This window comes from Sorex araneus, chromosome 5 (assembly GCF_027595985.1).
Source record: "Sorex araneus isolate mSorAra2 chromosome 5, mSorAra2.pri, whole genome shotgun sequence".
Taxonomy (NCBI): Eukaryota; Metazoa; Chordata; class Mammalia; order Eulipotyphla; family Soricidae; genus Sorex; species Sorex araneus.
In genome coordinates this window covers 44,258,957-44,398,028 of record NC_073306.1, presented here as the reverse complement: position 1 = coordinate 44,398,028, position 139,072 = coordinate 44,258,957, and the positions used below count along the sequence as shown (strand labels likewise).

The following is a 139,072-nucleotide window of genomic DNA, read 5'->3' as shown; positions in this document are numbered from 1 at the left end:
AGGGACTGCGAGGACAAGGGAGAGAATGTGGTTTGGATTCTGGAGGTGTGTTTAAGGTAGCACCTACGGGATAAGCCAGTGCACTGGACTGGCACCCAAGGGAGAGCCCAGGGCACCCCTAGGCTCTGGGCCTGAGCTCAGGAAGGATTTGTGCCTCATTTCTGAGGGCTGGAGGAGGGAGGAGCAGACAGGGAGGAGGGGAGATGAGGAATTCAGCTGGCGAGGTTGAAGTGTTGTTCCTACCTCTAGTGCAGATAACAGGTAGCAATGAGCTCCTTGAATCTGGAGTTCAGGGAGAGGCGGCCGCAGACAGAAACTGGAGCTTTGTGAACTTGGACTTGACAAGGACAGGCCCCGGCTGGGAGGGTGTCTTTGGGGGTCCTTAGAGCAGGATCTCAGGCCTCACCTTCTATTTTTAAAAATTTTTTGTGGGTTTGGCACATGGGGGCCACACCTGGTGGTGTTTGGGGGGTACTCCTGACTCTGGCTGGGGGTCTCTCGTGGTGTTGCGCAGGGGACCCTCTGATGTTAAGAACCACACTGGGGTTGGCCTCGTGCAGGGCCACGGCTCCACCTGACGCTATGAGAGGGTCAGAGATAGCGCCAGCCCCGGCGCTCAGACCCCACTCACTCCTTCCTCCCTGCTTCCAGCACCTGCCTGGAGAAAGGACAGTGGGAGTGTGACCAGGAGCCATGCCTGGTGGACCAAGACATGATCAACACCATCAACAAGGGCAATTACGGGTGAGAGACTCTGGGCGTGCCCGCAGTGAGCACGCGTGTACTCACTCCCACCCCCGTCCCCCGGGGGGGCCCACTCTCAGTGCAGTCAAGCCTCTCCATCCACATGCAGCACCTCCTGGAATCCCGGTCTGGGGGATCTGTGACTTCTGACCCCCACCCCCACCCCTTGCAGGTGGCGGGCCGGGAACCACAGTGCCTTCTGGGGCATGACCCTGGACGAGGGCATTCGCTACCGCCTGGGCACCTTCCGCCCACCTTCGTCGGTCTCCAACATGAATGAGATTCACGTAAGTCCATCTCCACGTGGCCCAGCACCCTGCCCCGGTACCCTGCTCCTCCAAGGGTCTGGGCCTGCCCCTCAGGCCGTGTGACCCTAGGCTAGTCACCGCCCCACTCCCCCACCGCCAGCCCCCCCACCTCGGCCCTTAGTTTGTAAGGAGATGTGCAAGGGCTGTGCGTGGCGGTGCTCAGAGCCCTGGGCTCACGCCCCCGCCCCTCCCTGCTTCCCAGCCTGGGAAATATGCTGCTGATCCCAGCACAGTTGCGTCAGGGGCCAAGGGCCAAGGAGGCCCCCTCGGTATTTTGGGAAGGGAGGGACAGAGTCTCCTCCAGCTCTGGCCAGAGAGCTGCAGTTCTCAGAAACAAATGCTGTCGCAGTGGAACCAAGCGGAGCCCCAGGGAAAAGGAGGAAGAGGGGACTTCTCCTTGCCCCCCTGTGGGACCCTCTAGGGGGAGAAGTAGGAGTTAGACCCCAAACAAGGCCTGGGGACCTTCGACCCTCTGGCAGGAGCAGAATGTGGGGAGGGGCTGGGGGCCTCCTCCGCCCATCAGTGGCAGGCGAGGAGGCCATGATCCCAGCAGGCCCTCCCTGCGGGAACTTGGGTTCAAGGCTGGGGTGACCAGACCCTGCCCAGGCCTCTGGCTATTTTCCACCTCCTGCTGTTTGCTTTGGGAGCCAGCCAGGTCACGGTCCTCGCTGCTCCCTCCCTGCAGTCCTTGGGGCCCTGGAGCCCAGGGTCCTGCAAGGAAGAAGGATGTGACAAATGAGGAGGCAGAGGCAGGAAGAGGCAGCAGTGAGGGGAATGGAAGGCCGCGGTGCTGGCCTTGTCCCCGTTCCCTTTGTCTCTGCTGCCTCCTCTGTGAAATGGGGCTCGTTGCCCCTCCCTCACTGCACCCTGCCCCCCACCCCCCCCCCAGGAGGGAGGCTCTGGGAGGTGCTGGGGTCTTGCAGCAGGAAGGCTCAGAGCTGCAGCTGCAGGAGCTCCTGCACTCTCAGCTGGTCCGAGGGGGTCAGGGCGGTGGCAGGGGGCAGACAGCCTTGCGTTTGCCTTGCAGAAGGTGCTGGGCCCGGGAGAGGCACTGCCCCGGACCTTCGAGGCCTCTGAGAAGTGGCCCAACATGATCCATGAGCCTCTGGACCAGGGCAACTGTGCCGGCTCCTGGGCCTTCTCCACGGCAGGTGCGTCCTGGGGGTGGCCCCCATGGGCCAGGCGGGCCAGGCGCGGAGCCTCCTGACAGCCCCTCTGCCCCGCTCCCCCACAGCCGTGGCATCCGATCGAGTCTCAATCCACTCTCTGGGGCACATGACACCGGTGCTGTCGCCTCAGAACCTGCTGTCCTGTGACACCCACAACCAGCAGGGCTGCCGCGGGGGCCGTCTCGACGGGGCCTGGTGGTTCCTGCGACGTCGGGGGTGAGCAGCCGGGGTGCGGGTGGGGAGAGGGTGCTGGGGCCCACCTGGGCCAGGCCCTCACAGAGCTCCCTCTGCTGGCCTGCAGGGTGGTGTCAGACCACTGCTACCCGTTCTCAGGCCGGGAACCCCAGGAGGCTGGGCCTGCACCCCCTTGCATGATGCACAGCCGGGCCATGGGCCGGGGCAAGCGCCAGGCCACTGCCCGCTGTCCCAATAGCCAGGTCCACGCCAATGACATCTACCAGGTCACTCCTGCCTACCGACTCGGCTCCAGTGTAAGTGGGCGGGGGGGCGAGGGTGTGTGTGTGTGTGCGCGTGGTGACGGCTGTGGGGGGTGTGTGGTGGTGGTGGACAGCTGGGAGGCAGCGCAGGGCCAAGCCTCCCCACTGATGGGTCCCTCACGCCCTCCTCAGGAGACGGAAATCATGAAGGAGCTGATCGAGAACGGGCCCGTCCAAGGTAAGCGCCGTCGCTGCATCCTCCTAGTTCCAGAAGCCTGGTTAAGCGTGGCAATAGCAGCTTGAAGGGGCCCCGCCCTGGGCCTCAAGTTTCCTGGGACCAGGAGCAGAGGGGCCATGTGCCCTTCCTGCACGGGGCACCTGAAAAGGGCGTTTGGAATCGTGGCGCGGAGAGGCCCGGCTTGTGCTCGGGCTGAGCCTGCTCCCCTGTCCCCGCAGCGCTCATGGAGGTGCACGAGGATTTCTTCCTGTACCAGGGGGGCATCTACAGCCACACGCCAGTGAGCCAGGGGAGGCCCGAGCAGTACCGGCGGCACGGGACGCACTCGGTCAAGATCACAGGGTGAGGGTCGGGGTGATAGTCCCCTGGCACCCCCAAAGGGAGGGGAGGGGTTGAGTCGGGGAGAGGCTGGCAGATGGGTGAGGTCCCGGGACCAGCCATGCAGGAGGACAGGGACCCCAGGAGGAGACAGGCCCAGCCCAGATTCTGCCTTCCTTGCTCATCCCTCCACGGTCCCTTTGGGGTCTCCCCAGCATGGGGTGCGGGAACAGGCAGGGGCCAGCAAGTTCAAGGTCGGCACAAGTCCGAAGGGTGTCCGCAGTCACCAGAGATGACAGAGGCCTGGCTAGGGGAGGCCCCAGCCCAGAGGCCCGGGGCCAGGTGGGTGAGTGTCCCCCACGGCTGTGCCCACAGGTGGGGCGAGGAGACGCTGCCTGATGGAAGGACGCTGAAATATTGGGTGAGTGGCCGGCACCCCCGTCCCCCGCTCCTCTCTCCCCATTCCCGTTCCCCTCCTCACCGCCTTCTGCTCCCCCAGACTGCCGCCAACTCCTGGGGTCCAGCCTGGGGTGAGAAGGGCCACTTCCGCATCGTGCGTGGCGCCAACGAGTGCGACATCGAGAGCTTCGTGCTGGGCGTCTGGGGCCGCGTGGGCATGGAGGACATGGGGCACCACTGAGACCACTAACCACACTAGGGCTCACCGAGCGAGGTGGCCGGTGAGGAGTCCCCAGGGGGCGCCAACACTGCCTGATGTCACTGGGGCACCAGTGGGTGCCTCCGGTGGAACCCCCCAGCTCAGGGGCTGCGGACACAGCGCCCGGCCTGGGGGCCCCGGGCAGGCGAGGCTGGCAGAGCCCCCGGACCTCCCAGCAGGGCGGGGCAAGGCCTGGCCTGGGTGGATCACACTCACTGGCCCCAAGCCTCCTGGCTCCCACGCAAGACCAGCAAGGCCACGACGCCCCTAAGTCTTCAGCCCCTCTCCCGCCCCACCCCTGTACTCTTCCTCAAAGATATTTATTTTTCTTTTCACTGTTTTAAAATAAAACCAAAATCTGGCTAACTGTAGTGCTTGGGAGTTCTGGGAATGGGGATCCAGACTAGAATTGGGGTGGCCTGTGGTTAGACCCCAATGGGCCAGCTCGAGCCTTGGAGCAGGCTGCTTCATGGGGTTAGAACTCTTAGCATGCTCCATCCCTGGCCAGGGACCTACTCGGCAGTGGGCATGGATGGGCTTTGACCCCCAGAGAGCCTCGGGCGGTGGATCCACCTTCAGACCTTGAGTTAGCACTTCCTGGGGTGGGGGAGTGGCACCTCCCATCACCAGAACTGGGGACCAGGGACGGGGGCCCACAGACACAGAGCTTCCGTCTTTGTGGATAAGCTTCTCTCGGCACCTGTGAGTGTCCCTCCCCCCACAGGCATCCAGAACCCCCAGATAAACCAGCCCCATGACTTCCAGACCATCAGGATCTCCCCTCTTTCATACCCCTACCAGCTATCGCCACTGCCCAGGTGATGTCAGAGTACTAGAATGCCCAGCCCCTGTGCAGACCACTGCTGCCCGGCCCCTGCTCCACTGCTGTTGTAACATGCTGGAGGACCATTGAAGATCTGGGGACCGCCCGGGCCTCCCCCACACACCACACACACACAATCCGCCTGTGCTGTGTCTTCCTGATCCTGCTGCACTGGAGTTCCCTGAGGCATGGCCTGCTCTGCCCAGTCCTCTCCTGGACCATACCCTGTGGGGTGGCAGCTGTTCTTTCACTGCCACTTCCCTGCAAGCACACATGCGTGCACATGCCCATGTGAACACACGAGCACACATGCATGCACAAACACACTAGTGCACGTACAAACATGCACTCTTGTGAACACAGGCACATGCATACTGACATACACATCACACACATGTATACATGGACATACAAACACATGGACACACAACACCATAGTGCACATGCACACACACAAAATGCACACAGGCACACATGTAAGCACACAAGTGCAAATGTGCACAAGCACATACACACATATGCACACACACAAAGATGAGCACACATGCACCTACATATGCACACACAGACACTTGAGCACACGTGCACGTGTGCACACACACACCACCCCGAAGGCACAGGTGTCCGTCTTTGTGTTTGTGGGAACAGGAGTTTTCTTGGGGGGTAGAAGCCGTGGCCCCCTCGCCCCTCAGCGGACAGGGAAGGCAGGCAGGTGCGAGTCCGGGAGGGGAAGTCTTCGGGCCACAGCCCCTATTGGGCATCCTGGCGGGCATCACCTGAAAGGAATGCGGGTGCCCAGAAGCCGCCTTTGTGTCCTTTCCTGTTTGCCAGGACGTCCCGAGCCTGCTGCCCTGGCCCGCCAACTGTCCCCGGGAACCAAGGCCAGCAGGGCCCTGGACAGGGGGACCAGGGGAGCCCCCCCCCTGCGAGGGAACCCTCGGCTTCAACGTGCCTCCCCAGATCTCCTGCTGACAGGATGGGCCCCCCTGCTTCCACCCTGCTGGAAAAACCCCACGCAGGCCTGGAATATTTGCTCCGACCTTGGGCGGAAGGAACGGGGTGGGACAGAGAGGGGACGGGCTGACCAGCCCTTCGGGGAAGCCAGACCCTTCTTGCCCTTCGAGGGGGCCCGGCCCTTCCGCCCTCTACCCTGCCCCACCTCCTCCAGGAAGCCCCAAAGCTCGGCCTGCAGGGACAAGTGCAGATGGGGCTGGGCTTGGGGGTACCGTGGAAGATCCCTCCCTCCCCTCCCTCCGCCTCAGCCACTGGGCTTCTGATGTGTGTCAGACATTGTTAGAAAGTGAGACAGGACTCAAGGGCACAGCCGGCTGGGCGTTTGCCTCGCAGGATACGGAGCAGGAATAGATCCCCTACACCCCGTGCCCTGAGCACTGCCAGGAGTGAGCTCTGCACGCACAGACAGGTGTGGCCGCTCAAAAGCCAATACAATAAAATCAAGGGGCCCCAACCAGGTGCCCCCCTGAGCTGCTCTCCAGGGCACCTGTCCCCGGCTGTGTGTGCTGAACCTGGCTTCTCTCTCTCTCTGAGCAGAGGGCACGGATCAGACCAAGGTAGATTTGAAGTCCCGCTCTCTGCCTTGTAACCCACCCTGTGATGCTGCTTGGGGAACGGGGGTCTCCTTTGGTGGTACTCCGGGGGCCATGAGGCGCCTGGGTCACACTCAGGCCGCCTGCATGCAAAGCACATTCTCCAGCCCTTTGAGACAGGGCCCAGAGCCTCTGTTCTTCTGTGGACAGCAGGGCAGCCGCTGTCACCTAATCCCCGGGTTGTTAGGAGAAGTAAACGAGACAAAGCCTGCTAAGCATTTTACACAGTACCTGGAGCTTATGAAGAACTCAGTTAATGGTAATAGCTGAGTTTAAATGGTATTTTTAAAATACAATTTTAAAATACCATTTTAAAATGCCATTTTAAAAATCGTAAACATTTTTTTTAAAAAGATTTGGCTTGATAATATAGAGACTTTTTTGTTTTGTTTTGTTTTGTTTTTGTTTTGGGGCCACACCTGGCAATGCCCAGGGGTTACTCCTAGCTCTGTAGTCAGGAATTTCTGGTGGTGCTCCAGGGACCATATGGGATGTCAAGGATCAAACCCAGGTCAACAGCATGCAAGACAAATGCCGTACCAAAGGTACTATTGTTCCAGTCCCAATAATATAAACTTTTCATCATGAGTTACACATTTCTTAAATGTTTAACCTCAACTCTGTGTGTGTGTGTGTGTGTGTGTGTGTGTGTGTGTGTTTGAGCCACACCTACCAGAGCTCAGGGCTTATTCCTGGCTCTGTGCTCAGGGATGACTCCTGGTGGGGCTCAGGGGACCATATGAAATGCCAGGAATAAACCCGGGTTGGCCATGTGCAAGGCAAGTGCCTTACCCACTGTACAATGGTTCCGGGCTCTTCATCTCAACTTCTGCCTGCACATCTGAGTGCTTCACATGTATCATCATTTAATACGGAAACCAAACTAACCCTTAATTTGCAAATAAGGGATAGAAGCAAAGAAGAGTCTGAAGATTGGTTTAGGTGGGCTTCCAACAGAGGGTTTCATCCCTGGCCCATATGGTCCCCTGAGCCCACCGGGAGTGATCCCTGGGTGCAGAGCCAGGAGTAATCCCTGAGCACTGCTGGGTGTGGCCCCCAGACCAACAGAGGCTGTCTGAATCCTCATACTGATCAAGCCCGTGCTAGTAGTACTGGCTGATTGTAGTGATAAGTCAAAGTCCCTTCCCATGCCCTTTTCCTTTAGGTGAAGTACTCTATTACTCATCCTTCAAAACTCAGCTTAAATCTCTCCTATGACATTTCTCACACCCATCTTCTGGATCTCCAGGGATCCCAGGACCCATCCCCGGCTCCGAGGGAGTTTTCCTTGACAATGTTTCCTTCCACCAAAGAACGGGTTCAGAAGTTTTTCTTAGCACCATCCTTCCGTACCCACCAACTGTCTCACATGAGCATTCATTCCGGTTAGTGAATCAGGCTCCAATGAGGCTCTGGAGAGATCTCCAGGCTCCTGCCTGGTCTCCCCAGAGTGCCTGAGTTATACCATTCTGCCAGCAGGATGCCTCACATCTTCCTGGTTTCTGGCCAGATCCTCATCCTTGCCCAGTTGCCCATGAAGGGAAAAGAATCCAGGCCCACTGAGCCTGCAATGGGCCAGGCCTGAGGCCAAGAACCTCACACGCTTTAGCTCACTTGATCCTATGCATAGGCCTGTGAGAAAGTATGTCGGAAAACATAAGGCCAGTCAGAGCGGAGACTCTTAAGACTCTGGTGAACTTCCAGATACTGAACAGAGAGGGGGCCCAGGTACAGTTGGAACAAGGAACTCAAATATTACAAGCACTTATTTCTCCTCCTCCTCCTCCCCCTCCTCCTCCTCCTCCTCCTCCTCCTCCTCCTCCTCATCTCTCTACCCTGGATTTCTCTCCAGACTAACTAGCCTTGAGGAAAGGCATCTGATCAGTTGCCTCTCAGCTGGCAGCCATGCTCTCAGTTCTGATTCAAACCAGAAGAGAACAGGGGGCTTCTGACTGGCCGGATTGTGCCTGGGTGTCTGGATGTGGGCCTAGGGCTGGGGTCATAGCCCTGTGGCAGCCAGTGTAGATCGAGGGTCCGGAGGAGAAGGAGGAGGAGGAGGAGGAGGAGGAGGAGGAGAAAGAGGAGGAGAAGGAGGAGGAGAAAGAGGAGGAGGAGGAGGAGGAGGAGAAAGAGGAGGAGGAGGAGGAGAAAGAGGAGGAGGAGGAGGAGAAAGAGGAGGAGGAGGAGGAGAAAGAGGAGGAGGAGGAGGAGGAGGAGGAGAAAGAGGTGGAGGAGGAGAAAGAGGAGGAGGAGGAGGAGGAGAAAGAGGAGGAGGAGGAGGAGGAGGAGGAGGAGGAAGAGGAGGAGGAGGAGAGGGTTGCTGTTCCAGAGAGAACACGGGAAGGCTGGACAGATGGCAGAGTCCCCAACAGCTAAGGACTCCTGTTCAAACCATTTGACAGCGGGGCAGATGGAGGCCAGGGGGAAGTGTGACTAGTCAAGTGCCACAACCAGGAAGTGGAAACGGAGTGAGTGGCCCCGTGAGACAGGCGCCCTGTGCCGGGAGGAGAGGGCAAGATTCTCCCCAGCATCTCCCTGGTGACTCACTCCTGAACCCTGGAGATATTTCTTCCACAGTTCCACCCGCTTCCTCACTGACACCTGAGGCCATCAGAGTCACTGACCCCTGAGGCCGTCTCTTCCTGCGGGCCTGTCTCAGCAGCCCCCAGGGACAGAGGGAGGTGCCCACAGAGAGATGGGGTGGATGGTGTGCAATGGGCCAGCTCAGAGGTCATGTGGGTGACAAGGCCAGCTATCACCCGCAGGCACAGGAGGAAGCTGGGGCTGGAGTGGGGTGAGGGAAAGTGACTGACCCCGGACACATTGCTGGGAAAGGTGAGGGAAGCTCAGTCGTCAGGCTCCAAAGCCTGGGCTTGCCCTCACCTGTGTCCATGGACACACAGCCCCTCTTCTTCCTGGACCCCAGCAGGCTCTTTGCCTCCACTGGTGCCCAGCAAAAGACCAGGGTCTGAAGTTGGGGGCTCCCAGAGGCTGGCAGACAGAGTGATGCAGGGTGTGTGTGTGTGTGTGTGTGTGTGTGTGTGTGTGTGTGTGTGTGTGTGTGGTATAACACAGGTAGGCTTGGCCAGGAACGTGTTGGGGGTCTGTGGAATGAGACCCCAATCCAGCTCATCCTACAGGATCAAAAACCTCCCCCAAGACCCCTCTCTGACCCCTAACTGCTCGAATCTTTTCCTTGGCACTCACCCTGCCCTCCTGGCCCTCCGCAGTGGCCCTTCCTCTAGACTGTTGCTAGAACCAGCCAGGCTGCACCCCCTCTGCTCTGTCTCACCCACTGCTAGGCACAGAAAAGCCCCCAGAACTGTTGGTTGGGAGAACGGAGCATGAGGGAGTGAACGGGTGCGTGGATGCAGGGTCCAGAGGCACTGGCAACCTGGGCAGTAGGGCCCCCTGGTGGCCAAACCCGCCAGGTCGGGGAGGACCTTCCTGTGTTTTACACTTCATGGGGTGAGGGGGGTGGAGTGGGGGGCAGGGTGTCCGCTGGGACTGCTCTGTGATTCCTGGGACTGGTTCATGGGCAGGACAGGATGGAAGAGGAACTGGATTTGTCCCCACTCGGCACCTCTCTCTCACTCACAGGGCATCTGCATGACCCTGCTAGGCCAGGAGTGGGCTGAACTTCGACTTCACCCAACATTGGTGCCACTCAGGCAGCCTACAGCCCCCCCGCCTTTCCCCCTGACGGTGTTGTTCATACCCCTTCTTTTTTTTTTTTAATTTTTTATTGTGGAAAGTTACAAAGTTACAAAGTTTTCAGGTTTAAATCTCAGTTATACAATGCTCGAATACCCATCCCTTCACCAGTGCTCATATTCCACCACCAAGAATCCCACATACCCCTTCTTTAGAAAGTCTCTAACTCATACTTGGACAGACCGAAGCTCATTCCAGCTCCAAGGAACCCCTTGAAGTTCCTTTTCCACTCGGCACCTCAGTCCCCACTTCTGTAAGATGGGAGCAGTGGTCCCTTATCTCCAAAAGGGAGAGGCCCGACAGGGAGAACTTTTCAAAGAATGAGGCAATCGGGGAAACAGGCCTCAGGGGCCCACCTAGAGTGAGCCGGGAAACAATGGATGTGGAATGAATCAGAGCAGAGATATGCGAAGTTATCTGCCAAGTCTGGGCAACTCAGAAGTCACGCACTGGGTGAAAGTATGAACCGGCCTAAAGGGGTTCAGCACACTCAGGCCCCAGATAAATCTCCACCATCAGACCCAGACGGAAATGCGGTGTTTGTTCAGGAGAGACTGGCCGTGGCTGGGCTGAGTCTGGTTGAGATGGACGTGGAGGGAGGGAGCCCCTGGTGGTTAGGCCATCCTGGAGGGGTGGTCTCGGATGGTCTCTGGATTCCGTTGGGGACAGTTGTCTTCACTTGGGGCTCTTCACCTGGCGTCTAAACCTCCAGTGCCTTCAAACTGAGGTGACCCACAGGTGTGAGAGTTTCTGTGCTCAGCTTGAATGGAAGAGTGTGTGCTTGCCCACAGGCACACAGACTGAACAACTTTTACACACACACACACACACACACACACACACACACACACACACACACACACACACTTCACGCATGCACGTTGCCCGCCTGCATCCCTGGGGGTTCCAGCAGGAAACAGATGGCATGCTGTAATTAGGAGAACTGAGGCAGTTTGTTTTTGAAAGGACTCAGGACAAAGTAGGAGATAGGAGAGTCACAGAGAAAGGGCAGCTTTTGGGGTCCAGAGCAAGAAAACTTTCCCTGCCGGGGTTATGGGGACAGAGAGGTCACCTCTGCTTTACTCCACCCTTGACCTGACAACTTCCTGGGGAAGGGCTAGGGCGTAAACACTTAATGCTCTCTCTCTCTTCCCTGCTGGCTCCCCACTGACCAGGTCCTGCTGGAACTGACTATGGACTTTCATTTTATTTTGTTTCCATTTGGGGGCCACATCTGGTAGTGCTCAGGCCTTATTCCTGGCTCTGTGCTCGGGGATCGATTGCTCCTGTGCTCAGGGAATTGTCTATGGTGCCGGGGATCCAACTGGGGGCGGCTGCATGCTAGGTAAGCGCCCTGCCCCCTACGCTGTCTCTCTGGCCCCGTGACCATGGACTTTTAAATGAACAAGAAATAAACTTTTATCTTATTTAAATCACTGGTTTGCAACTCCACCAACAAACCTACGAGGAATGGTGGAAAGTAGCATGTGCTGAATGTACCACAAAGAAAATAAAAGAAAATCTATTTTAACTCCTCTAGAAAGTGTCTGGTATAAATGGGAAGTTCTCAATAAATGGGAACCATTAGTAATCTGAATCACTTATCTGCCTCTTTAACAACAATCTCTACCATTTGAAAATAAAGAGTAAGGAAAAAAATCAATCAATTATTGGCTTGGGTTTTTTTGGGATCTTTTGTGACAGTGATTTAATGCTAATCAATACACTCACAAAAGGAAGAATCTGTCAAAAGGATATAATAGCATGAATTTACGTGGGTAAATAATGAACTTACATTTATGGTGAAACTTTATTTTGATGATTATATATAAAGCAATTCACAAACCTATAAACAAAGTGGGAAAATGGAAATTTTCTTTTAAAAAAATCATTGGATGGAATAAGAAAACATTATTAGTAAGAATATTGAAGTATGAACACTCTATTTAAGGAGCCTCATTTACTAGGTAAACAAACTACAACCCCACACACAGAATACTCATTGTTTTCAAGGTTAGTGGAACATTCTTTTAAAATACCATATGAGGCCATAAAGGAAGTCTAAAAACTTTTCAAAGAACCAATATCATTCAAGTCATGTTTTCACATCCAAATACAATAAAGTTAGAAACCAACAATAAAAATTCGGCCAAGGAATTCCAGTGTTTGTTAAGTTAAAAACTAATTTCTAAATAATTCATGGATTAAGGAGAAATGTTTAAATCTGAGTAACAATAAGCTCAAAAGAGACTTGGAGGGGAAAATATAGCTTAAATGTGTTTACTCAAAACAGGAAGAACTGACAATAAATGAATTAAGCATCTAACTCAGAACTCAAGGAAGAGACAATTCAAAATCCCAAAGAGCATAAAGAGAGAAAAGAAAAACAATAAAACAGAAATTAATGATACAGAAAATAATAAAATGTTGGACTAATTTTTTATCTTTGATAAACAAATAATTAGCACAAAAATCCACAATATTTGGAACAAAAAATATAACTAAAGTTGCAATGAAGAATTTTTAAAAAATCAGTGAAAAGCATCATGGAAACCTCTGATTCTGGCAAAATGTCAGATTAATATATATATTAAAAAAAAAACAACCAGGAAAGAAACCCCAAAAGACAAAACAACATGCAAAAGAGGGGAAAAAAACCAGATTACACTTCGGAAATTCAAATTAAGCACTGACTATTTAAAAAATTTAAAAGCTGATTTGGGGGATAAAGAAATAAGGTACAGTTGGAAAATAGGAAAACAGCCAAAAGATATAAGGAAACTGGTCACAGTGTGAAGATACTCAGTTATCTTTGCTTGTTCTAGAGAAGGATGTTAAGTAACTTGAGACTTTGTTAATGGAAGTATGCTTGTTAAAAATGTAAGGATGACAAATGAAAAAACAGAAATAGAATCTTTTCTAAACCAGTGGAGAGCAAACAAAGGGAACGGTGCTGGGCTAATCACTCAACTCCAGGCAGGAAATGACAAGTGTAAAAAGCAAAAGAAAATCTTGGTGTAGTTGCCAGTTGCCAAGGAGGTGTCCATGATCCCTGGCACTGGGACCCCTGCCCTCATGTTGTCCCCACCCAGGAAGTGCAGATTAGGCGTGGTGACAGTTTCTATGCAGTAGGAGACAACAGAAGTGGTGGGATGTGGCTTCCAGCAGGTCTGGCTTCCTCGAGCGAAACTTGGCTGCGTGCTCTACTCCTGCTGATTTTAAATTCTGATCAGAGGCTGATGACAGTGGTCAGTGGTAAAGCAGACACAGCACATGAGTGAGGTTTTGGGTTCCATCTCCAGGACCACCAAATTAAAAAAAAAATCCCAATCTTGTTTGTGTGGGGGGATGGCAGCGGGGGGCGGGGGGGTTGGGCTATCCCGAGTAGAGCTCAGAGACTACTCTTAGCTCTGTGCTCAGGTGTCTCTCCTGGTGGTTTTCAGGGGATCGTGAATAGTTCCAGGGACTAGAATCAGGGTAGGCAGCATGCAGGGCAAGCACCTTATCTCCTGCACCAGCTCTGTGGCCCTAAACACGTGGGGCCATGCCCAGCTGTGCTCAGGGAGCACTTCTGGCGTGACTCAGCACCACATGTACAAGGCAAGCACTCTACTGCTGTTACTATTGCTTCTGTCCTTATCTATTAGTTACATTTCATTAGGCATCTTGTAGTTTTTTTGTTTTGTTTTGTTTGGGGGGCACACTCGGCAGTGCTCAGGAGTTACTCCTGGCTCTGTGCTCAGGGAACATGTCTGTGGCACTTAGAGGACTATATAGCTATATAGGGTGTCTGGGATTGAATCCAGGTGAGCTGTGTGCAAGGCAAATGCCCTATATGCTGTATTACCTCTCTGGCCCCAACCATCTTACTTTTTTTGTTTGTTTTAGGGCACACCTGGCAATGCTCAGGGGTTACTCCTGGCTCTGCACTCAGGAGTTACTCTGGCGGTGCTCAGGGAACCATAGAGAATACTGGGGATGGAATGTCCACATACAAGGCAAACGCCCTACTCGCTGTACTATCGCCCAGCCCCAGATATCTTGTATTTTCATTTGCTAAATCTAGCAAGCTCCTTGGAAGAGACCCTGGGTCTCCATTTTGACTGATTGCTGTCTGAGCTCTCTCTTCAGTCCCTCACTCTGGAGAAGCCCTGGCAGGAGCCGTCAGGAGAAGCCCATGTGGGCTGACGACTCCACCCACAGCAGATCTGCAGAAGCTCCTTCAGATGACAGCAGACCCGAGTGACAGCTTGACCACATTTCCCCAAAGACCCTAACCCCGTATCATCCCACCATACACCCCCGCCCCCAACCCCTAATTCCTGTGCCTCAGAAATCTGAGAGAACAAATGCCTGTTGCTTTGGTAACAAACGCTCAAAGCTTGGGTTTGGGTCATTTGTTAGTTAGCAATAGATTACTGTGAACAATTTATGTGGCATATAGCCACACAAAACAAGGTTTAGAAATAAATTTTTAAGTGTTGATGATCACCCAAAAAAGTAAATGGCTCAATTTCACCAGTTAATGGGTAGCCTGGGTGAGTGAAAACACATCACCCATCTCTTCTGTCACGTGAGACAGACCTGAACTGAACTATGACAAACTGAAAGCAAAACTGTGCCTCAAGAGGCCACAGGTGGGGCCGGAGTGATAGCACAGCGGGTAGGGCGTTTGCCTTGCACGCGGCCGACCCGGGTTCAATCCCCGGCATCCCATATGGTCCCCCAAGCACGCCAGGAGTAATTCCTGAGTGCAAAGCCAGGAGTAACCCCTGAGCATCGCTGGGTGTGACCCAAAAAAGCAAAAAAAAAAAAAAAAAAAAAAAAAAAAAAGGCCACAGGTACGTCAGACAGTATCTATGCCTGGCCTAGAGGTGACCTGCCTCTCCACACTTTGCAAGAGAATCATGCTTCTCCCAGCTGGCAGGCGGAAACCTGCTGGCCTTGGGAGTGTCTTCCTCCATCCCACATGATTTCTTTTACGGATAAAGTACCAGCTCCCAAGGGTACAGCTTCGGTCCCAAGTCAGTCTCAGAACCTTGTTTCTCTCAGTCAGTGCTGAAGGGAAAAGGTGCCGCCAGTTCTGGAAACAGACACACAGTGAAGTCTCCCAGAAGCACTTCCTTTCTGGCACGTGCACAGTGCCGAAAGCTCAAGAATTTTTATAGTCATTTGGGTCATTTGATGGTTTTGTTCAAAGGCGCTTGGGTGGGGCGGTGGGTTTGAGGGAAAGAGAATGTGGTGTTGGGAATGGAACTCAGGGTCACACATATGCAAGGAACATGCACTGCCACTTGGATCACGTCCCCAGAACCATCCTTTTTGCAGTCCTGATACAACAAATGTAAGTATAAAGGCCCAATAGCCAATGCAGATTAAGCGGAAACACACAACTAACCCAGGTACTGGATATCATCAGAGTAGCAAAAATAATGCCCATGATAGCCTGACTCTGGAAATCTTGTTATTCCAACAAGATTTACCTCTTACCTGCTTTCAATACCACTATGGGGCTAAGGATATGGATCAATGGTAGAGTACATGCTTCACATGTATGAGGTAAGCATGGCAAAAACCCAAAATTATACACACACACATGTATGCACGTGCATACCTAACTCTATTTATTTCCAGTAAGCAGAGAAATTTTCATCTTTTAATAAAACTGCATTGTTTGTGATTTTATAAAAGTTAGCTTTGCTCAGGCACTAGTGTATTGAATACAATACACTGTATTACTTCCAGTTTGTCATAGTTCAGTTCAGGTTTGTCTCACGTGACAGAAGAGATGGGTGATGTGTTTTCACTCACCCAGGCTACCCATTAACTGGTGAAATTGGGCCATTTACTTTTTTTGGGTGATCATCAACACTTAAAAAATAGTGTATTGAATACAATGCACTGTATGGTATTCTCATTTTTTTTTTTTTTTTGCTTTTTGGGTCACACCTGGCAATGCATAGGAGTTACTCCTGGACCTGCACTCAGGAATTACTCCTGGCAGTGCTCAGGGGACCATATGGGATGCTGGGAATCGAACCTGGGTCGGCCGCGTGCAAGGCAAATGCCCTACCCGCTGTGCTATCTCTCCAGCCCCATCTCATGCATTTTTACTTTTATAATAAAAGTTGGTGAAGACTGGGAAAATGTCAGATGAACAAACTAATGTTCTAAGCTCTCCTTTATAAATTGAATAAAAAACTCATATACCGGGAAAACTATAACAAAGAAAGCATACCACAGTCGACCTCAGCACCACAGTTGTTATTATTATTATTTTTTACTTGCAACTTAAATGCATTCCTAATAGAGATACCAGGCCAGCCAGAGAAAGCTGGCTATCTTTATATAAATTAGTCAAAATGGACTTCAAGTCATTACTGGTAAGAGGAGCATCACATGATGACTAACTAGGAACGTGTTGCCGGCAGATAGAATTCTGAACTTTTGGGAACCTGAGAGCACAGCCCTTGGGTTATATAAACAGAGCATCAATCTTTTCCCATAAGAGCCCAAACAGTTTTAGACTTTGTAGGTCACACGGTTGCTGTCTTCTCTGCTCACCTTTGCCACTGCAGTTTCATAGGTCACATGGAGACAAAAGAATGTGACTGGACCAGAAAGACATCCAGTGGAAGTACCACTTGGGAGGGAGTGATCCTATAAAAAAAATTAAACTCAGTCATTTTTGGAGTGAGGCCACATCCAGCATTGCTCAGAGCTGACTCCTGGCTCGGTGCTCAGGGATCACTCCTGATAGGGCTCTGGGGACCAAATGGGGTGGGGGTGCCAGGGATAGGATCTGGGCTGGCCACATGTAAGGCAAGAGGCCACTGTACTTGCTACTGTTCTACTATCCACTGTACTTCCTACTGTCTGCTGTGCTTTCTCTTTGACCCAAAAATGACATAATTCTTAAAAAATGGCTGTGTTCCAAAAAATGCTATTTACAGGAACAAGATATGGGTCAAATGTGGCCTACAGTATCGATGTTGATATGTTCTGATATAAAGAAAAACTTGAGGGAATTCAAAGGACAGATCCACAGCCTCCTGAGATTTGATCTTTGGGGATGGGAGCAGAGCAGGCTCTGTGCTCAGGGATCACTCCCGCTGGTGCTTGTGGGACCAAACATGGTGCCAGGGATAGAACTGGGGTTGGCTGCCTACAAGATAGGCCCCTTCTCCTCTGTACAGTCTCTCTAACCTGAGATATGATCTGTCCTTTCTCCAGTTACTAAATAAAACCGCCAGAAGAACAATCAGTGTGTGGGCTCTTTGAATAATCCAGCTAAGAAACTTGATGAGAAGTTTGAGAAGTGTGTCTGACCCCTGGGCGAGCTGCCTGATCTGGAGTTCCAGACCCAGCAAGCTACTGCGCTTCCAGAATGATCAACCTGGTCTCCACTTTCCAGAGAAGTTCACATTTCTCTGTGAATAAAAATATGAAGGTATTTTCCTTACGTGTTAGGTAGGAACTAAAAGTCAGTATAGAAACAATGCCCCATAACTTATTTTATTTTTTTGGTTTGGGGTCACACCAATTTACTCTCTTTTTTAATTTTTGGGTCACACCCAGTGATGCACAGGGGTTACTCCTGGCTCTGCACTCAGGAATTACTCCAGGCAGTGCTCAGGGGACCATATGGGATGCTGGGAATCGAACCCGGATTGGCCACGTTCAAGGCAAATGCCCTACCCGCTGTACTATTGCTCCAGCCCCACCAATTTACTCTTGACCCTGCGCTCAAGGATCACTCCTGGTGGGGCTCAGGGGACCATACATGGTGTCTGGAACCAAACCTGAATTGCCTGTGAACAAGACAAGCATCCTGCCCACTGTCCTACACTATGGCCCTGGAACGAGGCTTCTAATGTTATGTCCAGTCACATCTCAAAAACTCCTTGGGCTTCTTGAGGTTTTATTTTATTGCATTGGTAAAATTTTTCTTTTTTTTTTTGCTTTTTGGGTCACACTCGGCGATGCACAGAGGTCACTCCTGGCTCATGCACTCAGGAATTACTCCTGGCGGTGCTCGCGGGACCATATGGGATGCTGGGATTCGAACCCGAGTCGGCCGCGTGCAAGGCAAACGCCCTACCCGCTGTGCTATCACTCCAGCCCCTGTATTGGTAAAATTTAAATGGAATGAAAATGTGAATCCGGAAAAACCACAAAAGAAACTTTGGCTAAACAATCAGAAGATTGGGACTGGAAAGATGGCAGGTTGTTTGCCTTAGACTCGGCTAAGCTGGATTTGATCCGCAGCACTCCATATCGCCCCCTAGTTCATCAGGAGTGGTCTCTGAGCACAGAGCTAGGAGTCAGCCCTGAGCACCGCTGGGTGTGGCTCAAAGACCAAAAAACCCGATCAGAAGAGCGGCATTTTCCCGTGTCATGAAGGAATGCTTACAAAAAGGGATGCCTAGAGTGCCCTGGGCCAGTGTGCCCACAGAGAAGACCTAGCCGGCATAGGCTGCCATCACCCACCACACATAGAAACCAGAGGCATAACAGAGGGTAACCTTGATTCTGAAAGTGAAAACCAACCCCCCAAGTGCTTAATAAGACAAAAATAAGCTCCAAACTATCAGGAATTGGCTGGCGATGAGAGCACCACATTTTGAATCAGGAAACAGCGAAAACCATCCTTGAGAGGATATGTTTGCTCACAAGTACATACATCAAAGATTGCACAGTAATAAGGATCACACATTAATGAGCTGGTTACTCAGCTTGGGAAATTAAGAAAAGACAACATAATCATATCCCCACCCCTAAAGAGCAGGAAATAATAAAAATAAACATAAATAAAACAAAGAAGCAATACGGACGATCAATAAAACAAATGACTAATAAAATACATAAATTCCTAGCAAGAGAGATTAAGGAAAAAGAGAAAAGGTCTAAATCAATAGCAAGGGGAATAAAAAGAAGATATTAACAATATAGAGATTTTATTCATCTTGTAAGAAAATATTTTGGGCCATACCCAATGGTGCTCAGGGTTTACTCCTGGCTGTGCACTCAGGGATCAGAGCTCTGGGGACAGTATGGGGTGCTGGGAATCAAACCAGGGTCAGCTGCATGCAAGAGAAGCATCCTACCTGCTGTACTGTCTCTCGGGTCCCTCTATAGGGATTTTAAACTATAAGAAAAAAGAAATATGATATTTTATTTGCATTTGGTGTTTATTTATCTTTTTTTTGGTTTGGGGGCCATGCCAGTTGGGGGGTTACTCCCAGTCCCCTGCTCAGGGGTCACTCCCAGTGTTTAGAGGACCATGCAGTGTTTGTCACATGCAAGGCATGTCACTTAACCCCTCCCCTATTTCTCTGATTCTGTGTTTAACGAATTTATCTTATCAAAACAGACTTAATTGATCTCATAAAGACGCCGGCAGCTGAGTTATTCCACGTAGGCCTGGCTACGGCTGTTTCCAAATCTCTGGAAACTTCACAAAATGGGGATCAACCAAGTCCTCAATCTGCCAAAGGTCCAGCGCTTCACCCACCCACATCCAGCTCTGCTGCCACCGCCAGATAAACGGCCCAGCTCCACAGTTTGTCCCCGCACCAAAGCTCCTGAAGCATGAAGCCAACGTAGGTGGTCACATGGGATGTTGTATAGAAGTCACTAAGCTCAATGAAGGAAAATAATAACACAGAAGGCTCAACTAACACCTAACGCCAGTAATTCCTCAGACACCAGTAATTCCTCAGACAATGACTTTCATAACACCATGATGAGATGTATATAGCAACAAGTAATATAAAGTCAATTATTTTGTGCCTGCTAAGGGAGAAGGCTTGACAGGTGAGTGGGAAGCTGGGGACAGTGGTGGAGGGAAGGCCACTTTGGTGGTGGGACTGATGTCAGAGCATTGAATACCTGAAACAACTATATTATGAACAACTTTGTAAGCCAAATAAAATTTCATTTAAAAAAAACTGACTTGGGGCTGGAGCGATAGTACAGCAGGTAGGGTATTTGCCTTGCATGTGGCCAACCCGGGTTCGATTCCCAGCATCCCATATGGTCCCCTGAGCACCGCAAGGAGTAATTCCTGAGTGCACGGGCCAGGAGTAACCCCTGTGCATCGCTGGGTATGACTCAAAAAAAAAACCAAACCTGACTTAAGACATGGAATTGAGGGGCCTGAGAAATCGTACAGCATGGAGGGTGCTTTCCTTGACATGGCCCTACCTGGGTTCAAAACCCTGCACCCCATATGGTCCCCTGAACACTGCTAGAAGTGATTCATGAGTGCAGAGCCAGGAGTAAGTTCTGAGTACCACCAGGTGTACCCCTTATCCCACCAGAAAAAAAAGAGAAAGAAAGGAATGGAAATAAGGGCCTGGGAAATAGCACAGGGGCAAGGAAATGGAAGGACCCAAGTTCAGTTCCCAGAACCACATGGGTCCTGAGATTTCAAGTCCAGCTGGCCAACTGTCATTGAGAGTGGCCTCAGTTCCCTGGGCACTAGTTGGGAGGTCCCCAGCCCCCCAAAGAGAATCGGAAATGAGACATTGCATGCAGGAATTCAGAGGCACTGAATTGTCCTCCTAAACCCATATGTGTGGTCTTAAAACCAAGAGATTAATTAGTACAATTAGTGAAAAATTAATAACATTAATAGTTATTCAGGTTGTCCTATTTTTTGATGTTATTTTTATTTTTTATTGAATCACCATATGAAAAGTTACAAAGTTTTCAGGCTTAAGTCTTAGTCATACAACGATCAAACACCCATCCCTTCACCAGTGCACATGTTCCACGACCAAGAACACCAGTATACCCCCCATCCCACCCCTCCACCCCCACCTGTGTGGTTGATGATTTTCACTTTACTTTCTCTTTATTTTGATTACATTCAATATTTCAACAGAAAACTCACTATCATTATTTGGAATTTCCCCCCAACAATCAGACCTGCTGAAAAGGCATCATTTGATAACTTGTTTTCCATTGCAAGAGCATATGAGGTTGCGCGGCCGCAACAGCAGCTGCATGGTTTTGGATTTCTGGTATTTTAGTAATTAAGTCCAGAGAAATTTCTGCCAGAAGTCACATCACTGCAAGCTCATACCTCTGTTTAGTGGGCCTTATAAGATGGTGGTCGACACACCGCTGGAGAAAGGAAAGGCCGAGAGAGAAAAACCTTTCCCCTCCTGGGACGGCATGGGGCCGTAGCTTAGTTCATAGTCTAGAGGCATTTCTGCAAGAGGTTGTCCTATTTTTATCTTCTAAACCTCTCTCAGTCTGTAGTTATGTTAACTGTTTCAGTCTTAATATCCATTTGTTTGTTCTTTTCTTTCTTTTTTTAAAAAAATAAATCAGCCTCAGAGTTTGATTAGTTTATTATTTCAAAGAAGCAATTTTTGTCTTCATTTAATCCTCTCAACTGAAGGGGCCAGAGAGATAGTACATGGGGTGGGGGTAGGGTGCCTGCCTCGCACGTGACTGACCCGGGTTAAATCCCCAGCATCCTGCATGGTCCCTGAGCCTGCCAGGAGTAATTCCTCTGTGCAGAGCCAGCAATAACCCCTGAGCACCACCAAACAAGCCCCTCCCGCCCCCCAAATCCTCTCAATAGTACCTTTAGTTTCCATTTATAAAAACTATCATAAGAACTTTGTCTTTGACCCAAGCGATAGTGCAGCAGGTAGGGTGTTTGCCTTGCACACAACCAACCCAGGTTTGATCCCTCATACCAATATGGTCCCCTGAGCATCACAAGAGTAATTCCTGAGGAGCAAAGCCAGGAATAAACTCTGAGCACCTCCAGGTGTGGCCCCAATCAGAATAAAACAAAACAAAAACTTAGTTCTATACTAAGTTCTTCCTCAGCTGGGAAGTTTTCTTTCTTATCCCTTCAACTTTCTAATAAATCTTTCTATTTTAAAACAAACGGCCAACATCCAGAGACTTAAGACCAAGCTCCCAGAAGAGAGTGACGCAGAGAGTCTCTTGCCCACACGTCTGGCTATCTTCCCAGGGGCCCCTCGGAGGGGATGAGCTCCAGCTTCCCTCCCGGCCCTGAGCAGAGCTTCCTGGGTCGAAGACCTCCAGAACCCAGCCACAGCCATGCTCAAGGCCCCTCTCCACACGTTCGGATGAGCCTCACATATGAAGGAACCAGCAGAGGAACCCAGGTGTGCTGGACCGGAGGCTGAGACCTCCAAACCTGCTCGGATCGGGATTGGGCCTCTTCCACCCGGATTTCCCATTTTCCAGTAGCTAGGCAGTCACACCCAGGGACTGCCCCCAGTGCCTTGTAATCCCACCAACGGCCAACATCCAGAGACTTAAAACCAAGCTCCTGGAAGACATCTTATAGCCTAGTTTTCCCTCTGGGACAGTTTCCTGCTCGCATGGGAGAGCCTTGCAAACTCCCCATGGTGTATTCATATGCCAAAACCAGTAACAAACTGGGTCTCATTCCCCTGACCCTGAAAGAGCCTCCAATGCGGCATTGTTGGGAAGGATGAGAAAAGAGAGGCTTCTAAAATCTCAGGGCTAGGATAAATGGAGACGTTACTGAGACTGCTCGAGAAATTTGACAATCAATGGGATGATGATGATGATGATTTTAAAAGAAAACTATTATAAATGAGATTATCAATTCTGTTATTAATTTCATGCAATTAATTAAACGACCATTGATTTCTATTAATAAACTTTTAATTAAATTTTTTCCCCTCTTCATCATTTCTCTGGGTTTATACTATTGTTCTAAGTTAAAGTAGGAGAGAGAGAGTTTTCAGAAGCCTAGTCAATAGTGAGTGACCCAGGGGCCTAGATGTAGCCCATTCTGACACCCACACTTGCCTCCCCGTGTCCCACTCCCTTTTCACCTGCTTCTAAATTTCACACAGATGGAATAACAGAGTTTCTGTCTGACTTCCTTCCAACACTGCCTGCGATTGGCCCATGTTGCTGCCATTCACCCCGGGTTGTGCTTGCGTTTGTGTGTGACGTAGATAGTGTTTATATTCCATGTGTAACCAGCTACAGTTTATTCATTCACCTAAGTGTTGAGGAACATTTCAATTGTCTCCAGAATTAACTTTCTAAACATATCTGATTTATTTGTCTCTGGGTTTTCTTGCTTTTATTTTCTCAGATTCTATATTTTTATTGTAGTTCAGATAATATGGTTACAATACTGTTAATGCTTATGGTTTTGAGTTCTTATTTTTAATCCACACGGGTGGTGCTCAGGGCTTACCTCTGGCTCTGTGCGCAAGATCACTCCTGACTGGGGTACTTTATGTGGTGACAAGGTTTGAACCCATGTAGGCTGTGTGAAAGGTAAGCAAGCAACTTATCAGCAGGATTATCACTTTGGTCCTAGACTCTTGTTTTGTTTATTTATTTTCTGGTTTTGAGTTGTTGTTTTATTTTTTGTTTTTGGGTCACACCTGGAAGTGCTCAGGGCTTATTACTGGCTCTGCACTCAGGGATCACTCTTGGCAGGCTCAGGTAGCCATATGGGATGATAATGATAGATGGATCCCAGGTCAATTGTGTGATAGGAAAGCATCACACCTGCTGTATTATTTCTCCAGCCCCAACACTTTTGTTTTGTTTTTGTCTTTTTGGGTCACACCCGGCAATGCACAAGGGGTTATTCCTGGTTCATGCACTCAGGAATTTACTCCTGGCGGTGCTCAGAGGACCATATGGGATGCTGGCAATCGAACCCGGGTCGGCCACGTGCAAGGCAAACACCCTACCCGCTGTGCTATTGCTCCAGCCCCCAACACTTATGGTTTTGTTGTACAAAATTATTGCATTTACACCAGCAACAAATTGCCCAATCACTGTCCTCCAACGACTGTCCTTACCACTTCCAGCCCACCTCTTTCTGCTCTCTCCCGCCTTCCCTTCCTGCACTGCTGGTTAATTTTAGTTTTGTAATTCAAGGCCAAAGGTTTGTCATCGTTCAATACTGTCTATTCCTTTGTTTTGCTACTCTGTATGCCACAGATGAGTGAGATCATTCAGTATTTGTCCTTCCTCTGACTTATTTCATTTGACATGATGCCCTCCGGTTCCATTGAAGCTGCAGAAAATTTCAAGATTTCATCCTTTTTATAGCTTCATTTATTAATCTGTTGTTGAACATTTGGGCTGTTTCAATATCCTGGTATTGTACTTAATACTGCAATGAACTTAGGTGTGCATGAATCTTCTTAATGTATTTGGGTTTGTGAGATAAATGCCAAGAAGTGGAATAGTTGAATCAAATGCAAGCTCTGTTCTTAAATGCAAGCTCTATTCTTACTTGCATGTTTGTTTGTTTGTTTGTTTGTGGGCCACACCCCGCTGTGCTCAGGGATTACTCCTGGCATTGATCCGAGGGATCCCTCCTGGGGAGCTCCGGGGAGCCATATGGGTATGCCGGTCAGCCCCATGCAAGGCAATTGCTTTACCCACTGTGCTCTCTCTCTCTGGCTCCTATGTTCCTTCTTTTCTTGAGAAGTCTCCATACTGTTTTCCACTGAGGCTGAACCCAGTGATATTTTCATCAGCAGTGAATATGGGATATTATACTGCATCCCCACCAGCATTGGGTGTCTCTAATCTCTTTGGTATATGCCATCCTCACTGGTGTGAGATGATATCAGTGTAGTTTTGATTTGCATTTCTCTGATAATAGTAGTTTTGATTTGCATTTCTCTGATAATATGTGATGATGAAGGGACTGGAGAGAGTACAGAGGTTAAGTAAGGCACTTGCCTTGCATATCACTATGGTTAGATGTGCCCCTGGTTCAAATCCTGGCACTAAATATGGTTCCCCAAGCAGAGATCCAGGTGTGACTCCTGAGTGCTGCTGGATGTGACCCCACCCTCCCCCAAAGTTATAATGAACACGTTTTCATGTCTATTGGCCATCTGTTTTTCTCTTCAAATAAATGTCTGTTCATCTCTCTCTCTCTCTCTCTCTCTCTCTCTCTCTCTCTCTCTCTCTCTCTCTCTCTCTCTCTCTCTCACACACACACACACACACGTTGCTGGTGCCACACACGAAACTCAGGATCTCACACATACAAGGCATATGCTTTACACTGGACTATATACTATTATAGGAGAAGCAGTATGGGAAACTACTATAAAAATTAAAATCTCATTTGTCTAAAGAAAACAGAAAGGGCCGGAACGATAGTAGAGCATGTAGGGAGCTTGCCTTGCATGTGGTCAATCCAGATTTGATCCCCGGCACCCCACATATGGTTCCCTGAACATTTCAGGAGTAATTCTCGAATGCAGAGGCTGGAGAAACCCCTGAACATCACTGGGTGTGACCCAAACACCTCCCCTCCCCACCACATGAGCTCCAAATCCATATTAGCTCACATGCCCCCTAGTGGCATAATGAGATGCCGGTGCCACAAGCTTATACAACATATGAGCAAGTGCTGAGCCTGTGAGCACCACCCAATCATGCCACTCATGCCCAACTCCTTACGCAGATTCACCTGCTTTAGGTGACTCAGCCCTTGAAAACCCTTGCCCCAAAAGCCAATGCTAAACTCTCCCTTGCAAGTCGCGCCCTTGTCTTGGGGTGAGCCATTTCTAACAAACCTCTACTTTTATCTATTGTCTTTGAATTCCTTCTCTGACAAAGAACCAAGGCCCAGCAGGGCCTCTGCCCCCTCCTCACCGCCATCCACCCCCCACCCCCGCTGCACCCCTTCTCCCAGGTAACTTCTTTTGGTGCCGCAGCAATCTCAGATTGTAATTCAGTCTCCTGGCTGAATTCTTTCCTTCAGGAAGACAAAGAACCTGGTTTGGGGGGCAGAGGCCACTTCATGTTTTTTCTGGAGCCAAAAAGAGCTAAATCTCGTCCCAGCCTAAGCTCCAGGGCTCCCCTGAGAGTCATGGTGTCGGGGTCTCATTCCCAGGCAGAGTGGACAGAAGGCATCACTGCCCACCTGGAGTGGGTACTCACCCAGCCCCCGGCCCCTTATCTCTGTGGCTGCCTGAAACTGTTCTCCACTGACAATCCCGTGTCTTGTTTGCCTCTCAGTTATCAGTTCTGAACTTCATCGCAGTTTGCTCAGGGAAAATAGTGTGTCTGACTGCGATTCTTGACAAAGAGACGAGCCTGCCAGCCCTGGGAGGTACAGGTTTGGGAATGTTCCGAGGAGCGTGGGAAGAATACGTGTGGAATGTTAACATTGCTTCAAGCCAATAAATGAAGCTGGTTACGTGTATGGTTCAAATCCTCCATGCCTTGGTTGTTCCCTGAATAAAAATGTCAATCACTTATAAAGAGAGGGGTCCTTCCCTTCCCACTTCAATCTACACCTGGTCAGTTTGGGGAGAGCACGTTGGGTGATTGGGATTTTAAGCCATACCCAGCAGTGCTCAGGGGATACTCCTGGCACAGTGCTCGGGAGTTGCTCCCAGCATTGCTGGGGGAGAATGCAGGGTTCCCACACATAAAGCATGGGCTCCAGTCATTTGAGTTCTCTTACCAGCCCTGGCAGACTGCAGTGATAGCACAGCGGGTAGGGAGTTGGCCTTGCACGTGGCCGACCTGGGTTCGATTCCTCTGTCCCTCTCGGAGAGCCCGGCAAGCTACCGAGAGTATCTGGCACGCTTGGCAGAGCCTGGCAAGCTACCTGTGGCATATTCGACATGTCAAAAACAGTAACAACAAGTCTCACAATGGAGACGTTACTGGTGCCCACTTGAGCAAATCGATGAACAACTGGACTACAGCGCTACCAGCCCTAGGAATTCTTCCAAGGTTTGTCCATCGGTAGTGGTTTTATTGATGTATTTTGGTTGGGGGGGGTGCTCTACCTGATGGTGGTCAGGGACTTCTCCTTGGCGCTGGCTGTGGGGGTTAATCTGGTGGTGGTCAGAGGAGCACAAAGTGTGGGGCTGGGACTAGGGTTCCCATACTCAGGCCACGGGGCTCAGTCTCCAGCCTGGCGGGGAGTTCTAACTGCCTTAATTTTGAGATAGAGGCATCAGTGAGCGGGGAGAGACGCTGGCCCAGAGACACTCTCCTGTGTCTCCAGAGTCTGTATTCAGGCGGCGGCTCCGGGTCAGCCCCCGAAGCCCCTATTCCTGACCCTGCGTGATGATAGCCTCTCCCTCCTGTGCGTGCTCAGATGCCAAGTTGAGCTCAAAAATTCTATTCTGGGGGCTGGAGCGATAGCACAGCGGGTAGGGCGTTTGCCTTGCATGCGGCGGACCAGGGTTCGATTCTCAGCACCCATATGGTCCCCTGAGCACCGCCAGGGGTAATTCCTGAGTGCAGAGCCAGGAGTGACCCCTCTGCATTGCCGGTGTGACCCAAAAAGCAAAAAAAAAAAAATTCTATTCCGCTTTGTCTCATCCCCTTTGAGATTTCACTTCCTGGAAAACCAATAATAAGTTGTTGTTTTGGGGAGAGGGTGCCACATTCAGCGGGTGCTCAGGGCTTACTCTGGGCTCTACACTCAGGGGTGACTCTGGCGGGGCTCAAGGGACTATCTGGGGTGCTGCGAGCAAACTTGGGGAGGCTGCATGCAGGACAAGTTGCGCTACTCCTCCGGGCCCTGTTTCTGTCTGTTTCGAAACTTCATTTATTTTATGGCACATATCCTTCTGCATCGTGTTTCTTTTTATTTTATTCTCTTATTTTATGGGGATTACCGACCAAGTACTTCTCAGGGCTCACTCAGACACTTGACCAGATGTTTCATTGTTTGGGTCTAAAGATGAGGAGATACTCACAGGGCCAAGAGGATGTAAGTTCCAGCTCCTGGAGCTGTCTCCTAGCCTACTTTCTGCCTTTTGTATTTAATATAATTTGCGAGATTTGCTTATGCTAATACCCACTTCCCTTAGATGCAGCACCCAGGACTCACGATCATTCTCTGGTTCTCCTTCATGGTTTTAGAACTGGGCTAGATAGTATAGGATCTGCCTCAAGGGGCCGACACGGGTTCAATCCCCAGCACCACAAATGGTCCTCAGAGCACCTCCAAGAGTGATCCCTGAGCACAGAGTCAGGAGTAGTCCCTGAGCACCCTTGTATGTAGCCTAACCCCTACCTCTCCAAATAAAAAAAGTCAAGAGGCTGGAGTTGATAGTACAGCAGGTAGGGTGTTTGCCTTGCATGAAGCTGACCCAGGTTCAATCTCCAGCATCTCATATCCCCCAAACACCTCCAGGAGTGATTCCTGAGTGCAGAGCCAGGAGTAACTCCTGAGCATTGCCGGATGTGACCCAAAAACCAAAATACAAAACAAACAAAGAAGTCAAGGACCACCACCTAGATCCCAGTCTCCCCTCCTTTAAAGAACAGTCCAAATACTGGTTCCTGGAATTCCCTGCCCTCACCTTTTCCAATTCCAGAGCACTCATTTTCCCGGGGGCAGCACATGGCCACCACATCCAGATCTGCAGGGTCTGCAGGGGATAGCATTAGTGGACAGAGACTCTACAAACAGATCATAGTGCCCACCCACCTGGACACAAGGGCCCTCTGGAGTGGATGCAGCCAGTGGGGAGAGGAGCCAGGGAGGCTGCTGAGTCACAAACATTCAGGGCAGGCTTGGCCAGTGTAGACCAACTATCTATTTTATAGCTCTAATATGAAATATGATGAAACTGTGTATTATGCCATTGTTTCCAGATTTCTACCACCTACACTGTTGTAACAAACATTTTTGTACTTGTCAAGACTTAGGATTTACTACTGAAGTGAACAGTTAGGTTCGAAGTTCAGCACATGCTGGACTTTACCAGATTTTGCCAGATTGTTTTACAAAGTGAATGGGATTTAAGTTATTTTCAGCACTAGCACACACACACACACACACACACACACACACACACACACACACACACACACACACACCACTTAATACAGTCTTAGAAAAGTTGCCAAACTTTTGCATGATCCATTTGAGATAGAAACTTGTGCCTTGGCAATGGAGAGTTCTCAGGTGGTAAAAGCACCTGCCCAGCACGGACAAGGCCCAGGTTCAATCCCTGGCACAGCTCACTGAGCACTGCCAGGCTTAGCCCTCGTGAGCCCCAAACACCGCACACTGACCCCAGCACTGATCCAGTAGGTCAGCAACGTCAGGAGTGACCCTCATAAAAGTAAAATAAAGAGGAATAAATAAATGAAAGCATTTTGACTTATTATTTAAATTTCACCCAATAAGTGTCATATATATACATGTATGATTTTTTATTGGTTTCCCATTAATACATTCTACTTGTTTTCTCATCTCTTTTAAAAAATACTGATTTTGTTGTGGCTGTGGTTTCTCCGGGGCTACTTGAGCCACCCTGGCATCCTGGGAAGGTGGGACAATGCCAGGCCCGGAGGGCACCCAGGGATCACCACAGTCCTGCATGTGTGCTCCCACTGGGCCACACTTCCTGACCTTCCGTGGCACTATATCTTTGAATCAGTCAGTTTGTTATGTATTCTGGAGGCTAATGATATCATGTCCTGCACATCATATGTACATTTTTACATATAATATATAGATATAGATATAGGCCTCTCTCCTTCCAGCTATTGGGGTGTTTTTTGGGGGAGCACACCCAATGATGCTCAGGGGTTACTCCTGGCTCTACACTCAGGAATCACTCCTAGTCACTCTGGGGACCATATAAGATGATGAGGACTGGGCCAGAGCGATAGCATAGTGGGTAGAGCATTTGCCTTGCAAGCAGTAGACCTGGGTTCGATCCCGGCATCCCATATGGTCCCCCAAGCACTGCCAGGAGCAATTCCTGAGTGCAAAGCCAAGAGTAACCCCTGAGCATCGCTGGGTGTGACCCAAAAAAGAAAAAAATAAGATGATGAGGACTGAACCCATGTTGGCAGTGTGCAAGGCAAATGCCCTGCCCGCTGTATTTTCGATCCAGCCCCTTGGGTTTTGTTTCTATTTTATTTTGCCATAGGAGACTTTGGACTTGTAATCAGATTTATCAGCATACACTTAATTGTCCGTACTTCTAGGTTGCTTAAGAAATCTTGATAACTTGAGATCTTGGTAAGATTCTCACACTTAAATTGGGGTGCCAAGGAGACAGCACAAAGGGATAGAGTATGTGCCTGGAGTTCCATCCTCGACATGGCATCACTCATCTCGGACCCCCAGCACAGCTGGCCAGAGCAGCTCCCCATTGCTGGGCTCAGCACTGACCCCTTATGTCCACACTGCAGAGAAGAGCCAGGAGTGGTCCTTTCAACCCAAACACTATTGGGAGCTCAAAGAAATACAATGTACTTTTTGAAAGTTTGAAGTTGTTTCCCTGCAGTGCCAGGGATGAAACTCAGGGACTTACATATGCATGGCAAGTACTCTACCACTGAGCCTAAATTTCTTCTTCTTTTTTTTTTAGTTATTTTAAAACGTATTCAATTTTTATCAAATCACTCTGAATCATAAAGGTACAAAGATATCTGTGATTGTGTTTCAGGCATACAACGTTCTAACAACAATCCCTTCACCAGTGTCCACCTCCCTTCATCAAGGTGCCCAGTTTTCCTCCCACCTCCCATCTCCCAGTCAGCCTCTGTGGCAGACACTCTCCCCTCCCCAATTCTCCTAGTGTTCACTTCCTGACTTTATCCCTCCCTCCGTGGCAGGCTTCCTACTGAAGACCAGTTCTTCTACTTTTCCTTTCTATTGCCTTTGGGCAGTTGATATTCTCCCATGAAGTTTCTTATATCGCACATATGTGAGAGATCATTCTGAGTCTGCTCCTCTCCCTCTGACTGATTTCACTCAACGTGAAACTCTCCAGATCCATCCACATAGCAGCAAATTGCATGACTTCATCTTTTTTTAATGGCTGAATAGTATTCCATTGTGGACATGAGTCATAGTTTCTCTATCCAGTCATCTGTTCTCGAGTACTTGAGTTGTTTCCTGATTCGGGCTATTGTGAATAGTGCTGCAGTTAACATAGGGGTGCAGTTGTCTTCTCCATACCATGCTTTTCGGCCCTTGGGGTATATTCTGCAGTTGTCTTCTCCATACCATGCTTTTCGGCCCTTGGGGTATATTCCCAGGAGTAGGATTGCTGAGCTATTGAGTCATTGGGGAGCTCAATTCCTAGTTTTTATGAGTTTTTATGTCTATATTGTCTTCCAAAAATGTATCACTTGTGTCACTTATCATCCCGTTGATCTTCGATTTGCTCGAGCAGGTGCCAGTAACGTCTCCACTGGTTCCTATCGCGTGCTAGTGTAGCCCAATGATATCTGCTCGCTCCAGGAACATGAAGAGCCTCAAACTATTCATTCAGGGTTTTGGTTTTTTTGGGTTTTTTTGTTTTTTCTTTTTGGATCACACCCGGCAATGCACAGGGGTTACCTCCTGGCTTTGCACTCAGGAGTTACTCCTGGCGGTTCTCAGGGGACCATATGGGATGCTAGGAATTGAACCCGGGTTGGCCGAGTGCAAGGCAAATGCCCTACCCACTGTGCTATCACTCCAGCCCCTTGTTCAGGATTTTGACGAAGAAGTCTGACCATCTCGTAGGTGGGCAGCCACAAGGTCTTTTGACATCCCGTGGAATCCAGTCAGTAACAGCTCTAGTCCAGCAGTCATCTCTAAATCGCATTATGTGTCTGGTCCATTTGATTTTCGACACCTTGGCAAATGAGACAGTGTCCCTGATTCTTGATCACTGACGGAGGTCGGAACTACGGATTCCTTCTCTCACTTGAGTGAAACGTGATACTCCAAAGCATAGCTCTTTCGATTCCTCTTTGGGAGACCCCAATAGCGTTCTCATCCTATTTGCATAGGGCCCAGGTCTCTGAGGTGTATGTTAGTGCAGGAAGAATGTTGGAGTTGAAAAGATGTGCCCAGAACCGGAGGTTCTTCATCCTCTTAACCACTTCTTTGATGCTCTTGAAGGCATTCCATGCTGCTCTCTTCCTCCTGCACAGTTCTGGTGCCAAGTTGAGTTTCTCATGTTGAGTTCTCGAGCCAGGTACACATAGCTGCTGCATTCGAAGATGTCCATTCCAGCAAATGGAACATCAGGGACTAGTTCGTTTTTCATGAACATTGTTTTGAAGAGATTCAGCTGCAGTCCGACCTTTCCACACTCTTGGTTGAAGTCAGCCAGCATTTGTGCCACTTGGCTAATGTTTGGTATTATTAGAACCATGTCATCAGCGAAGCAGAGGTGGTGTATTTGCCGGACGTCTATCTTCACTCCCATTCCTTCCCATTCCAGTCATCGCATGACGTTCTCGAGGGTGGCACTGAAGAGTTTCGGTGAAATGGTATCAGCCTGCCGAACACCTCTCTTTATGTCAATGATCACTTCCTTGTAGAATGGTGAGATCCTGGTGGTGAATCCATAATACAGCTCGTGGAGGATCTTGATGTACTGAGTTTGAATGCCCTGATTGACTAGGGCTTCGATGACCGCTTCAGTCTCAACAGAATCAAAGGCTTTCTTTAAATCGATGAATGTTAGACTGAGTGGCATCTTGAACTCTCACGAAGCTTCAATGAGCTTGGTCACCGTATGGATATGGTTGATTGTACTGAATCTTTTTCAGAACCCAGCTTGCTCGCAGGGTTGTCCTTTGTCTGGTGTTCTGCTTATTCGATTCAGGATGACTCCAGTGAACAACTTGTAGACAATAGACAACAGGCAGATTGGGCGATAGTTGCCGATGTCGTGGATATCTCCCTTCTTGTACAACAGAACGGTCCTGCTGGTTTTCCATTGGGACAGAACCTTGCATTCGAACAGGTAGTGTGTGAAGAGCTGAGCCAGTGTATAGACTGGCTGGAGAACTGTTCCAAAAATGAGTCTAAATTTTTTAATGTGCAGTGTTCCTCTGCATTTAATATTGTTATCAGAATGAAATAGGGTGTGGAGAGATAGTTCAAAGGGCTGAGAATATGCTTTGTAGTCTAAAGGCCCAGGTTCAATCACTGGCATCCCAAGGTCCCCTGAATACTGCTGAGTGACCTGTGGGCACAGAGCTGAAGCAGCTGCTGAGCACTAACTACCAGGTCTAACCAACCCCTCAAAAATAATAAAAAAAAGGATGGGGTTGGAGTCATAGTACAGTGAAGAAGGCATTTGCCTTGCATGCAGCTGACCTGGATTCAATTCCCAGCATTCCCAGCATCCCCTGAGCACTGCCAGGAGTAATTCCTGAGTGCAGAGCCAGGAGTGACCCCTGAGCATCGCCAGGTGTGGCCCCTCCCAAAAAGAGCCAGAGTGAGCAAGCGAGAGCGAGAGAGCGAGAGAGAGAGAGAGAAAGAGAGAGAGAGAGAGAAACAAAATAGGAGTGCAATTCTCTTTTATCTATGTGAAAAACCAATTTCCCACCACTATTTATTGGAGCAAACTAATTTATGGGGTTTTTCTTTTGTCAATGGGGTGTCCAACCCCAGTGATGCTCAGGGATTTACCCTGGACCTGCGTTCAGGGGTCACTCCTGGTGGTTCTCAAGGAACATATGGGTGCTGGGAATCAAACTTGGGTCAGCCAAATACAAGGCAAGTGTCCTACCCACTGTATGATTTCTCTGACCCATGGAAGAAATTAATTTCTTTTTAACTTGGGGGACCACACCTAGCAATGCTTAGGACTTACTCCTGACTCTGCATTCAGGAATTACTCCTGATGGTGCTCAGGGGACCAGATGGGATGCCAGAAATCAAATCTAGTCAGCTGTGTGCAAAGTAAGCACACTACCTGCTGTACTATCTCTCCTGCCCTGAATAAATTCATCTAAATGTTGTTTCTGACACAATTGAACTCTCAGCCTGCATGGTTGATTTTGAGCTCTCAATTCTGTCCTATATGTGTTTTTGCATATCCCTCTGCCGATATCGTTCCTGCCTTAATTACTCTAGTTATATGATGTCTTGGTATCTATAAGGATAACTCCCTTCATTTTCTTCAGATACCTTGTCTACTTTTGGCTATTTGGTGTTTCTTTTTTCCATATGACTTTAGGACAAATTTGACATATTCCCCCCAAACTCTGCTTTAATTTCTTTCTTAATTTTAATTTTTTGGGGGCCCACATTCAGTGGTACTAAGGGTTACTCATGGCACTGTGCTCAGAGGTCACATATGTGGTGCCAGAGATTGAAACTGCGTTGGCTGCATGTGAAGCAAGCACCTAAACCCTTGTACTATCTGACCACTGAAGCCCTGCCTTATAAATGTTCTTACTGATGAAGCTGGGAAGATAACTCAAGTTGCATGTGTGGGGTCCTGCATTTAACTGCAGGCATTGCATGACCCCTGACCATGCCCCTACTAACCTTGAAGCACCCAGCCTTCACCCTTCCAGTGAACTCTTCTGGAAGTGGTTCATAGAATTTATTTATTTGGGGCCAAGGATGCAAATCAAAGAGCTGGGAATATTTTGTGTACAGGAGCCCTGGGTTAGTTCCCTGGCATCAGAAGTTTTCTTGAGCATCTTCAAGACTAACACCCAAGCAGTGAGCCAGAAGTAGCCCCAGAGCACCACTGGGCATGGCACCCAAGAGATAAAAAAAACAACTCTTTCCAAAGTATTTAATGCTTTGTTAAAATTAATGTATAGATTAGTCAAAGAATTAGTCTATTTATTGAGTCTTTCCTCTTACAAGGAAGCAATACCTCTCCATTCAACTGTGTCCCTCCTATGACTATCAATCGAGTTTTAGAATTATCCCCATAAAAACCTTATCCACCTAGTACATTTATTCCTATCACTTCATCATTTTTGTTCTAGTTACATGGTATAAATACGCTTTCTGCTTGTTGCTAGTCTCTATACACCAGAGGACCAATCTGTCAGGGGGTGGAGTCGGGGGTGGTTTACCCTCCTCAGACCCTTTGCCACCCTGTGGATTGTCTTTCTCGTGGCTCAGGCAGCAACATGAGCTTCATGTTTGAGTCAGCGGTTCCAGGTGTCTCCCAAGTCCCCTGGGTATGCTAAACACGAAATGAATGAGTTTGCACAAGTGCCAAGGAGCCCAGAGCTTAGTGCACCCAAATGCCTAGTCTTGGCTGCAGAGGGAGACGTTATCTTCATTATACTGCACTGTAAGCAAGTCTGCCTTCCACCCAGAGGAAGCAACTCACTCTGTATTCCAAAGGTGGATGACATACAAACATCCTTGAAAAGATAGTAAAAAAAAAAAAGCACAGTTGGGTATGCAGAAATATAACAGATCCATGGAAAAATGTCTCAGCTTGGAATTGGAGCCTCTCAATAGTTTGAATCATCTGTTTTATAGAACCTCTTAGATTTTCTAGGTAAATAATTACATGATCTATAAAGATATAGTGCCAGTTTTATTTCTCCCTTTCCAGTGATTTTTACTGATTTTTCCCCTTTGCTTCGTGCCCAAGCTAGAAAATCCAGCATATTTTTGGACAGAAATGGAGGAGAATGAGTGTGGTCTCCAGTTACTGACTTTTAGGGGATATTCTGACAGGCTCTCATGAAGTAGGTTCCAGAAAAATGTCTTTACCATGTATCCTTCAATAAATTTTCACCTGGGGCTAGAGATATAGTGCAGCAAGTAGGGTAGTCGCCTTGCAATGTGATCAGCCCGGGTTCACTCCAAACCATGCCAGGAGTGATCCCTGAGCACAGAGCTAGAAATAAGCCCTGAGTACCACTGTGTGTGACCCCAAAGCAAAAACAAAGAATTTCTCACCTGTTTGCTAGTTTGCCAAGAATTTTTATGTATGATTTAATTTTATCAGATGTGTTTCTCCTCTTTTACACGATTCGAGGATTTGGGGTTGTCTCTTCATTTGGTAATGTTGAGACTTAAAATGACAAGTTTGAAGTATTCTTGCCTTCCATTTTTTTAAATTTTATTTTTATAAAATAGTTCACAATATTTGATAATATTTAATATCCGATCACCAATCCCACCACCATAACACCTTCCCACCACCATATTTGGGATGTTTCCATCCCAAACCCCAACCCTTGCCCCAAAGAAGAACTGAAATGATTCATTTTGTATTGTTTGTTATGAATAAACTTCAGAAAGTGATCCAAAAAAGTTTCCTTAGAGGATAGTGTGTACAGGTTGTTGTATTTCACCCAGGGGCCATTAAACCCTTCTGTAAGAGATTACTAACATGTTGTATAAGGTTGAGCCTTGTGTGCCTATATATATTATATATATATATATATATATATAAATACATTTCCCTCTAAGACTGGTTACCTTCTACTTTAAGCCCCACCAAATATGGTGCACTATTCTTGGAATATCAGTGGTTTGAGGTATGACATGTCATGTGGCCACATTTGCGGCATCACCGTGCAGGAGAAAGTTCACTCGTGAGTGAGACTTGGGTCCCGAGTGTATGGAGAGCGACCCTGAGCATGGCAGCGGTTGAATTCTGGAGGTTTTCTGCTGCCGGGGCTGGGGCCCTTGGGGCCGGGAGGGGTCTCACCTGCCCCCCTCCAGGGTGCTCCGAATGAAACAGCCTGGCACAGGGTCCTTCAGCATGACTATGGCGTGTCATTTTATATTCTCTTCCGAGAGAGGACAATGAGTCTCTGGATCATGGACATTGATGAGATTATCTGGCGATAGCCAGAGGCAGCTTATGGGTATGACTGCCAAATCTCAGGAAACAAGGGGGGCCGGAGATGGGGGGAGGGGGAGGACACCCATTCCCAGTTCCATTGAACCTGGAGTTTTTAGTCACAAGTCCCGCATACCTGGGTTTTCTGCAGATTCACTCATGGTGGGGCTCTCTTGCCTTCCACTTTTAGAGTATCACTCTATCACTGTCACTATCACTGTCATCCTGTTGTTCATTGATTTACTTGAGCGGTGGCCAGTAATGTCTCCATTCATCCCAGCCCTGAGATTTTAGCAGCCTCTCCTAACTCGTCTTTCCCAATGATTGGAGGCTCTTTCAGAGTCAGAGGAATGAGACCTGCTATTGTTACTGTTTTTGGCATATTGAATACGTCACGGGGAGCTTAAATACTTTAAGAGTATTTTAATATATTGCTGGATGATGTTTGAGGATATTGTTCATGCTTAGGACAGTTGAACCTTTTTCTTACAGTTAAATTTGACCTAACTTCCTGCCTCAAACTGCATGTGGCTGAGTCCATACTTGATGGCCATGTGCCACCAAAAGAGCACAGGAGAAACAGGACTGAGACTCCAAGTCCACCAGAATGTGGGAAGGGGCTCAAAAGCACCAGTTTGGCCAGGCAGACAGTAAGGGGCGCTGTCGGGTTAACACCCTCTGATTCTCACACTCAGTTTGAGGCCTCTCACTTCACAGCATCAGTACTGAAAGGAATACTAAGTCTTCCAGAAAGACTCTTTCCCCAGATTATCAGGAGATGGAGAGCAGGCTCAGGGCTCAGGGACACAGGCTGTGCATGTGTCTGAGCCTGGATTTGCACCCCCAGCATCACAGGGCCTGAGGAATAATGCTTTGAACAACCTAACCTGGTTGGGCAAATATTACCAGGCATGGTTCCCAAGGCCTCTGAGCACTGTTTGTGACTCCTCCCACCGTAAAAGGAGAGTTTTTTTTCCTCTTCTTTCAAGGAAATTTCCTTTTCTTTCAAGGAAATCCCTCTTCCATTGCTAGGAGGCCCAAACCGGCAGGTTAAGAGAAAAAGTTCAGACATTGGAGGATAATCAATACCAGTATAAATTAGAGAAATATTCCCCCAAATATGGTACATGCACCACTGCTATAGTGTTAGATGAATAAACTTGTTCTCTTACTGGTTGTTTGTTTGTTTTAATAAGGATTAGAAAATACAACCAGATAAGTACAAATAAGAACAGATAAGTACAAGAAGAGTAAGTACAGATAAGAACAAATGATATAACATCAAATTTATACACCGTCTGGTTCTTTTTCTTTTTATAGTGTAAGATAGGTAAATCAATTTTTAAAATGGTTTATATACTTTTTTTTGTTGTTTTTTGGGTCACATCCAGCGATGCACAGGGGTTACTCCTGGCTCTGCACTCAGGAATTACCCACTGGCAGTGCTCAGGGGACCATATGGGATGCTGGGAATCGAACCCGGGTCGGCCGCATGCAAGACAAATGCTCTACCCGCTGTGCTATTTCTCCAGCCCCTATATGCCATTATTATATAAACAGTAATACAGGCAGTAAGAAGATAAAGCAAAGACTGGAACCACAATAGGAAATTAACCAGAGTTGAGAAATCCTCAAGTAAAGGCCTATTTAGTGAATAATAAGCCAGAGATAGCCACTTTCCCTTATTTAATGAACAATAGTGAATAATTAGCCACTTTCATAATAGTGAATAATTAGCCACTTTTCCTTACTTAGTGAATAATAAGCCAAAGTCAGCCACTTTCCTTGCAAACACAACATACACATCAGGAACATACAGGGTTTAAAAGGAGAGAGAGGGGTGCTGGAGCAATTAGCACAGTGGGTAGGGCGTTTGCCTTGCACACGGCCAACCCAGGTACGATTCCCAGCATCCCATATGGTCCCCTGAGCACCGCCAGGAGTAATTCCTGAGTGCATGAGCCAGGAATAACTCCTGTGCATCGCCAGGTGTGACCCAAAAGGCAGAGAAAGAGAGAGAAAGAGAGAGAGAGAGAGAGAGAGAGAGAGAGAGAGAGAGAGAGAGAGAGAGAGAGAGGGACCAGGACAATATAGTACAGCTGATTGGGGTCCCGCATGTAGCTCTGGGATCCTTCCCCGGCACCCCATATGGCCCCCCAAGCACTGCCAGGAGAGATCTCTGAGCACAGAGCCAGAAGTCAGTCCTGAACACTGCCAGTTGTGACCCAAAAAAAACTGAGAGAGAGAGAGAGGGAGGAAGAGAGAGAGAGAGAGAGAGAGAGAGAGAGAGAGAGAGAGAGAGAGAGAGAGAGGTTTTACAGCTTTACAGCTAAGGAACTGAGTGCTCTTCAGTGGACAGGCCAGGGCCTTATTGAGCACGCTAGCAAGACTCAATCCTCCCTTAGCTTGACCCTGGAGTGGGGTTGGGGGAGGCGCAGAGCCTGGACATCTGCTTCCCTGCTGGCCCCTTTTCTACATGCCCAGAACGAGCCAGCTGGTCATCTCCCCGCTCTGTTAGTGTGAGGACAAATCAAAGACATCTCAGACATGCAAAGACTCAGACCTTTACCTTCTTGCACCCTTTTAAAAATGTTGTTTGAAGATATTCTCCAGCAAAGCAGACTCTGTCCAAGAGAACGCCAGATAACAGAGTCACAAAACAGCTGATTTAACCCAGGAATGCGAAGGCTAGAAATACCAGAGGCCCAGAAAACCGTCAGTCCAAATTAGAACAGAATGTTAGAGGGTTTGAAGAACAACATCTTTAAGAAAAGAAAAAAACAGACTTCAGTCAACACAGAATGTAATTAAGAAGCTGGGAGAGGTTAATGGCCTGCCTGCAAAGGCATAGATTTCTTTTCTGAAGAAGGGAAGAGAAAAACAATTAGAAACTCCAAAAGAACAAAAAGTTGTCTAAGAAAAGTCATGATCCAACTAGGAAGCAGATTGAAAGAGAACAGGGTCTGAAGGAGGCTCCAAAATCCCGCTGAATTTGAAGGGCTCATGCATTTCCCTTCGAGCTGTACTTACACCATAAAACGATAATAATTCCTTCACAATAGGTCCCAGGATGCTAGTTGTGCAGAGAATAATGTTTACATAATCATAATATTTTAAAAAGCCAATTTATTGACTTGAGGGTTTTGAAATTCAGAATAGACAACACATAAGAACAGAACATTTTGATGATGGAGCCAGAACCTGGTACAGAGGTAGTAGTTTAGCGAGATCAGTTCGAGGCAGGAGAGGGAGAGTAATGAAGGACATGTGTCTCACACAGCGGGAGTCAGAGATGCGGCATGCAATTAAGAGTACAAGAAAGAAGAGTGAAGAAGAGCGGAAGTACCACCTAAGTAACTGGAGGGATGGCGATTTGCTAAACATTGTCTTTCATACTAAGACATCTTGTCAGACATCGCCAGTTCTTCAATAACCTTCTCTCCTTCCTCTAGTCATAAGCACGTACCTTTCAGTGGCTCACGTGCTACACAGAGAAAAACGATGTTCTCTTTTGCAGCTCCCTGTGATATCAGCAACTCAGGGGTGATTCAGTTCAAGCCAACTGTAGGTAACAGAATGAGGTGCCTCTCCACCAGCCAGACCAGGAATGTAGTCACTGCTGCTGACCCTGGCCAAGAGATATGATTTGGGGGCCACACCTGAAGGTGCTTAGGGGTTACTCCTGACTCTGGGCTAGCGGTGCTCAGGGGACCATCTGTGTTGCCAGGGATCAAACCAGGCTTGGCCATGTGCAAGGAAAGCACCTCACCTGCTGTGCCATCTCTCTGACCTCAGGACCAAGAGTTTTTTTTTGCCATAAATAATAATAGCTAATGCATATAGACATGAGTCATGAGCCAGAACCCCTTTCTACATGCTTTGAGTAGAGTAACTATTTCCGCCAAAGAAGGCTGTGTACCATTTCCCTATTGCTGCTGCTGCAAAGGTTGTGGACTAAGTAAGATAACACAGATTTCTTCTCTTACAGTTTTGGAGGTCAGAAGTCAAAAAAAATCAATGTGTCAGCCAGGCTGCTGCTTCCTTTTGTGACTTTGGGGAGAATCTATGTCCTTGCCCCTCTAGGGGGCCCTGCCTTCCTGAGCTCACATCTCCTCCCTGGGGGGCCCTGGGCTCTTGCTTTCATCTCCTGTGACAGCACTGACTTCCTGTCCCCCTCTTTCACGTCACTTACTTTCTTACTTTTGCACTGCCAGGGACTGAACCTGGGATGTTCTCTGTACGATGTCCCTGCCACCTTCTTTCAAGAATTTTTGTGAATTACATTGCACGTACGCACCTGGAATCCAGGGAATCATCTCAAGATTCTTGAACTGATGATCTCTAAAGTTCTCTGACACATAAGATAATACCTACAGGTTCTCGGGATTAGGGCAGGCATAGGTGGGGTAAGTTTTCCAGATAAGCAGGGAGGCCAAGGGTCCTGCAGGAGGGACTCAAAGAGCTGTTGGAAGAGGCTGGACTGACCCCAGCTCTGGAGGACACACAAGCCAAGGAATGAGAGATGCCTCTAGAAGCTGGAAGAGGAGAGAAACAGCTCCCCCTGGAGGCTATGGAAGGAATGCAGCCCAGCCCAGGGCTTGATTTTTTTTTTTTTTTTTTTGGTCTTCTAACCTCCAGAGTAGAAGAGAAAGAAATGGTTGTTTTGAGCCAGCACATTTATGTTGCTCTGATATAACATAATGCAAAGACAACAGCCTTGCTGGGCCTCATTTCACTTTTACAAAGTGAGAGCAGAGCCGAGGAAAGGCTCGGAGGCACGCACCTGCCTTACAGTCCTGAGTTTCATTCCCAGCACCATCCTACGCACGTTGGGGCCCCGACTGAGGGCTACGATGCCCTCACCCCCACCCCCAGCAAGCAGGGCAACCGAGTGTTTGAGCACAGTCATCACAGCCACAATAAAGGGAAGGGAAGGGGAATCTAAAACCGAAGAGCTCGGGAGAAAAGCAAGCAACAGGCATTTTGGATAGTGTGACGGTGTGAGACCACTGCAATCGGGCAGGTGTGCTGAGTAGTGGCAACACAGAGCTCAGGACACACAGAAAACAGGTAGGTACACAGGGGCCAGAGTGATGGCCCAATGGTCAGGGCGCTTGCCTTACATGTGACTAACCCAAGTTTGATCCCTGGCAACCCATATGGTTCCTAGAGCCCCGCCAGGAGTGATCCCTGAGCAGAGAGCCAGGAGTAAGTTCTGAACACCACTGATTCTGTCCCCCCTCCAAAAAAGAAAAAGAAGAAAGAAAAAGAAGAAGTAGACAGAGCACAGACACCCAGACACTGAATTTGTCAAATCTGCAAAGACCCTTTTTTTTTTTCTTTTTGGGTCACACCTGGCGATGCACAGGGGTTACTCCTGGCTCTGCACTCAGGAATTACCCCTGGCCATGCTCAGGGGACCATATGGGATGCTGGGATTTGAACCTGGATCGGCTGCGTGCAAGGCAAACGCCCTACCCGCTGTGCTATCTCTCCAGACCCTGCAAAGACCCTTTTATCATGCGCCACATTCATAGGAGCTGGGGGTTCAGATGTTGCAGTCTTAGGGGCTGTATCCTTAGACGATTGCCAAGGGAGTCACTCCCTTGAGATCACAGTCCTCGGCAGCAGAGCCTGGGGTCTCCCCCAGTGCCCCCCAAGTCCTGGGCTCCTAACCTTCCAGCATTAGGCTCGATGAACTGAGGTGGATTGGTTTCACCTTTGGGGTCATATGCTCCCCAGCTCATTCCACCCAGGCTCCCGCCTTGGGACGCCGATTTGTCTCTCATGCATGTCCCCAGCCCAGCCTGGAGGGCGTGTTTGTTGAGTGAGTGTTTAAGCGAGTGAACAGACAAGGTTCAGGCCCCAGCCTCCAGCTCATGAGTCACTATTGATACCTGAGCCTGGTCCCAGGCCCCTGTTCCCTGGGTTGATACAACAACAACACTTTATATTGGGGTCCCCATTTGAGACACCTGGACCGTGCAGCCCCCTCTCCAGTGTTAGAAGATGCACAAAGGTCCAGCACCCAGCCTGGACATGGACAGGAGGCCCCTGGGGTCATCTCATGTGCAGGTGCTTTGCCGTTGCTCCAACAGCAGTGCTGGGGGGCTTGAGGCCTGCCCAGGACCCGGCCCCTCCGCTCCCTCCCCAGGCCCAGCCACCCGGACCCTGTGTCCTGCCCAGATTTCTTTTTTTTCTTTTTATTTTTGGGTCACACCCGACAATACACAGGGGTTACTCCTGGCTCTGCATTCAGGAATTCCTCCTGGCGGTGCTCAGGGAACCATATGGGATGCTGGGAATCAAACCCGGGTCGGCCGCGTGCAAGGCAAACTGCCCTACCCACTATGCTATCGCTCCAGCCCCCTGCCCATATCTTGACTTGTTTGCTGATCCCCGTTCTCTAAAGGAACCCCTGCCCTGCCCGGGAGCTCCTGTCCACATTCCCAGCCAGCGAGAGCAAGTGGAAAACTCAATTACATTTCGATTAGTCCAGTCCCAGCCAGCCAGAGGTTCCTGTCAGTCACACTGGAATCCGGGGTGGGAGGGCGTAGCACCGGGGCCAGAGCCCGACCTGACACTCGAAGATGAATGTGACAGGGACCTGGGCTCCGAGGCGCAGGATTAGATCAACAGGCAGGAACTGGCTGGTTCCAGGAGAGAGGTCGAGTGGCCACGAGCTGACAGACAGTTTGGGCAAAGCTGAGGCTTCAGGCTGGCCCTCCCTGGCACAGGCGGCGCCAGGGCTGAGTGCCCAGCCCAGAGACAGGACGGGAGGTTCCTAGGTCCCTCTGGTGGCACAGGAACACTGCCTGCAGTTCCCAGGGGCAAGGGCAGTTGAGGCCAAGGACCAAACTAACAGCTCCTGGGGGATCTCTCGGGCATCACTGGCCCCTTCTAGGGCCCCAGATATGTCACCGAGCAAATGCCTGCAGCCTGCCGAAGAGGACCACCGGGTCTCTCCCACCCAGGCCACAGCCAAGGGTGCCAGACTCAGCTGCAGAGGGGTTGGGATTCAGGGCCTTTTGTGGGGTGGGGGCGGAGGGGGCCAGGAAGGACGATGGCTGCCCTGGGGTGGGGGCCATGCATGATCTGGGTCTGTTTCTGGGGGACTCCTCTTAAGAACCGATGAGACTAACTATAAAGAGAGAGCAGGTATGCAACCGTGACCCGTGGACAGACATATGGACCCTCATGCTAAATAAGTTTGGGGGTCTGGGAACCCTGTGGCCCTGAATTGTGGAGCTCTGGGCTCCAGGCTGAGGGCTAAGCCTTGGCTGTGGGGGGCTCCCCTGCCGTCCTCCCAGACACACGCTGACTGCTCCCTTCCACCTCGGCAGTGCCCCGCTGGCCGCCGCTCCCGTGGATGCACCCCCGTCCGCCTCCCAGCCCCCAGCCCAGCCCAGCATCACCAACACCGAGCAGATGACTCATCCCTGTGGGGCAGACACGCCGCCCTCCAGCTGACAACGCGAGCCCCACGCGCGGGGGATGCGCCAGGCAGAGCCACCGCAGCACACAGCGCCAGGGACCGCGCGCCCCCTCCCTGACACCCGCGCACGTGCCTCCCAGACTAAAGCAACAGCTCACGGAGACAAGCCGGAGCCGTCCGGCACCCCCTCAGGGGACCCCCATCATCAGCCCACCAGCCACAATCCCTGGTGCCTGGCGAGCCTGCACTCTCTGACTGAGCCACCCCGCCCCCTCACAGGTGCAGGCACATACATGTGCAAGCATGTATCACTCACCGGCCTCTCCTCCTGGAGCTTTCCTCTGATGCCTCTCTTAGTGAGCCCCCGGGACCCATCGGGATGCCAGGACACCCCTCATCCACTGCTGCTCCCTCCCACACATTCTGGGCCTAAAGGTGCTACTCCGAGCCTCTGGCTGAGCGAAGAGAGGAAGTTCGGGTTACCAGAGGGCGGGTCTGATGACTGCCCGCTGCCCAGCAGCTGGGGCCCGCTGGACCCAGCCTCTGACCTTGTGGTGCCCTCCCTGCTCCCCACACCCCTTCTTAGGTCTCCCAGCCCTGCTCTCACCTGGAAGCCTATCCCAAGCCCTGGCTAAATGGTGGGTGGACTGTGACCCCTTTGGGCCCCCCAGCTCCTCATACACCACAAGGACCGGCCTGGCTATGAGCTGGGGTGGGGGTCAGGGAGACCTGGAGGGAGGTATAGGCCTAGGACCCGCTCCACCTCTGCTGTGTGACCACGGAGGCCAGTGTGCCACTCTGTAAAATGGGGACGGTGGCCCCTCCCGGGGGGGGGCGGGGGACTGAAGGGAAGATGAAATGAGGCCACTGTTATTTAGCTCCTTGCCTGGCATCCAGCTTGGTAAATATTTGTTGGATTAATCGGCCCCTCTGTTTCCGCCTTCCTGCCTCCCACCTACATTTCCTACCTTTGGAGGGAGGAATAGGCTCGAGCAGATGGATCTGGGGGGCACATGGACTGTGGGGGCTGCCCCTGCAGCAGCTGAGCGTGGCTGGGGCGGGGTCACCCCTGCGACCCACCTGTGCCACATCCTTGTGGGCCCCGCACTGTGGCTCTGAGAAGATGCGGGGCACAGCCGCGCCCGGGCGGCCGGCGGAGGCAGGAGTGAATGAGAGAGGAATGAATGAGGGGCCGGCGGGTGCCTGAATGGAGGGGTGGCCGGCGAGGTGGCGCGCCAGGAGGAACGAGCCTCTCCCTCCGCCCTCCGGGTCTCCGGCTGGGGGCTCCCCTCCCCGCCGGCCCCCCCTCCCCGCGGCGCGCAGCCCGCCGGAGCCCGCGCCCAGCCACAGCCCGCGCCGGAGCCGAGCGAGCCGCGGCCACGCAGCCCTGGGAGGGGGCTCCGGGCCCCCTCCCCGCCCCTGCCCGGGAGCAGGACCTTCGGGGCCGGACGGCCGCGTCCCCGGGGCCAGGTGCACGGACCAACAGCCCAGGACGCCGGGGTCTTGCAGCCAACAGGTGCGGGGCGTGGAGGACCACCAGGTCCGGGGTGGGGGCCACGGAGGACCGACGGCGGCAGCCAGGAGTCTCGAGGGGCAATCGGTGGGGGAGGCGGGGACCCCCGCGGCTCTGCCCCTCGCTGCCCCTCCGCCCCTGGAGCTCCCCGCGGCCCTCGAGGCACCGGAGGTGCAGTCTGAGCAGTGGGTCCACTGGCGATCGGGAGCGCGGTAGGAAGGGGTCCCCATCCGGGAGGTCCCGGGGGACCGGCCGCCCCGCTACACACGTCTGGGCCGTCCCTGCCCCGCCCGGGCCGGATTTATGAATGGAGAGAGTGGCCTGCGCGCCGGCCCGGCGACCCCTGGCGGCCACCCGGCGCATCGCGGGCCCGGGGACGCCAGGTGGGGGACCACCCGGGGGGCTGCGCGCCAGGCGGGCCGCGGGGGTCTAGTCTCGCTCCTGGCTCCCCACGCCTCGCGCGCGTGGGTCCGTCCCACCCGATGGGCCGGCAGGTCTGCCGGGCAGGGCCGGAGCACGCCTCCCTTGAACATTTTTTTAATTAAAAGAATTCAGCCCTGTGAACTGACTCCACTCGGGAGAGATATTTGCAAATCCGCAGGGCTCCCCCTCCCAAACCTGAGATGTTAGGGTGGGTGGGTGGGTGGGATTTAGACAAACCTGGCCGAGGAGCTATGTGACCTTGGGCCAGGGCTTGACCTCTCTGAGCTTCCCTCTCTTCTCTCTTCGTCGACAAAGCAGGGATGCGTGGCCAGCGCAGGGAGCTCGGTAGGGCATCCCTGGTGGGCAGTGTGATCACCGTTTTGAGCATATGGGGAAACTGAGGCTCCCAGGGGCCAGGGGATCCCCGTGGCGGCGCTGACACGGACTCAGGCCTGTCTTCCCCGTCCACTTAGGGCGTGAGAATCAACGGGGAGTGCTTGTAGGCCAACTGCGCGGCGTGCTCAGGGCGGCCTGCCTTCCTTCCTTTCCGCAGGAAGCTTGGGGCTGTGACCCCAAGGCCCTGGGTGCCGGACTCGGGGCCCCGAGGTCCCGGGGCAGAGGCCTGGCTGCCGGCCCTCCGCAGGGCCCAGCATGTCCCAGGGCTGCAAACGCGCCTGAGCTCATGGAGAACCAGACCCGGCTTCCCACGGGCCTCGGGGAACTGTCCCCTGCACCTCCCGACTACGAGGACGAGTTTCTCCGCTACCTGTGGCGGGACTATCTGTACCCGAAGCAGTATGAGTGGGTCCTCATCGCCGCCTACGTGGCTGTGTTCCTCGTGGCCCTCGTGGGCAACACTCTGGGTAGGTCCCCAGACGCCTGGTTCCGGGAGGGGTCCTGGCCCTCCTCCCCCTGGGGGCGGGGCGGGGCGGGGCGGGGCTGTCTCACCCGCGCCCCTCCCTCTCGCCCCCCACCCCCAGTCTGCCTGGCTGTGTGGCGGAACCACCACATGAGGACGGTCACTAACTACTTCATCGTCAACCTGTCCCTGGCAGACGTGCTGGTGACGGCCATTTGCCTGCCAGCCAGCCTGCTGGTGGACATCACCGAGTCCTGGCTCTTTGGCCATGCCCTCTGCAAGGTCATCCCCTACCTGCAGGTGAGCTCTGCGCAGGCCCCTCTCACTGGCCTTTCACACAGTCTCTGCCGTGGTACCTGCTCCTGCGCGGACGGGGCCACTTGGCCGCGGATCAAGCCTCCCAACCCTACAGGGATCCCCTCCGGCCACACCCGAAGACACAAACGGAGCCCCCTGCAGCACATGCAGGGTTGGCCCCAGACACCGTGGGGAGAGGGGCGCAGCCAGCGGGGGCACAGGCACACAGGCCTGTTCTCTGCTCCCTGGGGTTAGGCAGGTTTGAGGCGCTTCCCAGGGGCGGGAGTGGATGCCCAAATGACCGGGAGAAGGGGTGGCTGGAGGCAGTAGTGGACTCGGGGCCATCCCTCAATCTTCTCCTTCTACCCTGGGGGCAGGGTTGCTCCTGCAGGCAGTGCCCACCTGACCCTCTGGCCAAGACTCATCGCCACCTCTCAGCATGAGACTCACGGGGAGGGGGGGACACCCCAGGGCCAGAGACCCACCTCCTGAGTCCCTCTTGCTCAGGGACTTTCCATTCCACAGAACTCTGGCAGCCCTGGGCATAAAGTCAGACGGAGGAGACTCAGAGGCAAACAAGGGACTTTCGTGGGTCCCTGCTCGGTCCCAGAGCAATGCAGGGCGGAGGCTGCGGTGTGCGGAAAAGGCCTGTGTGCCTGGGGTTTGTTCCTGGTGGGGGAGCCTCTGCTCCACATTCAGCCTCCCAGCCCTGAGTCCCGGCTCGCCTCGGCTCCTGCCCGGCCAGGGCTGTTTGCCCATCCTGCAGAGGAGGCTCAGAGAGGCCGCGGTCAAGGGCTTCTCGGCTGTGTCTCCCCTGGCTCCCGAGACCTGACGCTGTGTCCCCGCTGAGCAGGCCGTGTCTGTGTCGGTGGCGGTGCTGACGCTCAGCTTCATCGCCCTGGACCGCTGGTACGCCATCTGCCACCCGCTGCTGTTCAAGAGCACAGCCCGGCGCGCACGGGGCTCCATCCTGGGCATCTGGGCCGTGTCGCTGGCTGTCATGGTGCCCCAGGCGGCTGTCATGGAATGCAGCAGTGCCCTGCCCGAGCTGGCCAACCGCACCCGGCTCTTCTCGGTCTGTGACGAACGCTGGGCAGGTAAACGGAGGGAGCTCAGGGTGGGCCTTCCGGAAGCGGGTACCTCCGGGTCCTGCTGCCCGGGGAGGCATCTGCCAGCATTCTGGGGAGGTCACCCTCGGGGGGGAATCTCCTGAGAGGAGACTGCAGAGTAGGATACCCCAGGATGCCTCCTCTAGGGCAGAGCCCTTCTCTACGTTCACCCTCAGGGGAGACAAGGCCAGAGTCTCTCCGCTGTGCCCCAGGCTTGGGGCAGGGGCCACCAGTGGGCAGGCTGGGGCCCCCCAACCCTCGTTTCTTTTCTTCCCCTCAGATGATCTTTATCCCAAGATCTACCACAGTTGCTTCTTCGTGGTCACCTACCTGGCCCCCCTGGGCCTCATGGCCATGGCCTACTTCCAGATCTTCCGCAAGCTGTGGGGGCGCCAGGTGAGCTCCATTCTGGGGTCCCTGTTGGGGCAGGGAGGGGACAGGGCCCAAGGGAGCAGATAGTCATCTGCCTTCAGGACAGACCATTCTGGGAGGTATGGCACCCTAGGACATGTCACACGTGAGAGGAAGGGCCTTGCCCGGGCCTCGGAAGAGGAAACCACATCAGTAAGTAACGAGGTTGCCTCTCGACCTGCTGTTTACTGCACCCCTCACGCCCCGCTCGCCTTGCATTCCGTTTACTGCCACATATTGTCCCCGATGTACTGTGTGAGAAAGCGGAGGCGCAGAGGCGAAATTGCTTCCACCAAATCCCTCGGCCAGTGAAGATCTGGGATTAACTCCCAGACCTATGGGATTTGAGTTGCGTGTCCAAAAGCAACAGCTCTGTGTGACTTGCCGAATGAGGAGCGTCGTACACAGTGTCCTCACGGCCACCACCAAGAGAAGCAGTTACCTGCTTTCTAAAGGAGTGGGGCAGCCTCGTCCAGAGCCCGCGAGTGACCCAGCCTCTCTGTTCAGAACAGGCCTGCCGCCTTCCTGGTACAAACCCCGCCTGGGTGCTGGCCGTAAGGGGAGGGGTCCTTTGGTTGGAGTGAGGTGCTCAGAGGTCCTTGTCACTCCGTCATGGGAATGAGCTCTGAGTCAGTGCCTGGTCAGGGGGGGTGCAGACCAGCCCGTGCCCGGGCTCAGGAGGGACCCCCCAACTCTGGGCCATCACTCTCAGCCCTGTCCAGAGTGCTTCCCCTTGGCTGGGCAGGACTCTGGGTGGTGGAGGCCAGACGGCTTGGAGCCAGGCCTCCAACTCTCCCCGTCTGCTCCTCACGGCTCCAGGCAAGATGTCCAGGGTCACTAGGCCATCATGTACACAGAACCGAGGCTCGGGAAGGCAAGGGGAGCTGCCCAGGGCTGCACGGCTTGTCCACAGCTGAGTGTCCCGACGGACAGCCCCGGAAGCCTCTGCGGTTGAGTGAGTCAGGCTGCCCGGGACGGGCAGCTGCGAGGACTCTGGCCAAGCAGGAGCCCAGACACCCAGGCACCCACCTAGATGGGGCCCCACGCTCTGAGGTCCGACCCACACCATGCTGCCCGCCTGCTCACCCTTGTCTGGGTCTCGCGACAGCCGGGGTATCCGGGTCACACAGCGGACTCCCAGGGGCTGGAGTGATAGCACAGTGGGTAGGGCGTTTGCCTTGCACGCGGCCAACCCGGGTTCGATCCCTAGCATCCCATATGGTCCCCTGAGCACTGTCAGGAGTTAATTCCTGAATGCAGAGCCAGAAGTAACGCCTGAGCATCGCCGGGTGTGACCTAAAAAGTAAAAACAAAAAACAAAACAAAAAAACCCCAAAAAACAACGGACTCCCAGCTCAACCAAGGGTTGGGAGTGCTGGTTTAGGGAGGATGGAGTCAGCTGGGAGGCTGGGGCCTGGCCCAGAGTCCCGGCCTCCTCTGTTTCACTTTTTGGGGCGAGCTAGAATTGGAGCACAATACTAGCTCGCCCCAAAGCAGAGTGTGTGGGGGCGTCTCTGGAAAATGAAACCCAGAGCATCACCTTTTTCATGACTAGGAAGGTCCTTCCTCTTGCCCGGGAACCCTCCCTGAAACTTCCTCCATGCTGTACAAGGTCCAGCTCAGAGCGGGACCCCACCACCACCTCCAGCAAATGACCCTGTCTACCCCACTTCCCGCCACCCCCCCACCCCCCACCCCCATTGTCTGTGTGTGCTGGACAGATTCCCGGCACCACCTCTGCCCTGGTAAGGAACTGGAAGAGGCCTTCAGACCAGTTGGAGGAGCCAGGGCAGGGCCCTGGCACAGAGCCCCCGCCTCGGGCACGCGCCTTCCTGGCCGAGGTGAAGCAGATGCGAGCTCGGAGGAAGACAGCCAAGATGCTGATGGTGGTGCTGCTGGTCTTCGCTCTCTGCTACCTACCCATCAGCGTCCTGAATGTCCTCAAGAGGTGAGCACAGGCTCCCTGCTGCCCTGACCCCACCTCTCTTCCCTGCACAGCCTGGGTCAGCCCAGTTCTCTCTGGAAAGGGAGATGGTAGTGGCTTGTTAAATGTCTGGCATCACGGGGGCTGGGATACAGCCAACACATAGACTGCCTAAGACCCCACCTTCGTAGGAGAGAGAAATAAGTGTCCGGTCGCCCCCTTTAGCCGTGCATTTGTATTCTAAGGTTCTCGTGACCAGGGGCTAACCAGAGTCCAAATATAATATGTGCCAAAAGAAAATCACCCCAAAAATGGGGGGTTTGTTTTATTTGTTTGCCATATCTGGTAGTGCTAGGTGTTTGCTGGGGGTGAAACTGGTGGCTGTGTAAGGCAAGTGTTTTACCCAATGTGGTATCTCTCCACCACCCCCATAATCATAAAATTGTACTTATTTATTTTGCCAAGTCAGGGACTAAATCTAGGGCCTCACACATGTAAAGTTGCAGTGAAATATTTTAAAATATTATGTATAGGGAGGGGCTGGAGTGATAGCACAGCATTAGGGCATTTGCCTTTCACGCGTCCGACCCGTGTTCGATTCCTCCGCCCCTCTCGGAGAGCCTGGCAAGCTACCGAGAGTATCGCACCCGCATGGCAGAGCCTGGCAAGCTCCCCGTGGGGTATCTGATATGCCAAAAACAGTAACAATAAGTCTCACAATGAGAGATGTTACTGGTGCCTGCTCGAACAAATCTATGAGCAATGGGATGTATAGGGAGACCAGACCCATAGTACAATGCATGGGGCACTTGACTTGCACATGGCAGACCTGGATTCCATCCCTGGCACCCCAGATGGCCCCTGAGCCCCACCAGGAGTGATCCCTGAGCACAGACTCCGGTGTAAGTCCTGAGCACTGGTGGGTGTGGCCCGAAACAAAACAAACCAATAAAAAAGCAGAGTATATACTATTGCTCCAGCCCCTCCCCCATAATCATAAAATTGTATTTCTTTCATTAGAAGCTCATTCCTATCCATGGCATCACTGGGTAATCAGACCCTTGCAGGGCAGGCGGGACTACTGTACATTATGGCAGGTGGTGACAGGAGTTGGTGGGATATTTAAAATGTTTTTCTAAAATGGTTTTGAATTTCTAAAATTCCTAAATGCATTTTTTTGGGGAAGGGGGGAGAGGCCCTCTGTGCAGAAATGACATTTGAGCAGGAACCTGACAAAGGGTGGGCCCAAGCGGGCTGGGGCCTGGGGTGGTGAGTGGCCAGACGGGCAGTTAGGACAGTGGGAGCAGCCCTGCTCTGCATGCTTGCCTGCGACAGCTGTCACCTCACTTCTCTGAGCTCCGGTTTCCCTGCCTGAAGCAGGGGTGATCCTGGGATCACCATGTTGCCGTGTGGTGGGAGGAGAAAGTGGTGGGGCAGTCTTGGGGGGCAGGGGACAGCAAGCCGGGGACTCAGTCCACAGGCTTTGCAGCCAGAGGCCCCTTGGCACACATATCGCTGTGCCCAGGGACCCAAACCGTGGTCAGGAGCCCAGGAAAGCCCGCTGCTCCAGGGAGCCCACTTCTGACGGCTTCCCCTGTCCTGTCCTAGGGTGTTTGGGATGTTCCACCAAGCCAGCGACCGAGAGGCCGTGTACGCCTGCTTCACCTTCTCGCACTGGCTGGTGTATGCCAACAGCGCCGCCAACCCCATCATCTACAACTTCCTCAGCGGTGAGTGCAGAGAGGGGACCCGCGGGGGCCATGCTCCCCAGGACGGCAGGTTCCCCCCGCCCCCACGGCAGGGCGAGTAAAGAAGGCAGGGTAGAGGGGGATGTACCCCTGGTCCCCGCTGGTGACTCGAGTGGCAGCCCCCATCAGGAAGGGACCCTCCCAGTAGAGGAAGCTGAATGAGTGCCCCCCAGGGTGTGGCTTTGTGGACAGGCAGGCCAGTGGGGCAGGAGGCTCTGCCCCGTGCCAGCCCCACAGGTCCCGTCCCGTGAGATCAGAGCATACAAGTTCATCATGAAAGAGCCAGGCCTCTGGCAGGGGCCCTGGGAGCCCCCCCTGCTTAGGAGAAGGATGCTGAGTGCATGCAGGGGGTCAGGTTTGATCCCCTCGGCATCAGCAGGAGTGACCCCTGTGTGCAGAGCTGGGAGAGTTCAGGGCTCAGGGAGGGTCACCAGCTGCCCCAGCCTGGCGGTGTGGTCGGAACTGCAGGCGCTGTCCCCAAATCCCATCCTCTAGCTAGCCCTCTTGCTCTCTCCCCTGAAGTCCTGGCATTGGTGTCCCCTAGCCTCACCCCAGATCTCTCTCTGCTGCCTCCAGGTCCCACCTCTTTCCACTACCTCCCAGACATAGGGTGCAAATCCCCTGCTCCCCTCCCCCATCCCCTCCTCACCCTGAACATGGACTCAGCAAAGGTGTGACTCATCTGTCCCCTGGCTGGACACCGGGCCTGAAGGACTGGTGTTCTGTGCAAACCTGGACACAGATCATCTTTGACCAAGGGGCCAGGGGTCACTGTGAGACCCAGCTGGGGTCCAGCCGAGGAGGGCACAGGCCAGCGAGTGGTGCCAGGGAGGCAGACACGAGTGAAGGCAGCTGCCTGCGTTCCTCGCCTTCATTCAGTAGGCGCCAACTGTGTGCTGGAAAGAGACCCAGCTTTCCTGAGTGGCTGAACGCACTGGCCATGGCTGCCTGTCCTCCCCAGTGTGTCCCCCACAGAGCCCATGACTTTGGGGTTAGAAACAGATGGGGGCAGAAACAGAGCTCACAGTGCTGGAGTGTCCTCTGCGTGCAGGCGGCCCCTCTGACCCCTAGCACCGCATGGGCCCCTGGACACCACGGGAGGGACCCGTGAGCACCGAGCCAGGAGTAGGCTTTGTGTGTGCCCCCTCCATTCCCCTTCACAAATAGAAGCAGATCTGACTTCTGTGGGGGTGACCTTGGGCGAGCCACAGCAGCTCTGCATGTCTCACCTGCGAATGAGGACTGAGGACTCAGGCCGAGGCCCGGCACGGTGCCTACTGGGGCGAGGGGGCCCCCATCACAGTCTGTCAGCGTGGGCAGGGACAGGGAAAGCCTCACTCCAGATGGGGAGCCCGAGCTCCTGCACCCACATGCCGAGGAGGGCAGAGGGGACCTGAGGCCTCCAGCCAGACACAGCACTGGGAGCTGGGCTCCCGGCCAGAGGAAAGTGTTTCTCTCTGCGTGTGCCTGGGGCCTCCGTTTTCACTCTCCCTTCCCGCTGACGGAGACGGGCGGCCTTGGGGCTCTCTCTGGGCTGCCCCTCCCCAGCAGCTTGGCTGGAATCCTCTGGGTGTCCCTGGGCCCAAGGCCCCTTCCTGCTGTTCCCTTTCCTCACGGCTGGGTCTGTGTCTCCCCACCAAGGCAAGTTCCGGGCGCAGTTTAAGGCTGCCTTCTCCTGCTGCCTGCCTGGCCTGGGTCCCTGCGGCTCTCCGAGGGCCCCCAGCCCCCGCTCCTCTGCCAGCCACAAGTCCTTGTCCTTGCAGAGCCGCTGTTCTGTCTCCAGAGTCTCCGAGCACGTGGTGCTCACCAGCGTCACCACGGTTCTGCCCTGAACATGGGCGCATGGGGCTCGTGGGGCCGCCCGGCTCCCCCCAACTGCTGGATGCATCGTGGAGTCGGGCTGCTCCGGGACAGGCTTTCTGCCGTGTGACTCTCGGGAACTCGCTCCCGGGGCCGGGCATGCTCGGGAAAGCAGAAAGTGCTGTCAGCTGTCAAGGCTTGTGGGCAAGGTGATCACCGTAGACCCCCCTCGTCCGCCCAGGTGCCCCTGGCCTCAGGCTTAGGCCTATCCAGCAGGCAGCCCCGTGGGCTCCCCAAAGTCGCTGTTGCCCGGAGGCAGGGTAGACAAATGGGGGCCTCCTCCCCCGCACCTGGCCCTGTGCGTGCGTGCACCATAGACAGAATTCTGTCGGCTTTGGTGGTGTGATAAAACACTCTCCATGTGGCCATTTGGCATAGAGGCCAGCCGCCGGAAGCAACTGTAATTAAAAGCCGGGCACTGAATGTTCCCTTTCCTTGTCATTGCACAAAATCTGTGCTGCTCGAGAGGAGGGAGGGAGGAGGTAGGGGAGCCGAGACGACCTGCAGCCCTGGGAGGCCGTCACCTGCTGGAACACCCCCTCCCCCTGCCCCACGCTGCTTCCTGCAGACCTCTGGGTGTCCATGTGCCACTCCTCCTGCGGGGCCTGTCGAGATGCCCAGGACCTGGGGCCCTGACACACCTGTCTTCTCTTGGGCTCAGAGGGGGCACTCCGCAGGCTGTAGACCGATTTCTGGTTATCTTCATCGTCTTGGAAATTGGACTTGGCACTGATTGCCTATGGACTCACAGGACGGAAAGGGAAAGTCACTGGCAGCTCTAGACGTGCCCCGTCTGCCACTGAGGTGATTAGCAGCTCGCTGGGGCCTCAGTGTCTGCAGGTGGGCAAGGCCCCACACCACCAAGTCTGCGTCACTTGACGGATGGAGCCGGGAGCTCCGTGCTAGAAAGTGGAGCAGATGTGGCCTGCAGCCCACCACGACCACTAGGACAGCAGCGGGGCCGGCCATGCCGCCTCTCCTGGAGATGGCGCTTACGTGCTCTCATAGGCATAGCCGCAGCCATGGACCGTCCTGCCCCCTCCACTAGCCCACGACCAGGGATGACGGTGGTGTGCAGAATGAGGTCTAACTGATGCCCACGAGGGCCAGCCTGGGTCCTGAGCTCTTAGGCCCCCAAAGGACACCAGGGTAAGAAACCGGGGTTCCCGCAAATGTCTGGCTGGGTGCAGAGCACTGCAGCTCTGCTCTCCGCTCTGCCAGCAGTCTAGTGCCGCCACGGTAGGCTCAGATAACCAGAGAAGGCTCAGGGATGCTCAGCGGAGCGTCGCTTAAGAGCCTGACTCTCAGGTGAGAGGGCTTGGGACGATGGGCGGAGTGGGGCAGGGAGCTAGGAAGTGGGCACACAGGAAGAGGAGAAGTTGTTTTGGTGGCCCAAAAGAAAACCACGCGCGCTTTCACGGTGGCGGGACCGTTCGTGGTGCAATCCACAGCAGGGAGAGGTGTCGACTAGCCAAGATGGACACGGGGGCCTGCAAAGTCCATTGTGCTGTCACTGGATGGTGGCAAAGGAGGCTCGACCCTGGAGCACTCGGCTGTATTTGAGCACTGGCCTCGGTAGCATGGGGCAGCCCGAGAACGGGGCAGACGCCTCCACCCTGACACATCCACAGAGCCCCACAGAGCTGCTTCCCCAGCAAAACAAGCCAACGAAACTCCCACTTTCCCAGCTTCATCCCCCAAAGCAGGATTATGACCCCCGCTGCCCTGATAAGGTCCCTCAGGCAAAGCAGAATGTCTGGGCTCTTGGCCTTTGATTGAAATTTTGTCAGCTCACTACAGACAGTGTATACTGGTTATCACGCTGATCTGAAGATGTGGCTGGCAAGTACAGATGTCTGAGCTTAATAAACGTTATGACTTAATAAATGCTGTTTGTCTGGAAGATAAAAACTAGGGCTTGAACAAATACAAAGGCGATGCTCTAAGCATTCGGAGAAGCTGCTTCCAGCCCAAATGCCAGCCCCATGTGAAACCTGGTGAGGTCCTTATGCTGCTCCCCAGGTCCAGTCAATACTGACCATGTGGGGCCCACATTTCCACTTCATCCTGGAAAATAAAAGCAGTCCAAATGGCCCCTGTGCCCAGAGCTGCTGACTGCTGCATGGCGTGGTACAGGGGTGCACTGGCAGACTGGCTGACAGACTAAACAGATGAGCGCGTGAAGTGGGAGCTGGGGAGGTAAGCAGACACGTGCCACTCTGGAGTTTCATCCATTTATTGACGCTTACAGTTTTATTGAACTTTTGGCCCCAGAAACAAAATGCAAATTAAAAAAACAAAAGCCTTGGCAGTCAGAGGTGACAACTCTCCCTTGGGGACAGAAGCCAAGCAAAGAATGGCTGAAAGTGAAGGGTGCAACCTGCAGAGGGTCAGAGCAGAGATGCCCAGAGAGCAGAGCAGATGGTTCAGACTCCCTGAGCCGAGGAGCCCCGGGCAGCTAGAAGACAAAACACCCAGATGGGGGATGGAAGGGGCAACCCACGGCCCAGGTGCCATGGACAAGCTCCCTGGCACGAGGTCAGATTCTCCTTTGGAGAAACCCACGGGAGAGTCCCCGTGATGGGCAGCAGGGGCGAGGGGATACAAGTACTCGTGGGAAAGATGGACAGTCACCACTGGTCTCAGGGCCCAGTAGGTGGCTAGAAGCTGGGTCTAGTCAGAGGGACCCACCGCCCCAGCTGGCACCTGCTCTTCCTAGTGCCGAAGACATGCTCCAGGCTGTAAAGACACCAACGTCCAGTCTGCAGCCAGCCCTTCCCAGGTGGCTGCAGTCCAGGCCCGTGCAGGGCTGCCAGCCTCTCTGGGAACAGCGGGCACTGGGCAAGGGAGAATCTTTTTCTGTCGGGGAAGGAGGAGAAGGGAGGTGGCACCAGGAGAGGCCCTGGGCACTTCGTTCTCCATGGGGGGCTGGTTCAGAGCATCCGAGACGCGGTCATGGTGACAAAGTCCTCGAAGCTGAGCCGGACGTTGCCCTGGACGGCTGTGTCCTTCTCCCGGAAGGCCTCAGTCAGCAACTTCAGCTGGGTGCACACCTGGATAAAGCGGTCGAGCTGCATGGCAGGATTGGCAGAGCGCGGGCAGTAGCGGGAGACCAGGAGCTGGGTGAACTGGGGACTCAGGTTGTAGCCCATTTGGGACAAAGCTGGAGAGAAAAGGTACACAGGACAAGCCCCATGTGAGCACCCCCGACACCTACTCCACAGAGCAGAGCTCCAGGGACCTTGAGGGAGGACATGAACAGAAAGCACACAGATGTCAGGGGTCACCCAGGTGGCAGGGGCCCAATAGGGGCGCCCTCTGTATGCTCCCCCGAGCAGAAAGACCCCAGCCCACTTTCTTCCTCTTCACTCCGATGGTGGTTCCAGTTTGACCCCAATCCACACAGCATCTGACCCATCTGCAACAGCAGCATGGAAGGAAGCCTCAGCCCCAGGTCCACCCAGGCGGGCTGTCCAGGGCACGGCAGAGGTGAGGGGCAGTGTAGAGGTACGAAGGCCTGAGATGGAGCTGATGTGAGTAACAGCCTTGCTCTTCCCTGCTGCACTGTTTCTGAGATGGGGCTAACACTTACTTAGAGGCTCTAATAAGACTCAAAGGGGGCGACCACAGGAAGTGCTTGGAACACAATCTGTGCCGGGTGGAAACACACCCTGCTCCCATCTCCCCAGGCAAGGCTGCCTGGCAGGTCCACGGTCACAGTCCCAGGTGACCCTGTCCCTTCTGGGAGGCATCTTCCCTGCCTTCCTTCCTCTCCACCTGTCTGAAGGCTCAGGCTAAAATCTCAGCTCTCGAAGTTCCATGGGGCCCTTGGGCAATTTAATGCTACAAAGACTGTTTCCTGTCTCTGAATGGGAGCCTCATTTAAGGGTGGTGCTCAGTGAAACGATATTGATCACATGAGAATAAATGCTGCCAGCTGTTAAGAGCTTATCCAAGGGCCTGGCGCAGAAGCAAACACTGTCCATTCTTGTTTTATGACATTAATATTACCCTCACTTATCTCTACGACAGAGCATGGCGAGCGCAGGAGATTGTGCACATGTTCCTCCTCCCAGCAGGCCACAGACTGTGCCTGCAAGCTCCCCTCAGTCTGACACACGGCTGGACCAAGGGCTGGGTCCTCTGGGGAGCCCTCTCTCCCCACTCCCAGCCGTCAACGCTCCCTGTGAGGTAAAGAGCCTCAGCAGCCCGCCAGCCGCCCATCCTCTAGAGTCAGAACCAGGCCTGGGTTGTGCCTCAGGCCATCACACCTGCTGCTCCTCCTGGAATGTTCTAGGTCTGGGAATTGGTAAGAGAGCTGCTTCCCATCATCTTTCTGAGACTCTAGCCAGGGCCCCTTCCCTGTTACACGCCAGAAGCCCGGGGAGAAGAGTCACCCGAGCCACATATCCTGGTCGCCGGTACGCCAGCTCCAAGCATGCTCCTGAGGGCACCCTGCCAGCTGGCCTGTAGCCCACACTGCCAGGTCCCCAAGCAGGGAGGCCAGCCCTGAGCTAGGCGTCAGGTGTGGCCTTGACCTGGATCTTGGCTCCAACCCCAGTCAGGTGGAGGGGTGGGAGTGGGTCTTGCTGGGCACGGCCTTGGGTAGAACGGCGGCATCTGGGGCAGCTAGGCCGAGGGAGAGGCCACCCCCTGCGCTCTTCGGGAGGAGAGGCAGATGCGCAGCCTCACCTTGTTGCAGCTCCATGTGGCTGATGGAGCCCGAGCGGTCCCGGTCATACTGCTGGAAGAGAGTCTTCCACTGCTGGAGGAACTTCCACAGGGCGGAGAAACCGTAGACGTCAATGCGGCCCGACTTGGTCTGGTCAAACATGTCTTGGGGGCAAAGGAAAAGGTGGAGAAGGCAGGTGTCAGGACTGAGAGCCAAGGGTCAGAGCTCCCACTGACGCAGCCCTTCTCCAGAGCCACAGGCCAGAGGCCCGTAGCCTTCACCGAAACACAGCTCCTAGCATGCTTGCCAGCCCTCAAGGGCCAACCCTGGTGTAGCTCCTGCCAGAACTGCCTTTGCTTTAACGGCTTCATCACCCTCCCGGGGCAGGGAGCCCCACTCCAAGAAGTGGGAACACAAATTAGCCTGTAACTCTGCAGGTCTAGAACTTGAGGGAAAATATCTACAGGTAAAGAACACTCAGTCTAGGGGATCTCACTCCAATCCAGATTCCTGCCTGACATCCTCCCGGGCCAAAAGACTTCTCCTTAGAATGGCTGTCTCCTGCCAACAGTCAGGTATCGGGACACCTGCCCCAGCAATGCCCATGGGGAAGGGCGAGGACTTACTTATCATCATGAGACATGTCTCATCATTGAACGAGGACCAGTTGCCATTGACCAGAGCTTGCTTCAGCTCCTTGATGGAGATGTAGCCACTGTGATCGGCATCCACTGACTGGAACCAGGAGTAGACCTCAGGATCCACATTGGGAGGGGTGCCACCTGCAGGGAGGGGTGCAAACGGGGACAGGGAGATAGGTGTCCAGCTCATCTGCAAAATGCTGCCTGCCTAGCCACCAAGCCGTGCAGAGGTACCCGGCCCCACGTGCCATCAGCGCAACACCCTTGCTTGGCAGAAGAGGACCGGCCTTTGGTGTAGTCTCCCAAATCTGTCGTCTCCCGTATCGGTGAATCCTGAAAGGCCTTTTCCTAAAGTGCTCTCCAGTCACTTTATTTGAAGTTAAATTTCTAAGAAGCAGGGACTGCCTAGTACATTAAGAGTTCTCCGAAAAGGGGTTATCTCCTTCCCAGAGAATGACAGCCCCCAAATGCCTACTGATCATTTAACAAGCAGAGCCTTGAGCCACACATTTGGAAGCACAGCAGAAGGTTCTGGGCCGGGGACCAAGTTGGCCCCATTTGAATTCCCTGGCAGTGGAGAGCTGACAATTGATCTCAGGAGTCACCAGAGTTCAGGGCCACTGAGTGCACCAGCCCTGTCCCCTCTATCACCTCCTGCATCCGTGCAGGTCTCATCTGCAAACCGGCCCTGCGCAGGCCTTTGATATCTCCTCAGCCCAAGTCCAAGGTGCTGCCTGATTCTGGCCTCTTCACGCATAGGAATCTCCCTTCTGCCTGTTCTGCACCTGCCCTGTGCAGACATACCCAACAGCCGAACTGTGCTCTCCTGACAACTAATTTCTAACACCCTTCACATGTTTCTAGTCTTGGTAAAATTTAATTCTAATCTCACCAATTTCCCTCAAACCCCAACTCAAAACTACTTCTTAATTTTTTTTTCATTTGGCTTACAATTACTATAAATAATGGTTTCTTATGAACATAATTCCATCACCATACTCATCACCAATGTACCATCTCCCTCCCCTCCCTCTCAACTCAAAACTTTTCAAAGGCACGGCACTGCCGACAAAATAAAACTAATCGATTCCTGATCTTGGAACTCCATATGGTCTCCTGAGCACTGCCCAACATGATCCCTGAGTATGAAGGCAGGAATAAGCCCTGCGCACCACTGGGTATGGTCCCATAATGAACAAACAAAAAGATAAAGTAAAGCATCCTTAAAACTGCATTCTAGGGGTTGGAAATTACAGTAAAAGAGGGTGTTTGCCTTGTACACACTGGCCGGGGTTTGACCCTCGCCACCCCACCTGGTTTCCCAAGTCCCACCCCTGAGTGCAGAGGCAGGAGTGAGCTCCAAACGCAGCTGCACGTGGCCCCCAAACCAACCAGCCAACCAAACAAAACACCCAACTGCATTCCAGGTTCTCCCGAGTGTGGTCTACCTTTCCGTTCTGCCTCCCAGTCTGTCTCCTCATGGCCTCCCTCAAGTCTCTGTTTCCGCTGCAATGAAGGATTAGAGTTGCTCTTACCCGCCCCCGCACACTCCCCCACGCCCCACCCCTGACTTTAGTCACTCTGTCCTCTCTGCCTCATACCCCTTTTTCCTTCATCAATTTATATCTACACTCTGTTCAACTTTCAAGACCCAAATAAAAAGCTCTTCCTGCCATAAAGCCTTACCTCTTCTCCCATCCCTGGAAGGCCTCCTTCCTCTCTCCTCCATACTCCACCTCTCAACAGCCCTCCGCAGGACTCATTTCTTTTCTTTCTTAGTTGTTTTGCACTATGCCCAGCAGTGCTCAGAGCTTACTCCTGGCTCTGCACTCCGGGATCACTCCTGATGGGCTCAGGGGACCATATTGGGGGCTGGGGGTTGAACCTGGGTCAACCACATGCAAGGCAAGTTTCCTATCTCTGTACTACCTCTCTGGCCCCTCATGGTTTTTGTCCCTTCCCAGGTGAAACCTGGGAGCTACCTGTGAGTCTAGTCTGATGGTTAATCTCTGATCCCCCTGGGCTTCACCCAGAGCCAAGGCAGGAAGGGAAGGTGCTCAGATTCTCATCTATCTAACCCTTGCACTGGTTTCATGATTCAAGTGCCAGGTCCTCCTTTTGCAGCTTTGCTTTGTGAATTCTCCAGAGATAGCTCTCAAGCCTGAGTGTATGCTTTGCAGGCAGCAGGCCTGGTTTTAAGCCCCAATGTCCTGAGCACAAGGGGAACCACTGCTGAGCACAGAACTGGGAGCAGATCCTGAACACCACCAAGTATCACCCAAATTAATTATTTACTTCTTTGCATCCCATTTTTCTTACCTGCACAATGAAAACACAACAGCGTCAATTTCATAAGGGCATTGTGAAGATAACAAAATGTATGAAAACCCTTAAGTCAGCACCTGGCACAATCTAATTACTATAACAACTGCTGATTATTCATGCTGTTGTCATGGTTCAAATAGTTAATGGGTCTGTCAGGAGTATATAAGCAGTGTGTGTGTGTGTAAGGGGGAAAGCTCTGTGTGTTTATCAGAAACAGCATCATTTACTTGAATGGCAGATGAAGGCAGAGACACACAGGTTTCTCTTGGGAAAGGCCAGAGCTATAGCACTGCTAAACCAACCAAGTTAACTGGCCACACAAAGCTCCTTCATAGGGTATCAAGAGACCACCCTCAGTAGTGGAGGCATGGAAACCCCATTCCATCACAAAGGCACAGAGAAAATAGTCTGGCCTGAAGAGGGACACAGCTGAGCTCCCACATGGAAAACCAGGCAGGCCTCACTCCCGTCCTAAACAGCAGCTGTGTCTCCAGAGGAAGAAGACCCAGGGCCCTGGAGGGAATTTCTGTAACATGTGGTCTGTGCAGTTTGCACAGAAAATCTCCAGCTCTGGAAGCAAACAGCAGAATTTGGATTCAAATCCTGGCTCTGGTCCTTACTAGCTTGTGTGACTTAGGTAATTTTCTGAATACTGGTTCCTCCATTTCTAAAACAGATCAAGATTATCATGATGAGATAATGAGATAGCAGGAAGATAAAGTTCTAGCAAAGGACTAGGGGTGCGGAGTCACATTTTTCCAAAGGCAGGCACATTTATTTTTGGTTTGGGGGCCATAGAAGTGCTCAGGGCATACTCCTGATCCTGTGCTCAGAGACCACTCTGAACAGTGCTTAGCGGACCATGTGAGGTGCTGTGCAGGGCAAGGGACTTAAGCTTTCAAAGGGCAGACATAACTGACTGGGGTCTGCAAGGATGATAAGGAATCGAGATGAGGAATTTAAAGCAAGGGCAAAGGCAGAGTGTGTTCAGTAACCCAAGGGAACCCCAAGAGGAGTGAGGAGAGGGGCTGGAGCGATAGCACATCGGGTAGGACGTTTGCCTTGCACATGGCCGACCCTGGTTCAATTCCCAGCATCCCACATGGTCCCCTGGGCACCACCAGGAGTAATTCCTAAGTGCAAAGCCAGGAGAAACCCCTGTGCATCACCAGGTATGACCCAAAAAGTTTAAAAAAAAAAAAAAAGAGGAGCAAGGAGTGAGGAGAAAGACGAAGTTAGAAAAGCCTTTTGGGCCCCTAGGTAGAGGGTCTTTAGGAAGCCCCCTTTTTTGGGGGGAGGTGTGGGTGGCCTCCCACGCTGTGCCCAGGGGAGTCCAGGAGCAGTGACAGAGGCCCTGCTATATAAGCCTGATGGTCAGTGCTCAGGACCACAGTGGCTACACTTGGGGGATATGCAGTGCCATGAACTGAACCTGGGGTTGGGCAGAGGCCAGGCATGTGCTCCAGTCCCTGGCCCGGGAACCCTTGGGACCTTCACTGTGGACAGTGGGGCGGGGGCTGAGGTGGGCTCTGGGCGACTGCACAGCCAGGCAGGCTCTGGGCCAAGACTGTCAAACGATGAGGACATCCACCATGACGCTGCTGAGCCAAAGTCAAGGCCGCGAGTGGCGGGCTCTGCCGGGGGAACTGCAGCAGTGGCCGTTCAGGCCAGAGTGTGAGCAGCTCCGCACAGCCACCCGCCGGGCAGGGCATCTGCAGAGGCGTCGGGGCTGCCAACTTGCTCTTCCCTGCAAGGTTTCGGAGTGTGGGAGGAAGCAGGACTGGCACTCACCTTCCCCGACACCTCTAAGGGCTCAGAAACCTCCACGGAGCCTGAAGCCTCTCCTTGTCCCCCCCACTGGGTCCAGCTCCTCACCTGCATTCCCTCTGCTCCAGCCCTCTTGCCACCTACCTCACATCTGTCTGCTCTAAGGCTCTTATCACATCTGCTGTGACATCAAAGGTGGACAGCAGGTTCAGGAGAATGCACCAGATGAGTCATCTCAAGAATCTCGTCCTTGAGAGCCCTGCCCACACGCCACAGGGCAGACGTCACACCCAGCATTTACCTGCACCATTTCATCAAACCCTTAACAACAGTGTTCAGTTTGGGTTTGGGGTCCACACCTGGCGGTACTCTGGGCTTACACCTGGCTTGATGCTCAAGGCTTACTCCTGGTTCTGTGCTCAGTAATCAGTCCTGGTGGGGGTTGGGGGGACCATATAGGGGGACCAGGATCGAACCCAGGTTGACCACATGCAACCCACTGTACCAACTCTCCAGGGAACCCCTTAGTAACAATTCTGAGAGGTAACAACAGCCTCCCAGTTTGTAAACGTGGGCACTGAAGCTTACAGAGGTGAGTCATCTGGTCAGGTTGAAGGCAGTCTGACCACAAAAGGTGAAACTTGCAATGAGCATACACACTTCCACACACAGAGCGGGCCGTTTTCTCAGACAGAGTTCACCCAGTAACAGACAGCTACTGCCTCCAGCTATTTGCTACTCCACCTTCTCCCTCGCCCTCGCCCCGCTGCCCATCCCCTTCACTGCATGGTGGTCCTCCAAAGCCTCTCCAAAGAGGTGCGGCCTTTGCCATCTGACTAGCAGTTTCTGTGGACACAATGTGTGGATGGGGGAAGAGCAGTGCCCTGGGAGGGGCTGCTTCTCCAGCCGGATCCCAGAAAGAAAAGTCACACAGAACACCACCAAACTCCCAGCTGCTGACACGCGAGCAAAAGCAAGAGTGAGCAAGCAGAGAGATAAATCTTCACAATAAGCAGCCAAAGGGACCTGAGAGTGTGGCTGCCACAGCTAAGCCGATGGCCTTTCTTTCTGCTGATGCGAGCTGAGTGAGTACAGGATGCAGGGGCCAGGGGGCAGGCTGTCTGCAAAGAGCCACAGGGAGGGCCAGCTGGGGCCCCTGATCACTGCAAACCAAAGCAGAGGCCTGGCGCCCGCCCCCTGCTTACCTGGAGGAGGGCCCTGTCCGTAAGGCCCAGGATGCTGTGCTCCGTAGGAATTCGGAGGGGGCTGTCCATAGGGACCTCCTGGGGCCGCACCACCGTAAGGACCTCCTGGAGTTCCAGAGGGGAGTCCTCCCGCGTTGGGGTGTCCATAGGGTCCTCCACCGGTGGGTGGTCCGTAAGGCCCTCCTGGGGCAGGACCTCCTCCATAACTGCCACCAGGGGGCACCCCACTGCCGTACTGCCCTCCGCCATGGGGGGTGCCAGGGTAGTAGCCACCTGGAGGGGCTCCAGGCGCTTGTCCTGGAGCACCAGCACCGGGGCAGCCCTGCAAGAAGAGCAAGACATCATTCAGAATGACGGGTAGACGCTGGCAATGGCGTGGCGCGCTGGGCACTGCCACTCTACCCCTCCCGGAGGCCGGGCGGAGGCTGCGACTGCGTGGATAGAAAACCTGAGTCAGGTTTCTAGAGGAGACACAACTTAGCCCAGGTCAAACCACATGGCCTGCAGAGGCAGGCTGGAACCCTGCCCTCCCGTACCCTCCCCTGCACCCGGGGACTCCCGGGACTGGCATCACAACTGCTTTCCCACTTCACCCCAGCCACCAGCACGGCTGATGCTTAGTACCGAAAAGGCAGATCACTCAAAGAAGACTCCAAACCCTCGCCCTGTGGTACCTCTATTTGTGGCCCAAATGTGGTCCTGACAACACCCGTGGCCCCCAGTCCCAGGTGCTGTCTCCATAGCACGTCTACCCTAGCTACCCTAGCTCGGTGCTTCTCCACCTCGTCCAGACCCTGGCCCCCTTCCGACCTTGTTCACTTCCGTGGTCCCCTTGTTCTGGCCCCCTAGTCCCGTGCCATGCCACCCCCTAGCCCCCATACACATGATTTTCACCTGTGGCCCTGTTGGAACGTCCTGGGGGATGTGGCCTGGGGTGGGGGTATGGTCTCTGGCTGGGAAATGCTGCTCTAGCCTATGATGTGATGGTATTTCCCCACTCTCACAGCTCTGTGAGAGTTGTGAGTTTTGCCAAGAGAAGCAGAACTCTATTTTTGTGTACCAATTTATTTGGGCCACATTTTGCAGTGCTCAGGGATCACTCCCGGTGGGGCTCAGGGGGCTGTACGACGTGCCAGGGATCAAACCTGTGCAAAACAAGTGCCTAAGGACCCTATTTGTAAGGCCGGAGAGGAAATGGTGAAGAGACAGAAAGACCAAGTTCATGTTCTTCGACTTACTCGTGGGACTGATGACTTACCCTCTGAGCTATCTCAACTGTCTTTGTTCTTGGGGCCAGAGGAAAAGCACAGCAGGTGGTGTACTTGCTCTGCAAGCCCGTCCCCTTTCCTGCTCGGCATCGTGGGTGTTCCAACACGGATGTCAAGGCACAGAGAAATCGCACCGCAAAACTCTGCTCTCTCCAGCTGAGTTTATGTCCCTGGGCCAGTGGCTTAATCTTTCTAAGCCTGTTTCCTCACAAGTAAACTATAATAATCCCTTCCTCAAAAGATTGTTCTGTAGATTACAAGAGATACATGTAGGCAAATTCTGCTAGCTTTATTTTTAGCTAAAGAAACTTTTGATAAAAACGAAAAAAAAAAAAAAAAGACAAACCCACAACCAAACATGGCTCTGCTGTGAGAATTACTCCAGTCGGAGTGAGGTGGGCGGGCGCCGTGGAGCCAAGCAGGCAGGCCCCTCTCCCATGCTAGACTCTGCTTCGTTTCGGAGGTGCCATGCCGGGGACGGGTCCAAGGCCTCATGCACGCAGGGTTGGTATCCCAGCACTGGGCCACACCCTGAGCCTCCCTTGCTAGGATGTTTTCTTTTTTTGCAGTGCTAGGGTTCAAGCCAGGGGCAGGTGCTCTATCACTGAAACACGACCCTGGCCATTTCCTTGTAGATTCTCAGGAGCTCTGTAGTTCCCTCAGAGGACTCAAAAGAACAAAGATCTGAACAACAATGCCCGGCGTAAAGCAAATCGACAGTACCCCAGAGCTGCCACTGCAGTTGTATTATTGTCAGCAGAGCCCTGGGCCAGCTCAGGAAGAGGAGGGCGCTTTCCTGAGATTTGAAGGAGCTTGAAGAAACACAAAACCACTGTTAACATCCAACAGGAGTAGCAGAAGGAAACTGGGTTTAAAATGGACACATAAACCCATGGGACTGCCAAGAGAAAATGGGCAAAATGGAGTGGTTTTCATGAGAACAGCCGAGGAGCTGGGTGGAGAGAACGAGACTCCCGAGGGAGCTGGATGGTATGATGGGATGAGGCGCCCGGGAAACCAGCCCTCCCGCCCCCACCTTCCAATCATGGGTGGGGAAACAAAGCAGAGAGGAGGGGACTTGCTTGACACAAGGGGAGCCAGAGGTAGAGCTGGACTCCTTCCTCCATCCCATCCTCCCTCCATCCCATCCATCCCAGACATGCATGCTTCCTGCGACAGTGCTCTTCCTTAAGCAACAGGACACGGGAATCTGGGGAAGGAAGGACAGGAGCAGGATCAGGGACTGGGACTGTGCAGTCTAGGCCACCCACAACACAGTGTGGGTACCAATCAGCCCAGGCCGTGGGGCACAGCCCGGCCCCAGAAGATACTCAGGTCTCTCTCCGGTCCTCGGGACTATCACCTTCCAGGGCACTGCTAGGCTGGGCAGCCTGGCAGCAGCTGAACTTTTCCTTTCAGGCTGCACCAACGGTCTCAGGTGTAAGGCTACAAAGTACTTTCGCAGAAACACATGCAATGGGAGGAATCCTGTCAACATTCCTCTAAGAGGCTAAAAAAAAGGTGTCATGCCAATTTTCATGTAAAGAAACAAAGCTTCATGCCAGCCACCACACTGTGAGGCTCCCTGCTGGCCCCGGGAGCACAGGCTCCGGAGGGTCTGCTCTTGGGAGCCCAAAGAAAATGACAACAGAATCTGATTGATGCCATCATAAAAATGTACTGTCCTGCCACGGAGGAGGCCTGAGCAGAGGAATTTGTTCTGTTTGATTAAAAATGATTTATAAAAAAGAAAAAATGTTTAAAGAGGAACTATCAATTTAACAAAAGAGTGAAGTCAATCGAAAAAGGCTTCCTGGAAGTGGTATGAGTAATAAAGGCACTGACCTGGAAGGATGCACAGGCATTTCCCAAGGAAAAGGAATCCCAAACAGAAAGACAGACAGAGGTGCAGACCTATGAGCTGGAAGGGAGTGGGTAGGAGATGGACTAGAAAGCAGGGGCAGGGGCAGGGGCAAGTACCCCCAAGGCAGGTTCCTGTACCCCCAGCCCAAACACCTCGCCTGCTGCACTTACTGGCTGCTGGGTCTCCCAACAGTTTCTCACTGTCCTCTCCCATCCCAACAGTGAGCTCCCCAGGGCAGACACTGGGCTCCATTCATCATGGTAGCCCGGGTCTAGCACAGTGCCTGGCACCTGCAACCCTCCATAAATATCTGAACAAATGATCACCACTCTACAGTATGGGCTTTATGCCGGAGAAAACAGAGAGCCATAGAAGAGTTTCCAATAGGGGAAGGATGTGATCAGAGCCTTGTGCCGAGAACTGACTGGTGGTGGGTAAAGCATAAGCTGAGGGGAGACAGCAGCCCAGGTGCCGGGCAGGCAGGGCTGGGCCAGACAGCAGACTTGGAGAGAACAGGTTGGATTCGGAAGCTATTTCAGAGATAGACCAGACATGACTTGGAGACTAATTAGATTAGGGCAGAGACAGAGGAGGGGCGAGGAAAGGAAAGGGCTTAGGATGACTCAGGTTTCTAACTTGCACAAGCGAAGGTACTGGAGCTTAGAACTGAGGCAGAATCTAGGCCGGAGTGGATGTCTGGGAAAGATGGTTTCAGGAAGGCTGAGTTTTTAAAGATCTGAAACAGAAATGAAAACTCCAGCCATTTTCTACAGTCATTTATACTACTCCATGCTGCCAACACTTTTGAGTTTTCATGCATGATGACACAGAACTGAGTCAGGAGTCTAGCAACCACGGTCTTTACTAGTCACAACAAAGTACATTTGATAAACTGGAGCAGAGGAGGGGGCCGTTCATATATAGTGCATAATCTCTGCTAGATGTTTCCGGTTCAAGAGACTATTATCGGGGCTGGAGCAATAGCACAGTGGGTAGGGCATTTGCCTTGCACGCGGCCGACCCGGGTTCAAATCCCAGCATCCCATATGGTCCCCTGAGCACCGCCAGGAGTAATTCCTGAGTGCATGAGCCAGGAATAACCCCTGTGCATCGCCGGGTGTGACCCAAAAACAAAAAAAAAAAAAGAGAGAGACTATTATCCCCATTTTACAGTAAACACTATGGAAGTACAATGTAGGTGCATGTGATGACCCATCTAGAACGTTGAGCCGGAATTGAAAACAAGGTCTCAGGGGTGAAAGACAGTACAGGGATTAAGGACGCTCAGTTCTATCCTGGCACTTCGTAGGTCCCCCAGATACTGCCAGGAGTGATCCCTGAGTACAGAGCTTGGAAAATACCCTGGAGCACCCCCGGGTGAGCCTCCTGCCCCAATAATGAATGCAAGATCTGCCTGAGTGTACTCCACTCCCAACTTCTGTGCCCCCCCACTAGTGGCTGCCCACCATATGCTGTCTAAAATATACTGTCAAATACAATACAGAAGGGAGGTTTGGACTAAGTGTTCTCTCAAAGAGTTTCATGCCCAGAAATAAGAGCTACTCAGAAAAAACACTTTTCCTCTATGCCCAAACCTCAAGAAACACCACTGGGCAAGACTCCAAAGGTCCTCTAGTTCAACCTCTCAGTACCGCTCTGCGGCAGCGTCTGGATCCTGCTTCCTGTAAGTGGCAGAGTTCAGCCCCTCCTGAACAGTATTCTCAGAAAGTGCCACCTTTCCCTTCTCAGTCCTGGGAGTTCATGCAAATGTCCCTAAGGTGTCTGTAATGCTGGAAGGCATCAAAGTCGGCCCAGGGCAAGTCTTGTTTGTTTGTTTTTGTTTTGCTTTTTGGGTCACACCTGGCATTGCACAGGGGTTACTCCTAGCTCATACACTCAGGAATTACTCCTGACATGCCTGGAGGACCATTTGGGATGCTGGAAATCGAACCCGGGTTGGCTGCACGTAACACAAAAGCCCTACCTGCTGTGCTATCACTCCAGCCCCGGCCTAGGTTAAGTCTTAATGGGAGAGGGTGCTTGCAACACCAAGATAAGCCTGTGCTTCGGAAAAACCCCTTCAAGTGCTCACTAGAGCCCACTCTAAGAGGTTAAACTGGCATTTCTCAACCCTGGGCCCCTGTGGGTCCCTAGGATATTCTGAGGAGTCCACGTGTGAAAGTTTCATCATTGGAGGACCACAGGATGAGATGAGGGAGCCAACCGGTAGGACTGGTAGGCGAAAAGAAGGAAACACGGTCAGAAGGGGCACATGGTTGGAAAAAGGTTGAGAAACACTGGGTTAAACAATCACACAGAAGACAGGAGTGGTTTGGGTGTTCACCAGAAGAGCCTCCTAAAATATTTAAGGCCTGAAACCTGCAGCCAATGAACAGTGAGCCAAGAACTGTCCCGAGACTTCAATTACCATCACTGCTGACACTCCAAAATCTTTGTCTCCAGCTCGTCTCTCCCGAGCTGCAGCCCACAGATAGAAGTGCCTGGATCTTCTCTCCAAACTTCCTCCTCCCACTGTGTTCTCATCTCTGCAACTGTTACCTCCTTACACCCAAAGCCAAATCCTGGTATTCTGAACACTTCCTCTCTTTATTCTCCCCTCCATTACACATCAAAGTAGGTGACAAGTTTTCTCAATTCTAGTTCCCCAATGCTTCTCAAATCCATTCTGCCATGTCACTATTCCTCTACCATAGATCATTTCAGAGACTCTGAAACAGTCTCCCTGCCTCTCATCTCTGCCTCATAGGGCACAAAACGCTGGTCAATGACACCCTGATGGCTCCTAGGATGACGTCCACATTCCAGTGGCATCCTAGGCTCTTTAGGAGCTGTCTTGCCTCTTAATTTTATTGCTTCCTCCTCTCCTCCAATTCACAACTAAACCCACCTCCTTAAACACCTCCAATACAAGGTCTCTGTTTGCTTCCTGACTGCTCTTACTGACCCCTCCACTGGAATACAATTCCTTTCTCCACCCAGCTAACTTCTGGTGGTGGTTCCAATTTTTAACTTAAATACCACCTTCTTTAAGGTTTCCTCCTCTTTCTTTTACATTTTTTATTGAATATCTGCGAGATTGACCATTACAAAGTTATTTATGATTGAGTTTCAGTCATACAATGATACAACACCCATCCCTCCACCTGAGTACATTTCCCACCACTGATGTCCATTTCCTTCCCACCATCCCCCAAGCCCCCCACACCCCAGCCTGCCTTTTTATGGTCCTGCCCTTTCTTACCCTTCTTCACTCACATAATGAGTTATATATTTTCCCTGTGCAGTCTTTAAAATTTTTTTTGGGGGGGGGCACACCTGGCGATGCTCAGGAGATAAAGGATATCCGGAACCAATCCGGGTCATCAGTATGCAAGGCAAACGTCTGACCCATTATACTATCTCTTCAGCCCTTTCCTGTACAGTCTTGGTATATTACACTCACATGTAATACTTATCACACAGATTCCAGGTCTCTATCACTCTTCCACTTAGAATATTTACTACTGCCATTTTAAAGAAAGGGAAATAGAGCCTCTGACTTTTGAAAGAAAGTTCTACAAGCAAATGTTAAAGCAGGGATTTAAGATAATTCTCTCAAACCTCAGAGGTCACACTCTTAAGCACTGACACACCCATCCCCAAAGGAATAAAGGGTATTAGAGTTTTACTAAGCTCCAGTCCAGGTTCTTAACAATGGCTGGATTCCTCCAGGGCATATGATGGGTCTAGGGAAGAAAAAAGGGCTAGGCTCCTGGAAGCTTCAGTTTTACCTTTTCTAGGGAAAGGCTCTATGGATCAAACTCAAGGCCTCTCTAAGACAACCCATTTCCTCTTTGAGAAAGCCTGGACAAGAAGCTGGTCAGGTGGCCAAGCAAAGATAGGAGGAAGCTTTTCTTCTCCAGACATGTTTCTGTGTTCCACTCAGTGTATGCTCTGAGCACAGCTGGCAACATCGGCCTGGCAACAGCAGTGGCAGCAGCTGCACAGTGTAGACTAGCAATGTGCCACACAACGTAACCCACACAGAGCGTAGGTCAACAATGCACCAGTGTAATCCGTACACAGTGTAGATTAGCAACATGCCACAATGTAATCTATACAGTGTAGATTCGTAATGTGCAACACTTGCTCTAGGCCTCATTGTCATCCCCATTTCAGCCCAATGAGGATTAGTTCTCCCTTTTTCAGGTAGGACACTAAAAGTGCAGAGCCCTTCTTAGATGACTTGTCCAAGTGCACCTGACTCTCAAGCAACAGGATTTGAGCCTAGTTCTGTAGAACCTGGACATTTAATCTCTTTTATGGCACTGCTTCTGAGATGCATACAAGTGTCCCCCCCACCCCACCCCCAACCACTTATGAAAATATTGATCCCAGGGTGCAGCACAGCTCTGGGGTGGAATCCAAAGCAGGCTCTAACAACCTTTCCAGCGATTCTGATGCAGTGCATTACTCAACACAGGGTACACTGTGGCAATGGCTCCGCAAACAAGATTCCTCAGAAATACCAGTATCAATAGCACTGTGATTGGATGTGAAAAAGAGGGAGCACGCTGTGGCTAAATTGTAAATCTGTCAGATTTACAATGCATACAAACACAGCCGAGATGCCCAATAAAACTCATTCGGCTGTGTGTAACAAAACGTTCCCCCCCACAACTTTTTGTTTTAGGAGTCATAACTGACTCCTGGCTCTGTGCCCAGGGATCACTCCTAGTAGAGTTTTGGGGACCCTACGGGGTGCTGGGGACTGAACCCAGGTTAGCTGCATGCAAGACAAGTGCCCTAACCACTCTCCAGCTTACTTTAACTAGACTCTTCCTCTGTTACAACACTGACAGACATTTCACAAAGCTCAGTAAGAAAGGGGAGTTGAGGCTCCTCCTAACCTCCACCCAGGCTGGCTGGCTTCTACCTCCAAGTATACAGCAGGAAGCTCAAGGTGCTGGCTCTGGCCTCATCCTCTTGCTGCTATCCTGGGGGAGTCACTTAGGTTTATGACCTCTTAGGTTTATTGCTGAGCAATAAACTAGGGTCATCTTCCCTGTTAGCATCCCTCCTGGCCCTCCATGATTGAAGAAACTGAGTTCAAACACTGTGTATACTATCCCGGCCCAATCAAGGGCCACATCTTACAGTCTGGACTGCACAGGCCCTGTTCTTTCTGATATCCCAGAGATTCTTGTTTGCCAGTCTTTCCTAGATGGGTCTTATCCCTAAATTCGAGTAATCTCGGCCCTTCAGGAGCCATGCCTGCCTTCGATTTTTCCCTTCTTAGAAAGAAGGGTCTATGTCCGGCCCTTCCAGAAGTACTGAAAGTCAAAATGCTGCAAGTTAACACCGGTTACACCTTACCGGCACCAAACGTTTTCTCTCTTTTCCCATAGAGTATTATTACCCACTCTCTGGCCCTAGTTTAGAGAAGGGAACTGGTTCACAGGGGTAAAATGCCATGCACAGGGGCTGAGACTAGATCGGTGGGGTCCTTCCTCAATCACCAACTCTGAGGCCCTGCGCGAGGGGATACCCCTGCGGAGGGCTTCGTGGCGGGAGCGAGGTGGTGGCCAGTCGGGACGAGACACTGGCCCAACAGCCCGTGTCCCTCCGGGTTGCTCTGACTCCTCCCACTTGTGAGCCGGAGGTGCGCGACTAGAGGACCGTGCGGGACAGGACACCGGGGATGCGGTGCTCCCCGCAGCCCCAGGATGCGGTGCTCTCTGCAGCCCCGGGATGCGGTGCTCCCCGCGACCCCCGACCCCGTCGCCGGGACCAGTCCTCTGAACATTCCACCTCCGTGATCATCCCGTCCGGAGCCCCAGCGGGAGCTCGGGGAAGGTGGAAGCCCCAAGCCACGCCTGGGTGTGTGGGGTCCGAGGTCCCCAAATCACGGGCGCGACGTCAAAGGGGGAGCGACGCGACCGCCGTGACGTGAGATCGGCGCGACCGGCCACCCTGTCTCCCTTCGCTAAGAGACGTCGCTGTAGCGAAGATTAGTGTAGGGAGGCGCGGGGAAAGCCGGGAGAAAGCCCAGCCAAGGGGTACCGCTGGGTCTGGCTTCGCCGACCCCTCACACACTCACCTGCCCGTACGGATAGCTAGCCATGGCGACTCTGACGTCACACGTCACAGGGGCGGGGCTTCTTGGCCTCAAACCCGCCTCTCGTTGGATCTCGGGGCGAGTCTCTTTTTGATTGAGTGTCCAACACGGTCAATCACAGTCACGTGACCCACAAGGCGTGACGCTACTGGTCTCCGCCCAAGAGGCCCAAAGTGGCTAAGGAGCGGCTGGCGGCCTCCCGAAGCCTCGGTCGCGGTGATGGCGAGACTATTTCTCACTTTTCCATTCTAGAGTAGGACCCGGAATTGGTCAGGCCCGGGCATTTAGCGGGAAGCCTGCGTGAGGTGTTGCTGCGGTGGCCATGTTCTAACCTGGCAAGTGGAACGCACGGTATTGTCGCATTGCTGACGTCACTCATAGGCCGACTCCTTCAGGGCGGGCCCAGATGGTTGCCGTGACAACGAGAAACGGAAGGCGGCTTCCCTGGAAGTTAGGGGCGAAGGCGGAAGTGCTTCTCTTCAATGCCGAGACACCACCTGTCAGTTACTTTGGGTTGGGGTCTGTAGGCTTTGGAGAAGAAAATCCATACCGTCAGAATGGGAGGAAGTAATCCAGTTACGTTGAACCTCTTTTTCTTCTGAGTTGTTTTATTTTTACTGTCGTTTTACTGTAGTTTTACTGTATCTATGTCTTAGGTAACATAGATACAGTAGTGTTAACCGTTATGGTTTCGGTGTACAAAGTTAAGTGCACCTTCACCACCACCAGAGTGCCCAAGACGGGGCCGGAGTGAGCACCCCTAGATGTACCCCACCCTCTCCCAAAGTGCTCAAGACCATCAGCCATTATCCTTATGCCTCTTCCTTCCCACTCCTCCACACTGTCTGGGCCCTTGATTTCTGTAAGAGTGTTTGTCTCCTGCTTCTGACTTATTCCATCTTTTTTTTTCTAGTCTTTCTTTTTCTTTTTCTTTTTGGTTTTTGGACCAAACTCGGCGGTGCTCAGGGGTTATTCCTGACTCTGCACCTTGGAATTAATCTTGGCGGTGCTGGGGGATGGTGGTGGTTGGGAATCACATGGAATGCCGAAGATTGAACCCGGGTCCACCACATGCAAGACACTTTACCCTTTATACTATCTCTCCAGGCCTTTATTTCATCTTTATTTTTATGGCTGCTTAATATTCCATTGTGTATATATGCCACAACTTTACCCAAGACTTGGAGAGGATGAACTGTTGGACCTTGGAGTTGTTTCCATAGCCTGGCTATTATGCTTAACATTGCAATGAACTTAGATGTGTGTATATATTTTCAAGTTTTGGGGGTTCTTTGATGTTGTTCTTGTGAACCTCTTTTCTCATAAATGGGGAAATAGTTTCAGAGAGTCAGAAACTTTGCCTTGTTCTCAATGGGCTAGAGGCAGAATGTAGCCTAAAACCAGACCTATGAATACCCAGCTCTTGGCAAGGAAGTCTTGACTGATCTCCATAGTAGTAGGTCAAATCCTGGTGAAGTATTATCAGCATAGACATGCTGTGATTGCCTTTTTTTTTTTCTTTTTGGGTCATACCCGGCAATGCACAGGGGTTTCTCCTGGCTCTGCACTCAGGAATTACTCCTGGCGGTGCTCAGGGGACCATATGGGATGCTGGGAATCAAACCCGGGTCGACCATGTGCAAGGCAAACACCCTACCCGCTGTGCTATTGCTCCAGCTCCTGTGATTGCCTTTTGGTGGTTCACACTCTACATCTGATTGATTTGAATTTCTTCATGTGAACATATATTTTTTTTACTGTCCTTATATCCCTAGTACCTAGTGCAGTGCCTGAAAGTTTAAAAATATATAAATTATGGTGGGGGCCCGGAGCAATAGTATAGCGGGTAGGGCGTTTGCCTTGCATGTAGCCAACCTGGGTTGGATTCCTTAATCCCTCTCGGAGAGCCCGGCAAGCTACTAAGAGTATCCCACCTGCATGGCAGAGCCTGGGAAGCTACCCGTGGCGTATTCGATATGCCAAAAACAGTAACAACAAGTCTCACAATGGAGACGTTACTGGTGCCCACTCGAGCAAATCGATGAACAATGGGACGACAGTGCAGTGACAGTGCTACTTAGTGGAAGACTAATATCCAAGGCCAGGGAAATCAGGGGCTGGAGGACTGGTCAATGGTTGGAATCTACCACAGCTGTGTGTGGGTGGAGGATAGGTAAGATAGAGAAGGGACTAGTATGACAATAATAGTTGGAAATGATCATGCTAGACAAGAGCTGAGTGATAAAAGTAGGTAATGGGATATACATGATTGTTGGATGTCAACCCTAAGTGTTTTAGGCTTCACCAGTGAATTGCCCCTTTCCTCCTCCCAAAGAAGCTTACCATGCCCTTGCTAACATCCCTAATTTGGTCAAAGTCTATCTTCAACCTTTTCTTTGTGTTGGATATCAACCCTAAGTGCTTTAGGCCTCATCAGTGAATTGCCCCCTTTCTTTTTTCCTCCCAGAGAAGCTTAACATGCTCTTGCTAGCATCCCTAATTTAGTTAAAGTTTATCTTTAGCCTTTCCCTTGTATTTTACCTCTCATTGTCACAGTTCCCCCAAGTCAGTCTTGATTACTTATAAGCCAAAACTTTCTGGTAATTCTGAACTTTAAATTTGTACTGCTTTGTATTTGAAATGCTGTATATTTGTACCTGCTTTTCTATTTCCCCTATAGCCTTTTTATATTTTACTATAGAGCGATGTTCTTTGGTTAAACACAGAAAGACCATTGATGCTATGTTCCTAACATTTTGGAGTTGATTGAATCTGAAATATATCTACTCCTGGGCATAATTAGTTGGTCATAATTTCTTGACTCAGGCTTCAGTTGCTGTAGTTCCTAATACCCAAAAAAGGGAGGTTCCGGCGTGGGACTGGGATGACCCAGGGTGAGTGGCAAAGCCACCCGGCATCAAAATGGTACGTTCTAGAAAGCATGAATGCATGGCCTTGATGCAAGCTGTTACAACTTAAGAGACAGGACCCCCATGGGGAAGAAAGCTGAACTGGCCTGAGAATTTAGTCTGGGATTTATGGTAAAAGCCTTGCTTGCTCTCAGAGCCCAAAGAACTCAGTGTTAAAAGTCTTGCATGCTCTCAGGCCAGAGAATTAGGTGTTGGGATCTTTGTCTCTTACTGTGTTTATCCAAAAAACTTCAAGTATTGATAACTTATAACAACTAGAGAGAAAGATAAAAGCAATGTAGATGTCCCTGGGAGATAGTGTCTTCTTGAATTGATCTCCCCAAGAGAATTTCCTCTGCCAGATGTTTATCCATGTAAATGATCAATCACACCTATGTCCTTACCTCAACCCCCCTTCAGATAAGTATGCTATAAGTATAAGTATGCTAGCAGCTCTGCATTAAATGGGCCGTTTTCACCATCAGACTGTGGTTCCCCCCTCCCTGTCTCTCTGGAACACACACACACACACACACACACACACACATCGCAGCAGCAGCCCCCCCTCATTTACTTTGTGGACACATGATAACCTTTCAGTATCTATTGCAAACCACAATGCCCAAAAGGAGAGAGAGGAGAGAGAGAGAGAGAGAGAGAGAGAGAGAGAGAGAGAAGAAGAAGTGCCTGTCATAGAGGCAGGCTGGGTGTGGTGTGGGGGATGATGAGAGGGAAACTGGGGACAGTTGTGATGGGAAATGGATACTGGTGGAGGGATGGGTGTTGGAACATTGTATGACTGAAACCTAATCATGAACATCTTTGTAAGGGTCTATATCACAGTAATTCAATTTAAAAAATCTTTTTAAACAAACCTCTTTATGCAAAGTTCAGTTTCAATCCCATCCTCCACTAACCTTTCCATATTCCCCAGCATGTGCTTGCTTTTCTGCCTTTGGGTTTAATACCATCGATGTCATTTTCCTCACCTGTTTTGTATCACATCCTCTCTGGGGTTTTTTTTTCTTTTTTGGGTCACACCGGCAATGCACAGGGGTTACTCCTGGCTCTGCACTCAGGAATTACCACTGGTGGTGCTCAGGGGACCATATGGGATGCTGGGAATCGAACCAGGTCGGTAGCGTGCAAGGCAAACACCCTACCCACCGCTGTGCCATTGCTCCAGCCCCTACACATCCTCTCTGATAGTGTCTCCAAAACAAATTTCTCCTCCTTCATCTCAGCATATGCACCCAGTCTCTCAGAAAAAACAAACAACTAGGACCATTCTTGTGTTCTTGTTTATCCACACACTCTCCCCCCCTTTGTTTGTTTGTTTGTTTGTTTGTGGCTCACACCTGGATGTGCCCAGGGCTTATTTGTGACTTTGCGCACAGGGATCACTCATGGTGGTTTTCAGGGAACCATATGTAGTGTAGGGGATTGAACCTGGGCTGGCCACATGCAAGGCAAGGTCCTTAGCCGCTGTATTTTCTCTGGCCCTCCCTCATTCATTTGCTGTAGTTCAACAGTAGTCTCAAGCTTGCTCTTCTCTCCTTGTTCGCTCAAAGACACCATCTATTGCCCTGATCAGTGCCACTGTCCCCTGACCAATTTGTCTGCTTTCACTTTTTCTACCACACACTGTTTCTGGGCTTCATCTCTTTCAGAGGCTTCCATAACTCTTACAATAAAATGTGGACGCATTCTTACGCCCTTAATGGCATGTATAATGGGATGAGACTGCCTGAATCTCCAGAGTTACTAGCAGCCACTGCTGTCCTCATTTCACTTTTGCCATGTTGCCCAGTTCCCACCCATGGGCCATTCCAAGCTCATTTATGCCTCCAGATTTTTGGATTAGCTCTTTGCTAATTTGCCGGGAATGCTTTTCCCTTGGCTTTTCTCTGGGGCTGGCTCCTCCTTGCCATACCCAGATCTCAGTTCCAATACCATATCCTTGAGTGGACATTCCTGGACACCACATCTAAAACAGCATTGTGGAAGCCAGGGAAATATTCAAAGGCTGGTGTGCATTGCTTTGCATGCTGGAGGCCTGGCTCAAGCCCTGGCATGCATGGTTTCCAAGTACCAGGAATTACCCCTGAACTCTGCCTGGTGTCAAAAAAGTTAAAACACTTGTTGTATCCATCCACACATTCTATCCACCCATTACATCATTGTCTTATTTTTATATTAATACTTGTCACTACTTAAAAATCATCCTCTACAGCTTACATTGTATTGTAGTATTGTCTAATCATATATGTCCCTCTATCCCTAGCATCTGGAATGAAGACTGGCATGAGTTCAATAAGCATTAGTGATGTTCTCATCCGGGACTGAATGCTTTCGTTCAGTGCCCGCCACTGGGCTAAGTACAATGTGCTGCTTCACTTACATAATGAGTTGTTGAGACTGAGAGAGGCAAAATGATGTCCCTACTGGCAAGAGATAAGTGGAGAAGTTAGTATTCGGACTAGATCCACTTTATTTTAGCAACTCAGTATTTAGTACTTCTCGTCTGTTACCTCCTGCCCTTTTGTAAACCTCCCGCCCTTCACCACACCACCATCACCACTACAAAGTGAAATTGTAAGATTGTAAATGTTGAAAGAAGCATATTGGATTTTTCAGCAGCCCTGCAGCTTGGGTTGAAGAGACATTTGATGGGAGAGAGACGAGTGGTACCTGCCCTGCTAGTGGGAGTAACGTGACATTCATTTTAGTTCACCAACATTAATTTTTTGTGAGTTCTCAACATGCCAGGCTTTGCTCAAGGAGCTGAGGAGTAAAACCCTGTGAGAATTCCACACTCCCAGTCTCCTTTGCCCAGTAATGGCGCTTAGGAAAACTACTGGATGTCTGTGTGATGTGGGGTCAAGGTCATCCACATCCTCCCTCCGGCAAGCAGAGACCAGCCGAGGCCACTTTCAGGACTGGGCCCCTGAGGATCTGCAGCAGGTGCAGGTGTGTTTATTTTGGAGGAACCAGATCTGAGGGACATGAGATCTTCCAAAGACTGAAGAAATAATCAGCTCAGGTCCAAAACCTCAACTACCTGAGGCAGACAGGGGTGCATCGGGGGAATTCCTGTTATTGTTTCAGCTTTAGCCAAAGGGGAAAACTTGGATTTCAGCTCTCTGTACCTTACCCAACACTCCTGCATTCACAGAAGTCCTCTTGTTGACCCAGTAGAGGTGAGGCGGAGCTCCCTCGTGGAAGGTCCATGCTCTTGAAAATATGGCCTCCCCCCTCCCTCAGGATCCCCCATTCAGTCCCTCCATCCTGGCTCAGCACACAGCTTCACAATTGCTCACTGAGAAGAAATACCAAGCACCCCTTAACTATTACGGAATTGATTCTGATTGGATCCAAAATTTAAATTCCAGTCGGATGCTGTGTATCAGAGGGTGATTTGCAGATTTCTACAGAACCAACAGAACAATGAGAACAGCAGACCTGCAATTCGGCTAACTCCTCCATTATCAGATCACATGGGATGTCCATTGATAGATTCTATTCCTTTAAACCATTCAGGGCAACAAAAAGATCCGTTAAATAAAGGGATAAAGGACCAGCAGACCACACACAAAGAGTCTAAATAGAGTTGATGAATCCCAGTGACAGGGAAAACATTTTCTTTTTTCTTTTTTTTCTTAAAAAAAAAGGGAAGATCTGAATTCCAGAAGCCACCAAAATTGGGATTTTTCTCTGCAGAATAAATATGCAGCAACCTTTTCTCCATCTGGCAGACCAGAGGGTTTCTCAAATTAAGTCTCCTCCAACACATTTTTTCCCACGACATAAGTGAACCCCCTCATTTGGGTGAACCCCACAAAACACACCTTCTCAAAAGGTTCTTGCTTTCCCTGCGAGCATTGCTCCCTTCTCACGAGCCACATGTCAGCCACACCACATCATCTCCTGACCCTCAGTGGCCGCACTCAGTCCTCTCTGGGCCTTGGCACACGCTCTTCCCTCTGCCTCCATCTGTCTCTCTCTGGGAAACGTTAGGTACCTTCCCCTGTGTTCTTTGGGTTCCTGGTACTGCCCCCATCATTCTGCTTTATTGTGATTGCTTATTTAACTCTCTGCTCTCCCTATGGACATGATGGGGCCAGGGACAATAGCTGCCTGGTTGGCTTCTGAATCCCCAGAGCCTAGTACAGTTCCTGGCATAAAGTACAAAAAGGAAATGGAGCCTCAAGTTAGACTTTGCCCTGAAGTATCCGAAGGATCTTTAGGTTGCCTTAAAAGCCTGGACTAGACTAAGAAATAAAGAAGGAAGAGTAGGGTGGGTGGATGGGAAAGCCATGTAGAGGGAGGGAGTGGAAGGCTTGTGCTCCTCCTTTCTTTCTCTCCAGCTTCTCCTGCTCTGGAACTTAGGAGCAAAATCCGTGAATTTTATTTTTTTTTTGCTGACCACAGTAACAAAAGTGACAATAAAATTCTGCTTCCCATCTGGTTCTTCATGGTCCAGGAAAATACAGCAATTTCAAACTCCAGGGAGACAAGCACTGAAATCATGAAAGCTTAAACTTAGCCTGTGGTACAGTCCCTTAAGAGTAGCATGAATTTGACTCAGGAAGAAAAGTGGAGAAAGCATCATTTACTCTGGAAGGATTGACTCTCTGTGGCTCTCAAAGGGGATGAGTTTGATGTTTCCTCCTAGCAATTTGCCCCTCCGGCCTTTACAGTCAACCTGCTCGGCCCAACAGCTGGTTCTTGCTTCTCTCTCTTTCTACTCCTGCCAATGTGCTCCTTATCCTGATGTCCATCATCATCAGTTAGTACTTCACAGACGGGACTGGGAGTGAAGCCGGCCTTCCAATGGGAGCACTTTAACATCTGCCCACAACTAGCTGCCACTTCAATGCAAAGACGATGTTTGCTTCTGAATGTTCTGTTAGAATCAGGGTGAGCCAAGAACTGCTGGTAAGGGATTAAGCGAGAGTTGACTCCTCCTTTATCTAAAACTATCCTGTGAGATGCTGGGGCATGCTCAGGAGTCAACCATTCCCTCCCCCCTGCCCCCATTCCTCTGGTCTTTGGCACACCTTGCTCCTAGCAGTAAAGAAATAGGGCCAAGGTTGTGCAAGGCCATTCCCAGGCTGGCGTGCTGCTAATTGGGGCCCAACCAGTAAAGGGAATTTTCAGAATGGTGCTGGAAAGACCAGCTCTGGAGTGATTTGACAGCTAGTTTGAAGGCTTTAGGCAGTTTGGATACGCATCTGGAGTCTGCATACATTTCTGAGCCTTATGAAGATCCCTTTGAAGTTTATCCAACTTGTATAAGCCTTCCAGAAAACCTGGGCCAGTAAAGTCTTTCTTTGGATGTCCCTCTGGATGTACCCCTTGCTTCCTTCCAGGCAACCAGCCCATCAGGACAAGAGATCTTAAAAGTAGAGAGAGCAGCTTAAGGCAGAATGTTTCTACAATAGTTGATTTCTGTCAGATCCTTTTCCCATATGGAGAAGGAGACAGCAGAGAGACCACCAAACTCGTTTGTGGGCTGTACACTTGGATCCAATAGCTATTTGCCCTCGCCCTCTTAGTTCACAGATGTGGTCTGGTTTTGAAGACCTGGGCTAGAAGATTCAGAGAAGCACCCTGTGTTTGATGAAAAAAAATACCAAAAGAGGTCCAGAGAGATTGTATAGTGAGTAGGTCACTTGCCTTGCACGCGGCCAACCCCGGTTCCATCTTGGTCACTCCCGTTGGTCCTCCCAAGTCTGCCAGGAGTGATCTCTGAGTGAAGATCTAAGAGTAATCCCTGAGCACAGCCAAATTGGTTCACTCAAATCCATCAAATAAATATATTAATAACAAAATATGCCATTTTCAGCCCAGGAGAGCTGGGGACAGGGCCATGCATTGGAGTGGGCAGGAGGTTCCATCTCATTTCCCAAAGAAGCGTTCCCTAGTTGCCTAGACCAGGTCTTCAGTCTCTCCTGCTCCTGTTTGTATGGGCTTCCTAATCACAGAATTACTGGAGCAGCAAGAAGAGACTGAGCACTTGCAGGTGGATGAGCACATCTTAGTACAGAGTGTTATCTCCCAAGGTACGGCCCGGATTGGCATTGGGTCTTGCTCAAAGCAGGGAGGAAGTAAGTGGGTGGGGACCATGCACTGGTTTCTTTAGGGAAGCCATCTGGAGACAAACCTTTATGAGCTGGAAGAAGGGTCTTCATATCTTTTTGTTTGTTTGGTTCATCCTGGTGATGCTCAGGGTTTACTCCTGGCTCTGTGCTCAGGGATCAGATGTGGTGCTGGGGATCTAAACCATGCTGGCTACATGCAAAGCAAGTACCCTACCTGCTGTACTATGGCTCAGTACACCTCACTGTTTTTGTTTACTTGTACAGAGGAACTGAACGCTGCCCCTTTTTCGTACTTGAGAAATGTGCCATGAAGGCCAGGACACCAGGTCCAACGGCCCAGAAGAGGACGTCTGGGGAGAAGAGCTGAGTGGGACACTCTATGCAGCGTCAGTGCATGAGCCCACTGGTGGGCGACAGACCACGGAAGTGAGGCTTTCTTGCCCCAGGACCCAGTGACAAGAGCAGGACGACACGGACATGCAGCTGGAGCACCAGAGAAACCCCACTGGAGTGGGATCACAGGAGTTTTGTTTGTTTATTGGTAAAAAAATATTAACAGCCATTTAAAAAAAAAAACATTCACAACCCATGACAGAGTCCTGTAAGTTAAGCCTCTTGGTCCCAGTGGAGTCCTTCATCTGACGGCAGGGGTGGGTTTAGCCAAAAGGCCCCTTCATGCTCTTCATGGGGGGGTACTGCTGCTCCATCGGAATGGCTCCGAAGCAGTCAGAGGGGTTACAGTGGCCAGCCTTGCCCGGCTGGCCCGCGGGGCCTGGGGGACCAGGGATGCCAGGAATGCCTTGCTGGCCCATGGGTCCGGTGGCACCCATCTTGCCATAACCTGGAGGACCCTGAGGCCCTAGGGAGAGAAGAGTCAGAGAACGAAGATCAGGGGACCCAGATCACAAGGAAAAGGAGAAAGTCTGATCATAGCAAAGGCGCCCCCACATGTGATGGACGTCCCTTGGGCGAGTGCCGCCTGGCCCGAAGACCTGATCTTAACATCACAGCCACAACACTGCTTCTGAGTAGTTTGGGGTGAATTTCTGTGAGCCGGGCCCCGAGCTTTTGAAAGTACCATTCACGGAGTCTCCAGCCCACTCCAGCCCCACTCTGAGAGAAAGGCTCTGTTCTCCCCGACCCGGGCGGAGGACGCAGGTGTAGAGGGACACATGGCACAGCAGCGGGGCTGGGTCTCGGAGCCCACTCACCGGGCCACCCACCCTGGTCTAAGTGACACTGATGAGGACTGGAGCTCACATTCCCTGGCACCCCCATGCCCAGCTCTCTACCTGTGTCCTGCTAGTCCCATTCTGGGCAGAGATGGGCATGGGCCTGCCCTCTCCCGCCCATGCCCACGGCGGCATTACTGAGTGGGACTCAGCAGGCCTGCAGTGCTCAGAGGGAGGAGCCCAGTAATCATGGTCTCATATATCTGCTTCTCCCTACCTGGGGGACCGGGGAGACCATTTTCTCCTGCGATACCGACACCAGTGTCCCCCTTTTCACCTTTGGAACCGGGAAATCCTGGGATAAAAGAAAGAAAGTCAGTTCTACCCCTGAGCAGGTGGTACTCCAGTGCAGTGATCCGAAACCCGCCTTGGGGTTTCACGGGAGACCTCATGCCGTGCTTCAGAGTCGCCCCCAACCTCCATCCCCCAGCTCCGCATGCACCCAGGGACTAGGAGGGCAGAGCTACCTCTCATCCCTGGCAAGCCCTGCCGTCCTTCTCTGCCAATCTGCCCCGGGAGCCCGGGCGACCCTGGGGCGCCTGGCCGGCCTGGAGCGCCATCCTTCCCCGGGGGCCCCGGGCGCCCAGGAGCTGCCGCCATCTCCACGGGGAACTGCATCCTGGAGGTGTAGTAAGCCATCCTCTCTGTGGGAAAGGACAGGGCAGTCAGAGCCCCACGCTCAGAAGGACCCCCACGACTGCAGAGAGGCCGGTGGGATATGGAGTCAGGAGCAGGTGCCCTGCAGAGGGACCTGGGGGTCTCCACATGAGTTCTCTGTGCAGAGCTGGTAAAAGACTGTCTCCAACACTCTCCAGGGCTTCACCAGGCGTAGAAAGGAAGACCCACTCCTTGCGGGGCAGCCAGGGTGGGCTTCCTGGGTGAGCGTCTGGCCCCTCTAGACGGGGTTTGTGGCTCCCCAGATGCTCGTTGGCATCTCAGTGGAGAGAGTCCAATGAGCCCACAGCAATGGTCTCAGCCACTGCTCACAGCCCCTCCTGGAGCACCGGCACACAGCCACACGCCCTATCAATTCTCCTGTCTGCCTCCCATGCTCCAGCGGGGCTCTGGCGCACGAAGGGAGCAGGGGACAGGGAAGGTGTGCGCATGTCTAACGGAACACCTGCCTGTGATGGCAGCTTAAGGAAATGGATCGGGGTGGGGAGGGGAGGGGGGAGGGGGGAGGTGAGCACTGGGCGGCCCATCTCGCACCCACTGTCACTCAGCCAATTACCATCAAACATTTTAACGATCTCTTGTCTGATGAACCTTTTGATTTCATCATAATTCACCATGTCTCCCTGAGGAAAGAGCAGAAAATCTGTCACAATTAGACTCCTCAGCCTGGTATTCTCCCCCTGGCAAAGGACGTTGATGGGGCGGGGGCAAAGGGCACGGGAGCCTCCTGCTGATACTCAACACTTAATCCAATGTCCCCTGCCCCCCACACCCCAAAATGCTACAACACATTTTGTGCATCAGAGCATCTTTCTTGGGAGAGCCACCCCCATCCGGTTAGGAACCACCCATACGATGGAGTCAACAAGAACAGTCAAGTGCAACTCAGCAGACGTGCTCTTCGGGACAGTGCCCACGGCCACCAGTGTCCCCTGACCCTTACCATAGAGCCAGGCACCCCGGGCAATCCCGGGCTCCCCGCAGGCCCTGGAGATCCAGGGTGGCCTCTCTCTCCTGCTGGGCCTGGGGGGCCAACCGGCCCCATGGAGCCGCTCTTGCCTGGCCCACCAGGCATGCCAGCTCTTCCCTTCTCTCCGGCCTGGCCTTTCTGTCCCGAAGGTCCTGGGTCACCCTGCAAGCACAGGAGGCTCCTGAGTCCAGCCTTGCCAGAACAGTCAGCTCAGCCTAGCGATGTCCAGCCCTCCTCTCCGTCCACCCCGTTTCCTTTCAAACTCCCAGGATCTCCTTCTAAACGGTCATGGAATTCCTACAGGTCACCCCACCTCTAGAGCCGACCTTCGAAAAGGCACATCCCAAGGCATTTCTTTCTGCTTAGCTATTCTGCTGGCAACTGATAGTTTCCGTTTTTTTGTTTTTGTTTTTGTTTTTGTTTGGTTTTTGGGTCACACCTGGCAATGCACAGGGATTCCTCCTGGTATTGCACTCAGGAATTACCCCTGGCAATGCTCAGGGAACCATATGGGATGCTGGGATTAGAACCCGGGTCGGCCACGTGCAAGGCAAACACCCTACCCGCTGTGCTATCACTCCAGCCCCTAGGGTCCATTTTTAATGCAAGGAAGATTGGTAATAAAGCTGCCTGTTCCACTGCCAATACTGGCTATCAGGCATAGCCACAAATACTCTTTCATGTTTAGAAACTATTTTGTCATTATTGAAGAAAATATTTTTAATCATTCTATTAAAATTTTTTTAAGATAAAAAAATAAAAAGCAAATTCTGGTGGCGCCCTGGTGCCCAGCTCCTTCCCAGCCTTTAGGAGCATTCAGGATGCTGCCCGAGCACCTCTTCTCTATCTGTGGCCAGGCCTCACTGAGAAGAACTTTCAGAACTGGCCCCACTGCCTTATCCCTCCTGGCTGCACACCCCTCCCCTCCTCTCTGCCCTGCACCCTCCTCGTGGAGGAAACCCTCTACCCTATACAGCCTCCTGGCTCCCAGCGACACTTGCTCGCTCTGACCTCCGAGTGCAGACCGCCTTTTTCGGGGCTGGGGTGCCTGGACTAAGTGAGCACCTGTGGTTTAGGGAGCCCCATGTACAAAGCCTGGCACAGGGACCTGGGATACAAGCGGGCGTCTGCAGATGACGACTTGGATATGTGAATGAGGGAATGGGCTGATTTCTGTCCCCAGGCCCACAGCTAAGGACCCCAGAACAGCCCCCCCCCCGAGACATTCTAAAGCAAGGTTGCTCCAGATTTTGCCCACTCGAGTTCTCGCACACTGTCACTGGCTTCTTGCTTCTCCTTGCCACCCCTAAAGTCCTAGCCAGCCACTGTGTCACTGGCAGAGCCAGTGGTGCCTGCTCACCTTTGGACCAGGTGGGCCATAGAGCCCCTGTTTTCCTGGGGGTCCCTAGAGAAAAAGAAAAGTCAGGGGTTAAGTCTGTCCCGGGAGGCAGGTCCTAACAGGTAGCATCACCTGCCACAGCGGCCCCCGTCCTGATCTTGCCCAGCTAGATGGGACCAGAAAAAAGTCTCACTCTGGCCCTCACCCCCAGGACCCAGATTCCTCTCCCCAGAACAGCAGCTTCCTGCGTTTCTGCCCCTGAGGGAGGGGGCACCAGGCACACGGTACCTCTTTGCCAGCTGCACCATCCGCACCAGGTTCGCCCTGGGGAGGAGAGAATAATGGGGACATGAAGAGGCCAAGTCAGCTTGGTATCTGTCACAGGCTTATCCTGGCCAGCAGGTGCGGTCAACCCCTTCCCAGTCCCCCTCCTTGCCCCCCCCCCACACACACTCTGGGCTAGATTATGAAAACCTATTTCCCACCCAGCCTGGTCCCCGAGTCCCACATTGATGTCTACAGACCATCAACGTGGACACCAGGTCCACAGACCATTCCTTGGCCAAGCCGGGCCAGGGAAGCACAGAGGCGCCTCCTTGACCTGAGCAGGGCAACAGTCCCTGGTCCCAAGAACCAGCGAGATGTTTGTGGGGTGAAGACATGAATTGTGAACCTGCACTTGGTGAGCTCCCAGACACCAGCAGCAGCTGGTGCCCAAACCCTTCGCCTCCCTCCTGGGCCCCCACTTGCTGCAGGGCTGGGCCAGGGATGGATCCGTGACTGAAGGCAGAGGCACCCCAGGCCAGCAGGGAGGGAAAGAGGAAGGGAGCTGCCTGCCCAGGGGTCAGGGCTGGGTCCTCCAGGCAGAAATGCTGACCCCATCGGAGTCACGCCCACCCCAGAACCACCAGCCCTCATTGTTGCTGCTGCCCCCTGAACAGAGGCAGCTTTGGGGGCAACACACCAGCCTGGGGAGCCAGAACACTGGGGTTCCTGGCCCCATTCCTCAGCCTGAGCCCCTCTCCCCCCAGGCCTGGTCACATCTGAAACTTTAGGAAGAGGAGGACACGGGTTCCACGGCAGGCTTCTCCGCTGGCGGCTGTGCAGCCCTCGGCCCACGGCCGCACTTTGCCGAGCTTTGCTTTCCTTGCCTAGTAAACGGGAACCGCCAGACCGACTAACTAGGGCCACGGGACAGATTAGGAGACAAACGCTCAGCACTTGTCAGTGGCCAAAATGCTACGGCTCGTCTGTTAAATGTCAGGGAGAGCAGCAAGGTTTCTGAGTGGCGGGAGGGCCCCAGGACAGCGGGAAGCATGTGACAGGCAGGCGAGGGTGAGGCACCACGCAGGCCTGCAGGGCTCGTCTGCTCCCCCTGACAGGCTCCTCACCACTCCCTGCTCATGGCCCCTCCTGGTCTCCCAAGCTCAGGGCCCTGCTGCCCTGGAGAACCCCAAGCGCAGCGTTGCACGCAGCTGAGGAGCTCCAGGGGCCTCCCGCAGGACGGGCAAGGCCACCAGGTGAGGTCTTACCGGGGGACCAGGGTGTCCAGGTGGACCAGGCTGACCCGGGATGCCGGAAAGACCCCTCTCTCCGGTGGCTCCCCGGTCTCCTTTCGGGCCCTGGAGAGAAGAGAGCGGGGTGAGAGAGGAGGGGGAGGGAAGGCGAACCCCCATACCCGGAGGCAAGCTGCCCCCCAGATAGGGCCACCAGACCCGAAGGAGGTGGTGCTGCTGGGACTTGGACCCAGGCCCTGCGCTGGCACCCTGGAAGCAAGCGAGGCTGCTGCCAGGGCAGGAGGGAAGTGGGGACCAAATATCCTCCACACCCCCGCCCGCGGCCCCTGGATGGGGCACTGGGAAGACAGTCCCAGTGGAGCATGTCACTCACCACGGCAGAGATCCCTGCGGGGCCCGGCTGGCCCGGAGGTCCTGCTGGTCCCTAAAGAGAGTCCGAGTCAGTGGGCAGGAGAGAGGCCCCACTTTGGTCTTTGCCCAGAGCCTGCTTTCAGGGCCGGCCCTGGGGTTCCGGGCCATAGGCCCTTCCACTGAGCACATGGGGTGGTCCGTGGGGGGCGGAAGCCTGAGAAGTTAATCAGGACCCCCTTTCTTCAGTTCTGAGGGGCTTTGCTGACCAGGGACACTAGGGTCTTTCTCAGAGTGTGTCCTCCTGCTTCCAGACAGAAGGTTCTAGAGGCAGGAACTGTTCTCCTCATCTGCCCCTGCCAGTTTCCAGGGGACAGGAATGTCCAGCGCTGACTAGAAGGACAGAAGCAGGGAAGGCATCCTGTGTTTCCCTGGGGACCGCAACTCAGAGTGTGAGACTCCTTATGCGGGATGCGAGGGGGACTGTACCAGACCCAGGCCCCCTGTCCTGGGTCTCTGGACCCCAGGAGATCCATAAAATTAGTGATGAGGACAGGAGAGCTCCTCGTGCTCCATCATGAGCCGGGTGTCACGGCTTCTCTTGCTCTCTCGGTGCCTCTGTGCTGGGGCAGTGCCCGGCATGGAGCAGGTGCTCTGTGATCATGTGCCGAAAAACGGGATGATCTATTTTTTGATAAGTAAATGCAATGTTTCCCAGAGAAGAAGAAATGGGCGGCAAGCCAGAGACCAGTCGGCCGGGTGAGCTGGGTGTGGCAGGGCCGCTCCTGAGGCCACTCCCTCCCCAGCCCCCAGGAGACCCCATTCCCGGATCGGCAGAGACACAGTTTAACTCACAAGGTGGCCGGGAGGGCCAGGTCTTCCCTGGGGTCCCATGGGGCCAGGCTCACCCTGCAGGGGTCAGAAACAGACGTTATCGCCCCACAATGGGGGCTGTGGGGTGGGGAGGGAGGAAGCCCAGGGCCAGGGGAACCCCCAGCAAGCCCCTTCCAGCCGAGAAGCCAGATGCAGCCTTTCCCGCCCACTCCAGGGAGCCCCAAGGAGGGCAGGTGATGTGTGTGTGGGGGGGTGGGTAGCAGACGTCCCCAGAAGGAGCAAGGGTGGAGGAAGGGGCTGCCTCAGGGACCAAGGCCACCCCACACTTGGACAGGGTGCTGTGCACACCCCAGCCCTCACCTCAGCTCCAGGCCGGCCACTGCTGCCAGGGGGACCTGGTTTTCCACAGTCACCCTGTGGGAGAGAGGAGGGGGGTGGGGGAGCAGTGGGAGCTCAGCTGACTTCATTCCCACTGACCCCTCTGGTCCACCGCAGCTCGGGCCAGAGGCTCCTGGTGTCCTCAGGCTGGCAGATGGTGATGCCTTGCACAGGCTGCTGGGCACCAGTGACTCAGGCAACTTGAACGGGGGTAGCACCTCCCTGAGGTCAGGCGGCACGTCCACTCAGCCAGGCCTCAGCTGTGCTGGGTGCCGTGGCCTTACCTTGGGGCCAGGGAGGCCAGGATGTCCTGTTTTCCCCTTGAATCCCTGGAAGAGGAAGCAGGGAGCTGCCACATCCCCTGCGTCCCCCGGGGGGCCCTGCCCACTCCCAAACCAACGCTCAGCCCCTCCCGAGCTCCCCGGCAGGCCCTGCACCTGCTCTGCCTGGGCTCACCCAGCCCCCTCTTCCTGCAGCTCGGCTTACCGGGGGTCCCATGAGTCCAGGTGGGCCAGCAGGACCGGGGTCCCCCTAGGGAAAGAGGCACGAGGCACCGGCCTTGTTTGCTAGCACCCAGCTCTCTGCTGTCCCCGTGCTGTGGGCCTATCTAGCCCAGGACCCGGGGAGGACCAGGGAGGAGGCGAGGAGGCAGGGAGGGCTCCAGCTGGGCCCTTGCGGGGCCTCTGCTTTCCTTCTGTGGGGAACTGCAGTGGATTGACCGTGATGCTCCCCACTTGCCAGGCGCTCCAGACACCCCAGCAACACCCGACCCAAGCGCTGAGGAGGGGGCTGCGGGCTGCGGAGCCAGAGCAGTGATCCACTGGGCCAAGGCTCCCTGACTCGGCCAGGTCCACCCACCCTGACACCCACCCTGACACCCGCCGAGGCCTGTGCTCCCTGATACCATGCCCCTTCACTGTCCTGCCTGTGGGCAGGCTGGACCCTTCCCAGCTGGGAAGGCCCCTGGGGCAGCTGAGAAGCCAGGGCCCCTGGCCCCTGATGGGTGGTGCGGTGACGCAGGCCCAGAAAGGTGCGGCTCCCCTAACAGGTTCTTGACTTGGATTCCTGGAGAAGAAATGGGGTGGGGTGGGCTGGGGGTGGGCTGGGCCCAGCAGCTCACCCTCAGGCCAGGCTTGCCGTCCTTCCCGTCCAGACCGTCCAGGCCAGCGGGGCCCTGGGGTGAGGAGGAAGGGGAGGAAGGCGTTTCCCACGGCTGCACCAGGGCCCAGTGCTCCCCTCCCCCGCGCCAGGCAGGGCCCACCACACTCACCTGAATCCCAGGAGGGCCCGGGGGCCCGGGGGAGCCAGGCATGCCCGAGGGGCCTCGGATCCCTTCGCTGCCCTGGAAACGATCCCCCCACAAGGTCAGCGGAACCCCAAGGGTGGAGGGGCCCCCAGGAGGGGCGGGGGACGGAGCCTCTTCAGTGCCGAGGCTCAGCCAGGGTGGTGCTCAGAGACGGAAGGGGACAGAGCGCGCACGCAGGAGCACATCTAGGGAGGGTCCCGGGCCGGGCTGAATTCGGGGCTCTGGGCGCTCCACAGCTGGCTCTGGCCAGGCCAGGGAACTGTCACAGTCACCGAGCGGCTCTGAGGGAAACTCCAGCGGGGTCCGGGCAGGGCAAAGTTTGCTGGGCTGAGGCATGGCTGAGCATGTGGGCATGAGCTGAGACTGTGGGCAACTGGGGCAGGGGGGGCAGGAGGAGGGGCAGGCTGGGAACCCCTGGGGGAAGGGCCCCAAACCTCACCCAGGAGACCAGCAGTTTCTAAAAGGCTCTTTCAGAGCTCTGGGGGTTTCTGGAGGAGCCCCAGAGTTGGGGTGGGGGCTGTGCGTCCCAGGACCCCTGACCTGAGCCAGATTTGCTCATATCTGTCTCCCGGGTGAGAGTTCTCATGAGCTTTTATCTGTCTACAACATCAAGTCTGAAAGCTGCGGCTTACGGGCGCCCTGTGGAAGGCTCACAGCGGGGCGGGGCAACAGGCCTGTGGACTCGAATGTGACCGAGGAGACCGAGGGTGTGTAGGGGAGAGGGGCTGCCTGGAGAGCAGGAGGGACCCAGTTAGAGACCCAGCAAAGGGGGGAGGGGAAGCTGGGTGGCACTGCAATGCTGCCAGCTGCCAGGAGGGGCCAGCACGGCCCCGGGAAATGTCAGTCCCAGAGGGAGTTGGGCTGGACACCGTGGGCCAGAGGTCGAGGTTCCGGGCAATGAGGCTGAAGGGGAGCGGGCAGCCTTGGGTAACAGCCGAGGGTTCCGGGGAGGGTGGAGGCGGCACACCACCTGCCGGGGCTTCTGGGAGGGGCTTCTTTGCTGCCCTGAGACACTGGCCCCTCTAGGCACTCCTGGGGTGTCCCAGGCCTCTCTGGGCCCCAGTGTCCAACCTGCAGCTGGCAGTCAGACAAGGCCGCAGCCGAAGGGAGGAGCCTTCTGGCCCTTCGGCTGCGGCCAGCAGAGGACAGAGGCGTCTTATCTCTGCCTCCAAACCATGACCCCCCCACCCAAGCCCAAGCTCTGAGAAGTTAATCTTGGGCCCCCTTTACACCAGCCCCCTCACATATTGAGGGGGGCGCAGAAATTGAAATGAGTCAGGAATCTCTACCCCCACATGGAGCAAAGCTGGTCCCCGAAGCTTATCGTCAAACCTGGGGACAGAGAGCGTGGGGCTCCCTGGGAGACTCCTGCTGCCCCCACCCATCTGCAGGCACAGGCCACCCCTGTCCTCTCTGGCCCCTGGGAAGGACCCGAGCAGCACAGCTGGGGTCCAAGTCTCAGAGGGTTCCCTGCGGTTGTCAGGCCCAGAAAGGGGTTCCGCGGTCATGGCTCTGTCTCCCTCCTTGCTCCCACTCCCTGCCTTCCCCCTTGAGGAGCGGGGCTGGGCCCACCCTCACAACACCCCTCGGCCCCTCCCCACCCCCTCACTAGGCGTCCATAAGTCTGCCCGGCCAGGGTCCTTCTCGAGGTTTCTCTGAATTTCCTGAATGATGAGTTGAGGGAGGGGCTTGGGAGCCATGGGGCTCAGTTCTTGGAGGGGGCTCCCAATTTGGGGTCCTGCTCACCTTCTCTGCTTGGGGGCCGGGTGGGCCCGGTGCTCCGACTTTGCCTGGGAATCCAGGGGGACCCTATATCAACAGAGGAGCAGACGGGAGTGGGAACGGGGCTGATGGGGACACTGCCACGTCAACCGCCCCGAGTCCCACAGAACACCCAGGAGCTGGCGGCCCGTGGCAGGGCCCTCCCCCAGCCCGCTGCTCCTGCCGCCCTGGCCCCCACCCCCGTCCCGAACATCACACTGAGCTGCTCCAGGTCCCCACTCACCGGCGGGCCTGGGAAACCGGGCTGCCCTTGGAATCCCTGTGGGAAGAAGCAAGGGGACGGGTCACTCTGTGCACTGGGCGAGACTCGAGGCACGGGGAGCGGGGTTCGGCTCAAGAATGTGGGTGCTGGCAAGTCAGAGCTGGCAGCCCCGCCCCCCAGCCCCTGCCACGCTCACCTGATCACCCTTTTCACCAGAGTTCCCTTGTGGTCCTCGCTCTCCTCGGGGACCCTGTCGCCACAGAGAACAGTGTCGCTGGAGCCCAGGTTCCTTGTCCTCTCTCCAGGCGGGAGCAGGACTTAGGGTCCCTCTGCCCGGCCCTCCTGGCCCTGCCTTAACTCACCGCTGGGCCTGGGGGTCCCGGGACGCCTTCAGATCCAGGAGAGCCCTAGAGACAGAGGAGCAGGAACAGCTGCGGCCACCGCCCTGAGCCACTCACTGGACAGGGGCAGGGAGTGCTCCCCTAAGGCCCCGGACTCCTGAGCGGGCACCCCCACGCAGGGTGGGCGAGGCCTCCCTTGGGATGACAGGGACCGGCCCGCCCTCCTCGCTCCCTCCCCCTTTCTGAGAGCCCGGCTCACGCATCCTGAACACAAGGACACAGTCCATCCCGCCATCCCGGGCCCTGCCCCGCTGCCCCCTTTAGACGGCCAACCTTGTGAGGCCAAAGTGGAGCCATGACGAGCTCCACTTTAAGACCAAAACTCAGCAGGCCGAGTCTTGATTTCCCCAGCCAGAAAGTCCCGACTTCTCAGAAAATACTATCACCCTGGGCAGAAAAACCAACCCGTGGGAACAGCCTATCAGAGTCGGGGGCCTGGGCAGTGGCGCCCAGCCAAGCAGGGAGGGCCGAGGGAATGGAGTCACAGGACAGGACTGGGACCAAGAATTGGAAACAATGTTGGTCCCTGGAGTCACGGGACAGGACTGGGACCAGAATTGGAAACATATTGTCAGTTCCTGGAAAAATGCTGTTATGTAACCAAACCCTAAATAAACTGCTTAGAATTCGGAGTTGGGGCCCTTGTCAAGACTCCACTGCGTTGGATGAGACTCGGACCCCAGCTTGAGCTAGCAATAAAGGGGCCTTGCGCTTGCATCCTCGAGTCTGGTCTGGTCGATGTGCGAGCGAAAGTCTCTTCCCTGGACATAACACCCTTCTGGGTTTCTTAAAACCTTCTGGATCCTCATGGGGCCTGGAGTCACCCAGTGGCAGGGCTCGCCCGCCCCCACCACCATGGCCAGACCCCACACGTCTCCCCTGCCTTCCCTAGGGCCTGTGCCCTTCCAGTCCCACATGTTGCCCTCTTCTGCCCCCTGCATCCCCCAGCGGCAGGGGAGCCAGTCACGGGAAGGGGGCAGATGCCTGCGCTATTCTCCCAATAGCCATGAGCAGAGTCTGCCTGGCACCCGGCAGCCCCCTGAGAGATTTATGATGGGATCCGTGCAAAAGTGGGTAACTTCCTCCTGCCAGAGGCCGCCACCAGAGTCAGGGGACGGCCAGGCTAAGCTGGGGAAGGTTGTCACTAAGGACTCAGCTTCCAGTCCAGGCTCCCCCAGCAGCTCACTACCTGACCCGCTTGGGGACCCTGGGTGAGCCTCGGTGTCCCCACCTACTCACGGCTCCCTCTGAGCTCGGCACAGGCCAGAGGAGAGCTGGGTCTCATCTCGTCCCACCCACGGGCCTTCACAAGGGCACAGGCTCTCCCGTCAGCCACCCGCCGCCCGCCTGCAGCCAGACAGCATGTCTCGGGGGACCTGGGGTGCAGCTGCCGCCACCACATCCCCAGTGCCCCGGGGAGGAATCGAGACACAGCTGGAGCGGGCCCCTGGGACGAGAAAGCAGCTGGAGCAGCCCCCTCATGGCTGAGGGTGCTGCCAGGACTCACCTGTTCTCCCTTCTCCCCCGAGGGTCCAGCATAGCCGCGCTCTCCCTTGCTGCCCTGGCGAGGGGGAGGAGAGGGGAATGAGAGGCACGCGGGCCTCCTTGCCGACGGCAGAGACGGCCGCTGGAATGCTGGCGCCCTGGACCCCGTGGGGGAGCACAGAGGCGGACTACTGCTGTCTCCCACCAGCCACTGTGGCCCTCAGTGGAAACTGAGGCGCCTAAGCGGGGTGGTACCTCTGCACAGACACCCTCCCCCCCATCTCTCCCAACACCCCCCAGGAGGTGGAGCTCAATCATCGTGTCTGAGCTTCTCGGGGGACTCCAAACGCCAGCTCTCAACGTGCCGCAGTGCCCAGCTACCCTACTGGGGGCTTCTGCCCTGGACCTGTCAGGGCACGGGTGCAAGTGTTGAGACACAGAGCACCTGAGGCTGGTCCTGCCCTGGCCACCCCAGGTTCTGGAGCCCCTGCCCCACCCCAGTCAACAGCCCCCACTCACAGGCAGTCCTGGGGCGCCCATAGAACCTGGGTAGCCGGGCTGTCCAGGAGGACCCTGCAAAGAAAGGTGGACAGGTAGGGCCGTCCCCGCAACATTTCTCACCTCCTTCCTGGGCCGCAGGCCAGTCAGAGCCAGAACCCAGACAGCTGTCCTTCAGCCAGCCCCACCCAGGGGGCCAGACGCCACCAGGCCCAGCCTAACCACCACCACGGCTGGGGCAGTTGCGGGCGACGGAACAGACTGCCCAGAACCTTGGGGGGTGAGGGGAGGAAGTAGTGGGGGCAGCTCAGAGCTGCTGGAAGAGGAAGAACAGCCTGGGCCCAGGAAGCAGTGGGGCCCTGGAGGGCCACTGGGGAGGGGCAGCCTCAGCACTGACCCGGAGGGGAGCAGAGAGAGAAGAAATGGGGCGGAGGGGCACCTGGTTCAAATGGAGCCCACCGTCCCCACTCTCCCACTCAGCCGCCCTCCCTCAACCCCCAGCCCATCTCCCCAGTACCCTGCTTCCCTCTTACCAGCTCGCCCTTCTCTCCCGTCAGCCCCCGGAGGCCTCGTTCTCCTTGAAGACCCTGGGAGAGAAAACTCATGAGAGCTGCCAGAGGCAGGTCCTGCCCGGCCCTCGGTGCCCTTCCAGGCAAAGGAGGTGGCTGCTGCTGGCCATCTTGTGCCCCAGCAAGTGACCGCAGGAGGGCCGGTCCCTGCACGGTGCCACTCAGGAGCGCCTCCCCACCTGAGCCAGGTCACCCAGGGGGTCTCTCAGGCAGGTGGCTGGGGGGCCTGGTGAGAAGATCACACTGGGTGGTCCCTTGAGGGGCGACTGCCGGGCGCTGTGTCCCTGGCTCAGTGGTCCCCGTCACAGCATCACGATACCCAGCACTCACCTGCTCAGGCCCCCCGGCCCCAACCAGCTTCTCTGAGGGCCAGAGGGGGAGACTGTGAGGCCCCCCGCGCGGTCCCCACCACTCATGGAAAGTGGTGGAGAGGGGCGTGCACTGGAGTAAAACCAGACCCGCTCCCTCCCCCGCCCCTCGCCCTGGCCGCTTGCCCCCCGCGCAGGGGCCGCTGTCCCTCTTCCCCTCGTGCCCTCAAGCCGGCGCTCAGACCTTCCACCACACAGGACAGATGGCCAGACGGACAGATGGCCCCTCACCCAAGCAAGCAGAAACAGACAAGGCCCGGCCAGGATGAGGGCGTGGGGACAGATGGAGCTGTGACAAGGAGGGGCCCTGCTCCCCGTGCCACCGTTCCCGGCCTGGGAGGAGCAGAGCCCGGGCCGGCCACGGAAGCCGGACAAACAGGAGGTTAGTTTCCGTGACCCGGGGGCGCAACAGTGAGGGCAGGGAGCACTGAACACACTGTGGACGAGGATGACAACGACAACGACGAGGATGACGAGGACAGGCAGGGCAATGAACGACACCTGGCGGCAGCAGGCCGGGAACTGGGCAGAGGGGCCCTGGACCTCGAAGCCGAGCTGGTCGGCGCCCCGCGCTCCACCTCGGGACTGGAGCCAAGGAGGAGGAAAGGAAGAGGCGGCCCAGGGTCTCCTCCAGGGAGGGGCACGCGGCCGCCTCGCCATCCTGGGGTGCCACTGGGCAGCTCTGCCGAGCAGCAGGGCAGCGAACCTGTGCCAGCCTGCACTGTGCAGCCCTGGAGCCTTGGCATCTCTGCCGGGCTCGGTGCCAGGTGCCTGGCAAGGCCCCAAGAACTACTTTCAGCAAATCTTCAGTCAACACCAAAGGTGGGAGAAGCAGGAGGCAGAAGTGAGAAGGGAGGAATAAAGAGGCCCCTGGAGGCACCGGCTTAAAATAAGAAGGTAAAATAGCTGGGGAGGACCTGGGGGGAGGGACAGGGATGTGGGAGAGGAGGGAGGGACAGAGGGGGCGAGCGGAGAGGAGATGAGAGGAAGCCGGCGGGAGGAGGGAGGGCGGGAAGAAGTTGGCCTTGGGGGATGTCCACGCCGCTGGGGGCTCAGGGAGCCCGTGTGTCGTTAGCTACCCTGCCTGCAGGGGACAAGGACAAACATGAAGGAGGAGACAAGCGGAAGCAGCGGCAGAGAGCTGCCGGCGGGGAGGGCCGGAGCGGCACTGGGTTCTTACAGGCAATCCGGGGGAGCCAACGGCACCAGGAAACCCTGGGGGGCCCTGGGGGGAGAAACAGGCAGGTCACATCTCACAGCATGGGCCTGCGGTGGGGGGGGGGGGGGGAACGTGGGGGGTTTTCAAGGCAGCCTGGAAAGAGACGGGGAGAAAGTCCTGTCCAGGAAGACGTCTGCTCCTGGCCTCCGCCCCGGAAGACTCACTCGGCCAGCAGCAGAGACGGAAACGGCCAATGCCCCCGCAACGGCCCCCCAGGCCAACGCCTTGCCAAGATCAAGATCTGCAGAGCCTAAGGGGACCACCGTCCTGCGGGAAGGGAGGCTGGGCTTTGCGCTGGGCCCTCAGACCCGTGTCCTGGCCACTGTGTGCCCCACGTGTGCCTCTGGGTTCTAAAGTGATGCCCAGAACTCTCTCTCTCTCTCTCTCTCTCTCTCTCTCTCTCTCTCTCTCTCTCTCTCTCTCTCTCTCTCTCTCTCTCTCTCTCTCTCTCTCTCTCTCTCTCTCTCTCAAACAAAACAAAACAAAACAAAACAAAAAAGAAGGGAAGATCCATACTCCCGGACTTCTCTATAGTCATCCTGTTCTCCTACCACATGGATGCCACAGAGGTTGACACTTGCCCTGGCCGCAATGGCCCTTCAGGGCCACGAGGGCGGCTCCACCTTTCGCCCCTGGAGTGCCAGGGGTGGGGAGCAGCTGGCCCGGCCGCCACATGCAGTCCGAGACCACGAACCAGAAGCAGCCTCGGCCTGGATCCCTGCTGCAAAGCGCAAGAGAGCTGGGAAGGGGGAGCCAGGAGGGGAGGAGGCCCACGGGCCGTGGGGTATAGCAGGCCAGTCCCGGGGTTCCCGGGAGGGGAGTCCGCAGTCTCCATGGACGCCCGGGCGAGAGCGAAGGGAGGCAGAGGGAGGCCCCTTGGCCTGCAGCGGGAGGCCGAGGAGCACAGGTGAGCATGTGGGCTGCCGGGTACTTACAATGGGGCCTGGAGGACCGGGGGAGCCCCTCACGCCAGGTGGACCCTGCAAAGGAAGTCACAGGAGAGTGGGTGGGGGGCTTGGGCCTTCCCTGCTGCCCGCACAGCCAGGTCTGCAGAGGGCCCGGATGCCAGAGCTGGGGGTGGGCCTGTCACGGGGCCCAGCCCCTCCTCCGCAGTCACGAGGAGCAGCAGCGCCCACATCCCAGGCGCTGGCTGAGGCCCAGCCTGTGGCACTCACATCCCAGGGGGCGGGAGGGACAGAGGCTCGTGCTGGCACATGGCGGGGGCTCAGAATATCCTCGAATGAAGGACCTGCACAGTAGTTCAGAGTGGCGGGTGAGGTGCCAGGTGTGTGTGTGTGGGGGGGGGGGGGGGGGCAGGATTCCGTTTAGAGAGAGCTCAGCAGTCTCCGTGAGGCGGGGCCTGAGCTAACTGACGCATACAAGAGCCGGGGCTCTCCCGGAGAAGGGCTGTAGGCAGGGGACTCCACGGGCCTGCGAAGGAAGAACATCCCGGGGTCCCAGAGCAGAAAGGAGGCTTGGGGTGGGGTGGGGGCAGGTGGGCAGATGTGGCCCGAGCAGGAGGGGACACTGGGTGACCCCAGCGGCAGCTGGAGGTCTCCTAAAAGACAGGCCCAAGCGGCCACCTGCAGGGATGAAACGGCAGCCGGGGGACTGAGGGCCACTCACCTGGAGACCCCAGCCCCTAGGGCGCTGCCCTGGCCTTACCTCTTGCCCCCGCTGGCCCGGCAGGCCCGGGGGACCCGGCAGGCCTGGGCTCCCAGCACAGCCTGGGTCGCCCTCACTGTTGTCTCCCTGGAGTAGGACGGAGAGAGGGAGAGGGGAACACTGAGCCCTGAGCCCCAGGCCGATGCCCACGGGGCTGAGGGCAGCAGGCAGAGCACGCAGCCCACTCACCCGGGCCTCTTCGGCCCTCGGACGCTCCCGCTCGGCGAAGCACTGTGGGCGGTGACAGGCTCTGTTAGGTGAGGCCGCCCGGGGCTAGCCCTGCGCCACGGCCGCCCCCCGCCGGCTTCCTACCCGTGCGCAGTGGTCGAAGCCGGGCACGCCGGGGATGCCCTGGTCTCCCTTCTCGCCTTTCTCCATGAGGGCCGCCGGGTGAGCTGTCTGGCCCTGGGCGCAGTCCCCACAGATGGTCTGAGGGGACACGGGGAGCGGTGAGGGGCCTGGGTCAGAGAAGGCCCGGGGGGACCTCCACCCCCACGCTCAGGGGCCCGGCCACGTGGGGAGCCACGGCGGCCGCTCTGCTCCATCCTCAGGGGACCCGATCCCACAACTGGCTTTGAGTTTCCTCCAGGAAGCAGCGCTGTGGGGCCCAGCCAAAGCCACTGTGCAGACAGGCGTGTGGGAGGAGGCGGAGGGGCCGTGGGGGGACCATCTGTCCCGGCTGTGCCTGCATCTGCACCCACTGTGAGGACATGCTGCCGGGACGGGGCTGAGCGGGCTCGAAAGGCTGCTTCCTGACCGACCGGCTGAGGAGCAAGGGGGCCAGAGGGCAGCTGCAGGCGTGCCAGGCCCTGGACACCTGCCTGTCCCGCCCCACAGGGTCCATGGGCCCAGGCCCCAGCGTCATCGCAATAAGAAAGCCTCGCTCTCGGTTTTGTGTTTTGTTCTGTTCTGTGGCCAAACCCAGTGGTACAGTGGTACCTAGCTTACTCCTGGCTCTGTGCTCAGGAATTATTCCTGGTGATGCTCAGGGGGCCAGCTGGGATGCCAGGGATTGACACCAGTACGGCTGTATGCAAGGCAAGTACCCTACCCACTGTACTAGCCCTCTAGCCCCTTGGTGGGAGTTTTTTGTTTTTTTGTTTTTTTGTTTTTGCTTTTTGGGTCACACCCAGCGATGCTCAGGGGTTACTCCTGGCTTTGCACTCAGGAATTGCTCCTGGCAGTGCTTGGGGGACCATATGGGATGCCGGGGATCAAACCCAGGTCGGCCGCGTGCAAGGCAAACGCCCTACCCATTGTAATATCGCTCCGGCCCTCCTTGGTGGGAGTTTTAATCTCTTTGGGTCATGGGCCCCTCAGAGCCTGATGGACACTGAGTGACCCGCTTTAAAAGGGGAGATTCCAGAGGACTTGGGGAGCCTGGAGACTATCCAGGGCTCAGGGGAGTCGCTGGATGCCTGGGCAGGAGTCCCTGCTCCCTCCCCTCCTGTTCACTGTGGAGCCCCAGGACCACTGCTGCCCCTCACTCAGAGCCCACCTTTGCCCTGTCGCTGGGTCCTGATGCACTGAAGCGCTGGTGGGGCTGGAGGGATTTTGGGAGCATCCTGAGAGAGAGCTGGGGGGAGCCTGGACCAGACCCAGCTCTGTCTGTCTGCATGCTAGGCTGGCACCGTCTGACCATTCTGTACCTACCTGGGGGCCCTTCTCTAAACACTTGGTGAAGTAGCCATCAGACAAAAAGACCCAGAGGAGAGTTGAATCCTGCATTTGGGATCACACAACAATCTGGCCACAAGTGCTCGAACACACATACACACAAACATGCACACACAGCACACACATGAGCGGGCACACACACAGATGCGGCCATGCACACACACATGCACACACACGTGCATACATGCATGCACATGCACGCACATGCACACACACATGCGCACGCGCATGCACGTGCACACACATGCGCGTGCACACGCACATGCACACATGCATGTACACACACACGCACACACGTGCGCGCACACACACTGTGATCTGTCAGTAACTGCTGAGGGCGCAGGAGTGTAATTCTTCCACAGGGTGCTCAGGAAGGGTGTTCAGACCAGAGCAGGATGGGGTGGGGGTTGGGGTAGGACCTGTTTGGGCAGTGGGAGGTCCCAGGACCGAGCAACTGTGTTAGAAGGGTGCCAGAGGGGCTCTGGAGGCCTCAGGGTGCTGGCTGAGGGGAGAGCGCAGTCCATACCCCCACCCCGACCCAGGCCCCAGGCCCCCATCCTGCCCTACTAGATTTGCGTCTCCGATGCTCCTTTCCCTGGGGCTTTCCAGACTGCCGGGACGAGGACTGGAAGCTTCTTCCAGGCTCCCAGCCATCCCCACACGGCTGACCACCACCACCCAGTGCCCCTCGTCTACTCTGACCCTTTCACCCACCTGTCCTGCTCGGGAGCTGCTGGGCCGGGCGGGGCTGAGGCTGCTGAGGCCTGATGAGGGTGGGCCGCGTCTCAGGAGCCCATTAGTCCTCGCTCAGCCTCGCAGACACAGCTCTGCCGCTGCCTCCCCACAGAGCCCCTGCCTGCCCCCGCCCCCGCCGGCCCTCCTCCCTTACCTTGAGGAGCCTCCACTCAGTGGGCAAGGATTCCTGCAAGAGACAGACGGGGCCGAGTGCCAGGCCGAGCCCTGAGGGACCCCCGTGGCAGCTATGGGAGCTGGCCCGGCAGGCTGGGCTCTGGGAAGGGCGTGAGGGGGTGGACATGCGTCCTGGCTGGTACCTACCACTTCCGCCGCCATCCCTGGCTGTCCCGGCAGACCATTGTGCCCAGGCATGCCCTGCAGCCACCGAGAAACACACGTGAGCAGCCCCTCTCTGCCTGGCGGGCAGCAGGTCTCCCGGCCTCCCTCTCACGGTCTCCCCATCCCCCAAGTTGTGCTGGGGGGATTCTGGCTCTGGTCCTTCATTCTTTCTTCTTTCTCTCATCCCAGCTTCGCAGGTACAAACCTCCAGGCCATTGGTAAGGGACGCATGGAGGGTGGTCCCCAGGCCAGTCCAACAGGGCGCGCCTTCCCTACCCCCACTCCTACCCCACTCCGCTCAGGGGGGGCCGGAAGTTGGGCAGGAGCCTCCCTTTACTCTAGTACCAGTTGCTTCTTCCCAAGCTATGTACTTCCCTAAGTATTGCTTCACTGAATCTCAGGCCTTTAGGAAAGAACGAAGAGGGGCAGGAGAGGAAAGTACCGCAGGTCCTTCTATACCGGGCATCTGCCTTGCCTGCGGCCCCAGCCCTGGTGTGATCCCCAGCTCCCAGATGGTCCCCTGCACCCACCAGGAGTGGCCCCTGAGTGCAGAGCCTGGAGACAGCCCTGGTGTGACCCAAAAGCAAAGATTAAATGAATGAACAGCACGAAGGGTTCAAAGAGGGTTAGCAACTTGCCCAAGGCAAGAGGAAGCCCCGGGGGTAGGAGTCAGGGAGAAGACCACCGTTGTCCAGCCCCTTCCCTCTCTGCCCCGCTCAGGACCTCGCCCTCCCAGGTGCTCCCCACGGGCCAGGGATGTGACTCAGAGGTGAAGCGCATGTGCTGCAGACATGAGACCTGGATTGTCTCCCTGGCACCACTCCCCAGAACATGGACCTACTCAGCGAGGTGGAGGCTGGGGGGCGTCCAGACCTATCTTGAGGCAAAGTTCCACTGTGTGTGTAATCCGAGGCGGGTTATGGAAGCGGGAAAGGAACAAACAAAACCCTCTGTGCCTCCATCTCCTATTCTGTAAAATGGGGGTGGTACATGGTGCGGTCGAAGGGGGGGGGTCTCTGGCCCTACGGAACTCAGATCAGAGCCGGAACTTGGAGACTCCTGGGAGCAAGCCTCGCCCCCAGAGCCTGCCCCTGGCTGACCTGAGGTGTGATTTGCATGTTCCACGGAGGCCAGGGGGATGCTGCATTTCAAACCCCAGCAGCCGACACGGAGGAGGCAGGATTAAAGGCATGTTAAGTGAACGCACGGCTGCTTCCTGGCTCTGCGCTCTGGAGTTCCGCCCGCTCGCTCGGAGCGCTCCTGAGACAGGCTTAGAGTGAGCTTCCCACCCCCGCCCGCCGCCCTAGCCCCTCCTGCACCGAGACCACCACAGAGCACTGCTCCTCCCTTGCATGAACTAAGGGAACACGGCCCAGAACAGGCGCCCCCGATCTACTCTCACAACTCATGTGTTCCTTCTAGCCCGTGTGGACTAGACAGTTCTCTTCCCCTTTTGCAGGGGCCACACTGCATGGGGCCACAGGCGCTGAGCCCGGGACTGCACACAGACCAACTCTGAGCCGGTTTCTTTTCCTGCTCCACCCCCTGAACTAAGTCCCCGATGTTGGGCCGTAGAAGCAACGGGTTACCTACTCACTTTGTACTCGGCTAAGTATATCTGACACATTTCTTAAACTCTGTGCCTCAGTCTTCTCTCCTGTGAAATGGGGGCTGGTGACAGGGGGTGTTGGAGGTGACTGAATGGGGTGTTGGTGAGGGAATGAATGGGGTGCTTCTGTTTCTGTGCAGTGAGAGAGGGGCCCCGGGCTCTCCCTTCCCACAAGGGGCTGCAGGAGACGCCCTGGCCGCCACGGCAGCCTTGTGTTGGGCTCGGCCCCGGGACCAGACATGGCTGTCATGTCACTCTGCCAGCAGGTCCTGGCAGGGCGCCCAGGACATCAGCCTGTGCGTGTTGATGGGTCACTCTGAGTGGCGCGTCCCGCCCGTGTCCTGGCTGAGGGCCCCCAGCAGTGAGACCCCTTTTCCCAGCAATGCAGCAGGAGCTCCGCCTTGGGGAATGGGACCTGGCCACGGTGGGCTGAGAGATGCCTCCAGCCCTGCGCGCCTGAGGAGATGCAGAGTATTGGTACGCCGCAGAGACCCCCGTCTGCAAAGGGGTTCCACCAGAGCTCATTCTCAGCTCAGTGGGAGATTTTGTGAGCCCATGCTCTGATACTTTGGGGTGAAAATTGCTCTTTAGGAGACGGGAGCTAGAACCCCAAACTGCTGCCTGGGCTTCCTGAACCCTCTGGGAAATGCTTCCCTGGGAACTGTCGCAAACACAGGGGAGGGGAGAAGGCAGGGGGCCCCCGGGGAAGCCCTGCCCCGTACTACCAGCTCCTACTCGATAACTTCACACAAGGCCCTTCACCTCTTAGACTCAGTTTACCCAGCCGTGATGTAACAGTCCTACCACCCTTCCCCCGGCGCTGACATAGGCTCATGTGGATGGGAGAGAAGACTTAAAACACAAGAGGGAGTGGGATGCCTTCCCCCCACTGGGTGGGATCTTAGCCCCACTGCTCCCTCCCTCTCAGTCTGGATTCAAATGTCACCTTCTTTCCAATATTTCTCAATTATCCACCTTGCCCCCCTCCCATCTCCCATTTCCCTTTTTTGTCTTTGTTTATTTGGTGGGGGCAGGGTGTTGCTTGGGGCTTGGTCCTGGCTCAGTGTTCAGGCATCACTTCTGGCAGGACTCGGGACCACACGGGATCAAACCTGATTTGGCTGCCTGAAAGGCAAGCTCCCTACCCACTGTGCTAGCTCTCTGGCCCCTTGTCTTTATTTATTTTGGTCACAGCTGATGGTGCTTGGGCGTTGCTCCAGGTGCTGGGGGAGGGTCTTTCTTGGTGGTGCTGGGGGCTCCTACGGTGTTGGGGTCAAACCTGAGCCTTCCGTACTCAAGGCAGCCCTTTGAGCCATCTCCCCAGCTCTCCTATTTTTCTCCTTTTATATTTATTTTTGGCCACATCCAGCAGTGCTTGAGGATCACTCCTGGCCATGCTGGAAGCAGATAGTGCCGGGGATTGAACCCAGGCACCCCCCCCCCCAACCCAAACCCACAGTCTGAGCTGAGCCCTTTGAGCCATCTCCCTGACCCACATACTATATTTTATTTATTCATCTTGCTTATGGTCTGTTTCTCCTACTGAAATGCCCTCTTCAAGAGGGTAGGGATTTTTCATTCTTGCTCACTGCTGAATCTCTAGCACCTAGAAAAGTGCCTAGAAAATAGCAGGTGTTCAAAAACATCCTTGCGGGGTCAGAGAAAGAGTTCAACGGGTGGAGCACATGTCTTGCAGGTTGGGGGGCCTTTGTTTCAGCCCCTGCACCTCATGGTCTAGAGCATTTCTGGGTGTGGCCAAAACACTGACAAAAAATACTAGTTGCCTGAACAAACGCAGAGTGCTGCCCCACGCCTGTGTAAAGGGCTCTTATGGGGCCCGGATGCGGGTGCCCACAGCTGCCTGAGCCCGAGCACGGTGTCGGGTTCTGGATGCTCGGCCAGCACGTAGCAGGACATTCCTTCAGAAGGGATGGGGTGCGGGTGGCACACAGGAGCCCTCCTGCCCCCGTGTGAGGCAGGACACTGTCCTGCCCCGCCCCCCGACGCCCCTGTCTGCCCCCCTTACCTGCAGCCCAGGCATTCCAGGGGGCCCTGGCGGTCCGGGAATCCCCGGGGGTCCCTGGGGGAGGAAGAGAGCGTGAGACTGGCAAGCAGGCGCCGCGGGCAGGGCGGGCAAGCCTCGGTGCTGGCAGACACGAGACAGAGGAGACAAGCGACACACCTGCGGGCCCGGCTGCCAGGAGCTGCCCGTCCAAAGTCCCGGAGCACCCTGGGTGGGAGTGGCGACCGCAAAAGAAGGGGAGAGGTTATAGGCAATGTCCACACCAAGCAGAGCTGTGGCGGGGGGCAGCTGGCTGGGGGGCGCAAAGCCCTGCACGGTGGACACAAGACACAAGCTGGGCCTCCCCCTGGGCGGGGGCAGGCTCTCGACATCGCTTACCGGCATGCCCGAGAAGATGTGATCTCCTCGGGAGGGGCAGGAGCACTCCCCCGGGTCACCCTGGAAGGACAAGGGCCCTGGTCAGAGGGGGCAGGCGGGAGCCGCTTCCACAAGCTGCTGGCCCGGAGGTTGCGTGAGCCATGGAGACGGCCAGGCCTCGGCTGCCCCTGACTGTGCCCCCACGCTGGACCTCTCTGAACCTCAGTCTCTTCATCTGAAAGATGGGATCAACAAGGCCGACCACACCGGGGAAGGAGTGGACTCGTGCCGATGGGTCCTTACCACACGGCACGCAGGGGCCTCAGCCATAACAGCTGCTTCCCATTTCCTCCTTATCTCCCTCCACGGGCCGCAGCCCCGCTGTCCTCAGGCCCTTCACTGGCCTCTCTCCCAGTCCTCCCCAGCCCAGCCACACGGGGTGCCCGGGGCGGTGGGCTACAGGGGCTGCATCTCAGCTACGGCCCTGGGACTTACCTTCTCTCCCCGGGATCCCTTTTCACCCTGTGGGGAAGAGACACAGGGAGGCGAGTGTACGGGGTGCCGGGGGGAGGCAGCTGAGTCGCCACGCCCCCTCCACTGGACTCACCGGCACCCCCCTGGCTCCAGCGAGTCCAGTCTGTCCTTGTGGCCCAGCAGGACCCTGCAGGGAGAGAGGTCAGGTCAGCAGGTGGGGCTGGACAGCAGCTAGCCGCCATCCCCCTGCCCCACCCCTGCGGTACCCACTGTCCTAGGCGAGACAGGAGAGAGGAAGAGGAGGGAGATGTGTTTGCTGAGCATCTTCCAATGTCAGATCTCGGCCCAGCACCTTTCAGAGAGGCCCCCAGGCCCGTAAGTCCCAACTGCTTTCCCAGTGGGGAAACTGAGGCTTACAGGGATTCTGTGACCCATCTAATAGTGCAAGTGCTCCCGGAGTCCCCGCTCCCCACCCTCTGCTGCCTGCTCCTCGGTGGCAAGTTATCTTGGTGGACTACAGAGGAGACCGGAGTTTCCGCCAGCAGGTGGCCTAACTGGGTGTGGGAGAAGGGTCCCTGCCTCAGGCCGGGGGTGTGTGACCCACCCCAGAAGGCCGCCCCCAAGGGTCTCAGCTGAGGGAGGAAGGTGCACGGGCCCAGCCGTACTGGCGCATCCTGGCAGCAGTGAGGCCACCTCCTGACCATAAGGCACTGACGGGGCCCAGCACAGAGCCCGCCTGCACTCAGCCCACAGGGGGCATCCCTGATCCTACAGGGCCTCACCTGCCTTTGGAAGGAGCCCACGGGGGACTAAAGGCTGCGGCTGAATTCCCCCCAGGAAGCCACAAGGAGAGAAAAGGGCCCTTTCACCGGGCTCATTTCAACGTGACCGAAAGCAGTCCCCCAATTATACGCTTGCCCACAGCCCGGCGGGGTTCAGCAGACTGGCTGAAAGGTGGCATTGCTTTGATTTGAGCTTAAACGGTACCACCGTGGAAGGTGTTAGCAGGCTCAGGTGAGTGGAGGCCGGCTATTGTACAGTTCTTTGATGAAGGAAAATGAGAAAATACATTTCTTAGGACTTGATACAATTTTCTCAATAGACTCATCCTTTCAACAGGTGGGGGGACAGGAACAAAGGGGGGGTCTCTGAGGGAAAGGACGTTGAAGAGCTGCTGGTTCGGACAGATCTGTGCTCTGCTGATAGGGCAGCCGAAAGCCGCACGGGGCTAATTAAGCTGATTAAGATGGACACAGTGTCTGTCTGAGGGATTAATGCCTTCTGTGGCCACCCTGGCAGCGCGGGGGGGACATTTCCCTCATCGTGGCTGGTTCCGCAGGGCAGCCCTGATGCAGACCACCCCTGAGGACCCCGAGTTTGGAAGGAGCTATTGGAGGGGCCTCTGGTCAGACAGACCTGTGCCCCCCACAGCCCTGCCTGCAGTGTCCTGATTAGCGGCCCGGGGTCAGGAACGGCCGTTCTCGCCAGGGCTGCTGTGAGGATCCAAGGAGCTGTGGCTCCGACCAGACCACAGACCCTGAAACGAGGGTGGGGGCTGCTGTCATGGCTCGGTGCCCACCCCCCACCAGACAGAACGCCTTTACTTCTCAGACACAGGGCTGAGGTCCCCCCAACGTGGGTCCCTGGGACACTGGGAGGGCGGGCCCGCCCCCATCTTCCCAGCAGGGAGCAGAGGGGGGCCCTTACCGGGGGTCCACGGACACCAGCACCTGGGGGTCCCACGGGGCCCGGGGCTCCATCTGCTCCAGGAGACCCCTGTGGGAGAGAGAGCACAGGGGAACCGTGTCAGAGCGGGTCTGAGCAGCCCTGAAGGGCATCACGCAGCTGCCATGGCCCTGCACCCACTGCCAGGCACGCAGAAGTACTGCCGGGCTCACCTTGGCACCCTTGGCACCGGTGGGGCCGGGGGGTCCTCGAGGTCCTGGAAACCCCTGCAGGAGGCAGCAGACTTAGTTTTTCCTCTGAGAAGGGTGCCCTCCCCCACCAGCCTCTAGGGCCCCGGGGCCCTAGAATCAGGGGGCGGACTCACCTGCACACCAGGCAAACCCTGGGCTCCAGGCTCCCCCTGCAAGTCAGAAAAGGCACCAGGCTGCCCCCTGATACAGTCTGGGTGGGTCTCCCAGGAGACAGAGAGAGTCAGGGGAGGAGGTCAAAGCAAGGTCAGCCGCCTCCACGGCAAAAGCAGGAGAGCTATTCCGGGCTGCACCCCAGGGTCCCTGAGCACGAGGCAGAGCTCTGTGATCTGGGGACAGAGAGGACTGGGGTGCCGATGAGAGGAAGTGTCGAGGGCACGGGCAGGAAAGGGGGCTCTGGACACTCACCTCAGGTCCCTGGGCTCCCCTCCCTGGAGGTCCAGGCTCTCCCTAAAGACATGACCACGATCTTTGTCTGTGGGTCCCTCCTCGCCGGGCCCCTCCCCAGGGCTGGGGTCCTTCCTTGCCCCACCCTGACCTGCACTCCCCATCCAGGCCCACTGGGCCCTGGTCCCCACAGCTGCACCCTCGGACCCCACATACCTGCATGCCCTTCAGCCCGGGGGGCCCTTGAACTCCTGGTAGACCGGGCTGGCCCTGGAAGATGTGAGGTGGTGCGTGGGTCCCACAGGAAGGTGGGCCAAGTCGGGGGAGCCGACCCTGGCCGGGAAGGGGTGGAGGGCACTCACCGGTTTACCAGGTCTGCCCACACCCTCTGGCCCCGGCTCCCCTCTAGGACCAGGTTTCCCAGGAAGTCCGGCCAAGTCCGTCACTGCCCCCTGCTGGCCGGAGCAGGCAGTGCAGCCCTCACCCTGGGGAGAGATGGGGCTGGTCAGAGCCTGGGGGGCCGTGGGGGGCGGTGCAGCCAGGCTGAAGGAAGGAGGCAGCTTGAAGTGGGGTCCTGAGCCCATTTGAGAACCCCGTCCCTCCGCTACCCCCACTCCAGTCTGGGGAGTCAAAACAGGCCCCTGGCCCTCTGGGATGAGGCTGACGTCTGTCAGGGCTCCCAGCCTGGCAGACAGCAAGCACGCGGCCTGGTTTCTTGCTGCCCGCAGCAGGCTACCTGCCACCCAACTGACCTTTTCTCCTTTGGGGCCCATGGGGCCGCGCACCCCTGGCTCTCCCGACAGTCCTGGCTGCCCCGCGGTGCCAGGTGTCCCCGGATCTCCAGAACTCCCAGTGTCACCCTGTTGGAAGGAGGGTTCGAGAAGGCATGGGCGTCTGGGACTTGCAGGCACTCAATCTCCCTCTGGGGCTGGGGGCTGGGCGCCGGGCACCGGGCGGGCGAGGAGCAGGTGCAGGGCTGAGGGACAGAGGCGGTGAGGGCATGCCCCGGCCCACTGGGGTTCTCTCACCTTCTGCCCCTTCAGTCCAGGCTCTCCGGCCTTGCCCTGAGGAGAGAGCATTGCTGGCACCCATTTGCCCACTGGACACCCAAGTGCACAGCACATTATTGTACCCAAGGAACACAACCGAATACAAAAGCACAACAGCCAAAACTCTGCCATCTAGTGATGCGGTGAGGTGAAGGGGAGCAACGGATCAGAGTCTTGCTGGGTGCCCTAGATGGAGTTCTTAACTTCCCTGCCCCTCGGTTTCCTTGTCTGTCAGATGGGGGTGATTAAAAATAGCAGAGGCTCAAATTCTGGGGGAAAAGGCAGCTAGATAGAGAAGGGAACACCAAGTAAAGGGTATATGGAGGACCAACTCAGGTTGAGAAATGGGAGCTGAACTTAGACTATAGATCGAATACAATGGCCACTCAATGCCTCTAGTGAAAACTACAACACCCAAAAAGAAAGAGAGAACAAAAGGGAATGCTCTGCCACAGAGGTGGAGTGGGGTGGGGGGAGGGATACTGGGATCATTGGTGGTGGAGAATGGGCACCGGTAGAGAGATGGGTACTCGATCATTGTATGACTGAAATGCAAGCACAAAAGTTCAAAAGTTTGTAAGTCTGTAACTGTACCTCACGGTGATTCACTAATAAAAAATTTTTAAAAATAGCAGAGGCTGGGGCTGGGGCTAGAGCTCAAACTAGAACACATGTGTGACTCTGCAAGCTTCTGAGTCCCGTCCCTGGCACGACTCAGACCCTCAGCATCCCTGGGTGCAGCCCCAGTGACCCCTGAGCACTGCTGGGGATGGCCCTCGTGGGCCCTGACCATACCGCTAGGCCTCCAGCCCCAGGACCACAGGAGGTGGCTCCCCTCAAAAATGGACTATTGCATGTGTGATGTGTGTGGTGTATGAGGGGACTTGGGTTACACACACACACACACACACACACACACACACACACACACACACACACACACACACACGCAGCAGTCTATGCAGCAGGCGTGCGTGGTAGGTCCCACACAGTGTGGTGGAATCAGCGGGGCCTCTCCCACCCCCAGGGGCAGTGCCCACTCCGAAGGTCCACCCCCAGTCCACCCTCGGAAACTGGGCACAGCCTCGGAGCTCACAAAGGCCACGCTGGAATGTGAACTCCCAGGTCTGGGGGATCCCAGGCATCTGCAGGGTCTCCACAGCCCCTGGCAGAACCAGGCGTCAGGACACAGCACTGACCCCTCCTCACATGGTGCCCCATGTCCAGAGACCCAGGCAGGGTCCTGCCATTCCCCTGAGTCCATTGCATGCACCCCCCCGCCGCCCCCAAGAGACCTGGGACTCACCTGCTTTCCCGGTAGCCCGAAGCCTGGAGGCCCTGTCTCCCCCTTCTCCCCTGGAGGGCCAGGCAGTGCCGCCGCCACCAGGCTGTCCTCAGCCAGAGGCCCGGGCAGGCTCTGGCAGGGTGTGCACGACTCCCCCTGCCGAAAGAATATAGAGTTGGGGCCCCTGACCCAGAATCTGGGGCCTGATGCGGCACCTCTATGGGGTGAAGGGGAGCTCGTGCTTTGGGGTTCGTGGTCCCCACCGGCAGGGAGGCGTCTGGGAAGGCCGGAAGGAGAGCAAGATGAACAGGGGTGCGGGAAGCCCACGCCGGCTGCGGGTGGACACGGCTCCCAACTCACCTTCTCTCCTTTGATACCAGCTGGTCCCATGGGCCCTGGTGGTCCCTACATGATTAAAAAGCCACATCTGAGGCAGAGGGTGACCCCCAGCACCTCCGACCCCAGGCCTGCTGCCTTTCCCCGCACTTACCGGGCTGCCTGCCGGTCCCGCCACCCCGAAGTTACCCTGAGAGTAGAGTAGAGTAGGGTCAGAGAGGGCGGCAGCGAGCTGCTGCATCGAACCCAAGTCCCAAAGCAGCCCTTGGGGACCTCAAGGCTCCCCCCACTCCTGGTAAGGGAAACTGAGGTCTAGGGGAGAGGGTGTCCCCGGGGAAGCCTGGGGTTGGTCTCTCTCACAGAATCCAGCCCCACTTGCAGTCCTGACCCTGTCCACGGGGCTGCTGCCTCCGTTGCCCCAAGTACTCATCGGGCAAGTGCTGGGACATGGCCGTGAATAGCACAGACCAGCGTGCTACGTGGCGCTCACAGGCTCGTGCAGGGCGGCAAGAGCGTTGAAGGGGGCTGTGTGGTTCGTGTGGGAGAGCACAGGCCTCCTGCGGCTGGTGGGAGTGTGGACCAGTCCAGCCTTTTGTTAAACAATATGGACATTCCTCAAAAAGTAAATAAACAAACTAGGAATTGAGCGTCCTTGCACCCCAGCAGTACGTTTCCTGGGAATACACCCCAGTTCCTGGGAATACACCCCAAAAACACACTGCAGAGAAGGCCTCTTCATGCCTGCACTTATTACAGTGCTGTGCACAGTTACCAGGCTCAATCCCTGGCACCTACAAAGGGCGGAAACACAATATAATATATTCGTGTATGTACGTATATGTGAATATATAAATCATGAGTGAGTGCTAGGAAGGAAGGAAGGAGATGAGACATGGGGGGGAGGTCATGTTAGAGAGGGTGGTCACAGAAGCATCCAGCACGATTATCATCACAAAGATGAGAATAATGGCAGAATGGGGAGAGGAGAGAGAAAAAGAGGCTGGAGACGCTGAGAGCCAGAAATACAAAAACCCGAGAGGTGGGCCCCATGCTGGCGTTTTCTGGAAGGAAGAGATGAATGGGAGATGAGCACGGCAGCCCGGGGGAGAAGCAGGTGGGCCGGGCAGACAGGACGCGGCCGGCTGGGCTTTGAGTCTGGCTGGGCACAGCAGGTCTCTGGTACAGAGTCAGTCTCAAGGATTTTAAGTAGGGAAATGAGGGCGCTGAGGTCTTTGTCATAAGACCACTTGGCTGCAGGAGGAAATGGCTTCTCCAGGAGCTGTGGGGAGCCTGCCAGCATCCCCCTGAGGGGAGGGACCCTGGGCTCCGGGTGGGAGGCTGAGGGAAGCGCAGAGTTGAGCCGTGGAGCCGCAGACGGGGGAGAGGATGGAGAGAAGCAGGGGACCGGGAGGGCAGCCCTGGAGCCTGGGGCTCGAGGGGCTGGAGGTGAGCCAAGTGCTGAGGTGAGGAGCCTGGGAGAGAAGTCAGGGCTAGGAGGCAGGCAGGGAAGGCAGGACAGGCGCTGGGAGCGGACAGAGATCTTGGGGCTCACACTTGAGTTTGCGGGTACCCAGAGAACTCAGGGGAGGAACACTGCAGCCTACGCTCCCTGCTGTCACCTGTCCCCATTGCGGTCCTAAGGACAAACAGGGACCAGGGCACCGGACAGAGTGAGTGGGCCGAGGAGGAGGAAGCCAGATGCTGCCCAGACGTGGTCCCCGTCAAATCTTTCCCTCCCTCCCTCCCAAAGGCTGTGGGCCACGTGCTTAGCGTGTTTGGGCCTCCACTCTCCACCTGTGAAATGGGGGAGAAGGGAGCTCCTGCCCCTTAAAGTTGAGGAGGAGGAATCCCACGGGCACACTCTGCTAGGGGCAGTCTGGGGCGCCTTCTAGATCCTTCTAGCAGGCCAGGAAGGAAGACACAGCTCGGAGGGTCTCTGGGCGGCCCTCGAACTCTCCGATACCCGTCCTGGCTGCCGGGCAGCTACAGAGCAATGCCGGGTCTGCTGTGCTTCTAAAGTGCGACCCCTTGTCCCCGGGCTCCCAGTTCCTGCTCAGGCACCCCTACCCCCACGCCGCCCTGCCCAGAAACCCTCATGTCCCAAGTCTCACCTTCTCTCCTTTCAGCCCCGTTGGCCCTGGAGCCCCAACTTTGCCCTGAAAAGTAAAGTCATATTCACAGGCTCTCCCCTCTCAGACCCCTGCAAGGCCGCCCAGAGTCCACCAGGAAGAGGGGCTAGTTCCCGGAACCCCACGGCCTTGCTGCTCTCTGCTCAGCAATGTGTTCCACGGCCGCCAACCTGCTGGCGCAAAGAAGGGGGCCCGGGGGGCCAGTGAGCAGGGGCAGAGTGAGCTGGGGGAGAGGCAGCCACAGGCCGGACCCTGAGGAACGCAGGCATGAGAAGCCTCGATGGAAGCAAACACTCACCAGAAGGCCGGGCTGACCCGGGCCAGGGGCTCCTTCCTTAAGCCCTGTGAGGAGCCCGTGGGCCTCCAGCGCGGGGACACAGGACAAGCAAGGTTCCCCCTGGGGAGAGAGAGAAGGGGTGAGAGGGGGTCCCGGGGAAGGGGCACAGCAGGGCACCGGCCTTCCCTTACCTTCTCTCCTTTGAGGCCTTGGATGCCGGGGTCTCCCTGCAGGGAGAAAAGGTTCACAGACTGAGAAGGGGTGCAGGCGCCCCCAACTACCTACAAGGACGTCTTGCCCCACACGCCCTTTGCCCCACCCGGGGTGTCCTGGGGTCCAATCACAGAATGGACCAAGGGCGAAGCGGCCCACCAGGCAGCTCTGACACGCACCCGATCTCCTTTTTGGCCAACAGCTCCAAGGCTCTCCTGAAAGAAAGGGTAAGTGAGGTCCTGCAGTCAGGGGTCTGGGCCCAAACCCCACCCAGGTGCCCATCCCCCAATCCTCACTCTCACAGTGGGGATGTCACTCACTAAAAGGGTTGGCTCCAGCCCAACCTGCCCAAAAGGCATCCTGGAGTCTCCTCAAGTGCTCTGTGAGGTTGCCATGGAGACAAGGGTGGCCTTCTAGCCAGTCCCGAACTCTATGGTTCACTCCTGACCCAGCATGCTAAGCCCAAGACCCTCTCTATGGCCACACAAGGAAGCCCAACCCTGCCCAGCTCCTCTCCCTGGCCAGATGCCCTCAGGAGCCCCTCTGGGCACTCACCCCAGCTGGTGCAGGATCACCTGGTTCTCCCTTGGGCCCCGGCTTTCCGGGAAGCCCCACGAAGTTCTGGAACCCTTCAGGCAGCGTGGGGCACACCTCGCAGGGGTCCCCCTAGCAGAGGGAGAGACCACGGGGGCACAGGTGGAGCAGAGACACTGGCAGAGACCCGGGACCTCCTGTCCCCTTCTCTAGACGCTGAGCGTGCCAGTGTCCAGGCCACATCTCGGTGGAGTATTCCATCCTGCTGACTCATTCAGGACCGCTCCTGACAGCGGGAAACTCCCTCCGTACCAGGAGTCCCTAGGAGCTGCCGTGCCTGTTTCTCACTGCAGAAACCCTGGCGGAGACTCTGTGAATCCATAAATCACGTGACGGGGCCAGGGGGGTCCAACCCCGGCGAGCCAGACTACTTAGGGACAGAGAAGGGGCAGGGCCCCCGGAGGCCCAGGGCACCTACGCAGAGAGGTTCCCACGCCCACCCCACCATGAGACTCACCTTCTCCCCCTTCAGCCCGGGCACCCCTGGCTTCCCCTGTTGGAGAAGAAGCGGTGCTGAGGAGAGCCCAGTCGGCTCTGGGCAGTCAATGCGGAGAGAGCCCCCCGCACCCCCCACCATGGGGTAGAGGCACTCACAGGCTTCCCACCAGGTCCTTCCTTTCCCGGCGTCCCGGAGCTGCCCTGTGGTGGGAGAGGGGATTACTGGGAGGCGCATCAGTGCAGTGCCCTGCCCCCTGAGCCATCCTGCCCCACCCAGAAGAGCAGGCCCATCTCGCTCAGTCTCCCCAGTATCGGGTCCCCAGACTTTTCCCACGGCCTGTCCTTGCCCACGCCTGGTCCGGGTCACCTGATCAGAAAGGAAGGAGAACCTGAGGCCTCTGCAGCCCTTTCCCTGGGACAGGAGGAAGCTGGTGACCCCAGAATCAGCAGCAGAGACACTTCCAGGACCTGCTTCAGCAGGCTCCAAAAAGGAGCAGGGCCAGCTAAGGCCGCTCTCTGGTTCCTCCAAGGCCTGGCACCCGGCTAAGCATCCCACGTCTGCCAGCCCTGGGATGGGCCACGGCAACACCCCCAGCACCACCCCACAGTACAACCCCAAAGCAACATCCCACAGTACAACCCCACAGTACAACCCTAAAGCACCACCCCACAGCAACACCCCATAGCACCACCCCACAGAGCCACTTCACAGCAGCCTGACGGGGCCCCGGAAAATATCGCCTCCCTCTCCCCAACCCATACTTGCTGCCCCAACCTCAGCATCTTTCCTCCCGTCAGCTGTGAGCCCACCCCTCACCCCCCGAGTCCTCACTCCTGCCAGTGCTTACCTTGTCTCCTTTGGGCCCAGGAGGGCCACCAGGGTCTCCCTGAGGGCAGAAATAGGGTCAGGAGGAGACTTCCAGGGGCTCAAGATGGAGCCAGATCTGCTCTCACCCCACCCCAGCAGGACCCCCACCCTGACTTTCAGCTCAGCTCTCAGTGCAGGAGGCAGAAAGGACAAAGATACTCACCGGGGTCCCAGGAAGCCCTATACCAGGGGGCCCAGGGAGGCCGGGGGGGCCAGGCTCTCCTGCCAGCCCCTCAGGCCCAAGAAAGCCGGGGTCTCCCTGTTGGGAAGGGGTGGGTGTCAAAGAGCTGCTGCTTCACTCTCTCACCCCCACAGAACCACAGCTCACCCACTCTCCCCCAGACACCCCAGCTACCCACTCTCCCCCTGGACACGCCAGCTACCCACTCTCCCCCAGACACCCCAGCCCACCCACTCTCCCCCAGACACCTCAGCTCACACACTCTCCCCCAGACACCTCAGCTCACACACTCTCCCGCAAGTCACCCCAGCCCACCCACTCTCCCCCAGACACCCCAGCCCACCCACTCTCCCCCAGACACCCCAGCCCACCCACTCTCCCCCAGACACCCCAGCCCACCCATTCTCCCCCAGACACCTCAGCTCACACACTCTCCCGCAAGTCACCCCAGCCCACCCACTCTCCCCCAGACACCCCAGTCCACCCACTCTCCCCCAGACACCCCAGCACACCCACTCTCCCCCAGACACCCCAGCCCACCCATTCTCCCCCAGACACCCCGGCCCACCCACTCTCCCCCAGACACCCCGGCCCGCACACTCTCCCCCAGACACCCCGGCCCACCCACTCTCCTCCAGACACCCCGGCTCACCCACTCTCCCCCAGACACCCCAGCCCACCCACTCTCCCCCAGACACCCCGGCTCACACACTCTCCCCCAGACACCCCAGCCCACCCCTCTCCCCCAGACACCCCAGCCCACCCCTCTCCCCCTGGACACCCCGGCCCACCCTCTCTCCCCCTGGACACCCCGGCCCACCCACTCTCCCCCAGACACCCCGGCCCACCCACTCTCCCCCAGACACCCCGGCCCACCCACTCTCCCCCAGACACCCCGGCCCACCCACTCTCCCCCAGACACCCCGGCCCACCCACTCTCCCCCAGACACCCCGGCCCACCCACTCTCCCCCAGACACCCCGGCCCACCCACTCTCCCCCAGACACCCCGGCCCACCCACTCTCCCCCAGACACCCCGGCCCACCCACTCTCCCCACACACCCCAGATCACCCACTCTCCCCACACACCCCAGATCACCCACTCTCCCTCACACATCCCAGCTCACCTTCTGACCCTTGGGCCCCATGATGCAGATCTCTCCTGGCCGGCCCTGCAGGTTCAGGTATAGGAAGGGCCTAAGGCCTGGCTGCCCCTGGCTGCAGCCCCCACTGGGACAGGCCACCCACCCACCCTCACTGCCCACCAGAGTCAGACCCCAGCCACCAAACGTCAGCCTAGGGACCTGGGGTCAGGTCTTTTCTGCCCTCCCCCACATCTCCCCTCCCTCCCCCTGAGTCTCCTAAGGCTCACATCCCAGCATTCAAGACCCTGGGCAGGGGGTCACAGAGGGCACGGAGTAGAGGGCCACTGGGGGGAGGTGGGAAAGGGAGAAGTGGGGTCATGGGGGCAAGGGGTAGGGGTCGAGGGGGGAAGTCAGGGCATGGGGGGGTTATATCAGAACCAAGTCTTGGGGGTCACGGTGAGGATGAAGGGGGTCACGATGGGGATGTGGAGGTCACAGGGGGGTGGGGGGGCCAGGGTAGAGACCTGGGGGTCACAGCGGGATGTGGGGACAAGGGGATTGTGGTGGGGTGGGGTTCACCGTGGGGATGTGGAGGTCATAGGGCTTGGTCGGGGTCATGGGAGGATGTGGAGGGTCATAGGGAGAGTGGGGAGGTGGGGAGGTGGAGATCAAGGTGGGGACCTGGGGGTCACAGTGGGATGTTGGGGTCATGGTGGGACCGTGGGGATCGCGTAGAGATGAGGAGGTCACAGTGGGGATGGTGGTGGGCCCCCGTGCACTCACATCTCGGCCTGGCTTTCCAGGTGAGCCCTTGATGCCACTGACCCCCATCTCGCCTTTCTGGCCCTGGGGGAGGAAGGGGCGAGTGACGGGGCAGCTGCCCCCCAGGCCCGTGGTCTCGGTCACCCGGTGACACAAATGGTGGCAGGAAGAGATTCAAGCCGCCAGGGCCACCCCACTCCAGGCAGGCAGGAATGGAGGGTTGAGAGAATGTCCACTCTGCGTCCACCACCTCTGAGGGTTCCCCCGGCTGGTCTGCAGGACCCCAGAGTTACCCTCCACCCGCCACCCGACCCCCGCCGCAAACCTGTTACCTTCTGACCCGTGGAGCCCGGGAGTCCGGAGGGGCCCTAAGGCAAGGGCAGGACACAATGAAGGGGTGAGGGGAGGAAGGCGAGCAGGGCCAGACCCCACGCAGCCACCGCCCTGCGCTGCACTCACCATTACTCCCACCTGCCCCTTCTCTCCTTTGGGACCTTCTGCGCACTGAGGAGACAGGCAGACGGGGAGTCAGGAGCAGGCCGGGTCGCCCTTCCCCGGAGCTGTCCCTGCCCGTCCTGAAGTGGCCCTTACCTGGAGCGGCGCATCCAGGGAGGTTCGGATGCAGTCACTGCCCTGAGCAGGGGGACAAGGGGGACGGGCGCGTGTTAGGAGTCCTGGTCCCACGTGCCCCCGATAAAAGGAGTTTCCACATATGACCCGCTGGAGAGACCCCAGACCCTTCTTCCTCCCTGCCTGTGGGCCAGGCTGCAGATTTGGGGCTGAGAGGATGAGGTTGACCCAAGGCTCACCGGGGCACGGAGGAGAGACCGCAGGGGGTGGGGTGCAGCACTTACCCGGGCTCCCTTCTCTCCCTTGAGGCCTGAGGGACCCGGCAGGCCCCGCTCACCTTTCCCGCCCTGCACAGGAGACCCAGAGATGGGGATTGGGAATGAAGAGGAAAGGGGAGTCCTGAGGAGGTGCTCCCCAAGTTAGTGCTCGGCGCATCTGCAGAGGGAATCCACAGGTGTCCGCAGCCCTCCCACCCCACAGGCCCTATTTGGCAACTGGCTGGTCTCAGGGGAGGGTAGCTTTGCCCCCCCTTCCCCAGCATGCCGGTCAGGGGTGCATGGGCACGCAGGAGAGAAGTGGTGGAAACGGCCCCTGACTCAGGGCGAGTCACACAGCCTCTAGCTCTGAAAGCGTTTTCTCCAACAGCAAAATGAGGTTCCAGTCAGCACCAACCTCACGAAGCCGTAATTAGGAAGAAATGTGATGCTACAGGCAGAGTGTGGGTACAGAGGCGGGCACAGAGCCGGGTACAGAGCCAGGCACAGAGCCGGGTACAGAGCCAGGCATGGAGCCGGGTACAGAGCTGGGTTCAGAGAATGGACACAGAGCCGGGTACAGAGAATGGGCACAGAGCCGGGTACAGAGCCGAGTACAGAGCCGGGTACAGAGTGGGGCACAGAGAACCGGCACAGAGCCGGGTACAGAGCTGAGTACTGAGCGGGGCACAGAGCGGGGCACAGAGTCGGGTACAGAGCCGGGTACAGAGACAGGCACAGAGCTGGGTACAGAGTCAAGTACAGAGCAGGGCACAGAGCCGGGTACAGAGCTGGGTACAGAGCCGGGTACAGAGCTGGGTACAGAGCCGGGTACAGAGCTGGGTACAGAGCGGGTACAGAGCCGGGTACAGAGCCGGGTACAGAGCTGGGTACAGAGCTGGGCACAGAGAACAGGCACAGAGCCGGGTACAGAGCCAGGTACAGAGCTGGGTACAGAGCCGAGCACAGAGCCGGGTACAGAGCCGAGTACAGAGCGGGGCACAGAGCCGGGAACAGAGACAGGCACAGAGCTGGGTACAGAGCCCGGTACAGAGTCGGGTACAGAGCCAGGTACAGAGCGGGGCACAGAGCTGGGCACAGAGCCGGGCACTGTCAACACTCATGAGAAAGCAGCTCCGCCTCTGCCCGTCATAGGCAGGCTCTTCACAGATGGGCTCTGATGTAGCTATCAGGCTGCTGGGTGTGAGTTTACACACACATATATACACGCGCGCACACACACACACACACACACACACACACACACACACACACATACACATGCAATGAGCACACACATGCAGTGTGTCCCAGAGATGTGGGTGGCCCTGTACACACCCACTGACACACTCACACCTGCGGTCATGGCTGGGCCTCAGCTTCCCCGGAGGGGGCGGGGGGAGGGGGCTGTTGCAGGTGGCTGGGGTTTGTGGGTGCAGCCTGTAGCTCAGGCCTGGCCTGGCCGGGCTCTGGGAAAGGCAGAGCGAAAGACTCTCTCACACAGCAGCCCCCTACTCTCCTGCACACACAGCCCGTGGGCGTCTGCTGTGGGGTGGGCTGGCCTGCCAGGAAGGGCCGAGTGTCTGGTCTCCACTGGAGACTTACCTTCGGGCCAGAGGGGCCGACTGTGACCTGAGAAGAAAAGAAGAGAGCATTATGCCCCAGGGAGAGAGAGAACAGCAGGGGCCAGAGAGGGCGAGGATGTTGCCAGGATCACACAGCGGGTGGCTGGACTAACAGTCCATCCCTGCCTGCCTCCTGGGAGAAGCAGCATGCTGACTTTCTCCTGAGGCTGTTAGCCTCCCCCTGCCGCTGCCCCCCACCCCCCCCAGCTCGGACCCACCTTCTCTAATCTGCCTGCTTTGGGCTAGCTCCACCCCCAGCTGTAAGCCTATCAGGGCTGCTCGGTTGCCATGGCAACTACTGTGCATCTGGGGACCCTCGTGTCACCAGATTTCATAGGAAGATTGGGCAGAGGGAGGTGCAGACACAGAGGGGGTATGTCCTGGTGCCCCCGCCAAGGGGCTTAGTTCCTTGAGGATGAAAGCAGGTCACAAAAAAGTGACGGATGCCCACGGAGAGGCAGAGCTGGGGGCCAGCTGGGCTTGCACGGAGCCCGCTCCCTGTCCTTCTGGACCCAAGGAGAAGGCTGGACCGAGGCCAGTGAGGGAGCAGGGCAGAGGGGGGCTGGCCCACACGTGTGTTGGGGGTCTCATCAGAGCGGGGTCTCATCAGCCTCTGCTGGTCCTCACCCTCCCTCGGGCTAGAGGCCAGGAGGACCTGGAGAACCACGGGCTGCAAAGCTGGGCTGGGCCGCGGGGCCTCCTCTGGCCGGCCACCCACCCACCCGGCCCCGGCCCTCAGGGTGGGGGTCCAGCCCAGCTCTGGGGGATGGGCTGGAGGGGGAATGAAAGGACACAAAGACCCCCTTGTCCTCCAGCAGGAAGCTGCCACCGGCCTCGTGGCCACGCCCCCTCCCAGCCCCAAGCACGCCGTTCACTCACTCACATTGCTCTCCCGGGCCCCCAGCACACAGGGCGGGCACTGAAAGGGAGAAACAGGCCAGAGAGAAGTTTCCAGGAGCTGCCTTCCCGCCCCCTCCTCCAGCCATGCTCCAGGCTGGGGTGGGAGGTGAGTGGAAGGACAGGATTCCTCCCAAACAAGCCTCCTCTACCCGCAAGGCCCACGAGCCCAGAGAGGGGAGGCGGCAGGCCTGGGGTCACACAGCAGTCCGGCAGAGTAAGACCCGAATCTGGGTGGCACGGTGCCGCGAGTGCCCACCCGTGCTCAGGAGAGGCAGTGGCACCAGCTCAGACCCCGAGGAGCTCTGGCGCCACCCCGCACTCCCATACCTAGGCTCTACCACCCCAAGCCTCGTCCAAAGGGTGGGTGCTGGCCCTCCTCAGCTGAGTGTTTTTGCCAGTGCAAGGGGGAGGCTTACCTCGCTGGCCGCTGCCTCCTGCTGGGCCTGGGAAGAAGGACATGGGGATAGGCTGGGAACAGGGCCTCCCAACAGCCCTCCCCGGGATACCCAGGGACCAGGGTTCCAGCCCCGTGTTTCTCAGCCCGGGCACAGGGCCTGCTGTGGACCCCTGGGACACCCCAACGGGGCCACAGCTGGAAATCACATAACTGGGGACTATAGGATGAGACCCGGGAGCCAACAAGTAGGATGGGGAAGAACAGGAAGGACCAAGGCCAGGGGGCCACAGCGGGAGCAAGGCAGCAGAGAGTGCCCTGCTGTGTTGTCTGCCCCCAACCTTCCTTCTCTGCCCTGGCACCCACATATCCAGGGGCGCTAGGCGGGGGGAGCGTGGGAAGAGAGCACCTCAAGGGCGGTGTAGGGGGCACAGAGGGCAGGTGGCGGGCCCGGCAGGCTCACTGCCTACCCTCCGGATCTACCTTCATGCCCCACTCTGCCTTCTGGCTGATTCTCCCTGCCAGCTGCGCGTCCACCTGGGCGGAGAGAGTAAAGGGGGGATGCTCGAGCAGGGGACAGTTCTGGGCCTGTGCTGGGGTGAGGCGTCCAGCGGAGGTGTGGACTCTTGTCCCCCTCAGCCTGACAGCTGGCACTCCCAGACCACCGATGACTCGATGGGCCCCTGGCACACAGGTTCCTCCTCCCCCTACCCACGTGGTGTCAGAGAAAACAAGACCATGAATCAATGGGTCCCTGTGTCCCTGCGGCCAGAGGCTCGGCAGGATGCCCAGGGCGCAGGGAGGCTGCCCAGGAGGGGCAGGGCGAGGGGAGAACGGGGCTTCCCCACCACAGCTAAAAGCCCCAGCTGGTCCCAGTTCTGGGTATAGAAAAAGTCTGGCATTGCCCAGGGCTGGGCCGGGCCGGGCAGGTCTGTGCCGTGGCCTGTCTCTAGGTAGCCCTGCTCAGGGGATGCCAGTCTGGCCTGAGCTCCACAGAAGTGTCTGGGAGGCACCACTGAGGACCTGGGTAATGCCCAAGCTCGATGGGCACAACTCAGTGTCAGTTGCCCCTGTGGGCTGTCCTCCTACCTCTCCCCGTCCTATTGATGGGGTGGTGCAGGTGGGCGGGGCTTGGAAGCACCCCCTCCTCCCCAGACCCCACCACCCTCTCCATACACACACACCCACCACACACACATGTGCGTGTGCGCAGCACGGCCAACTGACCCTGGGGGCAGACCTCAGTCAGTTGAGAGAAGCCCAGGACCCTCCACCTGCCCATGTCCACCGGCCCTGCCCACTGACCTTGCTTCTTTGAGGCTCCTCAAGGCAGAAGCAGCGAGTATAGACCTTGCCCTCAGTCTGTGGGTTGATCTCTATGAGTTCGTTGTTCTGGGTATCTCGGCGGGCCTTGGAGGTCTCTGGGGGGCACTGTCCAGTGCAGGGGAAGGGCTGTTGTCGGTACAAAGGCAGACCCCCACCCCCAGTCCCAGCCTTTCTTTCTGAGACCTCACGGCAGCGCCTTCCTGTCCTGCCCTGGGGCTGAGCCGGGCGGCCACTCACCCCTCCGGGCAGGATCTCGCAGCACCCCTCCTCCAGCACCAGCTCCGGGTCGCAGTAGAGGTGAGCCTGCTGCAGGTCGAACTGCAGGGACACAGGCGTCACCCCCACGCCCTCACACGGGGCGGGGAGGTGTGGCCCCATCAGGCACACGCAGGGCTTAGGCCCAGGACCTGACCCCCACTCTGGGCTGGGAGAAGGTCAGGAATACAGCCGACACCCAAAGCCGCAGGAAACACGGGCTGGAGCGATAGTACTGCAGGGAGGCACCTGGGTTCAATCCCTGGCACCCCATCAAGCCCCCCAAGACCTGCCAGGAGCAAGCCCTGAGCACTGCCAGGTATGCCCCCTCTCCTACCTGCTCCCTGCCCCTGCCGAAAAAATAAAAATTAAAAAGCAGAAGGAAGCAGGCAAGAGGGAGAAACATTCCCTCTGGCCCGGAGGCACGGGTTCAGGTTCATTTCCCGCTGGGCCTTGCCCAGAAGCTAGCTACTCGGTGGAGGGATCTCCAGAGACAAGCATTCCCGGGAAGGTCGCAGGAGACGTGCATGGCTTGGGGCAACGGAAGCCTCCGCGCTGAGCAGTGCTCCATGTGGAGAGGGCAGGAATCCAGGGGGCAGACCAGGGTGGGCGGGATGCCGAGGCAGGGGGATCAGGCTGCAGCTCAGCGTGGGGGGCGGTGGGGAAGGGGAGGGTCCAGGCAGACAGGAACTCCAGAAGGCTCCCCCCAGCTCCCAGGAAGCAGACGCCCACTGAGCACTCACCGAGACGGGCTTTCCCTGCTCAGCATCTAAGCCCAGAAAGACGTGTCCCCCCAGCCTCACGGGGCGCCGGGGGCCCAGCGGCTGGGAGGAGGCCGTGGTGCAGTCCAGGTGCACGGAGGCCACCCGGTCGGCCACGCTCAGCATGAGCTTGTGCCAGCGCAGGTCGAAGAGCTGGGGTGCCGGGAAGGTGCAGGACACAAAGTCGCCGTCTCGGCCCACGGCGCGGAACTCCAGGCTCTGCTCCTGGCTGTTGACGTCCAGGGAAATCTGGAGGGCACGGGCCAGGGGCCGGGTGGACGCTCAGAGCCCCGAGGCTGCCACCTGGCCAACTTAGGGGTCCGCAAGCTCATTGCGAGGGAGGGGAAGGAGCTGGCTGGGGTCCCTGGGCAGGGACCTAGCTGGGAAAATGGCCTCAGTGTGGTGGGTCGGGTGGCTCTGAGGCTGGCACCCGAGAGGGCAGGACAGTCAGGAGCTGAGACTGGGGGTCCTGGCTCACCTGCGGGTACCCCTCCGCGTCCGTCACTTGGAACAAATACCAGGTCTTCTGGTGGGTGTGTTTCTTGAGCAGCAGCGTCAGGACCAGGGTGAACTCCTGGGGCAGGCCCCGGGGGAACACGCGTCTGCAGGCAGAGCAGGGAGGGCCGGGCGCTCGGCAACGGGACCCTCGATGCCGCACAAGGCGGTCCCAGCCTCCCCTCCTATGCGTGTGCCCATCCAGCACCCTGCGGCCATCCCCTGGCACTGTTGGCAATAAGGATGGTGAGACAGAGAAGGGCACTGCCCTCCTGGAACCCGTGAGTGGGGGTCGGAAGGTGTGTGAAGCCACAGAGAACCCCAGAACCCCGACCCCACTGCTCCATTACAAGTCACGACTGGCCTTGTGTTGTCAGTCTTTTGCAGTGCCGGGGTCAAACCCAGAGCCTCACCTCTGCAAGGCATGAACCCCACCCCCAGCCTTAGTGTAACTCTGGGGAGTGTTTCCCAGGAAGCCAGGAGGCTCTGGGGAAAGTGACATGGCCAGGATGGGTGGAGAAGGGACACTGAAAAGTGACAGAAAGAGTCACGCATGACTGGAGCAGCAGGAGAGCAAAAGGAACATGTCCAGAGAAGAGGCTGAAGAGGTGAGAGGTGCTAGGTCTTCCTGGGACTGTGAGGTCATGCCTTTATACACGGGGCATGTGTGCACACACGTATGTATGTGCACATGTACACACACACACACATACAGCCACTCTTTTTTGGCAGGGGGAACACCGGGCAATATTCAGGGGTTGCTCAGGGTCTGCACTCGGGAATTACTCCAGATGGTAAGAGACCATACGGGGATCGAACCGAGATCGGCCACATGTCAGGCAAGCACCCTACCCTCTGCATTACCCCTCTGGCCCACACACAGCCACTCTTGCCACATGCCATCCTGTGCTGGCTCCTCATGGTGCTCACAGGAGGCTGACCTATCTCCCTCCTCCAGAGTAGGGCCACCGGGCATGCCTCCCTGCTGGCCCTGCAAATCTCCGGTGGCAAGGGGGAGACTGGGTTCATTTCTGGAGGTGGGGGGGGGCGGGATGAAATGCCCCACAGGAGAGCCCCTGGGACTCGGCCCCTCATTCAGAGGGGCTTGGGAGTGTGGCTGAGGTCAGCTGTGGTTGCCAGCAGTCGCCCGGGCACCTTTACCTTGTGGGCTGGGTGAGCGGGGCTGCCCCCAGCCGCAGGATGAGAGGCCCATTGGGGTTGCGAATCTTCTTGATGGCAGATGTCTTCAGGAGGCTGAGTCGGCGGATGAGGTTGAAGCCTGCAGGGGGACAACAAATGAAGAGGGCAAGGAGAGGCGGGTACAGCCCGCCACCCCCAGGAAGAGAGATGGCAGAGGGGAGCTTGGCAGGAGGAGACGAGCACGCACCAGTCACGTTGGTCAAGTCACTTCTGTGTTCCAACCTGAGTCCCTCTTGCTGGGACGAGGGGCACTTTTCACCTGGAAAACAGCGGGCAGCGGGGCACCGGGGGCTGACACTTGCCCCCACTGCACAGCCAGGCCCCCAGGGGAACCCAGGAAGGAGCAAATTTGCTTCCTGCCCCGCAACTTGAGCCAAGCTCTCCCTTGTGTGCCCTGGACTCCGGCTTCCCTGGGAATCGAGACCTTCCATAGGCAGATAGGAAGACTGAGGCCCAGAGCTCTGTGGTGGCGCAGGGCCACGAGCAAGTTTACACGAGAGCAGGATGAGGACTCTTGAAACCACATCCCGAAGCCCAGCCGCGAGAGCAAGGAGGAAGCGCTGGGCAGCAGTGCCGGGACTCAGAGGGCTGGGGAGCCGGGGATGGCCCCCCAGCATGGGGACACCCATATGGGAGGTGGAGGAGGAGTGTCCCAGGGGCGAGGAACGGTCTCCTGGGGCTGATACAGGTGCCTCTGCGTGTCTGGGGGAGTCCCTGTCACCGGCGACACGCAGCTGCTGCTACTAGGGGCTCTCGGCGGTGGCTGGGGTTCCTCTTCCATCCAACACAGACAAACAGGCCAGACTCCGGCCCGAGCCAATGGCACATTTTCACCTGAATCAGTCCCTCGCACAGCAGTGAGAAGACCGAGGGCCCGAGGGGACCACAAGTTCAAGAGAACCTGCAGGACTCTGGGGCTCCAGACAGGGCATCTGGAGGAGATAAAGGGCGAGGGGGCGTCTGATGCAGGTGTCCAACCCCCTAAGAGGGCCTGTGTGGCAGCCAGGGGTCTGCCTCCTCTGATCCCACCGTCCACTCAGTCCACTCCTCCAGGAGAGAGGGCCGGGGAGGCTTTGCCCTCAACACAGCTGGGACACAACAGGGAGTGGAGCGAGCTCCTAGCAGCGGGGCGTTGGCCTTCCTGGCTGCCTCGCCCGAGGAAGAAAGCTGGGGTTGTTAGGCCCGGTGACCCCGCTGAAGCCTCCTCCCCCAGGTCTGGACAGAAAGACTATCACTGTCTTTGGCATCGGCAGCAGCAGTGGGTGACTCACCCCTTGGCAACGGGCCCAGATTCCTTACAGATGTTGAAATGCTCTGCCCCAACCCCCAGGGAACCTATCGGAGAGAGCAACACACACACACACACACACACACAAACACACACACACACACACACACACGCAGAAACACATATGCAGACACACTGCCAGCAGATAATCGCATGCACCCGAATGCAAGCAGGACTGCATCTGGGCCTTGGTTTCTCTGGTTCCTTTCAGTTAGAGTTTGATTCGAGAAGTTCTGTTCTGATCAACTGGGAGGCTGAGCTCCTGAGCCCCAAGGGCACCCAGCAGAGCAGGGCAAGTTGCCCGGTCAACTTCCTCTGGCTCTGGGCCCTGGAAAGCTGCACCCTCTGTCCCATCCAGAGTCTGAGCCTCAGGGCGGGCCCTTTATCCACCGCCAGCCACGGCAGAGGAGGAGCAAGGAGCTGTGGATGGATTCTCCACTAGGAGGAAGACCGGAGGGCCCAGAGCCTTTCTCATGCCAGAACTTCCTTCTGTAAGGAAGTTACACGCCTCAGCCCAAACCATATGGGGTGCACAGGCTGGATTTCATGTCTAGGCGGCTCTCTCATACACGGAGATGCAGGAATAGGTACTGATGCACAGAACAGCTCTGAGAGGCAAACACAGAGAGGCCCAGAGACATACAACCACGTAGACAGAAGCATAGGCCCACATACTGACAACCCACGAGAGCTCAGGTTGGTACGTGCAAACCCCGGGGATGCCCCGATTGTCCTATAAGTGAAAGTCCACGTGGCTCAGGCACACAGTGGCATATGGACCCAGGACCCCCACACATTAAGGAGACAGTCACAGGCTTAGGGCAACCCCACACCCCCAGGTCATCTCACCTGGATCTGTCCCATGACTGTAGGTGGCCCAGAGCCCGAGGAGCCACAAGCTCGGGGCCCAAGACGCCCACATCGTGGCCCTCAGGATAAGGTCCCAGCCGCAGCACCTGGAAAGCAGAGAGTCTGGGAAGTGGCTTCCTGACCACACAGCCCAGCTCCACTCCTGGGCAAGGAGTGGCCAGCCTGTGGGGCGTGGGCGCCGGCCGCGGGCAGTAGAGCATCTGGCCAGCTGTCAGTCCCTCCCCAAGGCCCAAATGTAGGTCTTGGGTTAGGATCTGGGCCAGGGTGCTATTCAAAATATTTTACCACCAGTGTAGCACAGGCACTGGCCTGACAGAGGAGAGTGTCGCAGAAACACAGAATCAGGGCGAGTACCTGCTGGACTGAGGAGAGGGCTAGAGGACCCTAAAGGCTGGATCAGCTGGGAGGGCAAGAGGGCCGGAGGCTGAGGTTAATTACCAAGACGCTTGGAACTTTTTCAGCATTTTATCAGCTCGCACTCTGTATTGGTACATACAGGCTTGGTACCTGGCTGGCAGCACGTGGCCCAGCCAGGTGGCCCTGCCAAGCACCCTCAAGGACTGAGAGTCCTGGCAGGCATCACAGAATTGTGCAGGGCCCGAGGAAGCTTCCCCCACAGGTACGGCGGTTGGGAGCACAGGTCACTGGGGCCCAGGACCTTGTTGCCAACCTCCGCCGCTGATGGATGCTCGTCTTTTAGTTTTATTAAACCCTGATGAATGGGTGCAGATAAATCAATACAGGCTCAGCAAGCAGCCAGCTGAGCTATACATCATCTGGCTGTCTCGGAGACAGGCAGTGCACACACGCACACATAGAGGCATGCATGTGTTGGCAGGGGGCACAGATACACAGGCACGTACACACGGATGTTTGTGCCGCGCTGTGCTCATGAAATGACCTGCACATGCACAGGTATGCGGGAACATGTGTGTTCCTGAGACCCCCAGTGTGCCAGCCTGCATGCGTGTGCCCAGGGCCAGCCAGGGCCAGCCAGGGCCCTCTGCAGGAAGCCTCTTACTGGGAAGTCCTTATGCCAGTCTGACCTCATTCCCTCCAGCTGTAATGCTCCAGCTCCCTGAGTCCTGGACAGGACCCCACCCCCATGTTAATACATCTTGAAACAGCCCCCTGCATCCCCTTATTTTAGGGAAGGATTGCCTCCCCTGCTTCCCCCACCCCCTGAAATCCTGGAGATGTCCACGCTCTGTCTGTCAAGCCCTAAGCTGGTCTCCAGCCAGTGGTAGGGCTGCCAACATGGGGGAGGCATGTGGATGCATGTGGGGGCGTGACCATCCGTGTGCTCCTGGCCTCTTCCTGCTCCTTATCTCCAGCCTCCACTCTCCCAACCCCAGAGAGGTGTGTGTGGAGGGGGGGAGGGGGGAGGGGGAGTCGGTGGTATTCAGGGCTAGAAGGAGAGAAACTCCAAGGTGAGGCCACCTCAGTCAAAGGTACAGATTTGGGAGTAGGAAGTCGGACCTAGAGTGAGTTCAGCCAGAGCTTATCTCCTACAAGGAAAGAAGCAAAGGTACAGAGAGAGGGTGACAGTTGCCCCAGATCACACAGCACATCCGGGCGGGGCCTTCCAGCAGCCCCTCCATCTCACTTACCTGAGCTGGCTGGGGTCCCCCTACTTCACTGAGTAATCCAGGCAGTCCAGCACAGCCAATCAGGAGGAGGGGGCCTGACTTCCTCAGGCCCGCTGGGGAGGGTCCCCGGCCACTCCCCGCCAGACACGGGGTCCCCAGCTTCCCCTGTCCCGGAGATCTTAGGGCTGAATGCTGGCCTGCGCCCGTGCGCGCGCGCCTGCCTGCGGGGACTGCCGGCCACGCCGCGCCGCGCCGGTGGGGGGTGAGGGGGCGGCTCCAGGGGCCTGGGGACCTGCCAGGCCCTAATGGAACACAGCTGGACCCGCCCGCTGGGCGGGAGGGGGGAGGCGGGCCGCGGGGTCTCCGGTGTGGCAGCGGGACCCGCGCACCCACAGCCCCGCTGCACGGCGCGCTCCGGGCCTGGCCGCGCTCCCGGGCCCGCCTCCCACTTGCCCAGGTGAGCAAGCGGCCTGGGGCGCCAGGCGGGACCCTGCGTGCCCAGAACTGCCCTGGAGGGGGCTCTGTGGGCCGGCGGGTGGGCGGGGAGTCCGGCCCTTTAAGAGCCAGGCCTGGAGTTTGAAGGGCCTCCCGTGCCACCCCCTTCTCCTTTCCTGGCCAGGCCTCCGGGAAGGGGGGACCCTCTCCCCCAGATCCCTGGCATCCTTGACGTGGCGCCTGCTCCAGCCTCCTGGTCAGCTTTTTCCAGTTTCTCAGCCTCCGTTTCCAATTAGTCTTTTCCTCCAGCAGGCTGAATTGGGGGAAGCCCCCCCTCCGCTCCAGTAGCCCTTCTGCTCTGGTTGCATTTCCAGAGAAGTGGACCCAGCCTGTCCCCTTAGTCCTCTGTCCCCCAGGGCCAGAGCGAGAGGAGCTGGTTGTCTCCAAGTCTGCAGAAGTCCTTTCCAGGGTCCTGCTGGGACAGCACTAGCCACTGCTACTGTCGTGTTTTTTTGTTTTTTTGTTTTTTTACACGGGGAGGCGGGGTGGGGGAGGGGTGCTTTCCAGCCAGGTCCTTTCTAGCCGGAGCACTGGAGAGCAGCTGGCCTCTGAGGGGAAGGAGCAGGGGATGGGTCTGGTCATGTCCCAAGGAGATGGTCAAGGTCATCCTTCCCAGGGTCTGCCCTGGGAGCAGCAGAATAGGCACCTAGGTCAAGGGCCTGCAGAGAAATGGATTCAAGAGAGTCCTGAGTAGCAGGAATGGATGGGGGATGACAGGAGGGCCTGTGTGTGTGTGTGTGTGTGTGTGTGTGTGTGTGTGTGTGTGTGTGCATGTGTGTGTGTGCACTCTGTGTGTGTGTGTGGTATAGATGTGTGTGTGGGGGGGAGTCCTGTGGAAGTCACACAGTGAAGCCTCATCTAACCCCAAGAGGGTGAGGGGGAGCCTGGGATTTCCCGCCTAAGAACCAGCGGTGCTGAGTCAGCGGAAACCCCAACCAGGCCTCAGAGGCGCCCACTGTGGTCCCTGCTTGGAGTCAGCCCAGATGTGGTCGCGCCCCAGATGTGGCAGCACCAATGGGGGTGATGGGGGTGGGACGGGGAAGCGCTGAGCTCAGCAGGCAAGAAGTGGAGGGGCGGGGGGGGGGGGCGGCGAGAAGGGGGCCTTTCTAGTAGCTGCCCTGGCAAACACTCGGGAAATACAGACGCACAGTCCAGTGGTCTGTGGACTAACCACGGCCTCCTCTCAATCTGGAGACAGCCGTCCTCTCAGACTCTGCTGCTTTCCCAAAGTGGAGGACTCTGGGCCCTGGGAGGCTCAGGATTTTTTCCATATAAAATAATGGTAATAGCATTCCCAGACTTAAATTAAAAAAAAAAAACCACTCTCCACCAAATCACAGTCAATTCACAGTCAATGGAGACAGGCTGCTTTCCGGGAGAGGGGACCGCTCTTCTCTTTCCACGGGAGGGGACGCCTGGGCCTAGGGACAAGCACATGGCTCGCCCCAAGCACAAGCTGGTGGGGGTGGCAGGGACCCTGCCAGCGAGCCTGCACTCACAGCACCACTGCTAGCCACTGTGCATCGGGAGGGAGCCGCACCCCCGCCCTGGCTGGGCCCCAGCTGCAGCGGCAGGCAGGGAGGAAGCGGAGAAGGAGACATGCAGACGCCTTCACACAGCCTCCAAGGTGCTGACCAGAGCAAGCGGGTCCAGGACTCGCCCTCCGGCTGGCTTCACTGCCACAGGCGCCATCCAGACACGAGCCCGGCGGAGCTCCCCACACAGGAACCCAGAAACCCGGAGACCTCATACCAGGGCACCGTCTCCTGACACCAGGACATAGACTCCCCAGGAACACAGAGTCACCTGGGTTCACACAGACACATGCACACACACATGACACCAATCCATAGCACCGCAAGTGAGGACAAAGGCGAACCTTGGAAATAAATCCCAACACGTACCCAAAGAGAGGGGCGGGGTTCTCAGGACACACATAATGGGCAGAAACACATGTGGGCCCACAGACAGAATCATACCTGCATGCAGAAAAGCCCAAAGCCCACCAACCCACAGCACATGCTCACCCATGACACGGGTTGCACAGACTCAGCACTCACAGAAGCCCCCACTCAGACACACAGACACACACACGCACACAGACACACACACACACACACACACACACACACACACCCCACACACAAATGTACAGGGCTGCTGATACATTTACTGAGTTCGTACCCGTAAGCTCGTAAGCAGACTGTCCCGTGAGGCTGGTCTCAGAGCCGTCACCCCATATGGCACTACCACAAAGTAATCAATGCTACTAATGGCCACCAGCTGCCCTGGTGCCTGCCTGCCACAGCTAGGCGGGGCCCCATTGCGGCTTCTAGGATGGGGACATGCCCAGATGTCTGAACCCCCCCATCCCAGCTGGCCACTGGGGACACTCCACCTGACAGGGGCAGCACCTGGGGCAAGGGGAGGGAAGAGCAAAGATGAGCTGGGGCTCAGGTTGAACCCAAGAGCCCCCATGGAGACAACAGGCAGGCAGGGGTGCTCTGAACACCCACATGTATCTGTGCCATCTGGGCCTTGCTGTAGTGCTCACCGGTGCACACACAATTGTTCCCAGAGGTCGGCTTCTCCTGTCTGCCTCGTTCTGGTAAAAGCCACCACAATTCATTCACATGCTCAGGCCAAACCCTTGGAGTCATTCCTTGGCTTCTTCTTTTCCTCGTCATGCCAATCCCATCCGGTCAAGTCTACTCCCAGACATTAACCCAACCCACATCATCCCACTTCCTACCCTCACCCAAGCCGCACACACACACAAGCACATACACACTCTCACACTTGCACACATATGCACACACATGCCCACTTCCAGCTGTTACAGAAGCCTCCTACCCTGTTCCACCCAAAACCCTCCAGATCTTTCCATTCTTTTTTTTTTTCTTCTTTTTGTGTCACACCCGGTGATGCACAGGGGTTACTCCTGGCTCTGCACTCAGGAATTACTCCTGGTGGTGCTCAGGGGACCATATGGGATGCTGGGAATCAAACCCGGGTCGGCCGTGTGCAAGGCAAACACGCTACCCGCTGTGCTATTGCTCCAGCCCCTCCTCCAGATCTTTCCAGACCTGCATTCTTTAACTTCCCTCCAGGGCTACTGTCCCACTGCTCATCCCCTTATACTTAGCCCTGCCCTCCCCTTGGTCTTACCAGCCCGTCCTAACTGCCCTTCCTGTCCAGCACACACGCCCCCAGCTTCCTTTCTCAGCCTCGAAGTCACCGGGAGGTCTTCCCTCTGCCTGGTGGGATTTGGCCCTGATCCTCCCAAGCTCCTGGGTGACATCACTCCTACTGAAATGGAAGTGACATCATTCCCACGGAAGCTCCTTCCCTCCAAGGGGCCTTCCCTGACCACCAGCTCTGGAGGCGCCCCACTGCTCCCGATCATGGATCAGCTCTCCGCCCCTGCCCAGCTCCAGTGTTCGCCTGTCCGCACTAATAAGCAAGGAGGCTCAGACAAGGCTTCCTCTGCAGTGCTCACATCCTGTGGCTGAGCCCGGCACCCCACCAGTGAGAGAGTGGAGCCATGTACATGAGCACTGTCATCACACTGTGCCTCCAGGGCACCACATGTGGGGATGTGTGCAAAGACACATATGCGTGTGCAGCTTGGGGTGCACGGGGAACAGGCCAGAGCACCGCAGACTCTGGCTGCCTCTCTCATCTCTGGAGATTCTGCCTGTCTCCTCCCTGCTGCCGGCTCCAGGCTTCTTCTTCCTCTGGGCCTGCATCTGATCTCAGGCCCTCTAGCTCTTTCTGCTCCACGCCCCGGCCTTCCCTGCTCCCCTCTCTGTGTGTCTCCGGTCTCTGCCTTTCTCACAGTTCCTGCGTCTTTCTCTCCTGGTCTTGGACTCCCTTTGATCCCCGGCTGCCCTGCCTCTGTTTCTCCTCTCCTCCCGCTGACTCCCCTCTGCCGTCTCTGTTGGAGGCTCTGCCTGCTTTTCCTTCTCCTGCCCTCCCTCTCCTTGCCCTAAATCACCCATGCCACACATCTCCATGGATGTCTGTGCCAGGGAGCCCCATCTTTCACCTCTGCTGGCAGCTTTATGGGCCCAGCGGGCAGGCTAGTGCTCCAATCCACCACTGCCAACCCACCCAGGGCTCCTGTTCACAGTAGCTCAGGACCAGGCACCTGCAGCTTCCGGAGGGGTGAGGTTGGACCCCCTCAGGCACTCAGGGATAAGATGGAGTCGGGGGTGCAGGGCAGCAAGGTAGAGCACCCCAGGAGTGTGGGCCCCACTTGCTTGCCCTCCAGGTTCTACCTTCTGTTCTGAGTGACCCATGGGGAAGGGCAGACACAGGAGCCCTGGGGCCCAGCTTGACCTCTACCTGGAATATGACCCGAGGCCCTGGTCTCCCCGTTATCCCATGTGGTGAACTGTAGGGTCCCACATGAGCCCACACATCCCAGGGCAGTAAAGCACCTTCCCTAGTTACTGTCCTTCAGGGTTTTGGGTGCAATACCCCCCCGCCCCAGGGCATTCGGCAACATCTGGAGACTTTCGGGGTTGTCACAGTTCACGGGGAGACCTTTTGGCACCTAGAAAGCAGAGCCAGAGACACCACTGAAGAGCCTAGAACACACAGGACAGTCCCTTACAGTAAAGGTGTATAGGCCCCAAGTCACAGGTGCTGAGCCAGAGAAACCTGCCCCCACTGCCACCCCACTGGCCCAAAGGGGAGATTTTGCTGCTGCCCCTATTTCTCTGACTTCACCTAACTCTCAGTTCCAAGCTGGACAGGTATTATCAGTTTGACATAGCCAACCAACCACGATGTGATCCCAGGCACCTCACAGGGTCCCCTGAACCCCACCAGGAGTGATCCCTGAGCACCAAGCCAGGAGTTAGCCTTGAGGCCCACTGTGTGTGTATCCCAAACCAAAACATGAACAATTAGCAGCTAGAGAAGGAGTACAGTGGGTAAGACACTTGCTTTGCATGCAGTAGACTCAGGTTTGACCTCTGGCACCCATTATGGTCTCCTGGGACCTTCCGGGGTGATCCCTGAGCAAAAAAGCAGGAGTAAGCCCTGAGCACTGCTGAATATGACCTGAAGAAAAATACACTTAGTTCCGCATCAGAGAGATAGTTGGGGGCTAAGGCACTTGCACTGCCTGTGGTTGGCCTGGGTTCAGTCCCAGGTACCATCGGATTCCCCGAACATTTGGGCTACAGCCCTGGAAGCCCCTGAGAATTCCTGGGTGTGGCCCCAGAGGTTCCTGAACACTGTTCAGGCCCGCAGAATCCAAGCAGAGCCTTGCATTAATCTGCTGCCTGTTGGCCAAGGGCCACTGAGGAGGGGCCCTGGGATTTTGAACCCCATTGGAAGGCCCCCAAACAAACAGGGGCCGGGGGGATAGAACAGCAAGTAGGGCATTTGTTCTGCACACAGCTGACCTGGGTTCGATCCCCGGAGTCCCATATGGTCCCCTAAGCACCTCCAGGAGCAATCCCTGAGTGCAGAGCCAGGAATAACCCCTGTGCATTGCCGGGTGTGACCCCAAAAGCCAAAAAACAAACCAAAACTCCAAGTAAATAAACTCTCAGCCCTACTCTGACCTGGACAGGACCAGGGCGATGGCCAGCTCTGGGTGCCGTCTCTAATAATAGCAGGTGAGTATTGAGTCCCTCTGGAGTGCTGGCCACCACCACACACAGAGAAACCACCTGAGGGCTCAGGGACGAAGGAGGCTCAGAGTTCTGGGTGCAGCTTTGCATGCAGGAGTCCCCGCTTGGACCCCCAGCGGTGCATGGCCCCCTGAGCACCAAGCCAGGAGTAGCCCCTGAGCACCACTGAGTGTGACCTAGACACCGTGGGAACAGACCTGCATGGCTGAGACCTTTCTGGAAAGACCCTCAGCAGGGACCTGGAAGGAGCCTTTTTCCTCTCTGCCCTGCACCTGCCCTGGTGGGGGGTGGGGGGGGCTGCTCTCTGGCTTAAACAGTCCCACTTCGAGGGGTGAAAGTGCTCCCACAGGCCAGGAGACAAGGACTCGACATGGAAGGGTTGTTTTCTGGGTTTTTTTGTTTTTGTTTTTGTTTTTTGCTTTTTGGGTCACACCCAGCAATGCACAGGGGTCACCCCTGGCTCTGCACTCAGGAATTACCCCTGGCGGTGCTCAGGGGACCATATGGGATGTTGGGAATCGAACCCGGGTCGGCCGCGTGCAAGGCAAACACCCTACCTGCTGTGCTATCGCTCCAGCCCCTGTTTTGTTTTTTAAGTAGATTGAGTATAAATCCCTGCCACCTCTTCTCCCTGTTCATCACAAGGTGGCATTGAGCAGGGGACCCACACGCCTGGCTCTGGCGCCTGCTGTGGCTGCGCCCCAGGCTGTGGTTCTGGCCCACTTGGCCGTGGAGGGCACCGGACTCTGCACCCCTCCAGGCTTGCCAGGACCACGCTCTTACTCGAGGCACCCGTGATATGGTTTGGGGCTCACGGGGCGGGGGGCGTTGCTGTAGTGCTCACTCCCTGGCCTTGGTGTTAGCACATCTTTCCAGCTGTGGTGCTCACAACCGTCTATGACACCAGGGATGCCACAGACAGCAGAGCTCACCAGGCTCAAACCTCACCAGGGTGAGGCTTTGGGCATGTAGAACACCAGGGATCCGAACTCGTGGCCCTATGCCTGCAAAGCAGTCACGCTCAACCCTTTGCTGTTCCTCCAGGCCTTCAGAATTTGACTTGACGTCAAAAGTCATGGTGCAGAGATTTCTTTGTGGGGGGTAAGTCATGCCTAGTGGTGCTGAGTGCTCAGGAGTCATTCACTCCTGGCTGTTCTTGGGAGCCCTATGCAATTCCAGGGATGGAATCGCAGCTGGCCACATGCAAGGGAAGTGCCTTAACCCCCGTACCATCTCTCTGGTCCCACAGTGTGGAGATTTGCACTCAGGTCCGCCTGACCTCAGAACCGATGATCTTAATCAGGCCCCCACAATAGCTATAAAGCAGTAGGGCAGAATTTCTCGCGTTTGGAGAGCTAGCACAGATGGCTGGACCCCCGTTCCTAGGCTTTTGAATTCAGCGGCATTTGCTTTGCTTTTTGAACATGTTCCCAGACCAGACTGAGGCTGCCGGCCCAGGGACTAATCTGAGAGCCCCTGCAGTAGAGCTGGTGGTTTATGTGCCTGGGTTTGAATCCTGGCTCGGTGGCTCGGGGATATCTTTTAGCCTCTTTTCTGAGGAGCAGAGATAACAGCAGTGTCTATCACTCATGGCCCCTGAAAACAGGAGGAGAGGATGGACAAAGGGAAAGCCTTCCCTCTGCGCCAGCATCTAGGAAACGCTCCGAGTTGCTCACCCCATAATGACCCTCAGCATGGGCAGCCCCCATCTACCTAGAGGGCAAAGAACTAAACCACCCTCTGCTCCTGTCTCCTGGACTCACTTGCACTGCTCAGGGCAGGCCCAGGAGTGGGTGGAGAGGAACCCATTTCCGCTGAAGCTTCCCCAGGAGACTCTGCCCCCAGCACAGGGTCTCCTGGAGGTTGGTTGGGGGGTGCACACCAGGGAGTACCGAGCCCCTCCAGGCCCTGTCTCCTTCATCTCCAGTGATGGATACCTTTGGGGGCAAGAGAACCCCAGCCTCGACCCCCAGCCCTGATGAGAATGTTTGCCCACCTTCACCCAGATCTCTTTGGCTACCAATCAACTCAGACCAATCCAGTGTGCTGTGTGACCTTTAGTCAATTCCTAGAGATCCCTGGACCGAAAATCAAATATGAATTTGGTATTATGACTAAAGGTAATGATCCCTAGCTTGAATCCAGCATAACTGTGTTCGTAACTCATCTCTACCACTTATAAGCTGTGTGGGTTTTGGCAAATACCTCGCTTCTTAGAGAGAACTTCAGTTTCTTTGTTGGCGAAACCCTGATAGTTCAAGGAGACTGTCAGGGTCATCTGAGATGCTCTAATCTAAGTCCTGCATGCAGTTCCTGGAGCTCAACAGATGATGGTGACTCCAGACTTGCGCTAAGCATCGGGGGACTCTCACTGGGGCAATCCAGTCTGTTGACTTATTTCCCATCCACTTCTCTTGCTGCCTGGCCCAAATTTTAGCTTAGGACTAGCAGAGTGGGGAGGGGCCTCCCAGGAGAGGCAGATCAGAAGTTTGCAAGGAGGGGTGAGGACAGAATGATAATGCAGTGAGTAAGGCACCTGCCTTGCATGTGGCAGATCTGGGTTCAATCCCCAGCATCCCATATGGTCCCCTGAGTACCACTAGGAGTGATTCCTGAGCTCAGAGCCAGGAGCAAACCCTGAGCACCACCAGGTGTGTCCCCAAAACAAAATAAGCAAACAGAAGTCTGCAAGAGGGAAAGGTGTGATCAGTGACCAACCAGGGACTGTCTGTGTGGCTTGGTACCCTTTTGGACCTTAAGTCACAGAAAGCCCCTTGTGTGAAATGGAAAGAGGAACAAACTTTTCTCAAGACAGCTCCCCT

At 55.6% G+C, this 139,072-nt stretch overlaps 4 protein-coding genes across 5 annotated transcripts in view; 2 read left to right on the top strand and 2 right to left on the bottom strand.

Annotated features, from left to right (window-relative positions):
* Positions 1 to 4,232, top strand: part of TINAGL1 (tubulointerstitial nephritis antigen like 1) — an 8,799-nt gene extending 4,567 nt beyond the window's left edge. The window contains exons 4-12 of the mRNA XM_055139333.1: positions 652 to 744; positions 917 to 1,031; positions 2,080 to 2,203; positions 2,287 to 2,437; positions 2,523 to 2,712; positions 2,851 to 2,896; positions 3,115 to 3,238; positions 3,590 to 3,635; positions 3,714 to 4,232. Of these exons, the coding sequence (XP_054995308.1) occupies positions 652 to 744; positions 917 to 1,031; positions 2,080 to 2,203; positions 2,287 to 2,437; positions 2,523 to 2,712; positions 2,851 to 2,896; positions 3,115 to 3,238; positions 3,590 to 3,635; positions 3,714 to 3,854 (1,030 nt within the window). The 3' untranslated portion in view covers positions 3,855 to 4,232. The remainder of the gene's footprint in view (positions 1 to 651; positions 745 to 916; positions 1,032 to 2,079; positions 2,204 to 2,286; positions 2,438 to 2,522; positions 2,713 to 2,850; positions 2,897 to 3,114; positions 3,239 to 3,589; positions 3,636 to 3,713) is intronic.
* A 40,824-nt stretch (positions 4,233 to 45,056) lies between these two features.
* Positions 45,057 to 56,079, top strand: HCRTR1 (hypocretin receptor 1). Its single transcript, XM_004603728.2, has 8 exons — positions 45,057 to 45,540; positions 46,514 to 46,823; positions 46,941 to 47,119; positions 47,970 to 48,213; positions 48,506 to 48,621; positions 50,358 to 50,584; positions 52,169 to 52,290; positions 53,950 to 56,079. Exons 1-8 carry the CDS (start codon positions 45,232 to 45,234, stop codon positions 54,138 to 54,140), a joined length of 1,698 nt encoding a protein of 565 aa, XP_004603785.2. The 5' UTR covers positions 45,057 to 45,231; the 3' UTR covers positions 54,141 to 56,079.
* Positions 56,080 to 56,388: 309 nt separating this feature from the next.
* On the bottom strand, positions 56,389 to 74,317 carry PEF1 (penta-EF-hand domain containing 1). The gene is made up of 5 exons (XM_055140702.1): positions 74,011 to 74,317; positions 64,779 to 65,100; positions 59,467 to 59,622; positions 58,861 to 59,004; positions 56,389 to 57,331 (listed from the first exon to the last, which is right to left on the bottom strand). Exons 1-5 carry the CDS (start codon positions 74,032 to 74,034, stop codon positions 57,102 to 57,104), a joined length of 876 nt encoding a protein of 291 aa, XP_054996677.1. The 5' UTR covers positions 74,035 to 74,317; the 3' UTR covers positions 56,389 to 57,101.
* A 9,202-nt stretch (positions 74,318 to 83,519) lies between these two features.
* Positions 83,520 to 130,778, bottom strand: COL16A1 (collagen type XVI alpha 1 chain). 2 transcript variants are annotated; one of them, XM_055139519.1, is made up of 72 exons: positions 130,129 to 130,777; positions 128,498 to 128,604; positions 126,548 to 126,619; positions 126,322 to 126,439; positions 125,144 to 125,267; positions 124,648 to 124,914; positions 123,887 to 123,967; positions 123,629 to 123,754; positions 122,807 to 122,860; positions 122,346 to 122,372; positions 121,913 to 121,948; positions 121,010 to 121,036; positions 119,435 to 119,497; positions 119,172 to 119,213; positions 119,040 to 119,084; positions 118,913 to 118,948; positions 118,602 to 118,664; positions 117,861 to 117,905; positions 116,717 to 116,812; positions 116,534 to 116,572; positions 115,842 to 115,886; positions 115,705 to 115,740; positions 115,209 to 115,319; positions 114,833 to 114,868; positions 114,632 to 114,667; positions 114,462 to 114,560; positions 114,146 to 114,190; positions 112,189 to 112,224; positions 112,059 to 112,103; positions 111,720 to 111,854; positions 110,393 to 110,428; positions 110,117 to 110,224; positions 109,727 to 109,849; positions 109,581 to 109,634; positions 109,386 to 109,427; positions 109,094 to 109,129; positions 108,942 to 108,995; positions 108,751 to 108,819; positions 107,177 to 107,230; positions 107,065 to 107,091; positions 106,591 to 106,650; positions 106,372 to 106,419; positions 106,216 to 106,269; positions 102,563 to 102,616; positions 102,396 to 102,428; positions 100,142 to 100,258; positions 100,019 to 100,060; positions 99,830 to 99,916; positions 99,100 to 99,144; positions 98,126 to 98,170; positions 96,542 to 96,595; positions 96,030 to 96,083; positions 95,533 to 95,586; positions 93,987 to 94,031; positions 93,821 to 93,874; positions 93,646 to 93,681; positions 93,387 to 93,449; positions 91,605 to 91,676; positions 91,455 to 91,508; positions 90,821 to 90,865; positions 90,619 to 90,663; positions 90,317 to 90,370; positions 89,978 to 90,031; positions 89,148 to 89,198; positions 88,790 to 88,879; positions 87,546 to 87,581; positions 87,279 to 87,323; positions 85,892 to 86,080; positions 85,505 to 85,571; positions 84,741 to 84,917; positions 84,491 to 84,568; positions 83,520 to 83,900 (listed from the first exon to the last, which is right to left on the bottom strand). In XM_055139519.1, exons 2-72 carry the CDS (start codon positions 128,568 to 128,570, stop codon positions 83,698 to 83,700), a joined length of 4,866 nt encoding a protein of 1,621 aa, XP_054995494.1. In that variant the 5' UTR covers positions 128,571 to 128,604; positions 130,129 to 130,777; the 3' UTR covers positions 83,520 to 83,697. The 2 variants fall into 2 exon arrangements, with proteins under 2 accessions (XP_054995494.1, XP_054995495.1); XM_055139520.1 differs by lacking the exon at positions 106,372 to 106,419 and having other exon boundaries at positions 130,129 to 130,778.
* Positions 130,779 to 139,072: the final 8,294 nt, after the last annotated feature.

Excerpts from the sequence above, each read along its gene's own strand:
- PEF1 (XM_055140702.1), bottom strand. The coding sequence starts at position 74,034 with ATGGCTAGCTATCCGTACGGGCAG. Across the intron at positions 65,101-74,010 it reads CTAGCTATCCGTACGGGCAG|GGCTGCCCCGGTGCTGGTGC; the intron begins GTGAGTGTGTGA and ends CTCTTCTTGCAG. Across the intron at positions 57,332-58,860 it reads CCACATGGAGCTGCAACAAG|CTTTGTCCCAAATGGGCTAC; the intron begins GTGAGGCTGCGC and ends TTTTCTCTCCAG.
- COL16A1 (XM_055139519.1), bottom strand. The coding sequence starts at position 128,570 with ATGTGGGCGTCTTGGGCCCCGAGCTTGTGGCTCCTCGGGCTCTGGGCC. Across the intron at positions 121,037-121,912 it reads TGGGGGCCCGGGAGAGCAAT|GTCACAGTCGGCCCCTCTGG; the intron begins GTGAGTGAGTGA and ends TTTTCTTCTCAG. Across the intron at positions 114,561-114,631 it reads AAGGCCTCAAAGGAGAGAAG|GGGGAACCTTGCTTGTCCTG; the intron begins GTAAGGGAAGGC and ends CTCTCTCCCCAG.
- HCRTR1 (XM_004603728.2), top strand. The coding sequence starts at position 45,232 with ATGGAGGGGTGGCCGGCGAGGTGGCGCGCCAGGAGGAACGAGCCTCTC. Across the intron at positions 47,120-47,969 it reads AGGTCATCCCCTACCTGCAG|GCCGTGTCTGTGTCGGTGGC; the intron begins GTGAGCTCTGCG and ends CCCGCTGAGCAG. Across the intron at positions 52,291-53,949 it reads CATCTACAACTTCCTCAGCG|GCAAGTTCCGGGCGCAGTTT; the intron begins GTGAGTGCAGAG and ends CTCCCCACCAAG.